Genomic DNA, 144,179 nt, shown 5'->3' on the forward strand with positions numbered 1-144,179 from the left:
CCTAGGGATGCCTAACCAAGAGAACTCAGCAACAGAGATGGATGTCACTTCTGTGAGGAGGTCACAGAAGACTGTGGCATCTGACCTGCTGGTGTGCGCCCTCTAACAGGGAGGGCCACCTGTCCAGGAACTGAGCGAAGATTGATTGCATCCCATGACCAATTAGGGACTGAGACCATCAGCCACCCGCCCACAAGGAATGGAGCCCTGACAGCAACTGCACGTGGATCTTGTCCCAGTGGAACCTGGAGATGATTTCTACTCTGGCCAACACCTTGACAGTAGCTTCGGGAAAGATGCTAAAACAGAGTACTTAGCTAAGCTGTGCCCAGATTCTGGACCCGTGGAAATTAGGAAATAATATATGTGTGGTGTTTTAAGTCACTAAGTTTTAGAGTAATTTGATACTATTATGATAACTATTATGAGATTGTCAAGATGTCAGAGATTTAAGTAGCTTGCTCAAAGTCACAGAATAGTGACAGATTTAAACAGTTGTCTGTCAGGACGCTTTTGTTTCCCTGCTTGGTCCTCCCTGCTGTCAGCCTCCAGTGTAGGTAAACACTGTCCCAACTCTGACCCCTGACCCCTGACCTGTGTTTCGTTAGAGGCGGTGTCTTTCTTAAGACGCACTAATCACATCCACCCTAGCTGGGGCTGTTAAACTGTGTCCACAGTAACCTCAGGGGAGACAGTTTTCTCAGCTGGAGTTCCAGGAGAGAGGCCCTATAGGAAACAGTTTGAATAGTGCTTTTTCCCCACTTTTCCCAAGGATGGCACAGAACTTCTAAATGTACAGGGAAAAGTTCATACAACGGATGCCTCAGAGCAGAGGAGCTCAGTTCCCTCCAGGACCCAGGCTGAGAAGGAAGCAGAGAAGGACAATTGAGGTGTGTTGTGGGGAGAAGGGTGGCGGTTCATGCCGTGAGCATCCCCTAGAAAAGGGACTCCCCTCATGGCGCAGCCTACAGCGCCACCGGCAGAGGGCAGGGACTCCCTGTCCGCAGAGCCCTGCTTAGGGTCCCCTCAAGCCCTGTCCCCTCTCTGCCCCTCCCCCAGCCCGTGGCTCTGCCCAGGTGATAACAGAGTGAGGCTTTCACTGGATTGGGTATGTGAGTCCCACTTGTAAGTTTTCCTGCACTTTCCAGGGGCCTCCTGAAGTGGGAGGAGCCTGGGGAGGGGGTGTCAAATGCTGCTCTCGGCACCCCCACCTCTGCTTCTTTAGTTTGGACCACGTTTCCCATACTCACCCCAGTGGCTGCCTCCCACCCGCAGACTTAGACCACTTTACTCTCATGGCTGCCCTGCTCCCTCCCATCAGAAGTCCTGGATTGCTCAAGTCTATGTCTCCTTCTGGAGAAGGTTTCTCTGCCTGTAGCTGCTGCCTGATTTCCTGGAGTTCGCGACCCTGACTGGGTCCAGCCATTGACGCAGCACCTGTCAGGTGGGGTGATGTCCGACGGAGCTCTGAAAAGGAAGATTTTAGGTAGCGTGTTCAGCTCTGTGGGTTCTTTCTCCGTGCTTGTGATGTCTTTACACCTGAGGACACCTCTAGGAACGTTTGTCCCATACTTCATGCTTCCCCAGGCACTTCTTCATTTGTCACCTGGCTGGTGACAGGTGGATAGGGAAAAGTCATGTTCTCTGTTGGGTGGAGACTTGGGCCTTGGAGTTATGACGAGCAGGGTTCAATCCCAGCTCTGTTCTTTGCTAGTGACGTGCTTTGGGCAAGTTACCTGTCTGAGCCTCAATTTCCCCTATGTGAAGTGGCAATAATGCCACCAGGGATGAAAGGACATGCTGCATGGAAGTCGCCCGGCTCAGTGCTGCACAGCCGGTCTCGGGTTCACTCTCTCCCAAGCAGCCAAGACTCAGAGCTGAGCTCCAGCTCACACAGCTAGTTAGTCCAACTGGGGTCAAGCCAACTGGGGTCTCCAAGGGACAGAAGAGGCCTGGGTGGAGTTAGTAGAATCATTTCTTTCATCCTAGACACCGTCTGCCAGATAAAATGACTCCTTTTAGAGAGACTGGTTCCCAGTTGTTCTTTCTGCTCATGACCTGCCACCAAGACCAGTTAGTCCTCAGGCTGTGTTTTGTGAATATAAAATCTCATCATGAGGGGAAGTGCTTGTCTTCCTGTGTGCACTGGCTGTCGGATAGTTAAATGGATAGTTAAACGGCCTTAACAAAAAAGAAATTTAACAGAAGAATCCAGGGCTGGGACTAAATTCAACTTGACATCACTTGAGTTTGATTATTATTTGTCAAAAGCCTAATGCAGGCCCTCAGATTTGGAGCCCAGGCTTGGAGAAGCATTCACAGCGTAGAGGACAGACAGCTTGGTGAGCAGACGGCTCCTCCCTATGGGATCAAAGACCAGTGGGCGACGCGAAATTTTATTGGTTTTACCAACCATGAGATGAAAGACGTTAAAGCAGTGATCAGAAATATTCAGGCTTAACTCTGGTTAAGAGAACAGAGAGGAGATTCAGGCCTGCAGTGCTGGAGGAAAGAAGGGGTGTAGAGGTTTTAAAGGGATGTTAAGCACACGCCCATGACATGTTGTCTCTCCGATTTTTGTTTGTTACAATGAGGTGGACTTGGTATACGCTGCAGACTATTCATAAAGTGTAATAAGAGGCAATAGTGAAAGAGAGTGTCTGCTGTGAAGAACATCACAACTGAAACTCGCAGACACAGCAACGGCTGAGGGGCGAAGCTGGCCCCGGACAAGCGCACGCTGCACGACTCACGTGTGTGAAGTTCAAGAAAAGGAGAAACTGAATTGCAGCGATGGAAGTCGGAATACTGGCGACCTGGTCTGGGTGTGGGGGGAGGGGCAGTGTAGGTATCAACCTAGGAAGGGGCATGAAGGGTCCTGATGGGCTGTTGGAAATACTGGTACAAACACAGACATATGGATCAGTGGAACAGAGTAGAGAGCCCAGAAATACCCACACACCCATGGCCAACTAATCTTCGACAAAGGAGGCAAGAATATACAGTGGAGAAATGACAGTCTCTTTGGGAAGTGGTGTTGGGAAAGCTGGACAGCAACGTATCAGTGAAGTTAGAACACTCCCTCACACCATACCCCAAAATAAACTCAAAATGGCTTAAAGACTTAAACATAAGACAAGACACCATAAACCTCCTAGAAGAAAACAGGGGCAAAACATTTTCTGACATAAATCTTAGCAATGTTCTTCTTGGGCAGTCTACCCAGGCAATAGAAATAAAAGCAAAAATAAACAAATGGGACCTAACTAAACTTAAAGCTTTTGCACAGCAAAGGAAACCATAAATAAAACAAACAAAAAAAATCTACGGAGTGGGAGAAAATATTTGCAAATAATGCAACTGATATGGGCTTAACTTCCAGAATATACAAACAGCTCATACAACTCAACAACAACAAAAAACAAACCACCCACCCTCCTACACTGTTGCTGGGAATGTAGTTTGGTGCAGCCATTATAGGAAACAGTCTGGAGATTCCTCAAAAAAACTAAAAATAGAGTTACCATATGATCCAGCAATCCCACTCCTTGGCACATATATATGGAGGGGAAAAGATATATGCACCCCAATGCTCATAGCAGCACTATTTACAATAGCCAAGACTTGGAAATGACCTAAATGTCTACTGATAAATGATTGGATAAAGAAGGTGTGTTATATATATAAATAAATAAACACACACACACACACACACACAATGGAATACTACTCACCCATAAGAAAGAGTGAAATAATGCCATTTTCAGCAATATGGATGGATCTAGAGATTATTATACTAAATGAAGTATGTCAGACAGAGAAAGACAAATATCATATCACTTATATGCAGTATCTAAAAAAATGACACAAATGAACTTCTTTACAAAATAGAAACAGACTCACAGACACAGAAAGCAAACTTATCATTACCAAAGGGGAAACGAGGTAGGGGGAGGGATAAATTAGGAGTTTGGGATTAGCAGACCCAAACTAGTATATAAAGTAGATACACAACAAGGTTATTCTATATAGAGCAAAGAACTATCTTCAATAACTTGTAATAACCTATAATGAAAAATAATACATAAATATGTATAACTGAATCACTATGCTGTACAACAGAAATATCACTTTGTAAATCACCTATACTTCAATTAAAAAAAAGTCCATTAGAACACCACAGTAATAATTGCTGTGGGCAAGATTTACTGATGAATGCTAAATTAGTGAGCAGAATTTAAGGAGAAATAGGATAGTTACGTAAACTCAAAGTTATTCTACCCCCCAAATATTTATTAGTGTGGTTGGTGTAATACATGTCTGCAAATTCTTTGATATTCCTGCATCCAAGGGGTACAGCTTAAATACCCTTCCCTCTGAATGTGGGCTGGACTCAGTGACTGGCTTCTAACAGAGTACAAAAAAGGGAAAATAACCGATTTCATCACAGAGAAACCAGGGGGCAGCCCCTTAACTGAGTGATCAAGGTTCACAACCTGGTAGTGAGCTGTGTCGATGTCCTCCCCCTGGTACGATGCGTGAGAAGGACACTTCACGTCCAAGTCCATGACCTCAGTCTACACACAAGAAAACATCAGGCAAATCCAAAGTCAGGGACGTTCTCCAGGACACCTGACTGCTCCTCCTCAAAGGTATCAAGATCATGAAAAATCTGGGGAAGAAAAAAAGCTGATGGCAGAGACATAGTGACTAAAACCAGTGTGGGGTCCTGGGATTGAAAAGCAACCTTTAGTGGAGAAACTGGGGAAATTCAGATGAACTCTCTGGCTTAGTTAATCATGTTGCCCCAAAGATGATTTATTTTTTAGTTTTGATAAATGTACCATGGTTATGTAAGGTTTCAACCCTAGGGGAAGCTGGGGGAAGGATTTACAGAAACGCTGCACTATTTTTGCAATTCTCCCACACATAAATCTAAAACCTTTTCCCCAAGAGAATTGTTTTTTAAGTCCCATGGGTTTCTCAGAGAATGATAAGGAGGTCTGAAATAATAGTTCTTGCAGGAATCTGAGTCATACGGGGAAGCCACAGTAATTCTGATGGGCGTGTGGGTATTAGGGCTGGTGGCTCATTTCTAAGCTGTCGTAAAAATCTGTTTTGAGATGAGTTAAATGTTTATCTTCAAATCGAAGGGTCTGAGCTTAACAAGCTGGCATGTAAATACTTGTGTTTTGTTCATAGTGTCTTCTTGCTGGGGTTGAAGGTACATGTGAGCTTCCAATCAGGGCTCGAGAGTTGAAGTGACTTTGGTATCATCAGCTTCACGTTAGGGAAAATGTCACTGCAACCCATCCGAGGAAGGTGTGACAGAGGGCGGTCGAAGTCCTTTGACAGGCGCCCAGGCTCCGAGCTGGGGGTCATCCCGGGGCACTAAGGGGGCCCTTGTACTCTGGGTTCCTCGCACTCTCGGCTCCCAGGCTTTCCAAGGATAACCTGGTTAGAGTCAGACACTCCGGAGTTCCCACAGACCTACAGTCCTCGAGTCTACTGAAAATCACGCTAACTCTGCTCATCCAGGGTGGCAGTGTGAACTGGGGAACTGCTTCAGAACTACAAGCATAGCAAGAAGATTAAAGGTGCCCCCCCCATCTGCCAATACAGGAGAGGCGCTCAAAGAGCAGAAAGCAGGCATGAAAGGGCTTCCTGCCGCGTGGTGGGGGTGGGAGGGGCATCTTATCGGGAGGGGGCAAGGGGGCCCTGGAAGGAGAAATGGGAAAATCCAGGTGAGCGGCAGGTGCTCTGGGAAGTTTGGATGTAAAGGCATTTTTAAGAGCCAAGACTGCCAGTCACATGGGGCTGTCTCAGGCCAGGCCCTAGGGTGAGCCCTTGCGGGCAGGAGACCTGGGGACCTAGAGACTCAGGCTAGAGGGCAAGTGCAGAGCTGGGACGTTGACCAGGACTTGGAAGAGGCTTTGTGGTGCAGGAGACAGCATACACGTCCCGGACTCAGAGGTGCGATTGGGGTCAGTGGCTCCCGGTCTTACGTGCTGTGTTGTCCCTGTGCAGGTCACTGCAGCTCTCTGAGCCTCGGTGCCTTCTGCTGTAAAACCAGAGTGCTCCTGCCTTCACTTTTTCCATGGCTTAGATGTTTCTCATCCCTCAGGTCTCAGAGTGACAGCTTCCACTACTGTTACTGCTTCCACTGTTACATTTATCCAGACTTCACTGCCGGCCTGGCACTGTGGGAAGCCCTCTGTTCCTCTGTCTCCATGGACCTACATGACAGCCCCGTTTTCCAGTGAGAAAGCTGGATCTCACAGATGTAAAGTGACCTCTCCAAGGTCACCCAGCTGTCACATAGCAGCTGTCCTTCACAATCTCACATTGGCAGGGACGTAAGGTTTTCAAGTTGCAACCAGAACACAGAGCCTGGCACAGAGCAAGTGCCCAGCGGGTGCTCACACATCACGGCGAGCTCCTCCTCGGCTTGGCTGCCCGGGCGGCAGAGGTGTCTAGGGGCATGAACTCAGCCTCCTTGTGACCAGGCAGCATCACTCTTACAGGCGCTGAGCCCTCGGCCTGCAGGCCGTCTCTGTGTCGGCAGCATTCTCTAGGAGACAGTGCCCCCTAAGCTCTGAGTAGGCCCTGGGCCTGCGGACGGAGCCCCACCCCAAGTGCCCTGGGATTCGAGAAGGCCAGACTTTTGGGGCACACAGAGAGAGATACCCGACAGAGGTCTATCAAGAGTGGGCTCTCTCAGTAGGGCCAGAGACCCCTAAACTAAACTGCCCTGCCAGCACACCAGAAAATACAATTGAGTGGCTAACCATTGCTGTTTGGAGGGAGAGAGGTGTAGGCCAAGGTCATATGTACTCAGGGGAGGCTGAACTCTGTTGTAGGGAGACCTCATCCTAGAATCTGTATCTGATGAGGAAATTTGGCCCCACCATTAATTCACCAGGCAAGTCACTGAACCACTCTGACCTCCAGTCTCCTCATCTGTAAGACAAAGAAATTGGCCCAAGGTGGTGCCCAGCATTGTTTGGGTTTGCTCAGCCTTCTGCATGTTATTTACTTTGGGGAACTGCTCCTCCCTGTTCAACATGGTGTTTGAGCAGGGCTGGTGAGGGTGTCCCCTCTTCTTCAGCCTTTGGATGGGCATGTTACCTGAGCCAATCAGCTCTCTCCCCAGGAGCTGGAATTGTGAATGGAGCAATCTGAAGCCTGAAAGAGGCGGAAACTGGCCCTTCCCCAGGGTGGAGACACCAGGGACTGGGCTGGGGTTCCGGCTGCTAAGATCCTGGAGCTGACAGCTGCTTGTCCACCCGAAGACTGGCTCGGCCTTCCACTTGGTGACCACCCTTCCTCTACTGTAAGTGGTGAAGATCAGTGTTTTTGCTTGCAGCCCAAGTGCCCTAAGACCCCAGAAGATTTCTTGGGCACTCTTGCTTCTGTGTAAGCCCTTCCCTGCAAATGGAGGCTTTGTTTCCCACTTTGGAGCTTTTCTGAAACAAAGTGGTGAACAAATAAATGAATATACTTAATGGAGATGGAGAGGATGATTTCTTCCTCTTCTGCATTTTCTCTCTGGAGAGAAATGGGAGATGTCTCAGTTGATCCCAAACCCAAGGCTCCAAGGATGGAGTAACCGGGCACGCTGTCCCTAAGAGCCCCCAGGTGTCGCTCTGCCCAGCCTGGGTCCCTGGTCTGCGCTGTTTAATGACCTGCAATGCATCGCTATCCTTGTCCTCCTCCGGCTGACTGTTTGCAAATTGCTTTTGCCCTGGTGCCTGACAGAGTGAAAATGCATTTTCAGTCTCCAGGCAACAATAGGTGTATTTCTACCACAGCATTTCTGAGCTTGCAAAGACGATCTGATGTCCTGGGCCAGGTCCTCGGTGCTGGGTCCCCTGGGCTTTGAGAGGACAGGTGATATTCTGGGAGAGTGGGAGCCAGGTCAGTGGGGGATGGAGGGGGTGGGCCACACACAGCGGGCTCTAATGATCTTCTCATCCTCTGCCAGGTGAGATCTAGAAAGAGCCCCCACTGTCCCCTGGCCTCCCTGTGTCCTCACACTGAATTAGCGAGCCCTTGCTTTGGGCCAAGCACGGTGCCTGGCCCTTTGCACACTTCGTGTCCTGTGTCCTCACTCAGCCTTGTGAGGCCGTCACTCCCCCATGTTGTCCACATGAGGCTCAGTCTTGGGTCCCAGACGGGGCTGTCTGACTCCAGAGCGGCTTCTGTTACATAGTGGCCCTGGGGAGCCAACTGGTGGTAAATTCAGGCCGCCCTCACCTCCCCTCAGGGCCATCAGCTCCTGACACTGCTGCCTCCTGGGCACAGCTGGTGCCGGGCCTGGTGGGCCTGTGGAGTCCGCTCACTGGGGGTTGATATTGGAAGCTGCTTGGGCCATATCCTCTGTCCCCTTCCCCAGGGGAGACAGAGATGGGTGAGAATGCTTGGGTCTTCCTTCTGACGGTCAGTGCGCGATGCTTGGCAGGAAGGAGCATGGTTCCAGGGAGGCAGGCGCATCTCAGCTGTACCACGAGTGCAGTGTGACTGGTCTACGATTCCCCACCGACAGATACACTGGGGCTCGTACTAGAAGTGGGGCTGGTACTAGTCCTGGGGAAAAGATAGTAGCTATGATTGCGGTGAATTTAAATGACTTTTTTCATTAAAGGAAAGCGGTTATCACAGAGTGAGTGCTGAACGCAGCAGCAGCTATTATCATGCTGTCTAGCCAAAGCCCGTTCCTCAAGCTGCCTTTTAACTTTCTCTTCTTTGGGCTAAAATTTGATTCCTGTTTTAACTCAATAAACAGCCACGGAGTGGCCTCCACAGACTGGATTAGGTGATCTCCATGGTAATCTGAGGTGTCTTCATCTTACTTGATCCGCACCTTGGCATCCAAGGCTTCAGGCCGGGATGGAAGTCCTTGGGTAGAAACAGTAGCTCTCAATGACTGTCAAGCTGTGGGTGAAGCGCGTTGTATCCACTGTGGCATTTAATCCCCATGGCAGGCCAACATTTTCAGCCCCATTTTACAGATGGGGTAAGTGGCGTTCAGAGAAATTCAGTAACGTATTCAAAGTCCCTTAGCTACTAGGGGACAGAGCTGTGGTCCAACTTGGGTCTGTCCTCAAAAGTTGTGCTCTCAGCCCCGGCCCACATGGCAGATCCCAGCTTGGGAATGAGGCTCCGAGTCACCTTAGCATTTCAGGACCCTTAACAGAAAGCAATCATTTACTCTCAAAATTCTGCTCAGATTGGCTCATTTGGCAGCTGGATCACTATTAAATCTCCATGGTCACCTTGGAAGTTTCATTCTGGTCTAACTGGCCCTAATGGGCAGTTAAAGATGTGATTAATAAAAACAGAGAATGAGTTAGCACGTAACTGCAGTGTGGGCGGGTGGGCAGCCTCTTCCCGAGCAGAGTCTGGTGGGGCCAGGAGGGGAGCGGGGAAGGAAGTGATCCGGGGCTTTGCCCCCAGCGGGAGGGTTGGGAGGCTTGGGGCTGGGAGCGAGTTGCAGCTCACATTTCTCCCTCCTCCCCTTCATCTACTCAGAAACAGGGAGAGGAGAGGAGGGGATGGGCGCAGGGGAACCAGCAAGGACTGAGAGGCGAATGCAACCGAGCAGCTGCACGGTCTCACACACCCACCACAGCTCCCCCAGGAAGCAGGAACCCCAGCTAGTCCCAGTTTTTGGACAAGGAGCTGAGATGCAGAGTGGTACCCAGGGTCACACAGCAGTCCAGTGGCAGAGCCTAGGTGGCCAGACCCAGCGCAGGGTCCCACCTGCTCTATTTCCTGCACTGTTGCCTCTGCTGGTTGGTTGCCACCATGTGACAGTGGATCCCAGGCCAGGGGATGTGCTCCTTCCCAAAGAGCCCCCTGGCGGAGACTCCACCTGCCAGGTGTGCATCTCCTTCAGTGGGTGACAGCCCTGCAGAAAACCCTGATGTCCAGAGCCTTCTGTCTACCTGCCTCCCAGCAGATCAAGCCTGGCCATCACCCCTCCCCGTCTCAGCAGTTTCTCAGAGCTGTTTCCCAGGCCTCCTCCTCACATGTCCCTGGCCAGCTGGCTGCCCTTCTTCTCACTGGTGAGAAGAGGGGGAGGGTCCCTGAACCTCAGTGTGCAGAGCTATCACCCAGGGAGACGGTTACCTCCTACTGCCCCTCCACTCCGAGATGCCGAAGGTCAAGAGCAGGGCCCGGAAACCTGTGTGTCAGCCTCACGCTCCAGGTGGCTCAGATGCACGCGCAGCGGACCACCCTGGGGGACACAGGCTCCGTCAAGTCTAAGGGTCTAACTTCTACGTTGTCTAACTGAAGACGATTCTGAAGTCATCTTTCAACTTTCCTCATCTAGCGCTAAGATGAGAATCCCAAGTTTAGCTGATCTTTTTATTCAATCTCGTCACTGTGCCAGGACCCGGGGTGGGGGGCTGATGGGGGCACACAGTGGTCCTTGTCCTCCTGTTGTAGGTTCACATGCAGAGGTAGCCAGGAGGAGCTGAGCCCTTCGATGGGGGCTCAGCACAGAGGGTACACAGGTCCCATTTTCTAGAATTCATGATGACATTTTCCCAGACTGTCCTCAGCCTCCCCAGACGGGGGTCCTGAGAGGGGCCTGGCTCAGGCCTGCCCTGAGCCCTGTGAGCCCTGCTGCAGCTCAGCCCCTGCGAGCCCGTGGTCTGCTGGCCCAGGTAGCGTGAGGGATTACCCAGCTAGCTGGGGAGGGATGGGACAGGACGGGGAGGGGGACTTTGGTTTGGACACTGCACCCCCGCCCCAAGCCTTCTGCGGTCAAGGGCTTTATTAATAAAGATTAATTGGCATAAACAGGATTCTTGCCTTCCTCAAATAGATTCTGAACGGTTACTCTGGCAACAAGGCCTGGCTCCATTCATTACCCAGGGGACGGAGATTGAGTTTGGTGGGATCTCTGTTCTTGCCCTTCTGTTTTGCAGTCTGAGTTTGGAGTGGGAAGAGAGGGGTGTGGCGAGAGGAGGGTTGTTGTTCAAGAGACTCCACTGGCCTCTTGGCCCGAGGCCAGGCCCCGAGGGGAAATAAGGCAGATATGGGGTGGCCTCTGACCTCCAAGTTCTGGGCCAGTGGGCTCACCACCAGGGGCCTTGAAGGCCAGCGGCAGTGGTTCTGACATTTGAAGACAACACGGGGACTGTCTATGAAGCACTGCCCCAGGACACGTCCTGCCGAGAGGATCTGGGGCTTCTGGCATGGGGGCGGGCGCTGACCAGCAGTCAGGATGCTTGGGCAGCCTCCCGGGCACTACTCTCCACTCCTGGGGCTCCTCCCTGTTGTGAGGCTTGGAGAAGCACACAGAGCAGGAGCTGGAGATTGTGGACCACGTCTACGGACATGCCAGGCAGGACTCCAGCAGCGCCAGGAAGGGGACCTCTGGCAGGCAGAGTCCAGGTAACCACCAAGCCACGTTACTAGCTGCTAGAATTCTCTCTGCAAGACACACTGCTGACCCAACACGGACCCTGAAGCCAGACTGGTGCCAAAGGCCTGTCAGGTGGAAACCAGTCTCCCAGGGTCAGGAGGACCTTCATCCTCATCACAGCTGCTGCCATTTCTTGAGCACCATGTCATGCTCTCTTTGCATGCATGATTTCAGCTCATCCTCCCGGTAGCTCTATGAGGCTCAGAGAGGTTAGGCACTGGTCCAAGGTGGCACAGCCAGCAAGTACAGCACAAACCCATGTGGCCTGGCCCCAGAGTCTGCACAGGTTAAGTTAAGTTGTTCATTCAGCAATTCTTTGTTGAGTGTCTGTTTTATGCCAGGTACTGTCCTGGAAACCCATGGGAGTCCTAGAGCTTCAGAGGCCCTGGGACTCCAGCATCAGTTCCATCCCACCCCTCTGGTCCTAGTTTCTGGGGAGGTTGACAGTGTCCCTTTGTGGGCATCACTCATCCACCCTGCAGAGAGGCCAGTGGCCCCACTTCAGCTCATGGAACATGACAGGTGAATGGTCTTCAAAAGCCTTCTGTCAGGCTCAGACGGGGAAATTGCAAGGAAAGAGCTAATTGCCACCCCCAGTGCCCTCTGAGCCAGGCTGCCAGACAGTCAGGAAAACCAGCAGAAGCAGGTCTGGCCCCTGCAGAGCCGGGTGGTTGGGCTGCTCTGTTCTAGCAGGCAGGATTTGGGCTCCTGCTAGTGGGGCTATTAATGACTCTCATTGTCTGACACTGCCTTTTGCTTTACCCTTCCCAGAACAGCTTCCCACTTGCCTTACTGACCAGGAGACGCAGAAATGCCTGATCTACAGGCTGTGCAGGGAGACAGGTGGTCCCCCAAGTGCACGACTCAAGTTACCTGGTGCTGCTCCCCACCGTTCTTTCTCTTTAACTTTACCTTCTTTAAAGGAATCTGTCTGAAGTGACTTACATACTTCCACACCTCATTAAACACGCATCAGCTCATATTCAACACAATTTAAATTTAGCTTAATGATTCTTAGCCACCATTCAGAATAGAAATTACTACGAAGTGGTGAACTAGGTACCATCAGAGCGGTACTGTTCAATACAGTAGCCGCTAGGCATGTGTGGCTATTTAATTACAATCAAACATTCAGTTCTGTTTCCCAATTCAAGCTGTTGTGCCCGAAGTACTGAAAGGCCAAACAAACCAAAATGTCGGGAGTTTGGAGCAGAGAAAGGTTCACTGCAGGGCTGAGCAAAGAGAATGAGTGGCTCCTGTCCCCAAAACCCTGAATTACCTGAAGGGTTTCAGCTGAGCCTTTTTTTTTTCATTGAGGTATAGTCAGTTTACAATGGTGTGCTAATTTCTGGTGTACAGCATTCAGTGGTTCAGTTATAGATATATATTCCTTTTCATATTCTTTTTCAATATAGGCTATTAACATGTATTGTATATAGTTCCCTGTGCCAAACAGTAGGACCTTGTTGTTTATCTGTTTTATATATAGTTAGTATCTGCAAATCCCAAACTCCCAATTTATCCCTCCACTCCCACTTTTCCCCCTTAGTAACCACAAGTTTGTTTTCTATGTCTGTGAGTCTGTTTCTATTCTGTGAGTCTGTTTCTGTTTTGTAAATAAGTTCATTTGTGTCATTTTTTTTAGATTCCACATATAAGTGATGTATTTGTCTTTCTCTGTCTGACTTACTTCACTTAGTGTGACAATCTCCAGGGCCATCCATGTTGTTGCAAATGACATTATTTTATTCTTTTTTATGGCTGAGTAATATTCCATTGTGTGTGTATATATATATATATATAGTGTGTATATACACCCTCCCCAACTACTTTATCCAGTCATCTGTTGATGGACATTTAGGTTGCTTCCATGTCTTGGCTTTTGTAAATCCTTTTGCAGGGCTTCCTTTCTCCAAACTTTCCACAACCTCCTGTATCCATGTTAGTTTGTCCCTAATTTTTTTTCCCATCTAGAAACAACCAGTAGGACCAAATCACTTTCTTTTCCCTTAACTAAATGCAATTCCATTCCTCATATCTTCCTTTTTAAACTCAAAACACATATACTACTTTCCGAGTGTTTAATGATGTTTCCTCTATTATTTTTAGTAGCTTTAATTAGACATGTAAGCTAGAACCCTCAACTCTTAAAAACCTTAATTTCTAAGTGAAAACCAAGAAGTAAGCAATTATGAACTGTTTCTTCCATTAGTATTCTGTAGACTGGCAAACATACATACCAATAATAATTTTTTAAATGTGTGCTTTTTATGAAAATATCTCAGGGTGGCACCAAACACATTTAATAATAGTCCTAAATACTTTAAGTTTCTCTATAAAGGGAAGCCAGTGTTTAGCAAATAATGTTTCAGTATCTTATTTTGTTTGGGAACGATCTAGCTATTCAATAAATTTCCATCATTTACTTTAATTTAGCACAACTCTAAAATTTCATGTTACCAAATATCTAGAGAGATAATTTTTAAGTAGACATTCCTAAAACATAATTATTTCTAAAGAGTTCTCCCAAAAGCTCTTATCTCATTTGCATTTAATTCACTTATAAGAATTTCTTCATACCAGGTTAATTAATTTTTTTTCTGCTGACAAACTCTACAGCAGAAATAAACTTCATTGACCTTCAGTAAACCTAGGTACAATAAAAGACATGTCTTTATTGATTATACCAACAAGCTTAAGCTAGCTTTAACATCGGATATTTAATATTGAATTTTTATGTAAAGACCGACAGAACCACAGATCTCAGCTTTTCTGCTTGAGTTTTAAATAAAAAAACCTCTCCCCACCACCCCCTTGAGAGCCCAGGTAGATCATTTACATCTCAAAGGCACAGGAATTAAAATACAAATTCCTCCTCTAACTGCTTACACAAAACCTTGCCATTTTGGCTACTTTCAGGGATTTTTTTTTTTTTTTTTTTTTTTTGCAGTTCCCAAATATCCACTCCAGTTTAAAGAAATAACAGGAATAGACAATAATATATATCATTTGCTTACATTCACGTGCCTCACTTTCAGCAAAACCAGGAAGAGAGAACAGGATTTGGACTCAAGTACTGAGACATTCACACACACCCCTAAGATAAAAGCCAAGGTAACTGCAAAAGGCCCACTTTGATATAGCCGTTAGAGGATGTTGCTCTCCAGATCTCAGGGAGTACTGAGGCCATACAACGTTACAATAAAAAAATTTTTTTTCATTGATGGGAGCATAGCTAAAAATCTCCCAGTTTTGCAAAAATACCCCAGGGAACCATAAGATGGACCAGAGTGCTGAATAACCCCATAATTATTCACAGCTGGTGTCAAATATCAAGCAAATACAATGCAAAACAGTCTCTCTGGATCACAGTTCACTACCCCCCAGAAAATGAGATTCCCAACCAATGCCCAGAGATGAGGCTGAGTACAAGATCAAGGCTAGCAAGAGAAAACCCCAACCAGCACTGTGCCGCAGGTGAAGCCAACACAGTAGGGCAGATACCCAGTGTCCTTGAGGTAGGAGGGAAGCGGGCAGGGCCCAATCATTAAAAAAATGACATAGCCATTGAAGACAGGACATAAACTGGTTAGAACCAACTCCAAGATGGTGGAAGATTCGACTTCCAGTAGACCTTGAGCCTCATTAGAGGCTTATTGTAATACATGAACTGGTAAATGACATACTCACGGGACCATGACAGTTCCTAGGCTGACAATACAAGGCCAAAACGTGGACAGGGGACAAATTTCTGGAAACACCCATCCCTGACCCAAAACAGTTGGAATAATCCTCCCATTTGTCAGCATATGAAATTACCGAGCCCATAAAAGTGAAACATCCCTGCACTTCCCTAGAGGACCCTATGCTCTGGGGCTGCCTCTCTTGCGTTCTGAGACAGACTGCACTCTGTCTATGGAGTATGTATCTCCCTGAATAAATCTCCTTTCATTTTACTACGGCTCGCTCTTGAATTCTTTCCTGTGCGAGACAAGAACCTACTCTCCAGCAACATTATCACATACGAGCCCCGTGATTCACCGAAGACGTCTCAGACGGCCAGTGCAAGTACTGATACACACAAACAAAAACATGGCCCCACGAACAAACGCTCAGATGAGATGTAGTCCAGAAACTCCCCTTCCACACCCAGACGGAGGCTTCCAGAATGGCCTGGTTCCCAGAAGAGAATGGATCCAGACTGGCTCCCAGTGAGCCCAGGATGGCTCACTTCCTGGAAGGGAATGAGCCCAGATGGAGCAGGTAGAATTTTCCATCCTGCACAAACTGGAGTGGCTCACCCCAAAATGATACACACAAAAACACGAACAACAAATAAGCTCGGGTAGCACAGACAGAAAAATCGGAGTAGTTGCTGTCTAAAAATCCCACTTCCACTCCCAGACAGAGCCCTCCAAACAGACTGGCCCAGCTCTCAAAAGAAAAGGACTGAGAGTGGCTCATTCCTGGTGGGAAAGAGCCCGGATGGGGTGGAGAGAATGCCCACCTTGTACGAGCTGAAGTGACTTACCCCCATGGACACTGATTGTGGACAAGACCGTAGCTCTGGACGCTTCTCAGCTGGTGCCTGTCAGGAAGGACCCTCCCGTTCCCCGGAGTGAAGTGAGCTCTAGCAGCTGCTGGGGACCCAGGGAAGGGGCTGCCTCTGGGAGGGGTTGACCTGCCACGGGCACAGAACCCTAGGCTGGCTTTACCAAAACTGGCACAGAATGCAAGTTTGTGTGCCTGAGGCACCGTGAGGCCAAATGAACCAAAACGTAGGAGTACGGAGCAGAGAAACGTTTATTACAGAGCCGAGCAAGGAGAACAAGTGGCCCACGCCCAAAAAACCCCTGAACTCCTTGAGGGCTTTCAGCTGAGCATTTTAAAAGACCAGCTGAAGGAAGGGCAGCCCAGGTACATGATCAGCTGTGCACAATTCTGATTGGTTAATGGTGATCAATCCTTAGGCACCAGAAGGTTTGGGGGCCATGTGTTCATCATCATCAAGTAGTTAATTTCTTCCACTTGATGGTGGTTTCTAGCATCGGAAAAACTCAGGAAATATGCATGAGATACTATTATCTGGTCCTCCAGAGAGGAACTACAGCAGAGGATCTGGGGGAGGAGTCTTCCCTGGGAAGGCCCCATCGTGTCCTGCTCTGTTACGGTTCCTCAGCTGCACAAGCCACCTTACAAGTGGTTGACAGCCACATGTGGCTTAGTGGCTTTCAGCCTTGCAGAGGTTCCGATGGACAGTGCTGGTCTGGAGACCACTTGGGGTGGAGAAATGATGAAGGGCTTGGTGGCTAAGGGAAACCAAGTGTGGTGATGCAGTGCAGAGAGCAGGTGCGGCTGCTGAGCCTGGATGTGTGAGGAGCCTGGGACCCATGGAGCACTTTTGAGCCCAGGCAGCCCCACGGGGAGAACGCCTACCTCATGGATTGTCAGGAGACTCGCAGGTGCCAGCAGCTAAGTATGATCAGGTTGCCCGATTTCTTGTCTCTAATGGTTTTCTGGAACTCAAGGTGGAGATGATCTGGGGTTTGAGTTCCTACCTGGACTGGGGAGATCCAGAGATCTATTGAGAAGCCTGCAGAACCTTGACATTGGAGAAAGTGGAGGAAATTGATTCACGGCAATCAGTTCCTACTGCTCAGCAACTGAAGGGCAAGGGAGACATCACCAACTGTTGAAGAGATGAGGCCCCTGTCTGCAAACCTGTGGGTAGTTGAACACCACATCTCCAGCATTATTTGTTATGTGTCTTTTATTATTTAAAAAAATCTTTTGTATAGAACTCATTCATATTCATAAAAATATTAAAATTTTTTAAAGGAGTGACAGTTTTCATTCTTATACCTATCTCTCATCTGCCCAGAATCTCCCCAACTTTCCTTTGTCCATCAATACTCAACCACATTAATTAGCTTCTTGTGTCCTTCCATATTAAAGATATGCAAATGCAAGCAAATACATATGTATATTTTAATTCACCCCCTCTATACAATGTTCTTCATAGTGCATCCCCTGCTTGGCATCCCTTCTATCAATTCAGAGAGCTTGTCCTTATATTTGTTTACAGCTGCATAATATTCCATTGCACTGATGGATCCAGCTAGTCCCCTATCCATGAATATTTGAGTTGCTTCTAATCTTTGCCTGAAATACACAGCCTGCAATGAAAATCCTATGTATCTGCCATTTGGAATATGAACAAGTTCATCTCTAGGATTAATTCCCCAGAAGTGAAATCACTGAAAAAAATGGCATGTGCATTTAAAATTTGGCTTGCTATTGTCTAATTGCCCTCCTTAGATGTAACAACAATCACTTTAGACTCCTCTTAGTGTGTAGGAGAGATCGTGTCTACCCACAGCCCCATCAACAGAGTGTGCTAACTTTGGGGGTTAATCCCAATCAGATAGGCAAACTCTGGTACCTAAGTATGTTTTAATTTGCATTTCTATAATATTGATTGACTTGACTACTTTTTCAAGTGTTTAAAAGACATGTTTGCTTCATTTAATCAGCTCAGCTTTCTTCCTGATAATGGACCAAAGTTCTCTTTTCTCTTTTTATTTGGAAAAAAAATACAGGAAAGTACAGAGAATTAGATCCAGGGTCTAGAGTAGTGCTGTCCAGTAGAACTTTATGTAAAGGTGGGCAGGTCCTAGGTCTGCCCAGTCCAATATGGTAGCCAGTGGCCATGTGTGGGTATTGAGCCCTTGAAATGTGGTTAGTGCAAATGAAGAACTGAATTTTTAATTTGATTTAATTCTAGTGAGTTTACATTCAAATGCCAATTGCTACAAGTGGTGGCTGCTACATTGTACAGTGCAGCTCTAGAAGCAAGGAAACTACTGGTAACTGGAGAAGCCCATGTTCTAGGAAATTCTGATCCATTCTCAGTATTTCAAGACCCTGCTGAACACAACTTGTTTCTACCCAGTAGGGCTGCACAGGCTGAGGTCGTATCAGTTCAGTGGCTTTGAACAGATGGCAGGAGGGCAATGGAATCAGTAGCCAGGGGTCAAAGACAGGCCCCACTACTTCTTAGCTGTGTAAACTTGGACTTATTACCTGGCCTCTCTGAGCAGATTTCCTCATCTGTAAACTGAAGGCAGCGGGGCGGGGTGAGAATTACTAGCATCGTTCCTAAGTGTTGGTTTGAGGATTAAAAGAGATAAATTTGGTAAAGTACACTTGAGCCCTGGAAGGGGCCAGGCTCACAGGAGGTACAGACACACCTCCCCTGACTCACCCTGGCCTCAGCTAAGAGGATACCCAGTGCTCCTGGCACCTTGGAGGTATCCCCTCTGACTCCTCCTCACAACATTAAGGCATAGCTACTGTCCTTGGCTCCACTTGGCAGATAGGCACAAAGCAAAATAGGCACAGAGAGGTTAAGTAACTTGTCCCACGTAACACAGCTGGGAAGTGGCAAAGCTAGGCTTCCAACTGGGCTTTGGTTGACTCCTGAGACTGTTCCACCAGCCATTATGCTAAACAGTCTGTGATTGAGGGGCTGCTTTGAAGTATAGTCTCAAAGTGTGGTCCCTGGACCAGCAGCACCAGCAGCACATCAGAATGTATTAGAAATGCAAACTCTCGGGCCTTACCCTAGAACGAAAGAATCAGGAACTCAGCAGGTGGGACCAGCAATCTGCCTTTTAAGAAGCCCTCCAGGTGACCTGGGTCTTCAGGGCTCGAGAAGCATAGCTCAGGGGGCCTCCAGAATCTCAGCTTTGAACTCCACCACAGCTCGCAGCTCTGGCTCCCTCCCCTGGCCCCACACCACTCCCTCTCGCAGCCTCCCTCTTGCCCTGGCTGTCCCTGGATCTGCCTTGATCTATGTCCTCTCCAGACCTGCTCATGGACCTGAGAGCAGGCCAGGAAGGAAGCGGTCAGTGCGGGCTGGCCCTGCCCTGCCTCTGTCCCTGATGCTGGTGGCCCGGCTCCTGGTTGGGTATCATTGATCTGCAATCTGCAGGGGTGGCTTCTCAGACTGTTATCCTCTCAGTGATTAACTGGTCCCATGGAAAGCGGTGTGGACAGCTATGCTGCTCTTCGGCTGTTTTGAAAGATATGCATCTCCCTGGCTGATGGCTTGTTGTGACTGACTGTCAACTTCAGATGACAGAAATCAGGCCCCAGTGAGAGCATCTGCTACAGCTTGGAGCTCCCAGGTTCCCAGGAGAAAGAGAAGGGAGGCAGAAGTTGGTGAGATGTAAGCCCCGGAGAGCTGTGGAGCTTGAAAACAGGGAGCCCAGACCTCACTGCCAGCCAATGAGATCAGACCCTCTGGGGCTGGCACTGGGGAACTGATGGCTTTTAAAAGCTCCTCAGATGATTCTTCTTCCCCACATTGGCTTTATTTAGGTATAATTGACATATAATATTACATTTAAGGTGAACAGTGTGATGGTTTGATGCATATAATATATTGCAAAGTGATTACCACAATGAGGTTAGCTAACACATCCATCACATCATAGAGTTACTATTTTTTGTTGTGCTGGTGAGAACATTTAAGGTCAACTTTCTCAGCAACTTTCAAGTGTACAATACAGTATTGTTAACTACAGTCACCATGCTGTACGCTAGCTCCCCAGAGCTTAATTCATCTTATAACTGGAAGTTTGTACCCTTTGACCTACATTTCCTTTCCCCCACCCCCAGCCCCCAGCCCCTGGCATCTACTAATCTATACTCTCAGTTTCTACGAGTTCAGCTTTTTTAGATTCCATATGCAAGTTTCCTATAGAATTTCTCTTTCTCTGTGTGACTTATTTCACTTAGCATAACGCCCTCAAGATCCATCCATGTTCCTCCAAGTGGCAGGATTTCCTGCCTTATTTTTTTAAGGCTGAACTATCTATCTATCTATCTATCTATCTATCTATCTATCTATCTATCTATCTATCTATCTATCTATCTATCTATCTACCTACCTACCGACCTACCTATCTATCTAATCTCACATTTTCTTTATCCATCTATCTGTCAACGGTGGACAGATTGCCTCCATGTCTTGGCTATAATGCTTCAGTGAACGTGGAGGTGCAGATATCTCATGATTTCATGATTCTCATGTGAAACCAAGGCTGAAAATCTTTGCTTTAAATCAGCATTTCTCAGACTTGAAGAGCAGTAGGACTATCCTGGAGATCTTGTTTAAAATGCAGATCCTGATTCAGTGAGTCTGGAGTGGGGCCAAGAATCTGCATTTTAAGAAAACTCACTAATCAATTTGCCAAATGACCAATTTGTCTGCGTCATCAGATTTCCTGTTTGATTTACTAAAGGGAATATTTAGTAACTTATTAAAGGAGAGTTTGCTTTTGCTTAAGATATTTCATCAGCAGAAAGACTATTACCAGCATTTCATTGGAGATTTTTAGCAATTGTGCTGACTCCACATGAGATATTTTCAATTCCTTTGGACAATGTGATATTTGGCAAAATGATTCTTGGTGAATGGGCTGCTTTTCATGTCCATGGAGGAGCCTCTCAGCCAGCCTTGGGGAGAGGAACCAAACAGATAGGTCTTTTGGTGACTGTCCCCAAGTTCCCCAGATTTGTCAGCCTCTGCCTTCACTACTTTTATATTTGAGGGCTCTGCTGCTAAAAGTGTTTGAAAACAGAATCTTTTCTTAAATCTAAATGCTGCATTTGACAATTGAGAAAACATGAGGCTCAGAGAAGTTAAGCAACTTGCCCAAGGTTGCACAGCCAGGCCATGAGACCAGAGAGATGCTACAGGCCCTATATTGTAAATGCAAGTGCAGAGCCTGGCCCATAGCTCAGCAGGCAGACTGCTCAGACCAAGGGTAGGGGCTGGGAGGAGTTTGGACACAGCGCCCTCACTCTCCCCATCGCCCTAGCGGCATCGACTGTCTGCCTCTGACAGTTCCCCTGCCACATCTCCCTCCTTGGCGGTGGCAAAAAAGGAGGGTCGAAGGCCTTTTCTTAAACTCAGACCCATCTGATCTTTGGAGACCAGAGAACAGAGGCCTGTTTCTGCTGTTTCTGCTGCCTGTTCCCTAAAGGAGAAGGTCCTTCTGCAGCGATGAAAGACCTCATGCTGGACCCAAGGCGGCAGGGACACGTCAGATTGGCAGTGAAGGCAGCACTGAGGAGCCCAAGTTGTGAGCCACTCCCCTAGAGGAGAAGGACCTGGCACCTCACCTGGAGAAGCACTCCCTCTTGTGGGGCTGAGCTGTCCAATCTCATCCTGGGGGAGGCCTCCTCAGCTGGGGAGGGGCTGCAGAAACTCCACTCCAGGGCCAGCGGCACAGATTGGCCAGACAAGCCCTGGCCCCGAAACCAGATCCTGCAGCCTTCTCTGTGCACTTGAACATCCCCAGAGCTACTTGTGATCTGGGAGGGAGGGTACCCAGCCCCAAGATCAGCCCATCAGAGAGTTGGGGAGCAGGACACACTTTCAGGAGTTCCTGCGGTCCAGGCCCCTGCCTCTGGGTGGGTTGGTAACTTTCATGTCCATTGCACAGATGAGGCAACTGAGCCCCAGAGGTTGGTCAGTAATGGAGGAAGACAGATCTGAACCTAGTTTCCTGCCTTCTGATTCGGGGATGGAGGGTTGGGCCGGATTAGTGTCTCCCAGTGTCCTTCACATCTTGCTATCCCTTGCCCATCGCCTGGTTGCCAGTGGACAGCAGAGTGAAGAATGGGATAGAACGGAACTGGTGTTAAGGACTTAAGGAAGCCAGTAAATTGGAGGGGAAATGAATGGGAGCCTCCTGCCAGACTTTTGAGGATGGAGCAGCCTCTGGGATGTGGGGCTGGGCTTGTACTGCACGGGGGCTGAGTTCAGACTGATGTGGGTGGGAGGCTCCTGGTGATGGACTTCAGCTGAGGGCCCTCAGGCTCCTGGGGAGTGGGCAGGGCCAAGCATGGTCCCAGCCCAGCTGTGGGAGGCTGGGGACCTCTCCAGCAGGTGCTCCACCTGGGCACAAGGCCTCAAAGGGGGTGTACAATGACCCATATCAGGCAAGTCTGCTTGATGCCCTGTGCCCTCTGAGAGCTGACAAGGGTGTGAGGACTCCTCCCTCCTGTGACCACTGCCCCGATCAAAGTCAGACATGGGTGACATCAGAGCAGCGCCCAGTGGAGGTGCTGCTCGTTCCCACCCCAGTGAGATGCACTACTGCCCCCCCCCCCCCCAGGGCCTTCTCCACCTCACCCACCTGTCCAGGCTCTGCTGCATCACACTTGAGAGCCAATGTGCTGGGTTCATTCAAAATTCACCGCCACCACCTCCTAGCCGGGCAATTTCCCCAAGCTCTCTGCATCCCCTTTCTCTCATCCGTGGAGGAGGACGGCATTGGGACCTACCACACAGAGATAAATCCAGCATTAAGTGAGATGGTTGGTGTAAAAGCCTCAAGGCGATGCCGGGTGCATAGGAGCTGTTCAGGGAGTGGTTCTTTGTCCTCATGTCTTTGGAAATGGGGAGAAGGGGCGAGCTTAGAGGCAGCCCTGGGGGAGTCTATAGCACAAGGACCAGCTGGAGGGGGCCGGCAGGGCAGCAGGGGGCCAACACCTCACATTTCCAGGCCTGGCCTGCACAACCCCCACCCCCAACCCCCTGCTGTAGGCGGGCCAGGCACAGGCACCAGGGCTTTGAGAGCAGGTGGACTGGGAACTCAGAGGACCTGCTTCAGCATCGAGCAGAATCTTGTCAACAGCTCTAGTGCGCGGTGCCAGGCCTCTCACACCCTCTAATTGAATGGGCGGTTTGTGCCTGGAGGAGGCAGGGAAGGGGGGAGCCTGGGTGGTGGTGGGAATGCTTTCCCAGCCCTAATTTGAAAAATCAAGCTGAAAAACAGTCAGACCTCTCCTATGACTCAGCACCATTATCCCTAATCATGCCGTGAACGCATTAACCGCTGCCCGGCCAGTTCCTGTGGCAGCAACTTGAGAGTGATGTGCTTGGAGGCGGGGTGGTGGGGAGAAGCGGGCTCACAGAGCAACCAGACAAGGAGGCTACTTGAAGAAGTGCTGTGACGAGGGTGGGGTCTTGTCCAGGCGGCACGACCGACTGGTCTGAAGCCTGGGCTGGTCCCAGGACTGAGGGGAGTGGGAGTGTGGGCAGGATGGAAGGTTGCCATGGTGACCCAGCACCTGGAGCCCAGTGCTTGCTCTCCAACCAGGAGAGTCAGGGGTTTTCTCTCACTTTCTGAATTCTCAGGACGAGAAGGAAATTTGACTTGTTCTGCCAGTCAGTAGCTGATTAAAGCATTAAACACCAGCAAACCAAACCAAACAGGCCCAGTTTGGCCCACAACTCAGCCGTTTCTGACCTAGGCTGTCAGAGTTGCTGGTGGGATGTCAGAGTTGGGAAGGATGGAGGAGCTGGAGAGAGGCGGGGTGGGGAGCTACTTGTATCTACATCCCCCAGTGCACAGGACAGCACCCACCCACGACCCGCCAGCCCAGGAATTAACCCGTCCCAAATGTCATAGGGCTGAGGTGGAGAAACCCTGCTGTGTGTTGGGCTGGAAGATTCTTTCTTATTCAGGGCTGTCCTGTGCGTTGTAGGGCGTGCACACATATGCGGGCGCACGCACACACACACACACACACTCTTAACTGGGAGCCAGGCAGCAGGAGAGTGTCCCTTAACATTCAGCCTGATGCCACCTCTTCATCTGAAATATATTCAGGCCAGTTCCAAGCTACCTGCTCCGTGCTCAGAAGGCAATTCTCAGAAGGAAGATGTTTCTACAAGTGTAGCCCTGCTTGTTTCCAGCCTCTCTGGGAAAAAAGCACAGACTAAATATTGGTTATTATCATGTTGACAAGATTGTATCTAAAATGTTTTATCCCAGGTATGAGCGGCTGGGCTCTTCAAAAGAGAAACAAACAAGCTCATTTCATTTATGCCCAAAGCTTCCCTTTTCCTTCCCCCTCCCTACTCCCCACCAGGACGGTGGTGCCTCTTCATTCAGAGATGGGGAGCAGAAAGGCAGGTGCATGGGGCCAGGGCCGGGCTGGCAGGCTAAGCCATCCTGGGCTCAGAGTCCCTAACAGCTCCCAGGGCTACTTCTCCATGAACCTGTGCTCTCAGGAGTGTGTCTGCCGTTTATTATTTGATTAGTCTCTCCAAGGGCATCTCCATTTATCCTTCCCAGTCACGTACTCCAGCCAGATGGTTTGAGGAAATTACGTCTCTGGACCTGCTATAATAAGACAATTATTCCAGCAGCGTCCCACATCACGGCAATAAGTCCTGAGCACGGTCACGGCCTTAATTCCCATCTAGGGTGAGAACGCACGGACAATTTGAAAAGCTGTAGCTTTCAGATGGACCAATGTACAGCAGTGAACCTCAGGCAGGGCCTTGACTCTGGGGGCGATGCTTGCTCTTTTCGTCCTGCTTGTGGTCTCTGGAGACGTGGGAGCAGTGTGGGAAGCTGTGGGCTCTGGAGCCCACAGAATGGAGCTGGAATCTTAGTTCTGCACTAAGTGTGTGACCCAGGGAAAATGATTAAACCCCTCTGGGCCCCTCATCTGTAAAATGGGTGTGATTATAACAGTCCTACCAATTGGCTGTTTATCGGCAGCTCCACATCTCTTTTCCCTCCTTTGCTAACAGCTCCTTGATTTCCTTTTGGGGAATTACTTCCCCACCATGTGCAATCTCAGAGGGACATAAGTCAAGGTGTCCTGCCCTCCCCACTGGGCCAGAGTGGCTCCAAGTGGGGACAGCCTCAGAATGACGGAGCCCGGACTCCTCAGGCCCTTGGATCTGCCTGGTTCCAGCTCCTCCTCTGATTCCGTTTCTCCAGCTTTCTTGTCACTTCCATGAGCTAACCAGATTCCTTTTTGCTTCCATTCTTCAGAGCTAATTTCTCTTGCTTGTAACCAGAGAACCTACAACACCCATAGGATTGTTGGGAGATGAGAGAGAGGATCTCTGGCCGAATTAAGTGCCTGCCTCAGAGCCTGGCATATGTGGGTACTCAGACAGGGGGTGCTCTCTCGTTCTCTGCCCAGAGAAGCAGAGTTTATTGAAGTGGAGGAGACAGCCTGAGTGTGAGGTGGGGAGCCTCCCAGAGGGCAAGGCTCTGCTGTGAGGGCTCTTTGTTTCCCTGCTTTTGTTCTTCTGCTCGCCTTGGATCCTTCTCTCACTCCTGATTCCTTAGGGGGGAGGGGAGGCTCAGGGGAGGGGCTGGAGAGGGACCATGGATCCTGAGGTGCTCCTCTCTCCTGCTCCAGAGGAGGCAGTGGGTTCCAGGGGCTGGGGATCCCGTCCACCTCCCCCGAGGCTGACACCCCCTACCCCAGCGCCAGGTGGGGAGAGAGGTACCGCCAGGAGCAGAAGCTGTGATGATTTTAAATTGCATCTTCATATGCAGAGATGAGTTGCCTGAAGCCCCATCAATTTGCCTAAACCTCGGAGAAGCAGGATTTGCTGGGCCCCACTGGACAGCAATCATCGGATCCAAACGTGTCAGTGAAAAACAGACATGTCAGTGAGTTGCAGTACGTGTGCAAAACCACTTCAGAATCACCCACCTCCTTTGCTTAGAAACAAACAAAAAACTACTTTGTGAGAAATTAAATTGCACAGAAAAGTAAGTAAAAAAAGAACATAACAAATGATCATATTGTCACCACTTAAATTAATAGCTGTTACCATCTTATCCTATTTTCTTCCATGATTTTTAAAAAATGGTAAACATTAGCCATGGAGCTACCTTGTGGGGCCCCATCTCTCCCATCTCACTCGTCCACACCCTGCTGAGCAAGCACGCCGCGGACCCGTCCACACTGCAGTGAGCACACACTCGTGTGTCCATAAGCAGGACACTTTTTTGTGTGCATTTAAAAAAGTGAGATACGTGGCATTGTTCCATACGTGTCATCGGTCTTCTTGCTTCCCTCATCTCACATTTTGCTTTTGCAGTCTGTGCTGGTATGTGTGACACAGACAACACACACACCTCCTTTTAACTTCTCCAAGTATTCACTGTATAGATAGATAGACCATTCTGTGTGGCCCCAGCTCTCTGCCTGTACTTGTCTCTCTGAGCATGCGTGTGAGTTTCCCCCAGGAGGGTTCACGTTGTGCTTTTCCAGCTGTACAAGATCCTGCCAAATGGCCACTGTTGTTTTATTCCCTCCCTCCCAGCTCTCCCCTGCTACTCCCTCCTCCAATCTCATAGGAGCTTCCTGTGGTCAAATCCAGGGGCCGCTGACCCTCCCCTTCTCTGATGATCATGACCACATCCAACTTCCTGGTTTTTCTCCCCCTCATGTCCACTCTTGCTTCTCATCTCCCTGCTCCTCGCCCCAGGCTCTGCCCAGCCTCTCTAATCTGTGTTGATGCCAGGACTCTCACACTTGCAGAGAGAGAGAGGCAGATGTGGTTGACATGTGTCTTGTCTGGCCAGCACGATATTCTTGAAAAGTTTAGAATCTGAACGTCTGATTCCCAGGCACTCCTGGGGTCTCACACCAACCACATAGAGGTTACCAGCTTGATGCCTGTCGTGGAGACTGGAGGTTGGCTCACTTAGCTTCTGTTCCAACCTCCTTATAGGATAACTTCCTCCATGGCAGAAGCTGTAAAGCTAAGGTCTGCATTTCCCAAATTCTCTGCAGGTATGGCTCCAGAAATGATTCAGATTGACTCACAGATGCATTTGGTGGACTTGAATTCAGAACTGAGTTAAACATCTGTTTGCTGCAGTGGATTCCAGCAAGCACCATGCAGTTTTAGACCCGGCAATTCTAGGGGCAGCGTCTGGCCCCCGACCACTGGTGGTGCAGACGTCCAGCCAGCAATTCCTTTCTGCATCTGCAGCCTCCTGATTACAGCACAAGTAGCAATTCCCTTCCCTTCGTGACCCAGTTCTTTGTATTCTGGGGAATCTCTTCTCAGACTAGAGATCATTTATTCTTCTATTCCTTCCAATGAGTCTGTTAACACTCGACTCCTGGAATTAAATTCATTTCTACTTAAACTAGCTACAGAAGTTACTGTTATCTACAACTGAACACTGACTAATAGGACCCTACAGGTGCACAATTTTTGACCCTGGATTTATTCCTTTACTTTCTCTGAAAGAACCTTCTGACTTCAGTTTCATTCATTTATGTATTGAATCACCCCAAAATATGTATTAAGCATCCATGAGGTACTTATCACTGTGCTGAACACGGAGGATATAAAACTGAAATAGTACAATGCCAATCAGAACCCGTTCCAGTCTTTGGGAACGCCATTCCCCCCTGTCTTCTGAACTAAAAACTACACATATGCCTGTGGTTCTTCTCTTTTTACCCCTTTCATTCTCCCATGGTCCCTCTGTAAGTTCTGGCTTCATGGTGAGCTTCTGTAAATAGTTGCTTTTATTCCACCTGACCTGAGGTTCTACCCTATCCAAGCATATCCCTGTGCAGGTGAAATGACAGACAAGCCAACAGGAAGGAGGTTGTTATCTGAGAAGGTCATCTATGTTCTTGAGGTTTTCAAAGAGCAGAATTAGCATCTGCCCCCTAAAGCCCAACGATTTGGGTTTAAGAGAGCTGATAAATTGCCACATTTCCCCAAGACAAAGGGCCCCATCAGCCCATCTGACATCAACAGTTGTCTCCCCCGCAGCTGAACTGAAATCACATCTGGAAAGGTTTAACCAAACAGACTTATTTTTATTTTTTATTTTTTCATATAAATGAATGCTCTAAATGTTGAGATCTGTCGGGCTCCAAGAGAGAAAGTGAAAAAAAAAAAAACCAAAAAAAACCACAGACTATCTTTGACTTTAAATGAGCCAGGGCTGCTGCAGGGACATACACATTTTCTTCTCTTTTTCTTTTTGTGAGTTGGAAGGGAGCTTATGAATTATTTAATCTAGACCTCAAAATAAAGAATATTGCCAGAAATAAAGAGGAACCTTTCTTTTTGAAAATTAATTAATTTTTATTTATTTAGTTATTTTGGGTTTTTTTTGGGGAGGGAGTAATTAGATTTACTTATTTACTTGGAGGAGGTACTGGGGATTGAACCCAGGACCTTGTGATGCTAGGCATGCGCTCTACCACTTGAGCTATACCCTCCCGCAAGAAGAAACTTTCATAGTGATGCAAAGGCCAATTCTCAGAAGACATAACAATTCTAAGTGTATATGCACCTAATAACAGAGCTTCAAAATACAAGCAGCAAATATGACAGAACCCTAAAAGGAGAAACAAATGATTCTACTATTCTAGTTGGAAAATCTATTATCTCCCTCTCAGTAATTAATAGAGCAAGTAGACAATGGATATGGAAGATGTGAACAAAACTATCAACCAACTTGACCTAGTTGACATCTGTAGAACTCTCTACCCAGCAACTGCAGAACACACATTCTTTTCTCCTGCAAACGGAGCATTCACCAAGAGAGATCATATGCTGGACTACAAAACAAGTCTCGATAAGTTTTAAAAGGTTAAAATTAAGAATGCTGCCTAACCAAAATGAAAATTACACTTGAAATTAAAAACAAAGATATCTAGAAAATCTCCAAATATTTGGAAATGAAGCAACACACCTTTAAACAATCCACTGGTCAAAGAAGCAATCATAAGGAGATACAGAAAGTATTGTAAATTTAATTAATTGTCATATTCCCTTTCATTTTCAAAGGTAGAGTGCCAATGCTCTTATATCCCGAGAAACCCACCTTACATAGCTACTTTTTTTCAGGGTGGGTGAGGATACAATATTTACCTCTTAGCAAATTTTAGGTATACAATTCACTATTGTTAACCCTAATCACACTGCTGTACATTAGATATTCAGAACTTACTCATCTTATTATTGAAAATTGGTATCCTTTTACCAAAATTTCGTCGTGTCTTCTACCACCCCCTCCAACCTCTTGGCAACCACCATTCTACTCTCAGCTTCTATGAGTTTGACTATTCTGTATTCCAGATATAAATGAAATCATACAGCACTTGTATTTCTGCATCTAGCTTATTTCTATTAGCATGATGTCTTCCAGGTTTATCCATGTTGTCTCAAATGGGAGGATTCCTTCTTTTTTAAACTAAATATTATTCCACATAATATATAATATTCTATTCTCTATTTCTATATATCTCTCCCACACTTTCTTCATCCATTCATCTGTTGCTGAACATTTAGGTTATTTCCATGTCTTGGCTATCATGAATAATGCTGCAATGAACAAGGGAATGCAGACATCTCTTTGAGATCCTGATTTCATTTCCTTTGGATATTTACCCAGAAGTGGAATTGTTAGATCATGACATAGTTTTATGTTTAATTTTTTGAAGAACTTCCATACTGTTTTTCATAACGGCTGTAACAATTTAATTGTACCAACAGTGCACGAGGACCCCCTTTTCCCCACATCCTCCGCAATACTTTTCTTTTTGATGATCATCATTCTAACAGGTATATAGTGATATCTCGTTGTGATTTTGATTTGTATTTCCTTGATGATTAGTTATGCTGAGCACCTTTTCATAAACCTGTTGGCCATTTGTGTGACTTCTTTTGAGAAATGCCTATTCAGATCCTTTGCCCATCTTTAAATTGGGTTATTTTTTACTTTTACTTTTATTTTTTATTTTTTATTTTTTTGCTATGGAATTGTATGGATTCCAAATATTTTGGCTATTAACCCCTTATCAGATATATGGTTTGCAAATATCATCTCCCATTCTATGGGTTGCTTTTCACTCTACTGAGTATTTCCTTTGCTGTGCCAAAACTTTTTGGCTTGATGCAATCCCATTTGTCTATTTTTGCTTTTGTTGCCTCTTCTTTTGGTGTCATATCCAAAAAAATCATTGCTTAGGCCAATATCAAGAAGATTTTCCCATGTGTTTTCTTCTAATAATTTTACAGTTTCAGGTCTTATGTTTAGGGCTTTAATCCATTTTAAGTTGGGTTTGTATATGGTGTGAGGTAAGGGTCTAATTTCATTCTTTAGCATGTGGATATCCAGTTTTCCCAACACTGTGTATTGAAGAGCTGATCTTTTCCTCATTGTGTATTCTTGGCACCCTTGTTGAAGATCAGTTTACTGTTGATGCTTGGGTGTATTTCTTGGCTTTCTATTCTGTTCCATTAGTCTATGTGTCTATTTTTGACTTGTACCATATTGTTTTGATGTCTTCTCTCTTTTTACAGAGGTGGCTTCAGTGATACGATGAAGAGATAAATAAATGAAATAATGTGACTCCGGTGCCCAGCACACAGCAGCTTAGTGAACAGTGTCTCTGATTATTATTGTATCAGCTTCTTAAAAACAGATGTTTTGCTTGTTCTGCCACAGGCAGGAAGGGGACTGGGAGATGGGTCATTCATCCAAATGCCCCCTTTGACATTCTCATTATCGTCATCATCAAAATAGCTCATATTCATGGAGTAGTTGCCATGAGCCTCTCACTCAGCTGCATTTATGTATCTTGTGAGGAAAGTAAGTCTCAGAGAAGGGCAGTGATTTCCCATAGTCACACAGCAAGTCAGAAGTAACTGTGACATCAGCTTCTTGGTTTCTTTAGCACAGGGAATCCTTCTACAGCATCTTGGACGGTCTCCTAGCTTTGGGAGGCATCAGAAAGCAGAGAGCTGTGGAGGTCGGGCAGGTTTGGGAAGCCCTTGCATGGGCCCCATCCTTTTCTGAGCTTCCACTGCTGCATGCTCAGAAATGACTGGGGGACAGACTGGCCCCGGCAGCCATTTCTCCCACACCCAGCCAAAGCGTGGGGAGGCTCAGGAGTGAGAGGGAGCGCATTGGTCACGGAACTTGCTGTCACCAGCAGGAGACTGTTTTCTGCCCCTTGATTCAGTGCAGCTGGTTTGTAAGGCAGCTCTGAGCCCTCTGCTCCCCTCTGAGCTATGGCACTAGTGCACGGAGCATCCTTCTTGCTATAGGGAGGGAGGGCAGAAGGGACAGGCCCCTCGGACCTCCAGCTGGCTCTCTTGTGATCTCCCTGTTTCCTCCCATCCAAGGCTTTTCAGAGTTTCCACGCTGGCTGTGCAAAGGCAATTATATCTCCAGAGAGCTTTTACTGTGGAGGAGATAAAAAGAGCCCGAGTGAGGCCACTCTGACCCAGCAGAGGAGAAGGAGCTACTCCCTGGGTGCAGGAGCCTCTGATTTTCTGCTTGTATGTCCTTCCTGAAGAACAGCAGTGCAAGAGGCAGAGTTTGTTTCTCTGGTGAAAACGTGGTGACTTGCTCAATGGCAAAATGCTTCCCCCAACCCCGCCCCAGAATTGACTGACCCCCATGGCTCAGATGCTCCAATTGCTCTGTGGGTACAGAAGCCCTGATGACAGCACAGTCTGCAGATGGCCCATGCCCATGGCTTTCTCTCCCATCTACGCAGGAAAGCGTCCATCCAACCTGTTCATAAATCCATGCAGCATCTTCCCCTGCTGGGATGACACCTCCTCAAACACAGCATGTCCCAAGTGAAACAGTCATCTTCCCCTGAGAGCACTTCCCTTTCCATCACACAAGACAGAGCCCCTGGAATTGGCCTCCTAACCTTCCCCTGCCCTCAGCCGTAATCTATTTTCTCAACATGATTGAGTCCACATCATGTGCGTGACATGTGTTGGGTACATCTCAAGTACATGACTGTGATACTGTGATCTAACTGTTGATCAGGAAGATAACCATCGTATAGGATGATAGAAAGGCATCAACATCACTTAGTAGAAATAGGAGTTCAGCTGATAAATTCAGGTGAAACTCAGTGATCCAGGCAGATCTTGAGGAGAAAAAGATTTGGAGGAGGAGAGGGAAAAGAGAAAGGGTGTGTGTGTGGTGGGTGGGCGGGGTGGGGAGGATAAGAAAAAGACAGACTGGGCATCAGCTCCAAGATGCACCTGAATCTGATGCATTTGGGTTTCTGGGAACGTCTGGGTGGGAGCTGAGATAAAGTCCAGCAGTTAAGAACAAATTGTTGAGCTGCCAGGTGTCAAGGTGGTCAACAAGGACAACAAACCCAACTGAAAGTAACCATCAATGTTCATTTACTTACTGTGACAGCACAAGCCAGAGGCAGAAAGAGAAAGGCACCTGCTCCCCAGCATGGTGCTGGGCGAGGGTCAGAGGTCGTGCAATGCCGACTGGAGGGTGAGGGAGACTGTCTCACTACTGAGGAGCCTGCAACAAAAGGACAGGGGACCTGAATGGAGAGAATGTGTTAGCTGAGCCCCCCCCCCAATAAGGAGGCCTCTGAATGGAGGTACATTATAAGTACAGGCAGAACGTGTTAATTCACGCAAAAATTTAGATAATTGCACCAAAACTTCCTGTGGTTGTGACTTGTTGAATTTTGTTTTTAAGTGTGGCTTCCCAAACTCCTGAGGATGGGATAAAAAAATTTGGTAATTATTTGTAATGATACTGGAACATACCTAAATGTAAGGTCACTGTGGAATCGAAACTAAAACGTCACAATTTAGTTGTTTGTTTGCTTTTCGCAGGTTGGTTCTTGAGTTACATAGTATCTTCAGTGTGGAGGAAGGCATATAAGATATGGAGATTGTTCCATAAATTTTCTGGGTGGAAGTTTTAAAATTATTCTACTTGTACATGGACAATTTGGGGTGGACAGATACAAAAACAAAACAAAACATAAAAAACTTCAATTTCAGTGGCTTTCAATTTTACTTCTTGCTCATGTCACAGCCCACTGGTTTAGTACTGGCTATTCGGAAGTGGGCACTGGGGCTTAGCCTGTTCGGTTGTGTCATGTAGGGACCCAGGTTTCTTCCATAATATGGGTCTTTTATCTTCTAATGTCTTGTTCTCTTTGCATTCATCTAGCAGGAAGGAAACAAAAGATCACGGAGGAGTTTTAGAGCCCAGACTTGGCAGTGCTGTGTAACAATCCCTCCTGCGTTCCGCGGGCCAGAACTTAATATATTTATTTTGGTCTTCCTCCAGGGTTCCCCGCACACACCCCACCCAACTGCAGGGGAGACTGGGAAATGTAGGCCAACTTGCGTCCAGGAGGAAAAGGAAAGGGAGTTTGGTGCCGGCGAAAGAGCCTCTGTCACAGCACGTTTCTTAGATGACTTTGGATATTAATTTGACTCTCTCTTTTTTGATAGTCTTGGTTAATTCAAGGAATTGTGGGGCGACAGCACTACGGTAATATATATGTGTCCCTGTTCCTCTGAGAAACTAGGCAGAGATCAGCATTAAAGATGCCTGTGACACCCCAACGTTCGCAGCAGCACTGTTTACAACAGCCAAGACATGGAAGCCACCTAACTGTCCATCGACAGATGACTGGATAAAGAAGTTGTGGTATGTATATACAATGGAATACTACTCAGACATAAAAAAGAATGAAGTAATGTCATTTGCAATAACATGGATGGACCTGGAGGTTGTCATACTAAGTGAAGTTAGCCAGAGGGAGAAAGAATAATTCCATATGATATCATTTATATGTGGGATTTTAAAAAATGACACAAATGAATTTATTTACAAAACAGAGACAGACTCACAGACATAGAAAACAAACTTATGGCTCCTAGGCAGGGAAAGGGGTGGGAAGGGATAAATTGGGAATTTGGTATTTGCAGATACTAACAACTATATATAGAACAGATAAACAACAAGATACTGCTGAATAGCACAAGGAACTATAGTCAATACCTTGTAATCCTATAAAGAAAAAGAGTATGAAAAGGAATATATATATATATATAGAACCGCGTCACTATGCTGTACACCAGAAATTAATACAACATTATAAACTGACTATATGTCAATTAAAAAAAGATGCTTGTGATGGAGAAATAAGAATTAGCAAAAGTGAAGAAAAAATTAAAGAATTAATGACAATTATGATATTGTGATATAATAAGGAATAGATATTTTGGACTTGCTCCAGGGTTCCAGGCAAAGAGCCCCTAAACCCTGTGTAATTCCCTAAGTGGTAAGAGCTTTAGGGGCATCTCTTATCGTGATGTTTAGTTTTTGTTCCCAGCTCCTGAAACAGCTGCAGAGTGATGAAAGTAAAACGGGTGTCTTTTGTTATTCATGATAATTCTTTTTCAATCCCAGGGGAATCAACTGTGTGATGAGAAGGCTGTACCTTGCCGCCCCACCTCCTGGGAGAGGAAAGGGGCTGGAGATGGATTTAATCACCAAACCATCAATGGTTTAATCAATCGTGCTTCATAATGAAGCCTCCATAAAAATCCTGGGTTAGGGAACACTTGGAGGTGCTGGGGGTGGGGGGTGGGGTGCATCTGGAGAGGGCCTGGATGCTCTGAACCTTTCCTCTGTACCTTGTAGTATTTATCTTTTCCATCAGGCTGTTCCTGAGTTACAACAGAACCATATGGTCTTCTTTTTATAATAGACCTGTAGTCTAGTAAGTAAACAGTTTCCTTGTGTTCTGTGAGCTGTTCTAGCAAATTATCGAACCCAAGGTGGGGGTCATGGGAACCTCTGACTTAGAGCCAGTCAGTCTGAAGCCAGGTGACTACCTGTGATTGGCATCTGAAGTGTGGGGGGCAGTCTTGAGGGACTGAGTCCTTAACCTATGGAATCTGAGGCTGACTTCAGGTAGATAGGGTCAGAACTGAGTTAAATTGTAGGACAACTAGCTGAATTGCTTGGAGTGGGGGAAATACACATCTGGTCACAGGAGTGTGCGCAAGGTAGCAGCAGAGTGTGAGAGTAAGGGAGCAGCAGATTTTTTTCTTATCCAAAACCAAATTCATATACAGAACTCAAGAGGAGAAAATTAGGAGAGGGTTTAAAAACAGCCCTCAGGAGCTAATACTTTCTGTTGTTCTCCCCCTTTCATTTTTATCTTTTTTTCAAGTGTAGGAAAATAGTTTTTGAAAATGACACTGGGTGCTCTGTATCTTAAGGCTGTTTGGCATTTCCCTGGGGAGAAGTTTGAGTTTCTCCATTTGGATTCATAGTTGGATCTCAAGTGATGCCCTAGGGCAGGTCATGTCTACACCTACACACTTTGAAGTCAATTCCAGGAAGCTAAGCCAAGAGTTAAAAACAGACAAGGGAATGGAAATTTGTAAACCCTGCGGGAAACACAGCTGTTTAAGCACAAAGTCTGTTTGTTTAGCTAGGAGATCAACAGCACTTATGGGGAAGGTAGATTATTTTTAACGTGGTGGTAAAGGTGCAGAAACATACATGAAAAGGAGAGGGTCACTGAGTAACCTGTCCGGTGCTAACTGTGAGCTTGCTGGTGGACAAGCTGGCGGCTGGCCCCGGAGCTGACGGAGCTACAGGATGTCATCAGGTACATGGGTCTCCATCGGCAGTCTGGGACTCTTCTGGAAGAGCTGGTCAGCAGCGGCTGTGGGACTGAGTCCTGCCCAGCTCTGAGCACGCTGTAAGGAAAGTAAAGTTGTGTCTTACGTCTCTGCTGGAGAAATGGAAGCCCACCTTGCTTCTTGACTGGGAGCAGTAGCAGCGATCCCTGGAGGGCATGTCTGCTTGATGCTGCGTGGAAGTCCCTTGTTGTGAAGGTCAGTTTGGAGCAGCTCTGTCCTCATACCTACCTTTCCACCTGGAGGAAGCTGGGAGGGCTCCCGGTGGAAGGACATCAGAGATGGGGAAGAGTTCTTTTTAGAGGAGCTGACATGTCAGAGTGTCCTCAGAGCAGGCTGGATCTGTTTGTGCCCTGAGGAACAGGTGCTCTCTCTTAAGGACTTCACTCTTGACATCTCAGGATGCTCTGAATTGCAGTGGCAGAAAGGGAATTTGCTTTTGTCATGAAAGAGGCTTACCTTTACAACGGGCAACAGAGCACTGAAGAAAAAAAAAGCATTGCAAAAAGTGGCAGGGGTGATGAGCTACACAGAAAAAAAGACAAAGAAGAAACTCAGCTTTCCATCTGCAGCGGTGGAAAAAAAGTGGTCTGGATGTAGCAATCGAGCTGGATACTAGGGTATCTTTCTGTAGAAGGAGCTTGGAACTGGTTACATAGCATAAAAAGGGAAATGATGGTAATGGGGATAGAATTCTTTTATTGGTTATTATATAAATAGATATAAAATATAAATATATTTATTATGTTTTAGTGCAGAGCAACATGAGTTTAAAAATGAAACAGAAAGGGCAGATGGGAGAAATTACATCTGGGCTTCCTTTCGGGTAAGTTTAGAATGCCGCTCATCCAAAGTGAGGGAATGTTGTGTGACTGGTGGGTGAGAGGGGACATCCTTAGTTTATGAAGAGTGATCAACTTTTGCCAGTAGATACAGTAGCTAAATTAGCAAACTCAGGAGAAATGTGCTGGTCCATTAGATCGGAGGGGAAGGAGAGAGGAAACTTGGAGGAAGAGGGGGTAAAATGAGACCAGACAGCCCAGAGGGGGACAGTGGTGTGGTTTGCATTCTGCTGGTGGCTGAGGACACGGCAGAAATCAGTGTGAGTTCCAGGGTCAGTGGGCCCAATCAAGACTGCCCTGGACACATGCCACTCTCCACTGTCCTGGCAACAGGTCCCCATGTTACCACCTGGCATCAAGATCATGGATAAAAAAAAGTCCAGGGAAATGCAGTGTATTTAGGGGCCGGGTCCCCTGTGGGGTGGGCAGCTCCACTTTGCGGGGACTGCCTGGGCACAGGAATTTGGGAGGTTTGTGGTGTAGACACAGAGTGAAGCATAAAGCGGATTGACAGGTTAGGATCCCATGTGTCCAGAAGAGAGACAGCATGCTCCTGGGAGCTGCTGCTTCTGCTGTCGACTGTCGTAGGGGCCAAGGAATAGATACCAGGTCAGCTGGCCACACGTGCCACCTTGTGTGTATTTGGAAGGAAACAGCATCTGAGGAAGCCAGGACAGGCGAAGGGAGGGCATGCAAGTTCTGGGGGCCTGGGGTAACTTGTGGAACAATCCAGAAGGTTGCTGCTTTGGCATGTTTCCCTTCCCTCTCACCCCTCACTCCCACCTGCACACAGAAGTTCGGCGCACTCAGGGGTGGGAAGGGCTGAAGGCTGGCCCTGGGAGTTAGCAGCACTCCTGCCCTGTTTGGGCTCCTCACCTCTCACCTGGACCTCTGCCGCAGCCTCCTGGAGGGCGCCCCAGCTCCTGCCTGTCTCCACGCCAACCCTCCCTCCACACCCCCACCAGAATGACCTTCATTACCCTGCCGAAGACTTGTCAGTGGGTCCCAGTCCCTAGAGTATAAAGCTCCAACTCCTTAGCCTAGTTTACAGGTTCCTTCCGGATCTGGTCCTGCTGGTCCCCAGCCAGCCTTTTCTGTACATCTGACCCCTCTCACCCAAATTCTGCTCCGCTACCTGCACCACTGGTATTTCTCGGCTGGGCGGCTCTGATCTTCCAGGTCTTTGTGTTTCTGTCCCTCTCAGTCTCTCTCTCGTCTTCCAACTCTCATTCCAAACATGTCCGGACACATCCCCTCAGGTTGGAACTGGCCACCTCCTCCTTTGGGCAGGGTCAGGATGCAACTGGGCTTCAGGAAGAGTGGGATCCAGGTGCTTGGACACTGTCAAGACTCTTGCTCCATGTTCTTTGCTACCCTCGGCCACTCAGCTCCGTTCAGTTGGGAGCTTGTTTCACTTGGTGGAAGTTTGTCCAGGATTTCCTATGATGGAGTTCAGGATGCGCTACCCTAAAATATGGCTCCTTGGTGTATCGAATATCTTAAGGTGAAGGAATTTTTTAAAAAATGACAGAAGCAGGAAGGTTACTCTGACCCCTCCCATCCTCATTCTTCTTCTGTGAAACAAATACATCTCCCATGTGGAAGGTGCTCTCCCTATACCAGGAGGAAGGAAGACATTCTTATCGCCAGAGATGCAAATTTGGGGCTGAGAAATCTGTACAAACAAACCTTGTTAAACCAACCCTTATCTTCCCAGCTACTTTGTCACCATTTTTCACCCCTTGCCCAAGCCTTTTGTATTGCCAATTCTTCAATAAGGTATTCCTTCTTTGTCGAAAAGATATAAAAGCTTCCTGCTCTGCTCACTTCTTCAGGTCTTCATTCTCTTGTGCAGGCTCTTGTGTGCATGTGAAAATCCAATAAAATCTGTACACTTTTCTCCTGTTAACCTGTCTTTGTCAGTTTAATTTTTAGGCCCAGCCAGGGACCCTAAGAGGGTTGAGGAAGATTTTTTTCTTCCCCTATAGCTGTCTTACGTCTTAAGGGCTCTGTCTTAGGAGGGCTCATTCTCTTTCTCAATTTCAATTTGTAAAGTCTTAGGGAAGAATTCTGATTGGTCTTGCTTGGGTCAGCTGGCCCCCTCTGACTCCATCAGCTGAGGTCAGTGGGCAGAGCCATTACTATTATTATTAATTATGTTGTCAAAATATGTGTAGCTTTTTAATTAGTCCAATTAGTTGATGTACTCACTTATTTTGAATGACCTGGATACCAACCAACACAGTGAGTTCATTGTGGATTTGGCTGAAACTCCTAGCATCTCTGTATCTTTTCCACATGACCTGCCACCAGGCTAATTCACAGATCAATTTGCTGAATGACCACACTGATTGAAAAATTAAAATAAAAAGGTAAAACTGAGTAGTTGTAACTTACTGATTTTTCTCTCTGTCTTCACAGAAGTATTTTAAGGAATATCCAGTTTGTTCTTGCCTTCACTCCCTGTTGCCGAAGGCAGAGCTTGAACAGAGAGTAATGATGAGGGCTGAGAGAGGAGGGGGTCCCAGAGGAAAAGACGGGAAGAGGAGGAACCATGAATATATTTATAAGAACATGTTCATAAGACTACAACCTTAAGATGACATAGTCATTGAATAAAATTAACTCATTAAAAAAATGTATTCAAGAAAAATACATGCAGAAAGAATATCCTTAAATATGAAGAATTCTGTGTGCTCTATTCTTATGAATAAATATATGTTAATGATGAATGTATTTGTGGGAACCTTCATATTCAAGATAATCCTATTAGTATGTTTTCTTGGATGCCTCAGTCTCTCCCCATCTCTGCCCTAAGCCTTGTTAATTGCTACTTTGTTTCTTTGGTTTACACGACCTCAGTGCCACCAGCTTTTCCTCCTTGGTGTGCCTTCTTATTACATAGGCACTACTTTTCCCACTGTCTTGCTTCCAGACCTGCTCCAGGGTCAGGCTGAGTGGTAAGTAAATTCGTGAAATAGTGGGACAATCATCTCCTTAAACTCACGCCCTATACTTCCGCTGATCTCCATCATCCTTACTATTCATGTTGTCTCATATGTGTTCATTTTCTTAATAGCTACCCCCTACAGTGATTTCAGGCGGGGCTTGCTGCCAGTAAACCCCCTCACACCTTTTTTACCCAAATTACCTCTAGCCTGGGGCAAGATTCTCTATCCTAGACCTGGGGCCCTTGAAAGCTAAAAATGCCACTCCGTGTTAGTATTCCAAGCCCTTATCTTTGAGTGCGAAGAAAAAGGCTGAGATTTGCTAGCATTTGAAAATGAGTGTTGGGGGAGGGTATAGCTTAAGTGGTAGAGCGCATGCTTAGCATGCACAAGGTCCTAGGTTTGATCCCCGGTACCTCCTCTAAAGATAAATAAATAAAATAAGTTACCCCTTGTGCCCAAAAGAGAAAATGAGTGTTCGTATTACTGATATTTAAATTTGTTTAGGAAGTATAGGTACTTTACACAGTTCGGCAGCAGATCTAAAATTTGCAGAATGTGCTCGATACCAGCTTTACGTTAGTATCAGCAGCCACAGGGCTTGATGACTTGAATCTTTGTGTGCACATCGTACGCACACATTTTTCTCTTTATTAGATCTCGTCATGGCTTCATTACAGCTCTCCAGGGCAACTTCTGTGATTTAATTACATTTTTATTTAAGCACAGACAAGAAAAGCATATTATGTTTCCAGACAGTGTTTTCACCTGAATGTGAAAATATTTCCCATCATGGTCTAGAATCTGAGTGTACGTTCACCAGCGCTCTCAGTCTGCTTCTATCCATCTGATTTTTGTTGCTCAAGGCACAATGTCAAGATTAGCCTCTAAATACTGATTTATTCTTTGTCATAATTACATTGCTCTTCACCTCCAAGGCTTTCTGCATCGTGCGCTAAAAAGCAACAAAGCTTCAGGAAATAAAAAATGCATCTATTCAATATTTTTAAAAGAATCCCATGAGAGGAGGAGGAATTATGGATTGAGTCAGACAGGAGGGGGCTGATCATTCGGGTAGGGGACTGACACAGGCGCTGAGATGCTCCAGCTGGTGGGTCCAGTCTCCAGCAGATGGGCCAGTCTCTTAAGTGAAGATGGGGAGAATCCTAGAAATCGAGCTTCGAGTTTCTGCCCCTCTCACTTTCTTCATCTGTAAAACGTAGGTGGTCACAGCTAATATTTACTGAGAGCTTACTCTGTGCCAGGTGCCATTCTAAGTACCTTAATCATTCAATCTTCTGAAGTAGGTGCAAAAATTACTGTGTCCATTTTAGAGACAGGAAAACTGAGGCCACCTGGAGAGTAAGTAACTGCCCACGGTCACATATCTAGTCTGCAATGGCGCCTCTATTTGAACCCAGCAGTCTCGCTCTGTAATCCAAACTCTTAATCCCAAACTGGACAGCATGAGAGCAGTTATCTTCCCATTTTATGAAGAAATTAAATGAAGGATTCTATTTGTACTGGGCAAACTGCTTTGCAAGCTCAGAAGCTCCTTGGTGTTCTCAGAAGCACCTGTGACCTGATGTCTGGAGTGAGGAGAGGAGTGGACCTGGGTGTGCAGCCAGGTTCTGCCCCTCCAGCCAGAGGAGCTTCAGGAAATCATTCAATCTCTCTGACCCTCAGCTCCCAAGTCTGTAAAATGGGTGTAATGATCTCACCTACATCTCAAGGCTTCTGTGAGGTAGAAACAAGGCAATGGGTGTTTGGAGCACCAAGAAAACCTGTGAAGGGCCAATGTAGTCGCTGACATTTACCGGACGCTGACCACGTGTAGGGACCTGCCCGGAGCCCCATTACCTGGGGTCTCTCATTTAGACTCATGGGGCACCAGAAAGTGAAGACTGTTCTGAACCCGGTTTTACAGAAAAGAAGCAGCAGACTCAGGGAGGTAGATGACTCATGCAGCATCACATAGCCAGGCAGGGTTAGAATATTTGAGGTCACGTCCTTAACGCCTGGCATGTAGCTCCCACCACAGACCTCCCCAGGAAGTGGTTTCCAAAGGTCTCTGCTGGCCCCTCCACAAAGCCACCTCTGGGTGCCCACCCAGTTCCCCCCGTGCCTCCTCAAACCTGTGTTTCCACCGCCACAAGCTTGTTCCCAAGTGAAACTTACCTCCTTAGCCGTGCTTCTCCCTCGCTTGCCCTGTGTCTTCCACGAGGCTTGAGCTTTCAAAGAGGCTGTTGTTGAGGGGTTGGCCCTGAGAGTATTTTCCCACCCTTCTGATTCCCCTGTTCCTGCCTCTGGGTTCTGGCCCAGAACGTCACCCCCATGCTTGGATGTTTGTAGTCAGTAATCCTGGGTAACCGAGCTTGGGGAGGCCTGCTGTGGGCACCAGACCTCGCAGTGTGCACAAGGAATAACTACCAGGGCAGGCCAAAGGAAATGCAGGTCACACTCTTGGAATTAATTCAGAGGATGTGATGCGTTCATGCTGCTAGACCATGTCTCCGGACTCCTGGGGTGGCAGGGAGGCAGTGGGGCTGAACACAGCGGAGGGACTGTCCTGCTCTTTTAACGTCTCTGGAAACCAAAGCCCACCTGCTCTCTGCTCCAAGTCCAACTCCTCCCCAGTGGTGCCGGTTGCAGCTCAAAGGCTGTTTGGACTGAGAAAAAAAAAAAGGAAGGTGAACAGACCTGGTACAAATCAGTTCTTTTCCCTGTAAAATCAACGCTCTGCCTTCTAGGAATGGAAGGGAAAAGGCAGAGGTTGAATGTATAAAGCAGACACCACGCTGTGTTACTCTGTCGCCAGGGAAAACTGTTTCTCATCTCATCCCCACTGGCTGGAACCAACATCGGGTCCCACGGGTGTGTTTCTGCTCACGCTGCTTCAATTGATCTTGGCAATTGTCAAGTCTCCCTCATCTGGATGTAATTTAACCAGAACCTACCACATGCTGCACGGAACAGAAAGGTAAATCGTCATCCCTGGCTGGTCGCACGGGGGGCAATTAGCCCAACAAGTGAGACCTGGGGGAAGGAGACAGCAGCACACGCGAGCGAGGGCTGGACCCAGGACAGGCGAGGCAGCCGGCGTCGGAGGGCTTGGTAAGAGGAGGAGGTCGGTGTGGGCTTGAGATGGGGAGAAGTGGTCCATTTTCTCTTGGCCTTGGAAAATAAACAGGCTTTTAAAAGATAAACGTGGTTGGGGATGCTCTAACTGGAGACAAGTTGAGGCGATGAATTGGAACTGAACAAACTTGGCCTCTGAGTTCTGCTCTTTTTCTCTTTTTATTATTGTGCCTGCACAACCAGCGAGGCTTTCTATTTTGAATGAATAGAAGAGACAGATCATAGAGGTCTGGGAAACCGGATGGAATCGGCTACTCTTTCAGGTGGCCGTTACTGTCACAGGAGCGCCCTCCGACCAGAGGAAGGAGCGCTGAGTGTGAGTTGCGGATAGCTGGGGCCATGGCCTCGCTGTGCTGCTGAGTGGCGCTGAGACCCTGGCCCATCATTCAGCCTGGCCGCAGGCTCCTCACCTGTAAAACCCTTCTTGCCCCAGGTTCCATGTTTGTCTTTATTCCTGGGCTCCTTGGGAAGTGCCTGGGTGCCTGGGATGGACTTTGCAGTACCTGAGTGTGGTTAAGTGGAGCTTGTGACCTAGGGACATCATGCTCTCAGCAGTGAGACACAAAAGGCTGTCTGGGCTCTGTGCAGGGCGCCAGGGGTGCGGGGTGGTGGCTGGGGAAAGGCGAGACGTTTTATTCAAAAGACCAGGACAAGGTCAGGGTAAACTCTAAACAGTTCATGTCTTTTCGGGGCCTGATTTTTGGCCTGAGCTACACAGAGGGGTTTTCCTGAATGAAACTAGTGTATCTGTTCGGATACAGAATGAGGGGTGTGATTCTGATCACCCAACTGAAGGCAAGATAGAGAGGCTTCTAGCACAGCACTTCTCAAACTGGAACGTGCGCACCAATCCCCTGGGATCTTGTTAAAATGCAGATTCTGATTCAGAAGGTTCAGGGTGGGGCCTAGATTCTAATAAATCCCAAGTGCTGCGGCTGCTGGTCCATGGACCAGACTTTGAGTAGCAAACCCCTAAAATATTGAAATCCATGTTTAATAGACCAGTAAACAGAATTGAAAAAATAAAATGGAGAAATGAAAGCAAGAAGATCTCAAGTCCTAATATTTTCCCAGGACTGTCAGCTGCTTGAATATTTGATTTAAGACAGGTGTTTTTTGAAAAACACCATTTGCCTTGTGTTCCGTGTGTTTTCTGTTCTTGGTAAAGAAGACACTTGGATAAGAAACATCTCAGGGAGCTTTCTAGCTGTGCTTAATTTTGTGGGTTTGATTTAAGGGGAAAAATCTGAGCACATCCCTTAATTGTGTTTTTGAAACTTGTGATGTGAAAGTAGAGTAGCTAGGAGAACAGTAGACAATCACGATTTTTAAAAAATCTTGCATGAAAAGCGTCATCGTTACCAGCCGCGCCGTCACCTGGCTGGAGAACACCTGAAAAGAATGAGCTCATCTTTGCTTTGACTGGATCTGGTGAATCATGGAAATTGAACAAAAAGCCCAACTTGCTACCCTCTTAACAACTGTCAAGCATATAACACAGTATTATTGACTATAGTCACCACGCTGTACATTAGCTCCCCAGAATTTATTCGCTTTGTAGCTGGAATTTTGCACTCTTTGACCAACACCTGGTACATCTTTATTACAGTAAGGTTTGTAATAGCAAAAAGTGGCAACCCCCCTAAGTGTCCATCCATACTTCTTTCCCCTGGGTTTAGGTATATGCACGTAACTGAACAGAGAAAGGACTCATATAACCTCCGCAGGAGACCGTGGGATGGAGGGTGGAGGTCAAACGGGACTTTAGGCTTCTCTGTTTCATGCCTGTTATGCAGAATGTGTTCAGGTGCTACTAATGTCATTAAAAATAACTTGAAAAGGATAGACTATAGAGAAAGCATCGTGCTAGTACAATACAGTTGTCTTCCAGCATGTGTCATGTAAGGAGAGCGGGAGGGCTGGAGTCCACCCCTGGGTGCCTGTGGCAGGAAGCCAGGCTGAACGTGGCAGCTGCTTTGTACCCCCGGCTGGCATCCCAGTCATGTCGGGGAAGGAGAGCTCCAGGATTACCTACTGGCAGACTGGCAGACTGTCAGACAGTGGTTCTCAGCCTTGAGAGCACATCAGAATAACCGGCAGTGTTTGTGAGAAATTCATCTTCCCAGGTCACACCATCAGCAAGTCTGATTTAATGGGTCTGTCTTCCGGTCCAGCAATCTGCATTTTCTTTAACATAATATAGTGATTTTTTTAATTTAAAAAACTTTTTTTCTGTGAAATGATACATACCCATAATTTTTTTAAAATCCTGCAATACAGGAAGTTACATAGGAGAATGTTTTTTAAAAAATTATTCTATATCCGTCTTATCACCCAGAAATAACCATCATTATCATTTGGTAAACATCACTCTAGTTTTTTTTTATCTGCCTAGGTTAACATAATTTTAGAAAAATTGAATCAAATACTGCTTGCTTTAAAAAATATAGTATTCAGTTGCATTTAGGAAGCTTATATAAAACTGAAGCATTTCTGAATTTCAAATAAATAGCTCTTCACTATACTGTCTCTTAATAAATCTCACTAAGAAAAATCTAAATAACCATAATAGGTTGGAATTATTATCTACAATTACAGTTCAGTTTTTATAATATCTAACAATCTGCATTTTTAGTAAGCAACGGAGTTGCTTCTGATGAAGGTGGTCTTTGGGCCACACTGGGAGGAGAATAAATTCACCCTTTGCTGAAGACACTGCTCGTGATGTCCTTCCCAGATGAAAGTCAGGGCTGTTTCCCTGGTGACAAGGACCCACTTGCTAAGATAAAACACAGGGAGAACATACTGAGACATTCGAATTGCCAAACTGCTGTCCCTGAAAGTCGGGTGCGTGTGTGTTTGTGCACGTGCACGTGTATAATGAATGCACTTCAAAAACACTGCAAGGACCATTTCAGCTCTGCACTTGGTCTGAAAAAACAGGAAAGGGCCCCTCACATTAGACAGTAACACCAGAATGAACTTTGATAATAATTCAGAGGTGGACAGAATAAGATGCAGTTTGGTTCATCGCTGTGTTTTGTTGGGAGACATTTAATAATGGGAACCCAAATGAGGGGCTTCTGTAAGGTCAAGGTTCCCGTGTAAATATGGTCACAAAGAGCCCTCCACTGCTAAATGGCATGGTGCAGGTGCCAGGTGATTTTTACTATCCGTAAAAGCCATTTCTAGTCCATAATGAAGCAAGATAGGAATCAAAATGAGAAAGCAAATTGCTTTGTCCCTGCCTTTGGAAAAGAATGTAATAGAAATGGATTTCAAGTGCTTTGCTTTGGTTTCCATGTCTGTCTGTCTGTCTGTCTATCTGCATTTGTATATATTTTCTACTTCTAATAGACTAAGCTTAGATATGCCATCCATGCCACTAATACCAGACTATTAGTAAGAGTCCAATCAAAGTTAAAAAATAAAATGGGCTGAGATCCTGAATTGGGCAGGTTGGCCAAGCTTTGTGTCTTTAGTGGGCAGGGGTGGTCTCTGTACAGAGTCTCACCAGAGATGGTGACTTGGCTGGATCTTGGATCTTCAGGAAGGCAGCGAGGTCCAGGGATGGTGGCAGTGAGGCTGCCTGTGACAAGAGACCCTAGATAAGCCAAGGACAGGTACTAAAGCTACCCTAGAATGCTGCAGAGGGGTCAGGCCCAGCAACGCAGCCAGCCTGGACCTCCCCCAGCACTGGTTAATCACATCAAAAATAGGCCACACCTGTCAGCATTATTCATGGTGCTCTTGGGATATTGTTGAAGACACACATTTCAAAGTTAAACAGTCAAAAGGAGGAGAGAGGAGGTGTGCCATGCAGCAGTCTCACCCAGGGCCTGACAGGGATGCAGGGGTCACCAGGAGCATCTCCCCTGGAAGAAATGATGCTGAGTAGTGACTGGGGAAAGAGGGAGGATGGATTCCTGACCCAAAACTTCAGCAGCAAGAACATTTTGATGATTAGAAAGGCATAATGAATGCTGACTTCTTGTTAATTTCTTGCCACCTGAACACTTAACTTACAGAGATTCATAACAGGCCCTAAGTTGTGTATCTTTGACATAAACGTAGGAAGGTGGACAAATTTAAGCAACGTGTGCAATGTTGATATGATTGAGAAAAAAATGTTATGAACACTTTAAAGACTTGTGCATGAAAATAAATATGATCCATAAGGGAAAACACAATTCTAATTTACTAAAGCAGTTAGTAAATCTCCCAGCAATCATTAATGTCTCCCTTTTAAAGCAGGTGGTGATAGTGGCATTTATCATGATCGTACAGCATAGTGATTTCTGTAGACTTCTCTCTTACTCACTAGACTGCAAAACTCTAGACAATAAATGTCCTTTTTTGGGGTCTCTGATTCTTCTTACAATATCTCACCCTGGGCTTTGCATAACTGGTCAACAAGGATAAAATGAAGGAAAGCATTTTGACTAAAAACCAGCAAATTATTCTTGCCACAGACTGTCTTCCAAAATAGTGTTCAAGTGGAAGAGCTAGGCATTGCATCCTAGAAATGCTCTTGACAAGAGGTGGTGACATAAGGCAGGACAAAGTATTACCCAAGAGCAGCTCCGCTTCCTGTGAGCCAGCTGTGCGTTTGTTGGCTCACACATATTGGGTCCTCTCAATGTCCTTCAGAAGTGGGCATGATTATGAACTTCTTATATTTTCCAAGACTTGTGTACTTCTGGGACTAGGACAATTCACATTTAGTAGTGGCAGTGCTGTTGCGCAAGCCCAAGAGCTGTACGCTCTTCCTTATTTGGGCTTCTGGACTGTTTCTCTCCTTCCTTTGACAATTAACTCATACTTATCTTAGGGTTTTCTTTTTTTTCCTTAAACATCATCTTTCACAATTTGTCCTATTACTATTTTAGGAAGTGGTAAGAGGACAATCTTGGAAATATGTTTTCAAAATACAACTCTGAGGTCCTGGCATCTGAAAAGAACTGACTATGAAGGCTGGTAGCACTCCCAAGCAGAGTACTTTGTGAATTTTAAAAATGCTGTATTGGGGGAAAGGGTATATAGCTCAGTGGTAGAGTGCATGCTTAGCATGCACAAGGTCCTGGGTTCAATCCCTAGTACCTCCATTAAAAAAAATGATAAATAAGCCTAATTACCTCCCTCTCCCTTCAAAAAACCACCACAAATTAAACAAACAAACAAAAAGGTGCTGTATTGGTGTAAGGCACTACTTCTCAACCAGAGGTGATTTTGTCCCCTGTCCTCACTGCAGGAGGGTATTTGGCAATGCTAGAACATTTTTGGTTGTCACAACTAGGTGTGTGTACTACTGGCATATAGAGAGTAGAAGCCTGGGGTACTGCTAACCATCCCGTAATGCAAAAGATAACCTCCCACGACACAGAGTTATCCCATCCCAAATGTCACTAGTGCAGACAGTGAGAAATCCTGATACAAGGTCTTGCTATATTTCTTATATCTTTGGAAGCTATTTTTTTTTGGGGGGGATGGTATTTCCCATAAAGTGGAGCACAGTTCATTACATATATTAGGGTAAACTAAATTAATATGCTCTAAAAATATATGTAATACTTTTACATCCTTAATTCTCTCATGTATTTCTCTGGATTTTCATTCAAAATGATGGAGAACAAGGGTAGCAAATTAAGAGAGCACATGGGTCTCCTCATAGCTTTTGGTCTTTAAAATTGATGTTCAAGGCTGATTATGGGATAGAGTGAACATTTGTTGTAACTCATGACTACTTGTCATCTGCTTATATTTGGGGAAATTCCTCATTATCTTCCCAAAGTGGAAGTCAGAACCCCAATTCCCAGCATACCTTGCAATTAGAACTCGGGTATGGGACCTGGGCTCTGCCTCTCAGACGCACCTGAGTCAAACTTTCATTTAGAAATGAGTGACCTGAGGACACCTGAGGAAATGGGGGCCCCATTTTGTTGGACACAGTGGCTGCTGGGGTGGCTGGCTTTGGGGAACAGTGATGGCTGCAAGACTGGGTTCCTAATGCAGAATGGCATTGGTGACGGTGCCAGTAGTGCTGGCAGCGAAACTACGTGTGGGATGTGTGGGTGGAGTCTTCTTCAAGGATGGTTTTGGAAGCTGAGTCTTGAGGCTGACCCCCCAGTTCTCCCAGCAGTTATGGGGGTGAGCTGGCATTCTCTTCTACTTAAACCAGCCAAAGTGGGTTCTGTTGTTTACAAGGTAGAACTCTGACTGATGTACAAGTTTTATTAGTGGCAAAGTTCTTTAAAACCTTGAGTCCTTTAAAAAGTCTCCTTTCCTTTAGTAATGTTGTGAGTATGCAGTTTGGAACAAAAGGCGGTAAGGTCCTCCTTTCTTTCCAGGCTCTAGATATGGGGCTTGAGAACTTTTGATAGAAGGTAAAAGACCAGGCTGCTGGAGACCACATCAGGCAGCGCTTCCCTGAGGGGACCAGATAGCTTCACATTCCAGGCCTAGCAGAGAGAAAAGAAAACAGGCAGGGCTGAGGGCCCCTCCCCTGCCCCAGCCGGAGCAGCTGATGAACACTTGATTTGGTATGACACAGCTCTGCTTAGCCTTTCATAGTTTATTTTATCATATTGATCACCTTTCAATGTGTGTTGGTGGAGAGGGGATGGGGAGGTGGGTGCTGGGAAACTTTGTGTTTGAAAACATCTTTTGTGTTTATTTCATTAAGTGTTTGGATAATAAAGAGACTTGCCAGAGATGGGTGTAGGGATAGCTCATTCAGGACTGATGCAAATGTGCTCATCAATGTGGAGTGACTGTGTGTACCTTTTTATTCTTAATACCCTGACTGTTAACTCAAGGTCTATGTCTAGTTGAGTGCATAATTCATGTACAAACCATTATTTTAAAAAAAAAAGGAAATGGATAAAGAAGGAGAAATTATTTAAAGAAACAGCTATAATGAGATATGTAAGTACAAAAAGAATTCAAAATTAAGAGCCCCAAAGATTGCTAATTTACTAAAGCCACAGGGCTTTTCAATTTTAAGATTGTATTTTCTAGAGTAGCAGCACCCTAGGGTTTCTTCCATAGTTCCTTCAGCTAGCTGGCTCTGTTTCTAGAATATTCTACCACAATCTGGACCTCTCTGAAGGCAAGGGAGTGTGTCTTGCTTACTTACCTTTCTCTCACTCAATGCACCTTGTCCAGGACTTGTCACATTATAGATGAATCACAAATAATTGTTGTGATTCAAAGGTTTTATCATTCCCCTTTCTTATGTGCCAGGGAAGACTTTCCTACCACACCCCAAATCCTCATCCTCTGGGGGGCTTACCCACTCCTTTGCTGGAGACATAGCCTAACTTCCAGATCACCGAAGGTAGAGAAAAGATAAGTCTAGTTACAAAATTATGTAACTAGCAGGAGTCTACACTATAAAAGGAAGGCATATTTGTCCTGTAGATGCTCTCCTCTGAGGCCATGCCAGCAAGGATCACCTCTGTCATCCAAAGATTCTCTGGGATCTGTCCAAAGTCTGTCTGAAATAAATATGTCCTGATAGTGACTAGGGAGAAAGATAAAGTTTAGCCTTACTCTATCCTCTGAATTCCATGTTCATGCCAGATCGCCTAATAGTAAGTTTTCTTTCCACTATGGTTCTGTGCCTTCTCACGCTTCCAGAGGGAAAGGCGCAATCAGCAGCTTTCCCCCAAATTTGGGGTGAGAAAGCCCAGAGGTTGCCTAGGTATCCAGGCTCGAGTAGGGACCCGCTGTGGAGCCCAGATTAGAATGAGGCAGAGGCAAGATGTACACCCTGTGCGCCACTTCAGAGATGACTCTGGGTTAGAGGACACAAGGCCATTTGGGGCTCCCTTTTGATTTTTGATGGGGTGAGAAGAAAAGCTCATCCAGAAGAAGACGATTTCTGGTCAGAAAAATGGCTTTTAAGCCTTTACTCTGTGTTTGGGCAAAGCTGGGTTGAAGAGTTAAAAAATGAGTCATGTGTGCATGACAGAGATGGAAGTGACAACTAGTATGTCTGGAGTCAGAGATGAAAAAAAAGCATTTTCTCAAAGTCATTTAAGGGAAGTATATGGGGTTTTCTTTGGGTTCATATATGATGCCCTGTCAGTTCTCACACTGCCTGTCACAGGCTTTTTGCTTAGGCTGAGGTGGAACTGGGGGAACCTGGCTCTTGGAACATATGCAGGACAGGCTTACGAGACAAAACTCATGTCTGGGGAGCATGTGTTCTAATATTGCCTGGACTTAAGTCTCAGACTGCTTTCTCCCTACTAGTCATTAAAAAAATGACCTCCAGTGGTTTCTCATAAGTTTGGGCTAACTGTCCTGTATCAGCATGAACTTAGTTGTAATAAAATCTTCAGAGCCCTTTAAGCAGGCTTCCCAGACTCCTAACCGTAGGCCTTATCTCTGCTGTCTCTGTCTTCTCTATTCCGCATCCTGTTGCCTATTGTCCTCATGAAGCATAATACCAGCCCCTGAAGTTCATACAGCCCAAGGTTTTGTCTCCTACCTGGGATATAAGCAAGGAACATTTTGAGTGAAGCACAAAGATCTGTTTAACTTCAACACAATAAAGGTAGAGTTGTAACCAAATCTGTTAGAGCATCATGAAACCACTGTGGGGGAGGGGTTCCGTGTATTTATTCAATCCTAAGGGAACCTACCTATAGTTTCAGTTTGTGCAGATGCGTCTGTCATGTATTCAGGGGCAGTCGAGTACAGTGCTGGAGTGCTTTGGCTCCAGAATCAGGCAAATCTAAGTTGAGATCCAGCCCCACTGCTTGTTAGTTGTGCCATTATGGTTAGTTACCTGGCCTTGAAGAACCACTTTCCTCACTTATAAAATGGGCATAATAATAATAATTTTGAGAGGATCAAATGAGATAATGTGTGTGAAGTACTTAGCACAGTGCCTGGCATGTTAAAAAAAAAATCCTCAATAAATGGTGCCTATTTTTATCCATTCAATCAAAAGGAACGTTTATTGGGTATCTGTTTGGTTCAGGTATCTTGCAGTTACAAATATGCTTCAAGACATTGGCCCTTGCCCCTAAAGTGTTTACATCATGGTTGGTGGAGGTTTCAAAGTTTTCAAAGGCAGAACATAATAAAGGAAAGAAAGATCATGAAAGGGAGAAGACTTTGAAGACAGGATAACCTTTGAGTTGGGCCTTGCAGGATGTGAAGAATGTGAGTTGAGTGGGGATGAAGCTACCGGTATTTTGGAGAAAGGGGACAAACCCCAAGAGCGATGTTGAACAGGAATGGTGAGGACGTGTCTGTGCCCAACAGTCAGGTGTGACCTGAATATAGGGAGTGAGGCCGAGGTGGGAAGCCACACCAAAAAAAGTGAGAGAGGATCAGAACAGGGCAGTGTGCTGATCAGAAATGTCATGCTAAAGGCTCTGGTCTTTGTTCGATGTGTCACTGAAAGCTTTTGGAGAAGAGGAGTTAATACAATCTTGTAGTTTACTATTTACTATGTGAAGTTCTATCTTTCCTTCATTTGTCCTAAAAGTTTTTTGTTTATTTATGATCTCTCAGGTTTCTGGAGCACCATTAGTACAGGAAAATCTGAACACTAGTATAGTTTAATTCTCTTTTTCTCACTTTTTTTAAAAAACTTTTTTTAATTGAGTTATAGTCATTTTACAATGTTGTGTCAAATTCCAGTGTAGAGCACAGTATAGTTTAATTCTGATGTCCTAGCTGAGAGGAATACTAGACAACTCCAGTGAGAACCACAGAGAATAAAGACCTAAAATGGGCTAGTCTTAGATGTTCACTTTATTTCCACCTTGCAAATTCTCACAATATTGAAACCCTTACCAGATTTTATCTGGAGCTTGGCAGATGATCAACTCCTTTCTCTGAAGGGTACTCCCAATGTTGAACTTTCAAATACTGGCATTTTCATAGCCTCTAGTTGTGAACAAGTTTGTCTCGTTACTACTTTTAGTATTAAACATCAACGGTATTGACTAGAGTGATGGCTCTACTTATAGCTCTAACAGCATCCCAAATCTTTTTTCAACTATATTATCACAATTTCCTCTCCTTAAGATATTCTGAAGCAAAAAAGTGCCTTTGCTCTTGGGTACATATAACCTTGTTGGTGAGCATGATAAAGAAAAATTACTGGGTAAGGGATTAAGCAGGCACAGATTGTATTTTGAGTTTCTTTTAAAATATCATACTGACTTTAGCCAAATTGATTATAACTCAGAGAATGTGGGTTCAGGATAAGTGCGGGTGCTTAAAATTGGATTGCTTTTGTTCCAATGTTGACTTTTCTTCCTGTATGAGTGAATCACTTGAATTCTGAGAGTGGACCAATTTTACTTCTTTCCAGCCTAACAGGGATATCTGTAGCCAGGAGACAAAGTACAAGGGCTTTCCAGAGAGGGGACAACGAAGCTCCATCCTCTGAGAAAAGGAAATAAAAGGTGAAGGGATGAGATAGCTTCAAAGGAAGGGGGTTACAAAGTCTCCTTCTGGCCTCCCCCATCCTGATCCAGGTTAATTTGCATTTCAATCATGACTTAATATAACTAAAGATTTTGTGCAAATTTAAGGGTTCTCAAATGTTTACTACTTTTGTTATGCTGGTGGAAATCCTATAATTACGTGTGTGTGTGTGTGTGTGTTTGTGTGTGTGTGTGTGTGTGTGTGTGTGTGTGTATTATCCTAAAATGAGGTGAAGAGGCATAGGGGTATTTATTTAAGAAAGGAGAGGGTAGGTTCCCGAAACTTACATTCCATACTAGTATTGTCAGGCAAATAAGGAATAGAGCATAGTAGCTGAGAAAGAGTGAGAAGAAAGGATGAGTAGTGGAGTGGGGAGCAGGTATTGAAGTGTGCCTGTCTAGTTGTCTAGGGTAACTGGCACGAAGGCTGCATTCTCTGACCTAAGGAGATAAACACGCCGTCACTGGCACTGCGTGCGGTGACCCACAGGAGGAGTACAAATCCCCACCTTTGCATCCCCAGAGACCCTGGCTCATCTACCTCCCCTCCACCCTACTGCTCTTGGAGTCTGCGGCCCCAGCCCAGGATGCAGGCAGCAAGGCAACTCTTTGAACAGTCCAGGTCCCTTCTAGAGCTGCAGGGGACTCAGAGAGGGGCTGAACTCCCTAATTTCTTCCAGGCACACAAGCATCACGCAGCCCGGCGGGCGGGAGCTCTCCTCTGTGCTGAACCCATGGTCGGACCTGAGCTCCCGAAATCCAACGCCAGCCTAGGCGACAGGCTCAGCGGGTCCTGGGGAACGCGAGGGCCCGAAGGTCTGCAGGGAGTTCCAAGCTCTAAATTTTAAATCTCTGACAGAACTCGCTACGCGACTCTCTTAACTTAAGGCAGGACTCTACGCAGGATCCAGCGCTTAAGGACGGGTCCCTCACTTCTCCCCTACATCCAGTAGTGCATCTCAATGCCCCACCCCACTTCCTCTCCTGCATCCTTCCCTATGGAAACGACGTCAGATCATTCCAACAGCCTGGCGCTTCATGCCCCTCCTCACCCTAGTCCACTGCACTCTCCTCCGGAGCGAGACTCTCCCAGGACGCAGCAAGCTCCCTCGGTCAAGATTCTCCCCCGTCCCTCTGGCCCAGGTTGCCGGCCCCTCCTTCCTTGTCTGTTGTCATCCTCCTCACACTGTCCGCCTCTCTAGTTCTCTTAGCGCAGAGTCGGGAGGTGCATGCTCCGCCCTTATTTTCCATACAAGGGAGAGCTGGAGTGGGAGGCGGGGCAGAGGGGAGGCGCTCCCAGTCCCTCTCAAAAGCTGTGAGCCCACTGGGAACTCTTGAATCTGTTCAGCTCTGCGGAGAAAGCTAGAAGCCTGCACTGCCGTCTTGGATGGAGGACATCTAGGCGACAGTCAGGATTCTGCCCCTCCTTCCCCGGAGCGCCTTCCCGCAGTCCAAGCCCAAGTCACCAGGTAGGACTGTGCTTCTGAGTCTGGCCTGTGTGAACTGTGAGGACTCTAAATTGGGTAGAAGGCATTTAAATAACCTGTGCCCATCTAACCACGCATAGATTTTATTTTGCAGAGGTGGGGTGAACAATACTTTTAGTTTTGTTGTTATTTATTGTGGACAGTTTTTCCAAAGGGAATATTTGGGTAATTGAGGTGGGAGGACGGTTGGTGTAGGAGAGAGGGGGACGGAGAATGGGAAATGACGGACTTTGATTCTTTTTAGACAGGTGGCCATGACCTCATTGCCAACTCGGGGTCCCGGGGCCCCTGACTTATTTTCTGGGCTGCCGCCAGGGGCCTCAACTCCAGCCAACCAGAGCGCAGAGGCCTTGCTGGGCAATGGATCTGCGGCTGGTCCAGGCGCTCAGGCCATCACGCCGTTCCAGAGCCTGCAGCTGGTGCATCAGCTGAAGGGGCTAATTGTGCTGCTCTACTGCATCGTGGTGGTCGTTGGGTTGGTAGGCAACTGCCTGCTGGTGTTGGTGATCGCACGGGTGCGTCGGCTGCATAACGTGACCAACTTCCTCATTGGTAACCTGGCCTTGTCAGACGTGCTCATGTGCGCCGCCTGCGTGCCGCTCACGCTCGCCTACGCCTTCGAGCCGCGCGGCTGGGTGTTCGGCGGCGGCCTGTGCCATTTGGTTTTCTTCCTGCAGCCCGTCACTGTCTATGTGTCGGTGTTCACGCTCACCACCATCGCGGTTGATCGCTACGTCGTGCTGGTGCACCCGCTGCGCCGGCGCATCTCGCTGCGCTTTAGCGCCTATGCGGTGCTGGCCATCTGGGCGCTGTCCGCGGTGCTGGCGCTGCCGGCCGCCTTACACACATACCACGTCGAGATCAAACCGCACCGCGTGCGCCTCTGCGAGGAGTTCTGGGGGTCCCAGGAACGCCAACGCCAACTCTACGCTTGGGGGCTGCTGCTTGTCACCTACCTGCTCCCCCTGCTGGTCATCCTCCTGTCTTATGTCCGGGTGTCGGTAAAGCTACGGAACCGCGTGGTGCCGGGCTGCGTGACCCAGAACCAGGCCGACTGGGACCGTGCGCGACGCCGCCGCACCTTCTGCCTGCTGGTGGTGGTTGTGGTGGTGTTCGCCGTCTGCTGGCTGCCGCTGCACGTCTTCAACCTTCTGCGGGACCTCGACCCGCGCGCCATAGACCCCTACGCCTTTGGGTTGGTGCAGCTGCTCTGCCACTGGCTTGCCATGAGCTCGGCTTGTTATAACCCCTTCATCTACGCCTGGTTGCATGACAGCTTCCGCGAGGAGCTACGCAAGCTATTGCTCGCTTGGCCCCGGAAGATAGTGCCTCATGGCCAGAGCATGACAGTCAGCGTGGTCATCTGATGCCACTGCACTGGGCCTTGGCCGAGGAGCTTCACCTACAGTGGTCTCTCAGGTGCTCACCCGAGGCCAGATTGGAGAGTTTATTCCAGAGCTAAGCTAATACTAAGCCAATGTGGGGCAAAACTTCCAGCCTAGCCCTCTTATCCAGCTATCTTACCTTGCCTTGTGTCTTTGTAAAATGTTCAGTGGGCTTTGGTGGGAGTCTTGTGCTTTGCTTGGAAAAGCCCAGGGAAAGAGGATTTATTATTTCCTCCTTATCCCCTTGAAGGCCAAACAAAGCTCTTTCTCTGGGTTCAGAAGCTGCCTCCCTTGCTTTCCCTTCTGCTTGTTCAATACAGAGATGAAGGAACAGTGAGTATGGAATTTAAAATGACTGTATTGGGGCTGGTAAAGTTTTTCACGTTGCCTTTTAAAAGGGACTCAACTGAGATACAATACCTGATACTGCTTAGTCAATTTAAACCCATTAATTTCTAGGATTCCAGAGAAATATGTATTGCAAATATACATATAAAATTTCAGCCTTTCCTGAATAAGACCTTTATATGCCAAAAGGATTTTAATTTTAAATACACTTGAATTTATAGTATAAAAATCACTTAAAATCCATCTTTCAAAAGGTTTTGCGATTGTTTTCCCTCCTCATTCCCCAATTTCTATTTGAAAATGATGAGATGAATTAGTCGATGAAGAGACAGATAAGTAGGAAAAGGTTCAAATTACTGAAAGGGATATATAACTGCATAGGACAGACATCCTATCTGTGTGTATGTTTGTGTATACACACCCAGTGTTTGTTACAAGCATCCAGTCAAATATTTGGCTTTCTGAATACTCAATAAACCATGTGCCATAGGATTCTCTTGCATTCTCTAATTGATCTTGCAACAGATCAACAGCTGTTGACTGACTGTTCAGCACCTGCTCTGTGATGATACTCTTGGAACGTGATCAACCCAGAATACAAGAACTGGGAGAAGTTTACTTAAGGCCAGAACAGAAAAATAAACTGCCACCTATGGGATACACAGACCAAACACTAAATACCTTCCAGGGTTAAGGGAACAGGTAAAGACTGTTGGGCAATGATACCAGGCTGCTAATCCTTATCTTACCTTCCCACGAGTACTTTAAATGAGGACAGGTGCCCTGGGACAAGGGTTTCCACACTGACATTGAAACAGTGGCTGTAGAAGTGAAGGCAGGAGTCTTGGAAAATGATACATGATTTACAGCTGTCAGACTAGCCCTTGTGGCATACAGGGTATGGGCTAGTGTCTATAGACACTCAGTTATCAACTAGAAGTTTCCAGTCCTGCCCCAGCTCACTAAACAATATTTCCCTGCCTCTCCTCTCCTCTTACTCTCAGTGAGCTCACTCACTCATTGCAGTGTGCCCTGAAAGGAAGGGAAAGAAGGGGATGATTTGGGGGTGACAAGGATGAAATCTTATTACTCTGATGTCAGTAACAACCCTGGAAGAGTGGTTCCATTCATGGTTGGGCTAGTTAGTAATGTTAAGTCTTTAGTACTTACATGACTAGACTTTTTGCAGTAGGGAAGAGCAGGAAAAGCCTGGAGAAAGGAAAAGGCAGGTGAACTTAGGAGATGCAAGTTACCTTTGGCAACAGTGCTAAAACTGACTTTTCAGCTTCGTCTGTGGATGTGGAGAAGAAAGAGCCTGTGCTCGAATAAGGTGGCCCACCCACAGCATTTTGTCAATCCCTATCCCACATGAGCTCATCTCCCAGGCATCCCGGGAACTGGTTCCTGTGCTTCTGGAAGCTCTATTGTTTGGGAGACTCAAGGCCAGACACTTCCCATTTCCTCAGATCATTCTTTGGATGGGTATGTGTGGAGAGTGGAGGCGATGGGGGAATGAGAGGAATTATTTGGGAAGAGATCTGATTAATTGTGGTCTCTTCATTGGAGTGTTTAACTCACTGGTTCTCAGCCCTGGCTGCTCCTAGAATGACCTTTCAAAAAATCAATGTCTAGGCCGTATCCCCAGAGAGTCCAATTGATTTGAGGTGGGGACCGGGCACCAGCATTTTTCGAAGCACTTCAGGTGATTTTAATATGCATCCAAGGTTAAAGAACTTCAGAATTATCCTCTTTCTAATGAATCTCAGAAACATCTGAATGAAGCTCTGGGAATACTCTATTAGCCTTCAGACAATACCTGATGGATCACATAGAGGCAAATCCTGTAATCCGAATATATAGGTATTCCTTCAACAGTTTCCTTACACATCTACATGTAAGGCGCTGTGTGAGTCCAGTTATTTTTTAATGTGTTGTCATTCAACTTTAGATCAGTTGCATTATAAAGCTTTATAGCATGAATTAGTCCAAATCCTGGTTGCCAGCATGTTAAAAAAAAATTAAAATGCTCCCTGATTAGCAAAGCTGTAAGAAGAAAGTATCCCCATTAATTACTAGAAAAGCTCTTGCCAGTTTCTATCATGCCTACAACTTAAGTTAGAAATTTTAACATTTATGTGGACTTTATGGAGAGCCTAAAGAGGCTGGAGAATTAATGTTGTGTTTAAAGACATCTTTACAAATTATGCAAATTGGCAATTGAACAGCAACTGATTAATTCCTACCCTATCTTAAATCTATCTGGGACTCATTTGACTATAAAACAAATTGACAAAAAAACTCTCAGAAGTGAGTCCTAGAGAAACCCACATAAGCTTGAGGTAGAAATTTGTATTTAGTACAGTAGTTCATTTTAGTTAATACCAAGCATCCAGCCTTTTTCCTGCAAGGAATCGGGAAGCTGGGAATGGAGCCAGCCTGGTACTTGGCAGCAGCCCTTTCTGAGGCTAAGGGGTGGTTCTGTAATCTTCTTTGCACGCATTGTCACCAGGTCTCACTTTTGGCAGCCAATCAATAGATTTATCTCGCTAAATCCTCTGGGGAGTGTTTCAATATATGCTGGCAACCGTCACCTGGGAACAGCAACTGTGAGAGATGCTAAGGTAACTATTCCAATTGATGTCACCTTCCTGAATTTTTGTTCTGGTGGATTTTTCAGCCTGCTTTCTACTGGGTGGGGGTGGGGATGCCAAGTTTCAGGTTTATTTTCTCAGGTAGGTTAGTTCACCACCCCTGCCCTGTGGCTTGCATCCCCAAACATTTAGTGCTCTTACAAAAGCAAGGCACAGAGCTGACATCAAAAGGACCCAAGCAAGAGTGTGGCTAGACCTGGGAGTGAACCCAAAGCCTGTTCCCCTTAAATGAGAGGTCAGGAGCACCTTTATTCCCCCAGGTAGGTCCTTGATTGATTTCCCTTCATGCATTGATGTCTTTGTTATGTAAGATGCATTTGTGGCTGACTCACTGTGTGAAGCAATTCAGGCTGGGGCTTGTACTGTGTTTGGCGCACTGTGGATTCTCAATAAATATTAAATCTGTAATACAGTTTCCAGCGATGGGATTAATAAACCAAGCTGGTTATACACTACTGTAACTACACATCCTCAGGATGGTCAGGATCAAAACAAGGATAAATCATGCCAAGGAAAACATGCTACTCAATCTAGATTTGTCAATTCCAGCTAATTCCCAAAATGAACTGTTCATTTGGGGCCTTCTGTGACCCCCTGGCTCCAACCTCAGTGATGATAGCATTTCAGTTCGTGGCACCAAACTGTGTTCTCCAAGGTTGCATGTATCTAAATCCACAGGTCCATCAAAGGGAGAGTAGAAAATTTCATGCTTACTTTCTATATCATCATAAATCTGAATCATATTTAAATGTTAGCATTTAATCACCCACTTCCACCTATAACTTGGAAAATTTAAAACATCCAACACATGGGTCTATAAACAAAGTTTAATCATCTAGATTCCAAAACGTTCATGACAGTGTCATAAATAGAATTTTCTGGTACATCTAAAATAAGGCTTAAAAATGGATTAATGCACACATTTCCAGGGATCCTTTTTTTTTTTTAAATTCAAAGTGAGATAAGCTAGTATACAGATGTTGGAAATGTAAAATATTTATTTGGAACGATGAGCGTTGCAATCTTGATTTGTTAAAAGACTCTACATTCCCAGTCAGTCTTTGGAAGCAGAAAGCTTTATTTTGGAAATTGAATGTGCACACTTCTAACAGGTTTTGAATGATTTTTCTCTGCTTTCTAAGTCAATTTCTCTTCATTTCCCACTATGTCTTTATTCTGCCTTTTTTTTTTCCTGCTACTTTTCCATATTGTCTATAAAGACCTCTGATCGGACGCTCCCTCCACCCTAGGGCAGGAGAGGTGGTAGGATTCAAACAACCATCTTCTGCTGAATCATGTTGGGGAGATCCCTGGCTAAGTCCTTTTCAGAGGGCTGGCTGCACTGAATAAGTCAGGGGCTGCTGCTCACTGAATTTCCTGCCCACTATGGGGTCTTGGAGCTCACACAATTACTGTTTCACAGGCAAGCACCAGGCAGAGGTGGATAACAGGAGCTTGCCCAGAATCCCCACAGGGCCCTTGATGTGATAAATCTCATGCAGAGCTCTCAAGAGGGACCTGACAACAAAAGGTCAAATGTGTTTCATTTTGATGTTTGGGGTTGGAGCAAAGAAACCTGAGCCAGAAAAAGCAAAGGACAAATAGTCTCTTTAAATCCTTCCCTGCCTCCCTCCCTCAGCTCTCAAAAAATTTTCTTCTTGGCTTGCTGATGACTAAATACCCCAGCCCCAGAACTCAACTCCTCCTTCTGGAATGACATCTAATGATGCATGGAAAGCTAAACCCTTTTCTGCAACCACACACACTCAGTCATTGCCAAGTAACGAAAAAGATCCTTTGAGCAGGAACAAATAAAAGCTCCAGGCTTGAGCTCTGGGTTAGAAGTCAGGCACTGGGCTTCCTCTCTAGCCCAGAACACCACAATCACCCTTGGGTCTTCATCCTAGGATACTGGTTCAGTCACCCCAGGGGTGGGGCACAGTGCTGTAGCATAACATGCCCCAGGGCGGTCAGATTGGTGGCCTGGCCATGCTGGCTGTGCCACAAGCAGCTTTCTGCGTGGCCCCAGTCCTTCTGAGGACGCTGTCCATTGCGGGGCAAATGCTGGGGACACACTGACCTCCTTTTTATTGCAAAGAAGACCCAAGAGTGGTCACAGGTGCAAAACTGGAGCGCTGGTAGGTGCCTTCAATGGCCATAACTCTTTTTAGGACAAGCCTCTATTCCTATTTCCTTCTAACCCCAGTCTCCTCCAGCAAAACCCCCTTTCTCTCGGTGATATAATTACAGAATTTGTGAGTATTTTCACAGAAAATGTGGTTTTCTGGGAGATGGATTCTTTTAAAGGCTTAAAGTGAGACTAATAATGTGCAGCTGAGCCAAAGCCAAACGACCTGGGCAAAACGCATTGTCCTGTTGCCTGACCTGGCTCCATCAGGGACACCCAGGGTCATCTCCCACAGCAGGTGTCTTGCAAAGGTGGTGGTGTTCCCAGTGGAGCAGGAGGATCGCAGGCCTGGAGGAGAGCCGCGCGGGGAACCAGGAATCTCCTGGGCTGGAGGCACCCTGAGCCAGCACGTCCAGCGCCACCTCTAGTGCCTCCCGTCCCCGCAAGGGTAAGCTGGGTCCCGGGGATCACTCCTGTGCCCACGTGTGTGCCTCTGACGTTGGCCTACGCTTTCGAGCCGCCGCGCTGGGTGTCAGCAGCCTTCCTCTGCGACCTCGTGGTCCTTCTGCCATCCTGCGACCACGCCGCATGAGTATTTCGGCTTACCGTCCTCGCCCCGGGTCCGTGTATGAGTTCGTGGTGTTACCGCCGCTGGCGGCGCTTGAAGGGCTGCACGCCTCTGTCGCTGACCTTGTCCTGGGCACGAGCGCCTGGCCTGCACCAAGGGCACGCCGCGGTCGCCTCCGAGGTCGCCTCCGTGTGGTCTCCGGTGGAGACTCGCGGTCCTCCCAACCCCTCTCTGAGCGCGGCCGGGCCTCGCCACCGAGCGCCCCCGGGCGGAGCGCAGAAGCAGGGATCGCCGAGCCTTCTGCTGCTCCTCCCGGCGGCCTGCAACGTCTGCCCTGCCTTTTCCCATCTCTTGCATGTCTTCATCTGTTCCAAAGACTGGGCGTGAGCCTCATCCACAGCGCTCTTCCAATGCCCTGCCACTTCTCTTTCTCTGGCGCCACCGCCATCTGCGCCACCCACGATGGTGTCCAATTCTTGTCGAACTCAGGGTCTTGCCCTCAGCCTCCACCCCCTACCTCTCTCCCTAACTCTTCTATTCCTCGAACTCAAGGGAGGCCAGGAGCCGTGACTGGGATCTCAGCCCCTCTCCCTTGCTCTTTCGCCGGCACCAGCTCCCGGTACTACGGCGCGCCCTGTGGGGAGCAGGGGAGTGATGGATGCGAGCATGCAGTGCTGGTCTATGCCCCCGGCCGGCGGGACCAGGCATTCTCGCGGTTCTACGAGACATCTTGGCACTGGAGATCGCTGGAAACGATGGACTCAAGCGGTCAGCGGGCAGCATCTCCTGCCCTGGGCAGCCAGTTCCAGCCCTGGCACGGATGAGCCATACTCTGGGGTATCTCTCCACGGCAGGTTCTGTCGTCTTGTTCTTCTAGACGATCCGCATTTAGTTCCTTAGGCGTCCCCTGATCGTTCTGGAAACGAAGTCTGATTTCCAAGAAGGAAATCAGGAGCTCCGGCAAGGTTGAGCCCTTGCCCGCGCGGCAAACAGGTGGGCAACCAGCACTCGAGGGTGGATGGGTCGGTCGGGGTGGGCGGAGGGGGCTTCTTGGAGAGTGCTGGGCTCCCTGTCCTGCTTCTGGCACCACTGCCTCACCTGTCATTTGCCTATTTCCTGAGCGTTATATCTAAGTGGAAAGTAACATGAAAACCACTTATTTTGTGTATGTGGTGGGGATTTCAGGAGTCCGCATCCTTCCAACTGTGGAAACGACCGGATTGAGGGGCAAAGAGGAAAGGGAGCTGGTCTAGAGAAGGAGTGGGACCCGCGCTGACTCTCCCAGGGGCTCGCCTGGAGTGGCTGGTTGGTGTTGCTTTCCCCAGCGGGCAGACCCTGCAGCGCCCCCCTAGGCCACGTGCTGGGAGCCCAGTCTCCAGAACCGTTAGTCTGCAGTGGAAGTGTCAGTAGGATTGGGTCCTTCTGAGGGTCATGAGGGAGAATCTGTTCTATGCTTTTTCCCTTGGTCCTGGTTTGCTGGCCATCTTTGGTGTTCCTCGTTTATTTTTTCAGAAGTAGCCAGCCCCCTATCTTTGCCTCCTCCTCACATGGCTTTGTCCTGTGTATGTCTGTGTCCATATTTCCCCTTTTTATAAGGATACCAGTTACATTTGATTAGAGCCCATTCTGATGACCTTGTTTTAACTTGATTACCTCTGTAAAGACTCATCTCCAAATAAGGTCACATTCCAAGCTACTGGGGTACTATGTTCTGAATGTGTCCCCCCAGATTCATATGTTGGAATCCTAGCCCCCAAGGTGATGGGATTAGGAGATGATATTAGGAGGTGGGGCCTTTGGGAGGTGATTAGGTCATGAGGGTGGAGCCCTCGTGAATGGGATTAGTGCCTTTATAAAAGAGACCCCCCCCCCCCCACGGAGCTACCTAGCTCCACTGCCACCACTTGAGGCTGTGAGAAATTTGCAGCCTGGGAGAGGACACTGACTAGAACGTGACCACCCTGACACCCTGATCTCGGACTTCCAGCCTCCAGAACAGTGAGGAGTAAATGTTAGCAACTCAATGAACTAAGACATGGGAGTTAGAACTTCAACATATGAACTTCGGTGGGGACACAAGTCAACGTAGAACCTTGATGTTATCAATGGCCAAGCTCCTCTTTGGAACCACGGGTAGCCCAGTCAGTCCTAAATTTGGCCTGGTGCTTCTGGAATGCTGTTTATAATAACATGACTTTTCCTATTTTTGTGCCTTCTGCCTGGACTGTCCCTCCTTGGCTCTTCTTCTGTCTGGATCTGTCTCTGCCTTCAGCTGGAATGTCACCTCCTCTGAGAAGCCCTTTCACTGCCTCTTATTCTTTAGTTTAGCCCCTCGTTTGCTTTCTTCATAGCACTCATCATGATGTGCAGTGACACATTTCTTTGTCTTTCTGTACAAATGGGAGCTCTGTGGGGGCAGAAGCCATATTTGCTGTATTCACCAGTGTATCCCCAGAGCCTGGCACCTCCCAAACATACATAAGAGTGGTTATATCTGACCACAATGCCAGGAGGTAATTAAGGCAGGTGTTATTCTCATTTGTGGGGGTTGGGGGGAGGAAGGGAAGTGACTTATCCATGCTAGCAGTGGTGGCCCTGGAATTCAGATCCAGATCCCCTGGTTCCAAGTCAGGGTCTCACCCACCACACCACACTGCCTGCTTTTAAGGTTTAGAAGGTTTAGAAGGTTTTAGCCCTTAAGGTTCTGTGTGTGTGTGTGGGGGTCACCCCTCCCTTTGCCTCTGCCTTCGGCCAGCCACAACACTTCTCAGAATCACTGCACAGCTCTTAGAAATCACAGGGTCCCAGACCCTACATGAGACCTATTACAGAAGACCCTCTTGGTGTGGAATCATATATTTAAAACATGCTGTTTGGGAATTAATTCCAAAAAAGTGTTGCTAGAGTAGCTGTGTTGAAAATGAAAAATCTTGCTAGGAAACACATCCCTCTGCTGTTGAACTGAGAAATTCTCAGTTAATTGGCCGAGATCAGGAAGGGTGCTTCCCAGGTGCCTTGAATGTGTAAGATACTGTCTCCTTCGAGCATTTTCTCCATCCAGCTTCTAGCAAGACAAGATGACTCTACCGGGGTGAAGGCAGCCCTGCAGGGATCTTAGCGCATCCGTGTTCTTTCCAGGTCCCTCGGAGCACCTGGTGGGCCTGGAGTGGTGCTCACAGTGGGGGCTCAGGTCCAGCTGCCCTTGGTACACTTGGTTCTGAAGCCCCTTCTTGTCACACTGTCCTGTACCACACGAGTGACATGATAATCATGACAAATAACAATAATAATAGTATTAACTATTGCTACATTTTATTGAAAGTTTACTACATGCCAGGTAGCCTGGAATTTTACAGATGGACAGTAGCTCTGTGAGGTAGGAATTACGATTATCCCCACCTCCTAATGGAAGGAGCTGCAAAGTGTTTGTGGTCATTTGCAATCTACCTACACTTCATTTTATAGGTTAGGAAAGTAAGTTACGGAATGACTAGGTAGCTCGTCCAAGAACATACGGCTTGTCAGATAGCCATAAAGTTGAGAATCCAACTCAGGCAGACTGCTCCAAAGCTCAGATTCCTCCCTCACTAAACTGCTCTCTCTCAAGAAGCAGGTGTTTCCCAACATGGTGGTAGGTTGTCCTGCCTCTGTTGCTCTGTGTTTGCAGTATTCTTTGATGCTCAGACAGCTGGTCTCTTGCTGTACAGAGGCTGGCTCTGAGACGAAGCCCAAACCCTCGGAGGGTCTCCCAAGCAAACTCATGCCCTCTTTGAATTCTGACCAATTGAGGTCTGGAATTCTATCATTAGATGAAATTCCCTTCCTTCCTTCCTCCTTTTCTTCCCTGCAAATATTTATTGCCTGTATGTGTATATGTGTGTGTGTGTGTATATATAATATATATATACACACATACATATATGTAATATATACACACACATATGTATACATATGATACTGGTGATTTTCCATTTGCAAGGATAGAGGATGCTTTGACTGCTTGAATGAGTGCCCCACTACATACACAAGTACAGGAGCAATTTGTCAGGCTATTACTACTCAGGTGCTCATTATGATAATCAAGAGGTAATAACATTCTGGGACTGCAGCTAAAACCTGAATAGAAATCAGCCTGCTTGGTTGGATTAAGACAGGAAAGATCATGGTAAGAACACGTCTGTCCATTTCTCATGCTTCCTGTCAAGGCAGTTCAGATGGGTGTCCTAATGAGTCCATTCATTCAGGGTGGTTTGTTCTGCATTCATTTAATGCTCACAAAGCATACTCATCACCCTTTCCCCATGGTTGGCACACAGCCCCATCTCCAAATACCAACACACTGGGGGTTAGTCCACAGCAATTCAGTCTATAGGATAGCTACCAAAACAAAATACCACAGACTGGATGGCTTAAACAACAGAAACTTATTTCTCATAGTTCTAGAGGTTGGAAGTCCAAGGTCAAGGCTTCAGCAGGTTTGGTTTCTCCTGAAGCCTCTCTCCTTGGCTTGCAGGTGGCTGTCTTCTTACTTGTCCTCACACAGCCTTTTCTCTGTGTGTGCACATCCTTGGTGTCCCTTCCTCTTCTTATAAGGACACCAGTCATATGGGATTAGGATCCCACCTTTACGATCTTATTTAATTATCTCTAAAGGTCCTATTTCTGAATACAGTCACATTGGAGGTTAGGGCTTAATATGAACTTGGTAGGGGGTGGGGAGACACTATTCAGTCCATAACATCCCGCAACTCCTACTCAGCTCGGAGCTCAGCTTAACACATTGGAAAATCAGTGTCGCCGGTTGAGGTCTCTGAGAAACAGACTCTGAGACAGAGATTAGCATGTAGGCTGTTATTAAGGAGAGCTTTAAAGATCAACAACCTGTGGATGGACGGGGAAGAGAAAGAAAGGGAAGGAGATAACTGGTCAGAAGGAGAAGCTGAGTGACAGGGCAGTCTCAGTGGAGGCCTCAGCCAACCCTATAGAAGTATCTAGGATGTCTTGTCTTGAAGACAGGAAGCGTGGGACCATTCCCCATGTGTCAGTCACTGGATGTGAGTTACCATGGGAGTGCCAGGGAGACAGAATCTGGTTGGGTCATGTCTTTAACCCGCTCTCTCAATCTCTGTCTTTTAATTTGGGTATTAGACTATTTACATGTAATGTAATTAGTGATATATCAAGACTTAACTCGTCATTCAGTTTTTTTTTTCCATTTGTTTTGTTTTTCATTTTTCAATTTTTTCTGCTTTCCTGGGGGTTACTTGAATATTTTTTAGGATTATTCTTGATTTGTTTATAGTGTTTTTTGAGTGTATCTTTTCGTTTGGCTTCTTTAATGATTGTGCTACGTATTACACTGTACGTACATAGCTTTTCACAGGCTACTGATGTCAGCAATTTACCAGTTTCAGTGAAGCACAGAAAACTTACCTTCCTTTGTGTCCTTCTACCCTCTCCCATTTATAATATAATTGTCTTCAATATTTTCTCTTCATTCACTTAGAACCGTATCAGTCAGTGTTACAGTTTTTGCTTCAACTGTCAAACGTAATTTACAAAACTCATGAGTTTTCTATTTTTCCTTACCACTTTAAATCTTCTTTCCTCATGTCCCAAGAATCTTTTTATTGTTTCCTTTCTGTTTAGAGAAATTCCTTTAGCCATTGTTTTTAGGGTAGGTGTGTTTGCAAAAAAATTCTCTGTTTTCTTTTATGTGAGAATGTCCTGACTGGTTTTGATGTATAGGATTTTGAGTTGAAAGTTATTTTCTTTCATCACTAGAAAAATATGGTTTCACTTTGATCTAGCCTCCCTGGTTTCTGATGAAAAATCCACAGTCATTCTAATTGTTTTTGCCCTGTAGGTAGTTGTCATTTTTCTCCCCCTGGCTGTTTTCAGGACTTTGTGTTATTTCTAGTTTTCATAAGTTTAATTATGATGTGTCTTGGCACAGATTTCTTTAGCTTCGTCCTATTTGGGGTTTTCTTAGCAGCTTGAATCTGCAGGTTTTTGTCTTTCCAAGTTCTAGAAGTTTTTAGCCAGTATTTCTTCCACTGCTTTTCAGCCTCATTCTCTGGCTTTGCCTTCCAGGACTCTGATGGCACAAATGTTAGGTCTTTCATTGTAGCCCCATGGGTCCTGGAGGCTCTGTTCTTTTTTTTTTTTTTTTTTTTTCCCAGACGATTTTTCTGTTTTTATTTTTGTTTTATTGGATTGGATACTTTCTATTGTCTTGTCTTTCAGTTCACAGATTCTTTCCTCTGTCTCCCCCATTTTGCTGTCGAGCCATCCACTGAGCTTTTAGATTAAATCTTTAAATTTTGGTTATTGGTTTTCAGTTCTAAAATTTCCATTTAGTTGTTATTTACAAATTCTATTTATTTGAGGAGACTTAATTCTTTCCAGAAAGTTTCTATTTCTTTCCCCACTTATTTCAAATGTGTTCATGATTGCTCACTGAAGTATTTTTTAATCACAGTTCCTTTAAAATCTTTGTCAGATATTTCTAACATCACTTTCATCTCGGTCTTGACCTCATTTAAGTATCTTTTATAAAATTCAGTTTGAGATTGTGGCTTTTCTTGGTATGAAGAGTAATTTTTGATGGAAACCTGAACATTTTTGTTTTGTATTCTGAGACTCTGGATCTTATTTAAACCTTTCTTTCAGCTGAGCTCCTCGACTGCATTTGGGGAGGGGGAGGGGGAGGCACAGCTTTATTACTGCCAGGTGGACATAGATGTTCAGGTCTTCCATTCGGCCTCTGTTGACACACAAGGGGATGTTCTGTTACTGCTAAACGTCCTGACTCTTCTTAGGTCTCCTCTGATACCAGCCCAGTGCGGAGGGGTAGGAATGCCTTATTACTGCTGGGTGGAGGTTGATGTCCTGGCTGGGATGTGGAATGTGGTAGGGGCTCGTTAGGTTCTGGCGCAGATGAAAATCCTGCCTCCCGTCTTGGCCCTCCCATTACCACCTCAATGAGGGTGTTGGGGTGCCTCGTGAGAGTGGGAGTCTAGGCTCCCCACTTGGCTTTTGTTGGTGTGGCTGTGGCCACAGTTTTCCTGTGGTCTTTGGCTGGAATAGAGAGTATTTATTGCCTGAAAGTTATTGGTCTTGCTAAGCTTCTTTCCTGAATTTGTCCTGAGACAACAGGTTTTTTTGGGGGGGGGGGGGGTCGGGGGCATTTTTTTTTTTAAACTTATGTTTAGTGGCATTTTTGTGTTGCCAGCTTTTTCAGCTCCAAGTCTGGGCTACCTAAGGGACTTCACCACGCGTCTAGCTGGTCTGCCTCCTTCCTTCTGTCTTTCAGAATCTTATGTTTTCCTTTATGTATAATATTTAGGATTTTTGGTTGTGCTTAGCAGGAGGAACAGGAAAATTTACATCTATTCTATCCTCCTGGAAGCAGAAATTCCAAGATATTATTTTTAAGTGCATAAAATAAAACACATAGGTTTACAGAGGGAACCAATTATGTTAAAACTTGGCTATCAAACCATGAAACACCCACATTTCGCATATATAAATATATCCATTTATTTATTAATATATTAAATAAAATATCTAGCAATAGGTCTCATGGTCACTGTAGTACTGAAGTAGTGATTTGCATTAGTGGTCTTTTGGGAATCTGCCACCATTGCAGTATAATGTCAAATGTTCTGTGATTTCTACTGGGGACAGAGTCACTGATGTCTGTTATTCGACTATGCCTTTTATAACTGAAGGAAATGCCAAATTTTAGTTATAGTACTAACGTGATCCTACTTCACAGACCCGCTGAATTCTTGACCCTGGTTAACAACCTCTGCTTTTAAGAATAAAACAGACCAACAACAACAGACTCTACAGGCAGAGATTTCTGGCAGACACTTAAAAAAAACTCATTTGAGACCAGAAGCCCGCAGTGGTCAATAAAGTAGACGATCAGGCCAGGGCAGCCAAGAGCACAGCTGGATCCGATTAGGGGATGACAGGAAGCCAAGTTTCTGGGCCAGGCACCAGATATCAGAGACTCCTGCTGCCCAGACCCACAGACACTGTCAGTCAGATGGGAAAGCTCAGCCAAGCCTGGTCTTGCTGGTCACCCAGGAAAGACGCCATCTGAGAGGAAGATGGGTCTTTGGCAATTCAACTGGGCAGTTTAGAAAGAAGAGGGCTTCCCCCCGTCCCTTCTGACAATCAGCCAGTTACCGTGTCTATTTCTGCTGCACAAAAGTGATTTTCTTCCGAGGACACTGTGTTCTGTGCTCTTGCATTCAGGGCCTGAGTCCCACACATTCACTATCCGGGCAGCCCCAGATTGGACTGGCAAATGCATGTGTTTTCATGAAAGGCAGGGCTGCTTTGTGAAGCCTCGAACGGGCACGAAATGCTATGTCTGCAGGAAAATGAAATAAGCACCCTCATTTATAAGTTGCCAATTTGATCCTATTTGTCTGGGGCAGGCCTGATGCGATTTGAAGGGCAGCTGGAAGTTTCTTTTGCCTCATTCCTTGCCTTTCTCTCCCTTTCATTAAAGTTATAAATGCGATGCCTCGCATTTTAATGAAAGGGAGTGGTGAGAACAACCAGAGGCTTGGGGAGGAAACCTGAAATAATAGCGCAGTTGCTAAGGAACGAGGCCGGACGAGTTAATTTTGTTGGCATAACATCTCCTCGTTATTTAATCTCCTAGCGTATTCATTTCATCCATCTGTCACCATGTCACCAAAGCCGGGAGGAAGTGTTAATTGCAACACCAGGGTGGAGAACAGACCTGTCCAAACCTTGTGTATATTTCAACTATCAGAGTGGGGCCCTGAGCTTTGATTTTGTTGTCGAAGAGACCACCCTTTTCTATTGTGGGAAGAAAGCTGGTGAGGGTCTCACTAGTCGCTGCCAGACCACACTCTTGTGGCCCCCAGCAGCGGCTCTGTACCCTGGATGGATGTTAGTTACCTGGGGTGTTTTCAAAAAAGACCAATGTTTGGGCCCCATCCCCAAGGATTCTGATGTAATTGGTCTAGGGGTGGGGTCCAGGTATCGGATTTTGATCAAAGCTCCAAAGTAATTTCAGTGGGTCACCCAGGCAAAGAACCACTGATACATAGAATTGTCACCTTTCCTCTGCTGTCTTACTTTCAAAGTTCCAGAGCCTCTTAGATTTTCTTTTTCTTTTGTCTCCCAGTCACTTTCTTCCCATCTCATACATAATAACTCTGATAATGAGCATTTAATGAGAGCTCACTGGGCACTGGGCACAGCACTGTATCTTTGTATCTGCAGGAGCTCTTGGAATCCTTACAATGATCTTGTAAACTGGATATTCTGTTAGCCCAATTTTACAGACAAGGAAACTGATGTTCAGAGAAGTTCAGTGCCCCGCTGCTAAGTGATGGGTCCAGGATTTGGACATGAGTCTTACTCCGAAGCTCAACTAATTGTGCTGGTGACTTCTGTCCCCACAGGAGAAGCTGCTGGTCCACACGTGGAGGCTTAGCTTCCATCCATGCTCAGGACCAGCTTTGTCCTGGCTGGGGTTTTGGGAGAGCCTGGGACGGGGATCAGTAGCTAGTCAGTCCCATTTCCAGCTTGTGCCCTGGGTCCCAGCTCTGAGGAGGTTCCCTTGGGCTCCTCGCCTCTACTGACTCAACTCAAATCCAGCCCTCTTTCTGACCAGTGAGTGACCTGGGCCAAGTGTCTGAGTCTCATAAGACCTAGTTTCCTCACTGTTGGTGGGAGGACAACCCATTGCACAGAAGTGCCGTGAAGGTTAAATGAATTAATACATGTAAGGCACTTAGAACACGGTCTGGCACACACTACTCATAAAGGTTCCATTATTTCCACCCTGACTCCCTGCCTTTATTGAGATATAATTGACATATAACATTGTATAAGTTTAAGGTGCATAATGTGTTGATTTGATACATGTATATTGCAGAATGATTATTATCACAATAGCTTAGCTAATACCTCCATCAGGTCACATAACCCCCATTTCTTTTTTGTACTGAGAGTATTTAAGATCTATCCTCTTAGTAACTTTCAAGTATGTAATACGGAATTATTACCTATAATCACCATGCTGGGCAGTAGCTCCCCAGAACTTACTCATCTTACAGCTGGCAATGTATATATACCCTTTGACCTACGTCTGTGTATTTCTCCCACCCCTCAGCCCCTGGTAACCACCATTCCGAGTCTCTGTTTCTATGAGTTTGGTGCTTTTTTAGGTTCCACATAAAAGTGATATCATACGGTATTTGTCCCTCTCTGCCTAATTGCACTTCGCATAATGCCCTCAAGGTCCATCCACGTTGCGGCAAGTGGCAGGATATTCTTCTTTCTCATAGCTGAATATTATTCATCTATGTCTCCATTTTCTTTATCCATTCATCCATTGATGGAAACTTAGATTGTCCGCCATGTCTAGGCTATTATGAATAACTCTGCAATGACCACTGGGATGCAGATATCTCTTCAAGATTCCATTTTCAGGGGAGGGTATAGCTCAAGCAGTAGAGTGCATGCTTACCATGGACGAGGCCCTGGGTTCAATCCCTAGGACCTCCTCTAAAAATAAATAAATAAATAAATCTAATTATCCCCGCCCACCCCAAAACGCTAAAAAAAAAATTCTGTTTTCATCTGAATTGTTAGTTATCATCATCATCACTATTAGCACAGAGCTAGGACTCAGAGGATGCTTTACTCGCCATCTCCTCAGGCCCAGCGCCCGGCACGGTGTCTGGATTCTAGGTGCTGGGCAGCTCTGAAGCTGCTGCCTGGACCTCCTGGTTCAGACACAAGTAGATGACCCTAGAGACTGAACCTTATCTGCACCTTTGGCTGATTAAACCACAAAGGACAAGGACCTTTCTGTAAATGTATTAGTAAGAACTCTTTCAGTGTCGAGAGAGAGAAACCCAACTCACACTGGCTTTAAGCTGAAAAGGAATTTATTGGCTGACGTTGGCTGATGCAACTGGAAAGTCCAGGGCTGGCTTTAGGCACAAGTGTTCCCTGGGCTTCTGTCCCCCTCTCCCCAGCTCTCAGTGCTCCTTTTCTCTGTGTTATCTTCATGCACAGGCAGCTCTCTAGAAACTCAGACTTACAGCCTTAGCACTATCGGGTCCCTCTGTAAAGGAATTTCTTCACCCCAATAATTCCAGTGAAACTCATGGGTGCACTTGGAGCAGACCCATTGGCTCAAGACCAGCAAGGCAACGGTATGTAGCCCAGCCCATGCTGGCTCAGAGTAGAGAAGCAAGCTTTCTGGGTACCAAGTCAAACCAACCCCACATCTCACAACCATCCAAAAAGTCAACTCAGCCTGGTGCCCAGACAGCTCAGAAGCCCATCGTTTGGCTTGTTTACACAGACGAGAGTTTGGGTTTAAAGAAAAACTAAAATTTGATTGGGGTGGGGGGTCAGCTGTTTGAGAACAACAGATTCCCCTCCAGACATTAAAAAAAAACAAACAATTTTTAGTATATGTACTGCTGAAGCAAGCAGAAAAACAAACAAACAAAACCCAACCAAACAAAAAACTATGGTGGGATTTAGATAATATTTGAGTACTTTCAGCTCTCAAAAAAAACAAAAAACAAAAAACAAAAAACAAAAAACAAAACCCCAGCCAACCAACCAAACAAAAAACTATGTCCAAAACTGTATGAGCCTTGAGTGCCACCTTGTGACAAAGAATGGTATTTTCCTAGGATGAAATTTTCTCCAGGGAAAAGCTTCAGGGTCCCCACCCCATTGCTGCCCCTCCCCTGCCCCCACTTCAGCTGAGCTCTGTGCTAGGCTCACAGAAATGACAGTCCCCATCGGGTGGAGCCCCCAGCCCAGGTAATACAGTACAACATGGTGGACAGTTTTGGACTATGAGAAGTGTCCTATGGGGACACAGAGCAGGAGACATTGTCTCTTCCTTGACACCCTGAAAGCCAGCCCAGAGCAGGCACATCGTAAATGCTTGGTAAATGAACAGTTAACTGTTCCTTCCAGATTCCCCGTTATCTGCTCTTTTTCTCTCATGGCCATTCCCAAGGCTAACATTAGTCTCTGGCATAGTCTCAATTTTCTCATTACAGACATTTCTTCTCTCACTGCTGGCCTAGAATTTGTCTTCCTATCCAGGATTTAGGATCAGTGCTTCTCCTTGCCACCCACCCCTCAATCAATGTAACGGTCATTATATATCCATGTCTCTGCAGAGCCTGAATTCTGAGAACTCGCTACTTAAAATAGGACGCCATCCACCGCAATCTGTGTTCTTGGAACTGAGGTCATTTCTGGTGCATCACCTTCTGTACACACACAGGTGGGGAAGCCAATGGACCCAACACAGCTGGGTCCTCTAGAGCCCTGGAAAGCCCACAGAGACCCAGAGCACTGAGGGTGTGTTTGCCATCAAAGTTGTGACTTTGCTTCTTATTGACAAGCCACCCCAGTCCAGGTCCAAGGGGCCCACGCCTGTCAGCCCTGCCAGCCCCTCATTGTCCCTCAGCTGGGAGAGCCCTGATCCAGTGAGGGAGCCCCTGGCCCCGGCCTCCTCCCTGGCCTGCGTGGAGACACGCCTGTTCTTTGTACTCCCGAGTCACCCACTGCCCCTCCCACTTAGGGGTGTTGCACTGGCTTACTGTTGTCACATTGCCACCTGTTTCACTCATATACAGTTCAACAGGAAGCAGCCTGGGTTACTGTAAAGGAATAATTAATTATGGAAACGACTGCCAGTAAACTCAGTTCCAGGTCTGGGGTGCAGAGCAATGAACTAGACGAAAATGTTCCTTCCCCCCGTGGAAAGAATAGTCTGATTTGGGGTTAGGATGTTTTTTTAGTTGCATTGGGTCACCATTAAGCATTTTAAGCAGGGGTGGATTTGATCTGGTTTCCTTTTAAAAAGCGTCACGTTGGGTGGTGACATGAGAGGTGGGAGGGGGTTGGGGAGGGGCTGGGTTCTCCTGCTCAGGCCCAGGTGGTCCCTGAGGAAGGCTTGGTCTGGGTGCAGCAGAGCTGATGCAGAGACAGCAAACTTGAGACGTGTCTTGTGGGGAGAGCTGCCAGGACTTGCTGGGGATGGGGAGGAAGGAGAGGATGCGAGGAAGACTAGCGGGGTTTGGGTCTGGATGACTGGTGGACAATGGCAGCACTGAGGGAGATGGGAAGATGGGGGAACAGCATGCCACGTGTGGAAACAAACCAGGTTCTGGTTTGGCCACGTCAAGTTGGAGAAACCACCACCGTGAGCTTTCAGGGGGCCCGTGGGGCCCTGTGGCAACAGTCGGGATGAGAGAAAGCCTCAGCCCTGTCTCAGGCCCGAAGCTCTGTGGGGCCCACGCAAGGCCCACTCCTTGTGCTTCTCACTGGGAGGAGAGCGGCACCTGGTGACGAGGGGTTAGCAAAGCCAGCCCGTGAACGAGGCTCGCCCCACTCTGCCTGCGCGGGAGACACTGAGCCACCAGTTCCCAAATAACCTGGAGGGAGCAGTCATCTGGAACGCTGGTCAAAATGCAGATTCCCAGGTCTCTCCCCTAGGGATGAGTTCAGGGGGCCTGAGATCGGGCCCAGAACGTGTCTGTTTAACTTGGGACCCTGATGTCTGTCATTGCGCAAGTTTGGGAAAACCTGTTAGGATAAGCTGCCCAACCTTTGATTCAGACCCTGTGTCCCCGGCTCAGGAAACACCTGTCAGCTGAGTGGACTGAAGTGATTTGGACCTGGAATGCCCCCCTGGAAGACTCCGTCCCCTCTGCGTCCCGGTGGGCTGTCTTAACTAAGAGTCCAGATGGTGGGTTCGTTAAGAACGTGGTCTTGCGGTCACACACCACAGCATCCTCCTCCTCCACCCCCAGCTGCCTGGTGTGGAGGAACTTACAGAAGCTGTCTTGCTTCTGTCTGTGTCTCATCCGAGGTAGGTCTCCGCTACCACGGCCACGTGACAAGGATGCAGGGCTGGCGGAGTTGGCTGATGTAGGTGAAGCGTCTGCCCCAGGCACGATCCTGGGGAAAGCCCCTGACTCGCAGAGGCTTCTGGGCTGGCTCTCTGGAACCTCCTTTTCAATCCAAGGAAAAATCTCCTGTGCTGCCTGCCCAGGGCTCCAGCCACCCCTCCCCACCGTGACTAAATACACCGATTCGTCTTTCTCCACCAGAGGTCAGGTCAAGGCCGTGGGAAGGAAGCAACTCCTGGGCTCGTCAAGGGGGTGACACCCCCCGCCTGGAAGGCTGCCCTCCACAGAGCTGGGTTTGGAGAGCTGGGAGGAGCCGCGAGGGGAGGCAGGGGACCTGAAGGGCTCCAGGAAACCAGGCAGGGGCTGGAGTCTTAGAAACTAATATCTGGATGCTAGTAGCTTATTGCTACTGGAATCTCATTGCTTTCAGGCCCTCACGGTGGGCAGAGCTAAGAAACAGATGTGTGTACACACACAAGTATCTATTTTTCACGTTGAGCAATCTGTATTTATTAAAACACATCACTTCACACTAATACCTCCAGTGCCAGTTCAACACCACAGGATATATCCTAGCCTTTCCCTTTTCTGTATTTTTCCCTTGATTGTCTCAGTAGAGCGATGTTAGTTGTTAGTCTGGAATAGATACTCTTTATGGTATTAAGGAAATATCTTACTATTTGGTTTACCAAAAGTTTCTAACAGAGAATAATGATAAACTTTATCATCAGTATTTAGATGATGATTCGGTTTTGTTTTTATTCAGCAAGTACTTGTATAGGGCTTACTAAATACCAAGCAGTGGTGTAAACAACTTTACGAATGTTAACTTTTTGATTTCTCATAACAATCCCATATGGTAGATAACGTTAGTATCTCCATTTTACAATGAGAGAGCTGAGGCACAGAGAAGTTAGACTGCTTGAGAAAAGTCACAGCATAAGAAGAAGAGCCATGTTTCCACGTCGGGGGTTCTGTCTTCAACATCTGACACTTGGCCTCTAACTTTCCACTCTTCTTACTGTGTTGTGCCTTTTTTGATCTACTGATGTGATAAATTATATTAACAGCTGTCCAGGTATTGAATCATCCTTATATTCCAAATCATACTTGGTTATGGTGTTACTGTTAGTTGAACATTGATTTGACTTGCAATTTAAATTTATATCTATATTCACAAGAGAGTTTGGTCTGTTTTTTTTTTTTTTCTTTTCAGGGTGCTATATCAAGGTGATGCTAAGCTTAATGAATTGGAAACTTACCATCTTTTACAGGCTTATGGAGTTATTTATACAAAATAAAAATGATAGTTTCAGTGGAAGTTGAAAGAAAAGAAGAAGCCTGTAAAATCATTTGGGCCCAGAGTTCTTCTAAAAATTTTTTTTCAATTCTTAGTCTACTCTTTTAGCTTTTTGCCAAGTTGCTAATCTGCTCTGATTTCCTATTTATTTCTTAACACAATTTTGACAATTTATAGTTTCTTAGAAAACTATCCATTTTATCAAGGATTTTAAAATTTAGTATCACAGAATTATACATATTATTTCTCCGTGATTTAAAATAGCTTCCATATCTTTGTTTATATCTCTTTGCTTATTTCTAATTCTCAATTTCTATTTTCTCTTTTTAAAAAAAATTATACTATCTAGAGATTTATTTTACTGGGTTCTCTTTTCTTGTTTTCTGATTAATTAATGTCCCCTTTTCGTATTTATTAGTGCTATTCTTGGGCTTTCCTTAGGTTTGCTATGTGGCAAGAAATGTTCCCCCCTTCTTTAGGGTTGATGTCAGAAAACTATTTTTCCCCCTAGAAAAATTTCATGATGTTTTATTAACAAGATTATCAACACACAGTGGCAAAGGCTTCCATGATCCTCTATCAATTAATCCATCTACACATTCAGCAAAGCAAATTGATTTTTTAAAAAGGGTGTACTACTGAGTGGTTACCTTAAATGTCTTTAGAGATATTTGGGCTATTACAGAAGATCAGTCTATAATTCAAATCAAGCATGGCAGGTAGCAGTTTCAATTTCCTGTCACCATCGGAACTGTCAATTTTCATGTGCACACACAGACAGAAACCCATCCTCATTTATTTTCCATTTGCAATTAAAAGCTCTGTTTAGCCTAATACTTCTCAATATGATCTTGTGTCCCACGGTGCTGTTTCAGAGTAACGACAGCTCAGGATTTATGACTGTGGAGGCCTACGTGGAAATACTTTTAATAGAGAAAAGGCGAGTAAGACAACAAGCATTTATTCAGCAAATGTTCAATCCTTGGATGGGAGCTAAGTGAGTTAGAAAAGTGGAGAAAATATCCCTGGGCTTGAGAAGCTCAGAATTTTGTTCACTATACACTAGGCGATGTGCAAGATGCTTTTCATGTACTTTGTGGTAATCTTTATGACAGTTTTTCCTTAAAAAGCAAGATGAGTATTCCTGTCTCCCTTTTGTAGACAAGGAGCCTTGAATGAGAGAAGTTAGATCACTTACCTATGGACACACACCTAGTGAATAGTAGGTTTGGTTTTGAACCTGAGGTCTCTTAGAATCCCAAACCCACATCCTTTCTCTTGGTGGTTTTCAAACTTCAAGAGTCCCAAGGAATATGACCAGTTTATATCCCATTTTGCGTGTGTGTGAATCTGGGTACTTTCTACTGACCCGGCCGTCCTGGACTAACATTGCTTTCACCTGTTTAATGTATTAGGCTGTCACATAAGACTTCATTTGAAGAAAGAGTCTTATGGATGTGTTGCCTTCCGCTATTAAGAATCATTCTAAAAAGGCTACAAACTGTACGATTCCAACCAAATGACATTCTGGAAAAGACATAACTACAGAAACAAACAAAAAAAAAGATCGTGGTTTCCAGGGGTTTCGGGAGAGAAAGGGAGGGAGGAATGAATAGATGCAGCACAAGGGATTTTTAGGGAAATGAAATTATTCTGTATGATACTATAGTGATGGCTGCATGTCATTAACCCTTAGAATATACAACATCAAGGGTGAACCCTAACGTAAACTATGGACTTTGGTTGATAATAACATGCCCATGTAGGTTCATTGATTGTATCAAATATGCCACACCGATGAGGGATGTTGAGGGTAGGGGCGTATATATTGTGGGTGGGGAAGGTTATGTACAAACTCTCTGTATTTTCTGCTCAATTCAGCTGTGAACCTGAAACTGCTCTAAAAAAATAAAGTCTATTAATAAAAAAAAATCATTCTAACGAAAGTTCCAGTCAAAGTAGCAAGTATTGGGTTAGCCCTTCCACTGACAGCAATTATAAAAGCTGGAGGAAAATTACACACCTTATATATAAGATGTTATATACAAGATATATATATGTGTACTATATGGCTATGTCTATTTGCAGACACTGGAGAGCAACCAGAGCAGGCAGGAACTAGAAGGAACACAATCCTTGAAGGGCTTGAAAGCCTTGAAGTGAGTTTCATCTCATGTACTTACCTCGGCTCTCCCCACTGAGGGCACCATCCAGTTCAGCAAAGCCAAGCAGAAAGTGGCAATGTTACTGGGCCAAAGAGATGGTAGATGGAATTTGAGTCTGCAGGTAAGGATGGAGGGGCAAAATTCTGGGGAAGAGTTAGCTACGATGAGGGTACTTTAAATTCCTTCCCAGGTCATTGGTTGTCTCCCAAGATTCCCACACACAGAGTAAGACTCCAAGGAGCCCAGGAGACAGCAGCCTCTGGGAGGTGAGTTTGCTGAGCAGAGATCCAGAAGCTTCCCACTGCTGAGGGGACAGAAACTGGGTTTCAAGTTTTCTCAAATTGGAAGAGGGTTGGTAAATGCCTCGGATTTTCTGTCAAAATCCTAGAAGGACCATTCTCCGGGAGAGAAGGCAAAACTGAAATAGACCAGTCCTAAGAAAGTCTTAAAACTAACCCTCAATAGAATCAAGGTGATTTGCTGGATTTCCAAAAACCCCAAAAAACGAAACAATAACGAACTGTTTGGGGGAGAGGTAACATCCCAGAGCTCCACATCAAAACAAATTCACAGTGTCCACCACTTAGATGAGAATCAAAACTCAGCCAAGCAAAGCGATCCACTCTCTCCCACTCCACCCCGTCGCCGTATTAAAATAGCCCCAACACTGCTGTCCCTGCCTCCGAGAGTCACTCCAGTCTGTCCTATTATGATGTCCATTTTTCTTCATCTTAGATAGAATGATTTTTTCTCAGTTTGAAAATTTTCAGTTTTCTCCCCTCCCCTCCCCCTCCCTGTCCGTACCCCATCCCTCCCCTTCCATCCCAAACAATTTGGTCCAGAAGCCCTTAGGTGGGGCCAGGTAGCTTGGCCTCTGCACAGGGTGTCTAGGGACCCAGTGCCTGGACAGGTGTGGGTCCTGAGTGCACTGAGGAGGGCACTTGTGTCTGTGTGGGGCCGGGGTATGGGAGGGAACCCACATGGCCTGGTGGGAGGGCCCTCCCTCAGAGGGTGACCAGCAGCTGTGATCTGAGCATGAGCAGGAGGAGGGCGGCCAAGCGTAGATGTTGGAGCCCCAGCAGGGCGAGAGGGGCACCTATGTAGGAGGTGGTTCAGTAGGTTTCAGAGCCCCAGTGGAGTGTGTGTCCACGTGGGACAGAATTTGAGCTGCTTCTCCTTCCTGAGATTCCCGGGTCCAGCCTCACGTCCGCTTTCCCAGTTCAAGCTTATCTAAACCCCCTTGATCTGGGCATCATCCCAGTGACTTCCCAGCCCCCCTCCCACCAACCCTTTCCCACTGAAGCCAGTTGGAGTTGGGCACAAGGCTTTTGCAACCAGAGGAGTCCTGGGTGACACACACGGACCACAAGGCCCTAAAAATCAGCAAAAGCAGGTCTGGCATGAGACCTGGAAGGAACAGCCCGGTGGTGAGGCTGGGCTTCTTTGCGCCAAGACCACCACTCAGCTTTGTCTCCTGCAAGTTGATGGGAAACAGCAGGAAATCACACTCAGACTTCCAGAGGCTTCTCCAGGATACACCTGCAATCTACTTCTCCATTTATAATTACATGTACTAACAAGTTCATGGCGGTGATACATGAAGACGCATATTATGTAATCAGATTGTCTTTGATGGTATAGTTAATGCTAATGTGATGATTATGTGTGAACATTTAAATATATGACACTCATTATCAAAAATTGATTTAAGAACCAGACACCAGTTTTTTTCCCCCTGGATTCTTTTATGTTCTTTGTCTGTATGTTCTTACCAATTCAGTAGGATGGCATGTGTTTAAATTATTCTTTAATGAAAGGACCTGGCCGGCCTTCTCTTAGCTGTGACAGCCCATTGTTCTCAGTTCTTCTCTGGAATCCCTGGGACAAAAGCTGGTCCAAGAGTCCTTTCCCAGTAGAGACCCTACTCCCACCCTTGGAAACTGGAATAAATAAAATTGAAACTCAAAGGGCAGCAGAGGAGGAGAAAGACGAGCCGGGGCTTGAGGAGGTTTGCATCTGGGGGTCACCTCTAAACACCTGTGTGACCTGGCACACGCCAGTTGGCCACTCACTTATAAATTTGGGCCTGTAAAATATCAGGCAATGGAGGACAGGTTAAATAAATTATGATGCATACAATAAAATACTGTGCAGCTCTTTGAGAGAAGGCAGCTAGGTCTCTTTGCTTCGGCCATTCCAAGATCTGCTGTTTGAAAAAGTTTTCACGTAGATTATTATCCTATTTTTTAAAAAGGTAATTAAAATATGCACATGTGGAGATACAACAAGTTGTGGAGAAATAGGCACCCAAAGATGATTAATTTTTAATTCTGAGAGGTGAGATTATGGAGGACTTTTGGTCCTTAGAGCAAATAAATATTTCTGTAATATTTTGGACATTTTATGATATGTAAATATTTCTTTTGTAACCAGAGGGCAAAGAGAAATAAAGATTAACCAGTTAAATAGAGGAAAACCCAGATATTTGCTACCTTCCCTTCACGCTTGAAATAACACTTTTCTAAGGCCATTGTCCTTTCTGCAGTTCTTCTCCACCGTGGGAACTGGGGATAGACTGGATCTTTGAGAATCTTTGAGAAATGTATTAATTTCAGTACAAAATCAGGACTGAAGCAATAAGAATTAAGTGCCGGTGCTTGGCTTGTGTAAAGCATACCTGGAAAACACATTGGCTCTGTGGCCGCCTGCGGGACAGGTGATTTATTGAGACTCTCATTCCTGTGCTGTTCTTGCAGCTTGTGAGCATCAGTGGTGTTTTCCTCCCTCTGTTCTGTGCAAGCCCCAAGCCCTCCCCGGCTGGGGCTCTTGTGCCTGAATTGCCTTGGTGTTTCAGACTCAGAAATGGCACCTGCCAGGCACATGGGACAAAACTCCCGGACCCATCTTGGTTTTGTTTGGGGATCTAGGCTCTCAGAGAAGCTGAGTGATGTTGCAGAGGTGGCTCAGGTCAGACAATGAATTTGGGCTCCTCTAGGACTGGGAAGGGGATGGGTTTGAGTGTGTGTGCGTGTGTGTGCGTGTCTGTGAGTGCGCAGTTCACCAATACTATTGCCCTGAGTTCCACTGACATGGATTAGCCAGATATGGAGATGGCTGTGGGCTGCTGTGGACAGAGACTACCAAGCTCAAGGTCTGGGGTGCAGAGGGACGGGGGGGTCTCTGGCTGAGCCCTCACTCGTGGAGAGGGTGTGGGGGAGCACCTCTGGGCTCACCTGGGCTCCCAGGGCGGATGACCAGACCCATGGGAGCAAAGCTTAGCAGAAGGAGCAGTGGTAACAGGGCAACCTCCACACACTAAGGGCGGGCCTTACCCACCTTTTCTGGGCACCACATGACCTCCCAGGTGTCACATGATCTGTATAACGTCCTCTCTTGAGACATGATTGAGATAGAATTTCTAGTTACCTAAGCATGTGAGGGGCTCAGAGCCAGATCTAATTGGATTTTTTTTCCTAAAGGAAGTAACATTTTTTTTCTTTTTTTTTTGTCAGCTGAACGTTGAGGAGCAAGTCTGTAGCCACTCCGTTTTTCTTGCATTGCCCTGCAAAGACCTCACCGTGTCCTGGACACTTCCTGATCCTCATCTTCTCATGTCAGCCCTCAGCTCTTGCTCAAAACGGCAGCACGGGAACCCAGTCGTTACCTCCCACCCAGCTCGCTGCACAGGACACGCGGACCGTACGCGGGAGCCACTGCGCTTAACATCAACAACTGGGCCAGTGTTTCCAAAGTGACCGTGATGCATCAAAGCTGAAAGTGGCCCCAGGAAGGAACCCAGCACGCTGGTTTACGGCTCCCACGGTAGGTGCTGCACCCCCCACCTGAGTTTCCCCTGCCCGCTTCCCCCCACCCATAAGTCTTTTGAATGAAAGGCCTGTAACCGCTCCTTTGGGCTTGGTCTGGGGTTTGGCTCCTGTTGGGCACTTAGTAAATGCTAGACAGGGTGAATTGGCTCATGAACGGTCTTCTGCAAGCCTTTGATCAACCCATCGTCACTCAATTAATAAACAACACAGTGAGTCCCTGCCACGTGCCTCTGAGGATCTGCGTCACCTGGCGAGCCTGGAGTCGGCCCGGGTACCTCGCCCCAGCCCCCCGTGCAGTCAGCAGCTGTGAGCCTTTGTCTCTCCCCGGACTGCGAAAGGGGAAGGACTGTAGGAGATGGAGGCGGACTCCCGGCTCTCTTTCTACCTGCTTTTCTCATGCCAGTTGAGGAGGAAAGTTTAGACTTCAGTGAAGTTTCCCGGCCTCCACCCGCCACCACTCGCCCTCCCCCCACCCCCTTTCAGCTGAAGAGTAGATGGCGCATACCGGCCGCAGAATCTGGGAGCGCTGAGCATGAACACCCAGTGGAGGCTTTGAAAGTGATGTGTGCCAGGAGCCACTTGCCCAGATACCCGATCCCCTCATTGGTGGATCACTGTTTCCATCAGGCAGCCCTTCGTGATGTGCAAGCCAGGTGGCAGGTTCGGGTCATCAACAGGCTGAGTGGGACCATTTGGCTGCCATCACCCCTACTGGCCAGCTTTGCAGGTCAGGGTGCTGTCATGTCACGGGCAGAGCTTCCAGGAAGGGCTGTGTCTGTCTTTTCTCTGGCTGCAGGGCTTCCGGGAAAATGTGCTATGCTGGGCTCAGACTTGGAGGACTGGGGATGCAGAGTGGGAAGCCAGGAACAGGGGAGTAGGGTGGGGCGAAAGAGGGTGCTGGGAGATGGTGGGAGAGTCCAGATGCAGGGAAGATGGAAATCCTAGCAAGTGACGTTGTTACTGCCTGCTGGGCACTCTGCTAATCTTTTTATCTCATTTCAGCCTCAGCAAAGCTATGAAGTAGATGCTGGTACCGTCTCCTTCCATGATGAGAGAACTGATGAATGTCACACAGTCTGTGAGTGGTAAGCTGGGGTTTGCGCTTAATTTGATTCTAGTGTCCAAATAACCTCTAGCTTATCCTGTCTTTTAGGGGTCACACACCAGAAACAAAATGTTCTAGACACCGGGGCAAAGCCAGCTTCTGATGGGAAATATTTTATATCCTTCTAGCTGAAGAAACTGACCCCGGACTTTTAGGCTGTGCCCAGCCTTGAGCTGTAGAGGAAATATTTTATGACACTTATTACGTGCCAGGATCTTTCACACTTTCTATCTCATTTAATCACAGCAATACTGTAGAATTTGTTCCTCCCATTTCACAGATGAATAAATGGAGGTTCAGAAATGCTAAATAACTCTTTCAAGGTCATATAGCTAGTAAGTGATGGAGTTAAGGGTCAATCCCAAATTTGCTTCCCCTCAAACTCAAACTCTTTCCGTTCTAACAATATTTCCACAAGTGGGTGCTGAATAACCCTAGTTTCAGGATTTCCCAGTGAAGAATGGTATCCCAGGCAAGTCACTTTGACAAGTGTGGCAGGCCACCTGCTTCTGTCAGCAATCAATAGTGCGTGTTCATGTATTAAAGGCCCTGAGAAGTCCTGCAGTCAGTAAAGCTTTTTTACACTGTTTAACTCTGACCTGCTCACTCTTATTTGAAGACAAGACTCTTTTTCCCCCATATAACACACTTTGAGAAAAGTCACCCTGTACTGTTGGGGCCCCCTAAGCCCAAAGAAGCCAAAGTTTACTGTTGAAAGGTTTTTCTCTTCTTCCAGCTTTGGCCTATAAATAAGAACAGCCAACAGTAGCTACTACATTTTAAAATGTGCATACCCTTGATAAAACACTAATATATGCACAAAGATACTTGTATGAAGTTCACTGCAGATTTGTTCACTGCAGTTGGAAACAACCTAAATGTGTACCGATGGGGACAGAAAAAAAAGCACACTCTATCCATACCATGCAATGCCACACAGCCACTAAAAAGAATGGGCTAGCTCTGTATGAGTTAACGTGGGTAAGTCTCTGAGATGTATTGCTGAATAAAATAAATTAGAACAATAGATTTAATGTGACCCCATGTATGTGAAATTAAAAGCAACTCTACAGTTTTTACAGAGACCTATATGTATGTTAATGAATAACATAGGGGCTGGAAGGAGACACAAGTTAATGACAGTTTTCACCTCTGGTGTTTGTGGGAGGTCAGCTGGGATCAAGGACACCTATTAGTCAGATCAGGGTAGACTAGACCACTGGCTCTTAAAGTGTGGTCCCAGAGCACTTCAGCATCACCTAGGAACTTGTTAGAAATGCAGATTCTTGGGCTCTCCCCAAGACCTCTGCTTTAGAAACTCTGGGGGTGGGGCCCAGCAATCTATGCTTTAACAAACCTTCCAGGTGATCCTGGTGCATGCCGAAGTTTGAGAATCACTGGGTTAAACCAACCAGTGCTTTCCGACAATAAAGACGAGGAGCAGGGCAGCCCTCTTCCACCTTGTAACTATGCCATTTGATATATGTGGTCTCTGGATTTGCTAAGATTGATGAAGAGAGTCTGGAGTACTTCTGCATATAGCCCATTGGCCAGAACTAGTCACATGACCCCAACCTAACTGCAAGGGTTGCTGGGAAATGTGGGGGGTGGAGTGGGGCGCATATGAATATTTAGTGAGTGCTCTGTCCCACAGGATGGTGGTCAAAGAAGACCACAGACTCCTTTGTTGAGCTTTAAATTTTTTTAATAAGAAGCTCAAGTTAATGAGTGACCTTTGTGATTTTTAAAAACCAGGGCTGATGAAAAAGTAGAGCCAGCCTGTTGTAGGTGTGCACCTGTATTTGTGTGTGTGTGTGTGTGTGTGTGTGGCGGGGGGACGGGAGGGTATGTGCACGGAAGGCTAGGTAGCGAGGGAAGGTGTGTCTCAGAGCCAGGAGAGAATAATGATCTTGGATTCTTCTGTTTCCCATGTATTATCTCGTTTAAATTATCTCACAACCACCCTCTCTGATGAGTACTGCTATAAGCCTCATTTTATGAAGGCAGATTCTGAGTCTTAAAAAGGTTCCACGACTTGTTCAAAGTCACAGCTGGCATAGGGGGAGCACAGAGAAGTGAGCCCTGGGTTTTCTAACTTGAAAGCCCTCTCTTTTTTTCTCAGTGATACCCGCCGCGATTTCTTTAATGGCTTCATCCCCGTGTGGGTGTCTTACATGCACTTGTATGTGTATGTACACAGGCAAATAGCTGGGCTTCTTTCCAGCTTCTGCCCTCACCCCACATCCGCTCACCCTCAGAACTCTCACTGCCTCACTGCCTCACCACATCCCCAGCCCAACACAAATCCAGCTCCACAACTGTTTGCAAATCCTGTAGATTGTACTACAGGCTTGCAAAGGTGCGCGGAGTAGGCGCTATGGCACGTCACACGGGCAGCCTTCTTTAAAATCCTCTATAAAGTTTCAGCTGCTTCACCCACTCTTCTCCCTTCTCCATGAACTCTTTTTAACTTCTCCAGCTACTTGGCTCCAGGCTCCAGCCCCCGGCCTCACTGCACTTACCATCTTCACCTGACTTACAGAATTCAGAGCAACACAAATGCCTAGCAAAGCCACACCGCTCCCCTGGAGGAGCGGAGGGCCCGGGCGGTTGGCTTGTTGCTCGACTAAACAGCCAGGGGACTTCACATCCCATCAAAGCCATGGGCAGGCTGAGCACAGTCTTGCAAATTGCTACCCATCCAGTTGTCCTGAGAAAATAATAATTACCTTGACAATGCTCTTGGTTGAAAGGGGTGGGTAGAGATAGGGGAAACATTTCCATGGAGGAAATAAAGGCATATTTCCAGAAGAGGCTGAGTGGGTAGAGCTGGTGTGTGGGAACCCAGTTACCATGGTCTAGGTATTTCAGGGTGTGAATTCTCAGTGAAAAGGCACCTTAAATCATGAATGTTTGAAGATAAGAAGTCAAATTCCAACCGGTGTTCCCCCTGCCAACCTAAGCTCTTTCAACTGATATGAGAGATGAGGCATCAGAGAAGGCTTCCTTCCTTCCTTTGTACAGAGATGGGTGGGGAGCCTTTCTCGGGCCCTGTGATACCAAGAGAGGGAAACAAGAAATGACTGGTGAGGGGCCAGATGAAAGTGCCAGGCATTTGCCACTTTTTCCTGCAGGTGACATCTATTTACAGTAACTCTCGATGCCAACAAAGCCTGCTTTTCCCACCAATGTCCTTGTTATAATGGTGCTGGACAGGGACATGGAAGACACGGAGGCTGCCTTCTCTCAGGCTGGCAGGTGCCTTTCCCCTGGAGCTTCCATGGCAGCTGCCTTCCAGCCTCTGCCAGCAGCACACCAGAGCAGGGTTGCTTAGATGTCAGCGACATCATGGCATAGCTGACATGATGCTGAAAGTCACTTCTGCTTCTCCCCTGGCCCCTCTCCAGGCTGGAAGTGGTCCTTTCACATCAGAAATCACCCACATAAAGTCATCCCTTCCAAGGCTCTGTGTGATGTGCCTCAACCTCTTCCACTCAGAAACCCGGCCCTCCAGAGGGCAGCAGATGTCTCCCAACATGGTAAATGTCTTTGAGGTCAGCTCTGTTGTCTTTAAAATTTTTAAAAATTTTGCACTCGGCTGGATAATATATATGTGTTAAATTTAAAATGTCTTCAGAATAATTGCAATTTTTCCTCCCAAGACTTTGAGTAGGATAGATTGTCCAGAAAACATGCCATGTTTTTCCTGGGGTTTTACATAGCCCTGGCCTTTCCCTGGGCACACTCTGGGGTACTCAGGTCAACAGATGCCCCCGATTGTTGGCTTGTCAGTCAAATCCTTCTCAAATAGTTTTAATCCACATTTCCAACTTATTCCCTAGGAGGCCCCAGTTGGTACGTGCCTTGATTTTCCAGGCAGCCTGTGAAGCTGGGGTCTTGTCTTGTCTGCCATCTGCCTTGCATGGAGTGGTGACCCCTGAAGTGTGGGTGCCTCCAGCCCTTTATGACAGCACAGCTTAATCTCCCAGGGTGCCATACTTAGAATGGCCAGCAGATGGCACCAAGGTGTCTGCTAGAGCTGCCTGGCAGGTTTGGTTTGGATCTGGGTTGATGAAGGAGGGAAACATAGCAGTCAGTGTATGACAGTCCCTCTCCTGGGGCCGCGTCCCCCACTCTCGTGCCCATCAGCCTTCAGGGAGGAGAGTAAGGGGACGTGAAGGAAGCCAGGTGGGGGTTATCCCTCCATGATTTCTGCCTGTGTGGGGATAGAGCAGGATGCTGGCTGATTCAAGTTTCCAGAAGCATCTGAGAATTCCCCTTCTGTATCAGAGACGCTCCAGGCAGGGTAGAGAAGGTAGTTCAGCACAAGGTGTGGGAGAAATTTTTCTATTAAGCAATAGGATACTTATTAAGAGGAATATGGGACTGAAATTAAGAAATGATAATATATTGAAATACTACCATTGTGCCTACCACCACCACCACTGCCATCATCACCACCACCATCACCACAACTACCACAACCACCACCATCACCACCATCACCACTCACCACCACCATCACCATCAATATAACCACCACCACCACCATCACCACCATCATCACCACCACCATCAATACAACCACCACCACCACCACTATCATCACCACCACCATCTCACAATTACCACCACCACCATCACAACTACATTTCAGAAAGTAAGTGTTCTTTCTGTCTACACATCGTTCCTGTCCCTTTTCATGTCTTCTCATATCTTTGGGAGTTTTCCAGAAGACCAGAAGAAGAGCGATGGTGTGGGTGCCCCCCATATGAGAAAAAAAGGCCCATCGTGCTTCAGGAGGAGAAGAGAGAGCAGCTAAATGGGAGAAAGGCCACACCGGCCCTCCTCACTTGGAGCACTCCAGATGGAGAGTGTTAGGTGACTTGAACATGAAGAATGGACAGCTTTGCTCCTCCTGGGCACGGGGCATGGTACCTGGATGACCATGAGCAAGACCTTTGACGTTTACTCCCTAGTCCTCCATTTGATATTTATGGCAGGAATACAAGATCACACGAAGTCACTCAAATGTTCCTAATGATGCCAACGGACATTTAAAGGGGGTCACTATAGCTTCTCCTAGGAATACATAAAAGCCCTGGGCAACCAGGCTTCCCAAGGCATCCGGCACAAGCAAGGTTTTATCTGAACATCAGCAGAAAATGAATGCCAGGCCCTTTATTGGGCAAAGACCAATGTGCCTCCAGGCCATGCCTGCCCTTGGGCCTCTGAACATTCCAAATGGGGAAACACACCAGGCTCAGCAAAGAAGCTCACACTCCTTGTTCAGAAGGCCAGGTTTCTCCGGGAAAAACTTGTAGAAAGGAGAATTTTTTACCCCCATCCTCTGTTGGTGTGGGTGGCTGGAGGCCTGCCTTTACTGAATGTCGTGTATGTCAATCGTAAGCACAGCTGGCGTATGAACGGATTCTGTACGACTCTGCTGCGAACGTGCGCACGGGAAAGGCACAGGTCAAGAGGCAAGAAAGACAATGTGTGTCTATTACTCAGTTTTATGCATCTAATATCACAGGCAAATATGGACACCTGGAGACTATCAAACCCAAATTAGAAACTCATTGGAAGAAAAGGACAGTATTTGCACAGATCACCCATAAATCTTCAATAACTAACTCTCCTTGGGCATAACATCAAATGTTCACTTTCTTTTTAGTGTCTCATTAGGAAGAAAATTTATTGCCCAACTATTGAACTATGTCAATTTTTTAAAAACATTGTGTGAATATTTCCAGGAACCACATGGTTGATTTTACATTAGCTTTCTGCCACTGAACAGGAAAAGGCTTGGTCTTTCCAATGATGAAATGACACTAATCATGAAATTAGAGGAGATAGCATGTACTCAGTTGGAAGCGACAGCAGTTTCCCATAAATGTATCATAGCCCTGGCTCCTTTTGATAAGTTGGAATGATGTCACTCCCTGCAGCCCAGACCAGGGCACACTCCACTTCCCCTGCTCTCCCCACCCCCAGCACCTCTTCCCCTATCTCGCAGTGGGTCCAAAGGGAAGGCTTCAGGGGAGCCAGATTCTTACGCTGGGGTGTGTTTTCCAGCTGTGGTTGCTCGCCTGCCTTGGTGGGAAGAGCCTGCAAAGGACCAAGAAGGAAAAGAAAAACGTTAAAGAAAAATCAGTGAATTGCATATGGTGCCCATTAAAAATAATAAATAGGCCAGAAGATGAAGGGCTGAGCTTACATATGTGAACCTGTCTCTGCCAGGACCCTGGCATCCAGAGCGAGCAGGAGGGGCTGCTTCCTGTTCGTATTGTCCTGCCTCAGACCAGAGCAGAGTGGCAAGAGCTTCTCTGAGCAGCCGGGAGAGGGAAGGGGCGGGGGTGGGAGCAGAGACTTGAGGGTTTACCCAGCCCTAGTCCCCATCTTCTCTGTGGGCTCTTCTGACAGGAGACTATCTTGACCACAGGGCCTCCAGTCAAGGAAGAGGGAGACATGCGAGTGACTCTTTGGAGAGTCAGAGGGGCGTGGGAGCAAGATTCTGTAACACTGAGACCCAAGCCTCCACTCACAGCTGGAAATGAGACTGGCTGAGTTTATTTCATGGCCCAATGTATGGTCTTCTTCCCAGTTCTATTGTGTTGTCCATGTTGTCTGTCTGTCTGTCTGTCTATCTATCCATCCATCTGAGACCCGTAATACTCATATAGAACTAAGATGGAGAAGAGTCTCTTCAAGATGACTTGGAAGATGCGTATGGAATTAGCCGTGAGCCTCATTTCCCCTCCCACCTCAGATTTATGTTTTGGGTCTTTAATTAAGGGTTCCTTGGATGAGTGCCCCCTTTCCTTACAAAAATCATCTGCCTCTCTCAATATGCTACTAATATTGATTTTCATTTTTCAATTAATATTTGAGCATCTAATTGGTTAAAGAGGCTGAGAGGTACAAGAAAAGGACTTACATGCAAATAACCAGTATCTGAATAAGCAGATACTATTTTGAAACTAGATATGTGTTTAGTGTATGTATGCATGTGTGTTTACATATGTGTTTACAAATGTGCTTTTTAATTTTTAAATACTGTATTAGTTTTTCAAAACGACTCAAAATATGACTACCCATAATCCCAAAGAATTTGTAAAAAATAAAATTTACACATGTACACAGTTGGAAAGTACTGAAAGGTGTGCTTATTTCTTATAAATTGAAGCATAGTCGGTTTAGAGTGTTGTGTTAATTTCTGGTGTACAGCATAGTGATTCAGCTATACACATATATACTCCTTTTTGTATTCTTTTTCATTATAGGCTGTTACAAGGTATTGAATTTAGTTCCCTGTACTATACAGTAGGGCCTTGCTGTTTATCTGTTTTATATATAGTAGTTAGTGTCTGCAGATTCTGACCTCTTAGTTTATACTTCCACCCCCTCTTCCACCCCTGATAACCACAAGTTTGCTTTCTACGTCCATGAGTTTGTTTCTGTTTTGTAAATACGTTCATTTTTTTTAGATTCCACATATAAATTATATCATATGGTCTTTTTCTTTCTCTTTCTGGCTTTCTTCACTTAGTATGACAACCTCCAGGCCCATCCATGTGGCTGCAAATGGCATAATTTTATTCTTTTTTATGGCCGAGTAGTATTCCATTGCATGATGTGTGTGTGTGTGTGTGTGTGTGTGTGTGTGTGTGTGTGTGTACGTACATATAAAAGGTGTGCTTTTAAATGTCTTATGTATACATCCCCAAACTCAAATGCAAAACTCTGGCAAAACCTCAAAACTTGTTCCAGTTAAAAAACCCCAGAGTATTAGTTTCCCATGGCTGCCACAAAAAAGTATCACCAACTGGGTAGTATAAGACAACAGATGTTTATTCTGTCACAGTTCTGGAGGCTAGAAGTCCAAGATCAAGGTGTCGGCAGGACCATGCTCCCTTTTTGAGCTTCTTCTATGGTTACTGGCAATCCTTGGCTTCACTCCAGTCAGTGCCTCCGACATCACATGGTGTTATCCCTCTGTGTCTCTCTGAGCCTCTTCTCCTCTTCCTGTAAGGACACTGGTCATAGTCAATTAAAATTGACTCCAGTATGACCTCAACTTAACCTACATCTTCATTACATCTACAGAAACCCTTCTTCAGAATAAGGTCACATTCATATCTATGAGGGGTGAAGACACAGACATATCTTTCTGGGAGACACAATTTAACTCATACCAGTTAAGAATACTCAGTTTCTTCCTAGGGCTCGTGTTAAATTGTATACATAAAATTACCTAACATTTTATTGTTTCAGAATAATTAGCTGAAGAAAGGCCACCAACATGCTTCCCTGCGGGTTTTTCCCCACGTGACCAGGTGAGAGTAATAACCCAAATCTGGGGGGAGGTCTTTAAAGCCAGTCTCTCCAACGTGTTCCCTCCCATCTTCTAAATGAACCTTGAGAGCTCAGGCACGAGGGCTGCAAACAGCATTTCCACCACATGGGGGCAGATGTCGGATGGCACAACTGTGAACATTAAAAAAAATCCTATTCGGGTCAAAGCACTGGCATTTCTGGCTGAGGCTGAGGCTGAGGCTGAGGAATCTCCTGCGTCTGTTTTCATCAGGGGAAAAGTGGGCAAAGGTGATCTGAGGGCTTTTTGTCCTGCATGAATCTGTCATGGGGAGAGCAGGAAGGCTATTGAACTACAAAATATATCTTGAAGCTCTCCTTTCTCTCCACTGCACTAGCTCGAACTGCCATCACCCAGCTCCATCCGCTCTCCACACAGCAGCCAGCCCTTAAAAGCCTCAATCGAATCATGTTCCTTTCTTGTTTAGGCTTTCTATGAGTCTCGCCTCCTTCCACTGCATCCAGAGTGAAATCCCAAAAGCGTGGTCTGCATGCTTCTTTTCTACAGTTGCACAAACCTCTGGGAATTGAGTTGACTCTTTCGGCCTGCCTTGGTTATGCACCTACTGCTAAACCAGTCCCCAGGGCCAGGGGAGACATGACCTTCTAAGAAGCCAGGGTCCTAGAGTGGGAGATGGGCTTAGCACCACCCAGGCCTGCACTGACGTGGGGGAGTCCTGGGACCTCACAGAACACCAGTGAGCAGAGTCTAGAAGAGAGGAGGAGGGAAGGTTGACAATACACTGTGACAAAGGGCCGTCATGAGCCCCTCTTCTACTGGAAAGTTCTCTGGCAGAGATCTGGTAGGACCAGGCCAGATGCAGCAGCCCCAGGTCTACAGGGAGGGGGCTGGCCATAAAAGAAAGGAGAGGGACGTGTTTACTGAGGAGTACAGCACAAGCAAGGTGTCGGAAGAGGGTAAGGAAGGAAAGGACCATTTAGAAGCCAGGGGAGTGGTGTTACTCCATTTTCCTGGAGATTCTACAGAGTTCTGGAAAGGTCACTTCCGGGGTCACTCAGATGGCACGCTAGGGCTAGAGTCCAGGGAACCAGCGGGTGGAGACCTCCTGCCCTCCTTTCTGCCTGAGTCATTGTATTTGCTTTTGGGAGGGCGGGGTGAGAGAGGGGCAGTTAGTTCTTTGGGAAAAAAAAAGAAAGACTCTGCACTCGGAAGGATCATTGCTTTTCTGTTTGGACCCAGAGCACACTGATCTGATGGCGGAGTGGGTGGGGTGGGGTCTGCACGGGGCTGTGGCAGAGAAACGCCGCGTTCCTGGCTGGAGGTGCTTCTGTTGGTGCAGCAGCCGGCTTGCGTGGCTCGGATTTTCCTTTAGAGATTTCTTTGTCATGATTAAAGTTTATACTCACAGGGTCATAGGCTGAGTAAATATTTTCTTAGGCAAATCTGTAACTTATTGAAACTGAATGTGCATGTGATAATGCTTTCGTGCTGGCAGTGGGGCTTTTGGTGAAGAAATCAAGAAGAAGGTGTATACAGAACAACTTGTGAGGATTTGCCGGGGGGAAAGGGGTTGCCTGCTCTGCTCCAAGGGTGGCCGTGGACCCATACGCTCAGGAAATCAGACCTGGAGCAGCCCCAGCATGGACCTGGGTCTGTCCCTCGGGTCGTCATCTGCGCCTCTCTCCTCCTGAGCTGAGCCAGCATAAGTGACCTGTGTAAAGAACTGCCTGGGGGCCATGCTCAGCACAGGGTCACGTCCCAGAGGGCACGTCCCTGTGACAGTCACAAAGCGTTAAAACTTCGTCTAAATTGTTACCAAAGTCAGTCCAATCAAAATAGAAATATGTGCACAATTCATAGCAAAAAGACTCCAAATATCTCTCCATTCTTCCAAATGTCTCTGAACCTTAGTTTTCTCATCTGAAAAATCTAGAGAATAATCTTGTCCACTTTGTAAGATGTTGGAGAGCACTGACTGCCAGGCGTATATTAGCCATCATCCAGTGCAAAGTGGGACCCTCACTATCCCTTAAAACTCCCCTGGGCTTAAGAATGAATCCTGTAAAAATGGCACAATGCCCAACACACGCATGAATTCTGAACACCAGACGTTCTCGGCTGGCTTCCTCTTGGCTGCCACAGCCTCTTTCACACAGGTCTGACTGCAGTCAGAGCTCCAGGGGAAAGCTGTTTGCAGAGAGCAAGTTGGGGAGAGGCAGGCTCAGAGGGTTTCCACTTGGGGTGCTCAGAACAATGACCATCTCCAGCTCGATCTAAAGCCTTCGATGGAAGGGGCAGCATAGTTGGGAAAAGTCAGGAGTTTCCATGGGATAGCCCAGGAAGTTCTGAGCACTGGTCTAAAAATAGTGATATTAATCATGGGGCTTTCTCAGTACGGCCACTCCAGCCCCCTTCCCCTTGCCTTTCTCTGTGAGAAAGGGGGGGAAATGGAAAGCTCACCTCCTTGGCTTTAAGCTAGGAATGGCCATGTGACATGATCTGGCCAATCAAATGGAAGTAAAGAGCTCTGGGAACTTCTAGGAAGATTTTCATTTCCTTTCTGCTTTTCCCTTCCATCTTTCCCTCAGAAATGCAGACAGGATAACTGGAGCTGTAATAGCCATTTGAGGGTCATGAGCAAAAATTTAAGAGAATCACAGAGACTTCATCCTGACATCTTAGAACCTGTTGAACCAACATCAGCAGAAGTCTACTGGACTTCTTGTTGTATGAGGGAAAAAAAAAAGCAACCTCTTAAGTGTTTAAGCTATGTTATCAGTTAAGGTACAGTCTAACCTTCTGTGACAAAGGCACCCTAAAAACCAGCAGCTCAAAGCAGATTGTTCCTTCTCTCTCTAGCAGTTCAGAGGTGAGAGGTACAGAGAAGGCTAACTTCTCTGCTCCATGAGGTCACCCAGGGTCCCAGGGTTGTGCTTTACCATTTCCTGGATTGTTACGCTCCATGCCATGTTCAAGGTGGGCTTAATAGAATCATGCCTGCGTTCCAGTTCCTTAGGAAGGGGCCAAAAAGACTGGAAGCCAAGCAGTCTCCTTTGTAATGGGCACGACCCAGAAGTTGTATGTCACTACTGCTTATGTCCCATTGGCCAGACCTTAGGCACATGGCCTTGCCTAGCTGCAAGGGAAACTGGTATTATTAAAAGGAAAAAGGGGAGAATATGTATTGGGTGGCCATTTGCCATATTGATTGCATTTTTTGTTTTAGCTAAATGCATTCTCTAATCAGAGCATTAATTATAACAATAAAATTAAATTTATTAAGCCCCTATTATACAGCAGGTCCTATTTTAAGTGCTTTGCATTCAATGCCCCATTTATTCATGATTTCTAAGAGTGGGTAGTTTTAGCGGATAATCATTCCAGGATTTTTCTTTAGAGCTGGATGCCTGGAAATCAGAGGAAGGATTTACAGATGGTTCGTTATGACCTAAGCTCAAGTAGGAATTCTCCTGAGTGTTATGAACATGGAGACCAAGGGTAATGTTATTTTAGAACTGGTTAAATTATAAGGCCATGTGAGTCACAAAAGGTGCTTAAACCCACCTAAGAAAAATGTTGAATTCAGATAAAGGAAAGACGATGTTGGGAGTCATGAGGGCCTTTCAGATAGCAGTTGATATAAAACAGGGGCTGGCCGACTATAGCTCATGGGCCAAATGTGGCCCACCATCTGTTTTGTAATCAAAATTTCACCAGAACACAGCCTCACCCATTTGTTTATGTATTGTCTTTCATGCTATGATGGCCAAGTTGAGTTGCGACAGGGATTGTATGGCCTGCAAAGCTTAAAAATACTTATTATCTGACCTTTTGCAGAAAAAGTTTGCCAACTTCTGGCATAGAAGTTGGATTGGTAGAAGGGATGGAAAGGGAAGCATAATGTAAGTGGGAAGAGTAAGTCAGATCTAGGTCCAAATGTCAGTTTGGTTTTCATCAGCTTTGAGTATGTTAACTTCTCAGAGCCTCAGTTTCTTCATCCATAAAGTGGGGATAATGGTAGCTTCATCTCCAGGGCATCATGATGATTAAATGCAATAGCATGGTACCAAAGGTGAATAGTGCATGATTGTTTCTTACTCTCTACCCTTCCCCAGTCAGATGTCAGTAAAAATATCTGGACAAAGAAAGACACGATGTGTCTCAGAGAGGCAGCTAATGTGATGGGAGAAAATGGTGCATCAGGAAAGTGTGGGAGGTGAGGATAGACTCTACCTGCTAGCAGGAACAGCTATGTAATGTGCTGGCCCTGTACAAAATGAAAATGCAGGGGCCTTTATTCAAAAATTATTATTAAGAATTTCAAGATGGCAACAGCAGAGCACTAAGCCAAGGTCAAGCCCTCCTAAGGGGCCCCATGTGCTCTGCGCACATGGCTGTGAAGCGTCTAGTCACCAAGGAGGTCCCACCATCCTCAGGGCAGACTGTGGAAGAGCAAAGGGGATGTGGGCCCTTGAGCAGTGGAGTTTGGGTTCTAGTCTCGACACTGATGCTTGCCGGGTGTCTGGGCTGATCAATTACGTGTTCTGAGCGCTGGTGTCATCTGTAAAATGGAAGGACCAAATGAAACTGTGTTAAGTCCAGCGTGTGGCACTTCATGCCCTTAGTAAATGACAGTTTTCTCTCCTTTGATGAATTTATTCTTTCTTGGTTAACATATTTACTTTACATATTGTGTTGATCTGGAACCTCATAGAGAACACAACAGCCTACAGATTGGGACCAGACTAGACTTTGCTTCTCAATATACAGTCACTTCCATGCCGATACCACATCACTTTCTCCAGGACTGCCTCCTAGTGTTTTGGAAGCTCAGAAAGGTGCTAATGGAAGGGAGAACTGCATCTTTCTCTTTGCCAAACTCTCCGCCTCCCCATGCCTTTGAAGTTTCCAGAAATGCTCCATTGAAAATAAAAATTCACTTTCCAAACAGCCCATGTCTTGCATCCATTTGGTGGTAACATAATGAAATTATAGAGATCCTGCTCATGGCCGGGGCCCTCGGTCCTGCAGCAGATTGAAGCATCCATGCTCCCAGGAAGGGGCAGGAGCTCCAGGCGGCACCTCCTGCGAGATTTGTATAATGTGCATCTGTCAGGCAGTAATTTGGAATTTGCGGGCTAGCAAGTGACACCTGCCCTCCCAGGAAGCCACTCCTGCTCTCTGGAGGGAAGTGATGGGTCCCCGTTTGGGGAGGCGCTGGGGTAGGAGGGCCCAGGGTGATGGAGGTGTTTCCAGGCTCTTAGAGAAGCTCTATCGTGGAGCCAGGAATCAGCCGGTGCCACACGGAGGATTCTGCTTTGCTCTCATTTTTAATAAAAATGGTGGCTTTCTCTCCACATGTTGTTTCCATTGTTCTGAAATGAGTCTCGGAGGCTGCCAGCCTTCCACTAACCAGGTAGAGAAGCAGGGTAATGCATATTTAACAATCAGTGCTTTTAGCTGCTGGACGAGGCGTGCAATGGGTTTAATCATGTGCTGAATTTTGAACTTGGCAACATGAGCACGACCTCTGCCTACTGGGACAGAGAGTGCTTAAAACCACCTAAGAAAAGTGTTGATTAGGGGCCTGATAAATCACTGGGGGATGCTGCAGTTTAGTTTTGTTGCTGTTGTTGTTTTTTCAATGGCACCGTGTGAAGAAGCCTTGGAAATGAGTAAAAAACTCATTTCTTCGGAGTCCATCTGGGCAGACAATACTTTCAGTGTGTCGGATTCCCATTTCCGGTTCTGCAGTTTCTGCTGGTGTATTTGGCCTTGGCGCGTGCTGGTGGAGCTTGGAGACGCAGGCTCTGAGCACACAAAGAGAGTGAGTTACATGCCCTTACAGCTCCTTCTACAAAGGGAGGCATGCAAGGAGGTCATTTCTTTTGGTTCAAATGTACAAACAAATCCAAACGGCTGGATAACCATTTCTCCCTCCTCCTCCCCCCGGCACCACCCCAGGGAGTATACAGTAGTCAGCATTACACCTTGAACTTCTTAGTCAACAAAAGTCAATTGTTCTCTCTAGCCAGTCCAGTAGCCCTCCGCTGGTCAGCTTAAGGTCTCCCACTGCTATTTAAATGCCAAGGCAGACTCAGCATTTACCAAAAATAAATGTTGAAGTAAAGATTTGACATTTATTTTCAAAGTGAGAGGCCATCTTCCCATCACAGCATCCAGTTTGTTAGATATTTTTTTTATTGGACCAAATGGTTCATGTTGGCAAATAAATATAAATCAGCTTATTAGGCCAACAGGCTTACACGATCTCTGTTCACCAGGCTTTTATTGAAAAGGTAGATTCTGAGTTTTTTAGGTGCAGACATGAGCTTTCTTGGTAATGGCCTATCAGAGTATGCTAAGGCCACAGCCTTGCAGATCTGATGTGTGAAGTTTGCCGAATCTTTAGTTTGTTAAATTTGGGATAGCGTGATCTCCAAGGAAGGTAATAGAAAATGGAATAGAGCATTTTAGCGGTGGACTTACATCCAAGTCATGTAAGAAACTCCCCTAAACAGCTCATCACAGTTCACTCCTGGGGCTTTGAAGAAGGGTGAGTTAGCATGGTAATAGACCAGTGCTCAGTCTGCAGAGTTTGGATACCAAGTAGCGTTCTGGTTCTGCGTAAAGTGTTGTACTTCGCTCCATTGTTTCTTTGTGGTTTCAGATGACCAGAGTACCCGGGTTCTTACCCTTCTTGGAAGCATTTGTTCTACTGCCCCTTTCCTTCCTTCCTGTCCACTTGAGGTAGTTGATCGGGCATGGCCAGGATTGCAGAGTCTGTGGTCAGAGGGCCAATGTTATGCCATAATCCTTAGGAATGACTTCTGGACAAGGCTGGTTATATAATTTGTGGGGTCCAGTGAAAGATGGTTATTTAGGTCCTAATTCAAAAATTATTAAGAATTTCAAGATGGTAACAGCAGGGTCAAGCATAGAGCCCTTCTGAGTCCAGGGCCCTGTGTGACGGCACAGGTCACACACCCATGAAACTGGCCTTGCTTCTGGGGGTAAGTAAGCATGGGGTTAAGGTGAAGGAAGTCATCACAGTTCCACTTTTGATTCTTCTTCCTGAGAATCTAGAGGGGAACACCTCTCAGAATTAGCGACCCAGCCCCCAGCCCTCCCTGCAATGGGAATGGACCTGGCCCTCATGGAGTGGACAGATGCTCCAGGAAGGAGCATCTCTCCAGAGTGTACCACATTAAGCTCCTGGAGAAAACCAGACAGAGAAAGCTGGTCCCTGTGTATGGCTGCAGCAGACTGTTCAGGGACAGAGGAAAGCCACTCAAGGGCAAACTTTCCTGCTGGGACTGCTCCAGCTTTTAGTCCCCCTGCTTGTTCCTTTATTCCCTCCCCTATAGGCTGGTAAATGGTGAAGTGGTACTAGAAACCAGCATCATCCAACCTTCTACCTTACACACTAAGACAATTCTAACAGTACTCAGGGAACCAGGGAGGAAATCCAAGGAATAGGTATCATACCATCTTTACTTGTTTGAGACAAATCAGAGGTCTGAGGAGATGTGCCTCAAAACAGTAAGCCAATGAGAGACTCATGAAAATCTTCTATGCTGTAAATGATGAGACCCGGCAGGCAAATGATAATGAACATATATTTGAAGAAATAAAGTTTAAATATGAAATTCTTATAAGAATAGGAAAAAAAGGTATTTATATGAAATAAGAGATGATAATTAGTTAATTAGACAGGCTGAAATAAAAGAGTTGTTGGCATAAGTAAGAAAAAATTTTGTGGAAACAAATCATGCAAAAATAGAATCTAAAATAATACTATGATCATTTACGAGCAGGACTGACACTGTTGAAAATTTTTATCAGATGTAGAAATCAGGCTTGAGAAAACCCTCCCAGAATTCAGAGGAAAAGGTCAAAGAGAAGAAATCAGTCAGAGGGATAATAATTGATATAGAGATGAGATTACATGGCTATATGTGTCCAAGTGGAGTTGCTGAGGAAGAGAAAAATATTCAAAGATATAATAGTAGAAAACTTCCCCAAACTAAAGAAAGAACTGAATTCATAGATTGAAAGTGTGCTTCATATACAGGTAACAGTAATTTAAAATTGCCAAGACCCAGATAAATATCCAGATCTTAAATATTCTTGAATTTTAAAAGCATTCCTTGTTACCTAGAGTGGGAAAAAATTGTCAGTTTTGCTCCAGAATCTTCTGCAGCATTAGAGCTTACAGGACAATGGAACAACATTCATAAAGGTTTGTGAGTAAAAAGGACTTCAGTGCAAAGATTGTAGGGTTGGCTGTAACACATGCTTTTTGTGCCCTGCACCATGTTCTCTCAGGCCACCTGTGATTTCAGCTGTCTGTGGTGATAGTTCCCAGACATGCTGTCACATGCCCCATCAAGTTACTTGGGGAGTTTTTCTGCCTAAGAGCTCTATCCAATGCTGTAAAAGCCAGAAGTAAAAGAAAGTTGGTGTTCTTGAGGGCAACTCTTGACCAATTGGAGATGGAAGTTGGTGAATGAACACTCTAGTCTTCCATCCTTTGTGGAACAATTTTGAGACACATTCTACATGGTTCCTCCAGGGTCCCCAGTGGCATTGATCCCCAGGTGCCCACTCAATCATATGCCCATTATCAGTTTTTCTATCTTCCCTCTCTCTCTCTGCTCCCTCACTGCTGTTTCTAGGAACAGCTCCAAAATAAACTACTCATTCCCAAGTTCTTGTCACAGGCTGGGTACAACCCAAACCAAGATCCCCTACCATTACTTATTGTTGTATGAAAGCAACAGAAAGAAATTTTCACATATTTAAGGGCTTAGAAAATGTACATCTCTGACTTTTTGTGATAAAATGAGAGATGAACAAAGTAGATCTCATGAATGAGGAAGTGTGTAATGAAAATTTAAAAAAGACCAACAGTGAGCATAGAAACCAATTAAGAATGGAATTATCCAAATGACTGTGGTGAATGTGTTTTAAAGCAATGTAAATATTATAAACCTTGAAAAGACAGTGAAAAATGACATAATAATAAACATTAAGCTGTATTGTTTTTTGATGTTTATTAGTCAAGGTACATAGCATAAAGTATAAATTTTAAAGTCTAAAAGCTATATCTTTAAGATCAAAAGCAATCTTATCCCTTCTACCCCTGTTCCTGAGTCATCCAGTTTCCTTCCCTACACGTAGTCCTTTTACCAGTTTATTTTGTGTCTTTCGGAAATATTCAACTCGTATGCCAGCAATTCCATAGGGACCCCCTTTTTTGCACAATGAACATATTAAGGAGCTTTGATATTTTCACCTGGTGAATTTTGTAATAGTGCATTGTGGACATCATTTCTTCTTTTCTACAACTGCAGAGTATTCCTCTGTATGGATGAACCTCAGGATTTAGTGAATAACCTTAGCTAAGGTATCATGTTACTTGTCTCCTTCTCCACTAAAACTCTTTTCTGTCTTATTTTCCATGACACCATGCTTTCCTGTTGCCCTGAGACTTCTTTGGTTGCACCTTCTTGTCTCCTTTGCCATCTCCTCTTCCTCCACCTTGTCCCCTGAATGTCAGAGTTACTTGAGTCTTGCTCTTAGGATCTCTCTTTTCTCTCTCTACACTCCTCCCTAGGTATGCTTACTCATTCTAGAGCTTTGAAACCATCTATATGCTGATGCTTGCCCAAGTTCTATATTCAACCAAACCTCATGTCTGAACTTCCTCATATCTCCCATAGGCACTGCAATCTTAACATGTCCCAAACAAGACTCGAGGTTCCCCTCCAACCTGGCTTTTCTCCCAGTCTTCCCCAAGTCAGGTCACAAGAGCATCATTTTTCTAGGTTCTCAAGCCAAATCCTGGATAAAATTCTACCTCCAAAATATATCTACAGTCCTTCTACCTTTTTCGTCTCTGCAGTGCTACCACTACTGTGCTGACCATTTTCATCTTTCTCGTGGACCACAGCTATGTCCTGGCTGGTCTCCCTGTTTCCACTCTGTATTCCTACAACCTATTCCGCACTTGGCAGCCAGAGAGACTTTGTAGGATGTAGGTCAAACTTTTGTTTCTGAATCATGCTGTGATATAGCAACTTGTTTTTGGGTTTGACCCCCTGCAAGACTGAGGTTTCCTTGAGACACGACTTGTCACTGATCCTCCAGCTCCTAGAGCACTGGGTACATCTACTAAAGTAGGAAATTCACAAGGAAGTGAGTTTCCAAATTACAAAGAGTACGTTTAGGTCAGGTTAAGAAGATATTTTCTGAATCACTATTAAAATAAGGGTGATTAGGGCCAATGGAGGCTATCCTGACCCATCTCCCATCTCAATGCCCTTTTCTTTTCTTTCATTCTTCAACCTTCAGATGACTTGAAATAGTGTTTTAGAGAAGCAAAGATCTCTATGGGCTACCATATTTCTGAGTCTTTGGGAAGGTTCCCTGTCAGTGTGTAGGGAGCTTTAACAATAAAATAATAGTACTGAGAAAGACTCAAGATTTCATGTTATTATTCTATTGTGAACAATAATGATTATTACAATCTATTCCACTGTATGGACATTTTAAAGACTGGTTAAGCAACTGAGAATTAATTTATTGGTAATGAACATTTGCATCTTCATTAGATACTCACAAGCCTACTACATTATCATTATCTGGATGCTAAATTTTAATTGCATGCAGCCTGGTCCCTCAATAATTAACACATTGTATATCCCACCTAATTCACAAACTAATTGTCATTTCTTAGATCTTAATATTACTTGCTAATTTTGCCATGGATAAAAAAAATCTGACTGTCAAAACTCCAGAGAAAATGACATTATACAGGCACAATAGTGACAAAACAAGTTAATTTATTGCAAAGTTACTGAGAGAAGGAATTTTTAATTGCGTATTTGTTACCTTCATAAAAGACATAAACGGCTTTTTACTTACATATTTGCTTGTTTCTTACATATTAAAAAAAGTGTTAACAAGCCTGATTAAAATTAATTGCAAGGTCCGAGATCTGAGTGGGGATACCAGCGTTAGCTAACTTCTAATTGAAGCTGAAAGAGAAAGAACGAAAGGAGATGTTGGGTGGAATGGGAATCAGAACAGATGTTTGACTGTGGAGATGGAAAATAATTAAGTGACCTACCAAGAAAAAAAAATCATCTAAAGAGAAAATCAAACTTGATAATAAATAGGAAAAATTTTATCCTGGTGATATTAACAGTTGGTAACAGTGATCCGCTTCTAAAGGCTCAAATGGAACAATAACCAATGTTATTACACGACTTTGAAAGAAGCACACTGTTGTTATAGTATGAAAAACTAAAATAATGAAAATGTTCCTCATTATCACAGAATCACTTGGTAACTTTCAAAATCAATATTGACTTAACCTGTGAGTAGCAAGTTCTATATAAACTTCTGTTGGCAAAATGTGGAATCTTTAATGAGCTGGAGCTGCCATATTATTTCGAGAGATTGACAGATGGAAAAGACTCTAACCTTTTATCTTCATGATTGGTTGCTTCAAACAATAAAGAAGACCACCCTTTCCGATGTGACATTTCCTAGTACTGCTACGTTCAAATGTCCCTCAATTTAGCCATTATCTACACAAAGAAAAGGTGTCTTTGAGCACTAACACGTTAGTTATGTCTCCAAAATTGAGAAGTAGCTTTCCCAACTACTAGAACATGCCTTCTAGACCAGGGATGCCCAGGAAAGGGATTTTGTATATGGGGGAAAATGGCCATTTATACCAAGTATAGAATGAGAAGTAGAAAAGGCTCATATCTATTCCATGATTCACTTGAACTGTTTATGTTCAATTTGGTGCATTTGAGCCAACGTGGCTCTTCATTGTTTCAGCAACAAATTAAAGTCATCCATCCTGTTTAGAAAGACTTTTTCCCACAAAGTTGTCCACTAATTGGAAATTCTCTTATCTGATGCTATTAAAAGTGATTATTGATCAATTGAAAAAGTTTGCTAAAGCAGGGAATTCTAAAGGAGGACCATACTTGAAATATTTTATTTTTACTTAAAACATATATCTGTGCATGAATTCACTTCCACTTTGATATGAGGCCAAGGTCTTTGCAGTAAGTGTGGGCTTGTTGATTGGACTCCATATTGTTTTTCTTACATTCAGCAAATCAATAAGGCATTGCCTATCATTTCCAGAGTTAGTTTATTTAAACTGAAGCAAGAATTTCAAAGAGATTGTGAAGGAATTTAAGTGCAAAATCATTCCAGGTTTAATTTTTGACCATTTTTCTCTTCCATGACTAGCTGAAATGTTTTTTATTAAGTGCTTCACTCTTATCCAGCCTTTTCAAAGAACACTAGGTTTAGCTCACGAGTCATCCCATGTTCCTGGGGCATTTACAAAAGGTTATAAGATGAGTAAGAGAGCTCCTAATTTAACAGATAAATTTGGAAATAACTTAAATATTAGGGGGTTTATTTTTATTTAAAAGGCACATCTAGGTCATAGAATACTGTAAAGTCATCAAAAACATTTTTGTAACCTACTTAGTGACTTGGAAAACAGTTCATGATATGTTAAGTGAAAAAGTAGGTTACACAGCAAGCATAATATTATACTGTATTTACAAAATAAGAACATATGTATGTGTAGAAGATTGGATACTAGGTTACCCAAAACACACTGAAATATTAACAGTTTATTAGTTAATGATGGTGAGTTAAAGGCAATATTTATCTCTGTGCTTTTCTGTAATTTCAGAATTCACCTATATTGAATAAACTTTACTTATGTGTGATCATAAAGTCATACATTTTAGTTCTAAGCTACATACCAGATGAGTCACTTCTGATAAATATTCTAAGCGTACTACGTCTAGGTTGCTCTGCTGTACCTTCCAAAAGGGATGGCCCGAAGAGGTGATGGAAGCGAGGCTCCCAAGTGAACAGGCTGCACTTTTGGAAGTTAAATTCTTAGAGGGTATGCATCACCCTCAATCTTAACTTCTCTCTTGGTACCAAAGACTGAAGACTCAGGTGATGGATTTACAAGACCCACTGTTGCGGAACACTTTGTGGTTCAAAGAACACTTTCAGCTTTCAAGACAGAGAACAGTTCTTGGCATTTGAGAAGCCTTTTCAGAGACAAGTTTAGGATCCATCCCACTTCATTCCAGGCCCCAAGGGGAGAACTACCTGCGGCACCTTCTCTACAACATCCAGATTTTGGAATAAAAATTTTACGGAAACCATGGCTATTTTGATTGGAAAATTTCAATAGACCCGGTCTGTATGCGAGTATTCGCTGAACGTCTCTTCCAGATATTGGGGTCTGTGCCCTAAAAAGGGCATTGTCATGCACTGCTGCAAAAGAGGAAATCGATTATCTTTTCCTGCAAGAGGTTTCAGAAATGTGTATCAAAACTTTAGAACACTTAATTGTTTTGACTCAGTAATTCAACTATTCTTATTTTCATAAGCTATATCCACAAGCTGTAGCTTATGAAAATAAACAGAAAGATATAGAAAGAGTTAAGTACAAGAATGTTTCCTGCAGATCCATTCAGATCAGTGGAAAAATGGAAGATAAGTTAAATGCTCAACCCCAGAAGATTTAGTTAAATGACGCATCTACAAATGAACATTGTTAGTTTGTTAATGGTCGAGCTTCAGAGGAACCCTTAATAACCCAGGAAAAGCTCAAAATATAAGAGGTTATAAAATATACAATCATCCTGATTTTGTAAAAGAGAGAAAGTATGTAGGTCTATTGAAAAATGTAGGAAGTATATCCTAGTGTTAACAGTCTAGTCTCTGGTGAGATGAGGGATAATTTCCTAAAGACAATTTAATTGAATTGAAAAAATAACATTCAACATAATAAAAGATATTTAATAAAACCGAAGACTCCACCTGCCCCTCCCCCATCTGGTCCCCTCCCCCCATCCGCTCCCCTCCCCCCATGCAACCACTCCCCTTTTCTTGTGTTTCCTTCTGGGGAGGATTTTATTTTCTTCATCATACTTTTCTGTATAACCCAAAGCAAAAAATAAAACAAATATTTCAAAAGTATGTTTCACTTTACTTGTTCTAAATCTCCATCATTAATTTCTCCTAGAACTTGAATTACCGTTATATCACATAAATGAAAAGATGGAACAGAAGTTATTCAACATTTCATTTAATTTCCATTTATATTGTGAAATGAAAAACAGCTTCTTGCAATTTTACTTAAATAACCAATTTTGATACTGTTCTATTAGTCTTCTAATAGCATGAAGGCCCAGAAATTAAATTGTTCCACTTCCTTATCCATAATTATGTGCAATTAAAATGGTTACAGACCCTAAAGTTTTCTTCCAAGCTCCAGATTCTTCAACTGTCATTCTTTATTATCTTGAAGCCCAACACTTTTTAGTAACACTTTGTATACAGTGAGTTAAGTGAGAGAGGAAGCATTATATTTAACTGATGTGGGTGTTCTTTGATTAATCTGAATTAGCTTTTTTGATATGGGTACTAATTATTTTCTTTGGAAGAAAAATCACCATACGTGTGTGATTCTTCTATGTCTGTTGCTCTTCAAGAAAACAGTTAATTGCAGAAAACAGGAAGGTCACCTCTTTGAAATAACCGGCATCACATTGGAAGAGTTGCTCTTAATCCAACTTTCTAACTTGCATTCACAGGAAACCTGCAGTGCTTGTGATGGGCAGAATTCCCTCTGACTTTTGATGTTTGCTTTACATTTATTCACAAGGTAGGAGGAACGATTACAACATGAGGTTGGAATAACAGGGGTTTCATTTGTTTATTTTTAACCACTTCTAAAGGCTGTACATTGAAACATCAAAAACTCTCGATAAGGGAGCAAGGTCAGAAACAAGTTCCTTATCTGCCACTATAGAGACAACTAAACAAAACTATCATTTTTTTCCAAGATTACTCGACTTAATTTATTACCAAAATGTAAGTGCTTATACTAAATAGATAGATTTAGCTACAATTACCACACTCCACCCTCATTAAGACACCCTTTTCAAGATCTAAGTGTTCTGAGCATTTATAAAGAAGTGTTATCCTAACAAGGGTGCTAATGAGTTAAGTGCACTTGGGAGTCAAGGTACAGCTGAATGACTAAACTTTAAAGAGATCATTAAACCAATATTCTCCTTTTTAAAATTTGTTCACAGTATTTTCAGATCACTTTTTAATGAATGTAGAACCTGATACAGCATCCTGCCAAAAAAAAAAAAAATTGAACCTTTAAAAAGCAATGATTAAAACTTGGTAATCTATTACACACTTTCTCTATTTACTTGGTATTTTTTCCATTAGGAAACAGGATAACATCTTTGAATCTTAGTCAATTGTGGCATGTGCCAGGGTATTATCTGTATTTTTCACCCAAGGAAGCAGGGCTCTGAGCAGGATAATAGAGCCATGTGGAACACTGGTGAATTATGTATGCTTTCCCCCTAAACCGTTCATGTATTTTACTCATTAGAGCTCAAAATATCTTCTTGTGCTTGACTTCATCATTTTGGACTTGGCTTATACCTCTCCCACAAACTGCAGTTATTCGTTCACACATGGTGAGCAGAGGTAAAATACTCTGGGAAAGAAAACAACACAGAGTTGAAGTGATAAAAGCATGCCATAAGCCATTTCCACTAGAAACACAAAAAATGATTTTCCAAACACTCAGTATCACATGAACTTTATTTTAGCCCCAAATCTTCTTTGAGCATCACTGGGTTGTGTCATCACCCACTGAATCAAATCTTTTGGTCTACACAGATGTATTAAGGGCCTGGAATATTCAAAGCACAATGTTAGAGAAGTAACTGATAGGCGTTGTGCTGGAGCGGCTCAAGTTCTATCTGGGGATGCAGATCACGGACGTGAACAGTCACATTTCCACGCTGGCCAGATCCAGGAGGTGCCACGTGAGAGTCACTGGTGGGGATTTCAGAGGAGCCAGAGACTGGATGAAATACAAGTGAAAACTTCAGGCGTGACTTGAACTGAACCATAGAGGATGGAAAAGGGCTATAAAGGTGGGAAGGAGCAGAAAGGGCCTTGAGGGTCAGGGCTAGGCTTGAGCAAAGGCCCAGAGGGGGCATCAGCAAGAATTCCAGGGAACAGACACAAGCTTGCGCAAGAGAGAAGGACTCGTTGTTTCTCAGATATGGGAGGGTCATTATTAAAGACGCTTGGGAAATATGTCTTTGGGGTTGGTTTTGAAACAGTGCTGGTGAAGTTGGCCTGTCTGCGCTGACTGATGGCATTCCCACAAGACGGTTAATGATGGTTGAGGGTTCCCTGAGGCCCCTGCCCAGAGCAAGCAATGTAGTCCATGTGGTTCAGTCCAGTCTCTGTCCTTACCATCCGCTGGGCTCCCCAGCCTCAGGCAAGAGGAAGGATTCAGTGGTGGAGAGGACAAGGTCCCAGGGACAGCCTCCGTTTTGGTTTGTGCCCTTTCTGCCGCCCTGGGACTTGTCACTCTTTGGTCTCCGCAAGAACCTTGATGGACAGTCCAGCTGAGAAGCTATTATGGGCTCTTCCTTTCTTTTATTCTGTAGCATCAAAAGCAAGTTCAAATTTTTCTAAGTTTAATTTTGTAAACTTGTATTTTTGCAGTGTTTTAATCGAGCCATTTAATTTTTTTCTAGATTTGCAATTTGGATAATGTTTCACCAGGCAAGGCAAGTGTGTGGACTTTAAGGCTAGAGAACCCTGGGCTTTGGAGAGCTCTGCCTGGTTCAGCTCTGATGATGAGGATAATGATAATGACATAGTAATAAGTACTACTCTTTATTGGCCTCTTGATACATGCCAGGCTCTGTTCTAAGAAGTCTACTGATAGGAGCTCATTTAATGTTCAGAACAACCCAGGGAGGCAGTTGCTACTGTCTTCACGGTGATGCAAGCGAGGCCCGGAGGGGTTAAGCTTCTTGTCCAGGGGCATCCAGCCAGCACGGAACGGAGGGCCGACCTGCACCGGGCAGTCTGTCCACAGTGCATGCTTTCCCACCATGACGTGTGACCTCTTCATGACCCCGGGAATGCATTTGTTCATTTGTTTGTTCACATACTGATGCCCTAACGGAAGCTCCGGCGTGTATAGTGGAGCTTAAAGCCCAGTGGGAGAGCGATGTGAAGGTCTTGGTGGTTCTCACACGGGGGACTGCGAGCTCAGCGGCGGGTGATCAGGCCCTGGGCTGTGTGAGCCTAAGACACAGACTGCAGGGTGGGGAGAAGGCTGGGATGCCAGTGAACATCTCCCGGGGTAAGTGACCCTTCAGTATTGCTTAGAGCGGGGAGGTGGGCATGAGATGCGAAATGAAGAAGTTATTTCAGCCCTGAGTCTCAGCTGCTTCTTTATAAAATGAGAGGGAAAATTCAGGGTCGCCAAAAGAATTAAATGACATAACTCATGTCGGTTGCCTGGAATGGCATCTGGCACACAGTAGGCACTTAGCAGGTAGAAGCCCTGATAAATAACCAGGGAAGAAAAGAATGAAGCAAACAGGTGTAAGGCCTGTTTGACCCCTCAGGGTTCAAATATTACAGGGAGCAGCAGGAAGTTGGGGACCCGGGGGAGGTGTCTGGACTGTCACCAGAGAGGCCAGAAGCTTGTGGATGAGAGAGCCTGGGAGGGGTGCTGTCACAGCTGTGTGGGCTTTGAGGCACATGTCCAGCAAAACCTGAGTGGTCTCATGGAACTTTCCACCTGTTTCCTCAAAGAGCCGACTGGCAGGCATTAGCCCAACTGGAGGGAAATAAAGGATCTCCCACAAAGTGAGCTAATGGGTTTGGGAAAAAGTAATTTACCAACGAAGCCCAGTGCCCTGGGTGAAAACTGTGTAATACTGGAAAGATCTGCATAATAATCAGGCTCCGGCTTAACCGTGGTAGCCCTGTGCTTTGTTTATGCTGTGTAGACTTTGGCTGGAAAATAATATATTCTTTCCCCTTAATAATTGGGAATTAATAATAATAACAATAATATTAAAGTTCAGAGACGAGACTGCCTGGGTTGGTTCCGACACGTGAAGTCATGTGATCTCTGGCAAGTGGCTTACCTCTCTATGCCTCCATTTCTTCACATGTGAAATAGAGAAAGATGGTGATGAATAAGTGATATTTTCTGTAAGATTCCATCTAAACCCTCAGTAAGTGCCTACTAAATGTCATCTCATGGTCTATTTACTGAGTTCTACGTGGAGCCAAGCATTGTATTGGGCACCAGACTTGAGCTGGCAGAAAAGTTCTCATTGCACCCTTGGGAGGGAAGGCAGTGGAGGCTCAGAGAGGTGAAGTAACTTGGCCAATGTTACACAGTGAGAAATTGCCTGTAGCGAGGTCTTTTTCTCTTCCACTTCACCAACCCCAGGCCAGGTATCTGTACCAGGATTTGATACAGACTCTTGGGAACAGTGTGTTAATAATTTGAACAGAGAACTCAATGGGAGCTTAAAAAAAAAATCTCTTTTGCATTATTCACATCTCATTTTAAGTGGCAAGAATATAGTCCATAGCCTACAAGATACTTGCACAGCGTCAGAAAAATGTGTTCATTTGTCGATTGTAGATTGTTTTATTTTTAGATTAATGAAGATCCAAATTAAACCATCGGAGTGCAATCATCCTGATAGTCCTTATCACGTTTTGCTCATTATCACTTCATTGATATTTATGATGAAGAACAGATGGTCCCAATGTCATATTTCAATGTGTATCATATCCAGCTAAGAGGAAATATCTCATATTAGCTGCACTTATCAAAATATTTGTACTTAATAACAACAGAAATCTGAGCTTATGTACTGTCTTGTCACCATGTCGTAGCTACCATTTAGAAAAGAGCCTTTAAATTAGACGTGGGAGGGAAAGACAGCATCACTCATTATCATTGAACGAAGGCACTGAACTCTGAACAGCAATTATGGGTTAGTTGTAAGGAGAGAATCATTAAGCTTGAATGAAGAACAGCAATTACAGTCTGTTGTCTCTGTGGGGCTCGGGGTGTTTTATTTTAGCGGCTGGCTCGAGCATCAAGAAGGAAAGGGACAACTGGTGATGGTGGAACAAGAGGAGCTGGTGACAGACAGATGTGAATGTGGTCGCCAAACTCAGGAGCCCTCCTCCTTTGCTAAATGGTAGCTCCAAGGAGAACAAGGCCAAGAAACACCTGCTCTCATAGGTGACGTAGGGAGCCTTTTAAAATAATGCTCATGTTGCATAAAGTCCCAAAAGGATGTATTTCCTAAAATAACAATACAATCTTTATGATCCCTTTCTTCAAACACGTAGCCGATTAATATGTACTGGGCTCCTGTTACGTCCCAGGCAGGTAAGAGGCATAAGACATGCTCCCTGACCTTGAGAAATGTATAGTCCCATGAGAAAGCCAGACACAACAGCAAATAACTCCAATGGTCAAAAAAAAAAAAAAAAAAGAGAGATGTATACACAGTGCCAAGGTGGCCCAGAAGGAAAGTTTACCTCCATTTGTGGGAGTCAGGAAGAATTTTATAAAGCAGGTGATTGCGGATTAGGGTTCTGAAGACTGAATAGGAGTTCAGTGGTTGGATAAGAGGGTGGTGATGAAGAACATTCAGTCAGGCAACAGACTGGTCAAGAGCTCACTTTTGATGTCAGGTCAGACTGGATTCGAGTTTTAGTTCTAACTGCTCACTGGTTGTGTGAACTTGAGCAGGTCATTTATTACTCTGTGCCTTGGTTTCCCTGATTTATACAGTTAAGCTAATAAGAGTATCTGTCTCATAAGGGTGTTGTGACATAGTGAACATAGCGCCTGGCCTGTAGTGTGTGCTCAGCTAACTAGTTGTCCAGGAATAGTGGACACAGGAGCAAAATCTCAGAGGCACGAAACAGCTGTAGCGCTTTTGTGTTTTCTCAGGGCATTCAAGCAATTGCTTATAATTATGTAATCAGAGAGGCCCAGAAAAGGTGAAAAAGTAAATAATCTTACAAAATCTTTAATGTCTTAAAGTGGCGTAAAAGCCGACTCTACTTGAGGATGTAACTGACCAGCAATTCTTTTAGAAACGAAAAGAACAAGAATGGTAACCCCCAGGGAAGCTGTGGCAGCCTCTGACCAGAGGAAGGGCCTCTTGGAAGTGGGGAACTGCAGCACCACTTGGAGAACAGGGGTTTGGAGGGGCCATGACCCTGGCATTAGACCCCAGGGAGCCAGCTGCTAAGTGGTCCCATGAATCCCAGGCACGTCTGTGCTCCTTGTTGAATGACAAGTGCCCATCTTGTTATGGGGATGGATGGTTGGTGAGCAAGCTCCACATGTAAAAACCAGCAAGAATTTTGCAAAAATATGGTTTGAGAAAAATATAATATGTTTAACGTGGAAAACATCTGACACAAAGATGCATGAAAAAGGCTGTTGGTGGTAATTTGGTATTCAATCTGGGCACGCTTGCGGAGGCAGGAGCATTCTGCTTGTGACTGAATCATGGACTCATAGTTTGCTTACCAAGCTGGCTGTCATGGTCTGTGACAGTAAAACGGCAAAGCCACCCTGGGGGGAGCTGAGCAGCGGGGCCCTCTGCCTTGACCTCAGCATGAGTGGCTGGTCACAGAGTGTCAGGAGGAGAGCATCCTGTGTAACTCAAGACTGAGCCCAGAATTCCGTCTCTCCCCCAACTCAAGCTCAGGTACCTGCACTCTCTCTCCCTGAGAGCTCATCCTTTCCCAACAGGCTTCTGGTTCCTCATGTAAACAGACCCTTGGCGGGCCTGCCTCTCAGCTCTTCCCGAGTGCCCGGACATGCCCGAATCCTACAGAGAGCCCAGCTTAGGCTGCCAAAGTGGGACTCCCACTACACACTGGCCCTAAACACTCCAAAAATAATAACTTGACGCGGTGGGGGAAATCTGCAGAGCACAGAGGTGGTGAGACCTCAGTGACTCATGCACATCGCTGCCTGCTCCCAGCCAACAGACTCACTTCTGGAGGTTTTTGATTTAGCTTTGGGCCTTGCTCTCATAAGCTCATGGAACCACTCCCAGAAGGACCATTGGCTCAAAAGCAAATACCCCATGAAATTGCATGTGAACCTCCATCCCCAAACTCAGATAAGCCAAGACCCCACTAAGCGAGTCTTTTGGGGTGGTCTACCCAAGGTCTTGAGCCAGGTCTTGAGCAGGGTCATGACCAGACTTCGGGGGCAGATCAAGCGGGGTTGACATTTGTCTGGCAACTTATTAGTTGTGTGACCTACAGCTGTTTACTAAACTCATCTCTGTCTCAGTTTTCTCATCCATGAAAGGGATAAAATCATGTGACTTTATGGGGTTTTATGGATAATTCTATGAGATAATGAGGGCAAAGGGCCTTGCCTGGGGCCTGGCATGCACACAGGGGCTAGCAGGAGTGGAGGCTGTGGCTGTGATGAGACATCCAGGGAGAAGAGGGCTGAGCTCCAGGTCTGGACACGCAGACATGATAAGGTGGGAAAACGGGGGTGGCGGTGAGAGCAAATGGGAATAAGACCATTTCTGACAGAGGAAAGAGCGAAGCAAAGGCAGGGATAATATGAAGTTGGATGCAAGGCATCGGAAGACATCCACTAGAAGATTCTTTCAGGGAATTTTCTAGATCTCAAGGAGAGATCTGGATTCAGAAGCCACCCCTTACTTGCCAGCCTCCGCACAGCGGAGGTTAAATCCAGGCCCTGTTGGAATGTGGAGAGATCCATAGCCACTGCCTGCGAGCCTTGAGGGTTTCATGCACATCTGCGCTGCCACCATCTGCTTTAATCTATTACTATGACATCAGTGATAATATGCCAAGTTTGACTCCTGCGTTCTTTTCATTGCAAATCATCAACTATGCTAAAAAGTAATGACAGGCTAAAATGCCACCCAATTCCCTCTAGCAAGGATTTTATTGAGCATCGACTATGTGCCAGCACTGTGCCTTAGACCGTGATTGGTAGACTTAATTTATCTGTGCCTCATTTTACTCATCTATTAAATCAAGCTTGGACTAACTGGCCTCTGAGGGTTTTTTTTCTCTAGTTCTAAACTCAGAGGAAGTCCTCAAAGAGCTTAGAATTTTGCTGGGAGGATAATTTTATTTTTGCTGCAAGAAAAATTATATGAAACAAATATGAATAGAACCAAGGATGTGTGTGGCGCTAACAATCAGCTTCATTCTGAATTCAAAATAGTAGCTGTTAAGAAGAGGTCAGCGAGTCTGGTCACAGTACACATCTGAGTGCCTGGTGTCGGGGAAGCATCTCGGAATTGGGCTGCAAAGAAGGCAGCTTCAGATCAGACTTCAAATCACACGCAACTTTGAACTGTGAGAGGAGAGAACGTTCAGATGCCATGTCTCCCCTGAGAATCTGTGAACCCAGCACTTGCTCGACGTGAAATTATTCAAGGTGAGGTTTTTCTATTTCAGGTCTGATGGGAAGATGTCTATGTTTGGCGACTGTAATCACAGACGGATTGAGACAATTCGTTCCCATTCCGCTGCTTATGAACAAGCACAATTAGAAGCTGACAATAAACACGCTTCACAAAAATTATCACCTTTAGTGTGATTCCCATAATAAAACCAGGAGCAAGCACAGGAATCTTTTCAATTTACACAAAGAGCCCTGGGGTCTCTTGACAGTCACTGCCGATCCAATGTTTCTGAGTAAACTTTATTTTGAAAACTCCTGGGGTTAGGTTAAATCTTGGTTTAAAACACATGCACGTACACACACACACACACACACACACACACACACACACACACATCCCCAAACCCACACACCCCACGCCTGCCATCACATTTTATTATTTTCTTCCTTTAACCAAAGTGTTCATATTAATAATATCCAGATATTAGAAGAGGCGTGGAGGGTCCTATTGCCACCACATTCTTGTCACAGTCATGTGCCAAGTCTTGAAGGGGCTTCCTAGATGTAGCTGCCTTCCAATCTCATTGTCATTAGCAACACTCATTTGTGTACTGTTTCACTTTAAGAAGACTTTTACATATGTTCTCTGATTTAATCCTCGTAACAGTTCCGAGAGAGACAGAGGAAGTATTTTCCACGTTATTGTATAGAAAAAAACGGATGTTCAGTGGACAGAAAGTAACTTCTTTAAAATCACCCTGCCATTAGGTGCTAGGGGAAGCCTTGAATCCTGGGCTGGACCTTGCCTTTGTGTTCATGTCCTTGACTCTTTAGGCATCAGGGAAGCAAGACATGGATGCATAAATTATGTACTCTTTCTAAAAATATTTGTTGAGCACCTCTGTTGTTGCTGCCTACTTGGTGTCCTACTGAGTGGAGTGGAGTGCTGCTTACTACTGCCTTTTGTCTGATCAGCACCCTTTGGGAACTGCCCCTCACCCATTCCATAATAGTCCTGTTCTCTCTGCTTGATTTGGTCAAGGCAGACTCCACCCTCCTGCCACAAAGAGTGGGGTCTGTTGCTGACTGACCAATCCAAATATTCCACACACCCACACCAGTTGTGATTGGTTCACATATAAGCATGTGACCTCAAGTGGGCCAATCAGAATCTGCCATAGGACTTTTCACCAGACGTTTCAGCAAAGACATTTACCTCTTTCTCTGGAAGTTCCAGGGAACACATTGCCTCCAGGAGGAGAAAAAGTATCTGAGGATGGAGCACAGAAAGAGCAAGCAGAGCTGACAGATAGAGTGCAAGAGCCTTGATGGTTTCCTTTGAACTCTGGACCCAGCAATGGCCACCTGGACTTCCCAGTCATCTGAGGTAATACAGGCCCTGTTCTAACATTTAATATAATTAGAATGATTCAAGTGAAGAGCACAACAGAGAGGACTGGACAGAGACAAGACAGACAACAAACCAGCAAAAGAACATGTATAATATTCTATGCATATTTAAAATTTCAAACTGTGATATGTGTCATAAAGATAAACACAGGCAGAAAAACTTTGATTCGGACCAAAATGCTATGGCCAGAAGAAGGAACAGTAAGTATGGTCCAAGAAGGATGAGTATGATTTGTTAGAGGAGGTGCCACTTATTTTGGGTTTTGAATAATAGGAACAATAATCATGACCATGATCTTGACAATAACAATGACCTCACCAATTGCAGTGGATGATATTTATCGACTCAGTGCTGTCTTAAATTATTCCCTTTAATTTCCACAAATCCTGCGAGGTAGGAATGACTATATCTGTGTCTTACTGATGAGGAAATGAGGATGAGAACAATAAAGTGACTTACTCAAGGGCCATTCCTGGCAAATTGCACAGGCAGGCTTGAACTGAATACTGGCTCCAAAGACCATACTTCTTAATTTCTAGGGTCTGTTGCCAGCAAAGAGGGGAGTCATGTTCCAGATGGGAGGTACAGTCCAGAAATTTCCCATAAGAGGAACAAAAGGGGAAATCTGGGAGTGTACTGGGGCTTACGTCAACACCATTCTTTAATATCTTAGTATACATCTGTTGACACAAAACGTTTATCAACTCCTGGCACATGCCTGGCACTGGGATACAGAGTGCACAAGACTCAGCCCCTGCCCACAGGACCTCACCCCTCACCATCTGGAGATAACACAAACAATTGAACCCACATGCAACGCTGGGCTGAATACGAGTTTAATTTCCCATCGCTCCTTATTCTGTCTTCTCCTCTGCTGCTCCCTCCTCTTCATCACCCCTTATTTCTCATTTCTTACATCTTATTTCTCTTTCTGACCAGAGCTGAGTTGGAAATGGAACCTTTAGTGGTGGACAATTAGACAGTAAATCCCCTTGGCTCACGTGCCACTCTATCCATCACCTGCTATTTTGCTTTCTGTGAGTTACTACGTGTGAATTACATACGAGCTCGATGTGAAAATCCAGCCCCATCAAATGCAGACCTTTCCCTGCTCACTTCCCTCCCCCTTTTCCCTCCATTGCTCTTATTCATTGCTATTCCTTCCCCCTCTGCCCCCAACCCCCACCTCCCAGGTTTGACAAAAGCAGATTCTTCAAAATTGTCCTTCTGGGACTGTCTATTTCATTTTGAACTTGACACAAAAGTACTATTTTTGACAGTTGAACTTTTCAGCATGCTTGATACAAATATTTTAATATCCTGTTACCTGAGCTGAGGGAGAGATAAAGTTTTACACCAGACACCTACAGTGGCAAGGGAATTCGTTTTTCTGGTGACTGATTTAAAGGTACAGCAATAGCAAAATGGTTAATGAGCTAACCATGCTTGGGAGGGCAAAGGTCAACAGGGAATGCAAACCTGGTAACTCAGCCAGAGCTACGGGACCCCTACGAGGGAAGAAATGCTGCCTGTCAGACAGTGCAACGGTTTCACCCCCAAGTTCATTCTCAAGAGGCTAGAAAGGAAAAAAAAACCCAACCAGCTGACATTTAGAATGTCTCCTGACATTGCTCCGAGGGATAGAGGTCAGGCGGGGAGAAGTATCGTGGGTGACAAGAAAGGAAGCTCATGAGTGCTGGTGTGTTGGATGTGATGGAATGGCAGTTGTCACTGAAGAAGTGTTGTGTGATACGGAATCTGCATAGAAGAATAGATATCAAAATATTGGATACTATCTCAAGTCCATATATTCAGCAAAGCAGGAAAAAAGACGGAGAGTTAGGCATGGGAGGCAATAATGCTGGCAGAGCAGAGCCTCTGAGAAGCCAGAGCTGACTCACACAGCCCCAGGGACCCCTAAAGCAACACTAGGCAACAGAAGTTTCTGGAATGATGGAGATTTTTCTTTTCTACACTAATTTGGTCGCCATTCCATGGTTTCTGAGCACTTAGAATGTGGCTAGTATATCTGAAGAACTGAGTTTTAAACTGTATTTAATTTTAATTAAATTTAAACTTAATCACCACTTGTGGTTGATGGTTACTGTATTAGCACAGGTCTGAAGTGTGGGGACCTCGGATGAGGACTCTAAGATGCTGGCTCGAGTACCTCGCCATTAGTGGAACTTGGCTTCTCCCAGACTTCTTTCTCTTCTCTCTGCCGACTGGTATCTTTATCCTCTGTGATGATTTTTCCCACCTCAAGGTTCTGCTCATTCCTAGTTTCTGCACCTTCATGATTCTGACTTAGGTGGACCATCTGCTCTCTATATCAACCATATTAACTTTCTATTGCTGCATAACAATATCGCCAAAACCTTAGTGGCTTATAATAACACATTGATCATCTTGCTATTTCCATGGGGCAGGAGGCCGTGGGTAAGGTTCTGCCATGTGCTCTGCTTTAGGGCTTCACAAAGCTGCAGCCTCACCTAACATTTGACTGGGGAAGGGTCAGCTTCCAAAGTTATATGCTTGTTGGAAGAATTTAGTTCCTTGCAAAGCTGTTCGACTGAGACACTCAGTTTCTTACTGGCTGTTGGCTGGAGTTTGTCCTCAGTTCCTTGCCATCTGGGCCTTCCCAAAGGGGTGGTTGCTCCTTCAAAGACAGTAAGAGAGAAGTCTCCTCTCCAGGTGGGTAGTACAATCTTATGCAACATAACCATGTACCCACATACACGTAATCACACACATCCTGTCACTTCTGCTCTATTCTGTTGATTCAAAGCAAGTCACAGATCCTGCCCACACTCAAGGGGAGGGCCTACACAAAGCCATAAACACCAGCAGGCAGCATGCTGGGGCTGCCCTAGAGCTGGTCCTCCAAATCACTTGCATTTGCCTCATTTTCTTGGTGTTTCTGTGCTCAAATTCCAGAAAGAAAGAATCAACCCGACTTATTCGTTTGCACCTGGCTACCTCATAACTCCCAGCCTCAGGTTGGGTGGGCCATCTCTCTGGGTCAGTCAGCCTTGTCCAGGGGAGAGGTCACACGGTGGGCATGACTGGGTCAGGCAATGACTGAGTCCCTTGTACAGAAAGTCAAACGGGACCAAGCCCAGCAATGTGGGTCTGTGGTCAGGTCATGCCCTGCACACGTGGGAGGCATAGGAAATTCTACTCCCAAGGCCTGGTAGAGGCAAAGAGGTTTTCTTTATTCTCCTTCCTGTGTTCACAGCCTTTATCTGAGGTCCAGAGAAAAGGGGAGAGCTAGAGGGAAGGGACCCTTTGAAACTGGATCCAGTTACATTTTAGACAAATTAAAGGAAATGTTACTTTATAGAGTAGAAAGTAACCTCACAGAATGTTTTGTTCTAAGAGCAAAGAGGGCCAGGAATATAAATGGATTAAAAGATATAAATGACATAGTCATAAATTATGTGTATGAAAATAATCCAAATGACTAGCAATATGGGAACGCTTACAGAAATTATGGCAAATTAACCCCATCGAATGTTACACAGCTTTTAAGAACGATTATATGAAAACTAAAACAATGTAGCAAAGTATTTCGGATCCAAAGCTGTCAGAAAAAACCCAGAATACAAAAATTTAAATATGACAAGATTACAACTTTGCAAAATTATATATGCATGCAATGGAGCATGGAAAATGTTTGATTGTGAAAGTATGAGTGATTTTTTTTCTTTAAATATCCCTTCTTGTTATTATAAAGCTTATTATGAAAAAAAAATTAGAAATAAATGACCAAGAATAATAGCTAATGTTGTTTGACCTGAGTCCATGTTAAATACTTTCCATGCTTTTGACAGGGTGGTCCCAGCTATTAAACTTAATTTGCAGATGAGGAAACTGAGGTTCCAAGAGGTCAAATAACTTGCTCAGCCAGATGGAGGAATTTGAACCCAGGCTGACTGGCTCTTGAACTAGGGCTGTTTTAATCAGTTCGAGGTACTATGGGCAAAGCATATGAGCCTATAAGCTCCTCAGTGACTTGTAGGCTATTTGAAACCTAACACAACAAAACAATACATTCAGTCTAAATTCAAACTCAAATGTAGGATGGCATGTCCATAGATTATGACATTATATTAACATTATTGTAAAGTTGAGGAGTCACAACAATTAAAGTTTCTCACTTTGCAAGAATTCCTGATTGCCTGTGGCGATTGTTGCAAAGTGATAGCCAATTATAGATCAAATGAGTTGCTTTGGGCCACATAATTTCTGCAGTAACATTAGAAAAATCATTCCCTGAACTTCTACGGGTAGTATAGGGTGGGGGATCTAAAACCCATAAAAGTGTTAGAATAAGTCTGTCCAGAGTCTAGGCTGTCAGCTGTTGTCCATTCTACATCTTTTGGATGAAGGCTCTGCCCTGTGGGGCAATGGGGACAAGTGGAGAAGGAAGACACAGGGAAGAGGTTGGGAGGAGTGGCAGGTAGGGGAGGAGGGGCAGCAGGGAGAAGAGGCAGCTCTTAGCCGCAGGACAGTGGACTCCATGCAACCCAAAGCTGACCCCGTATGATATAACACCTGAGTTCTTGTTCTTATGTGCTTGTGAGGGTCAAGCTTTGCACCTGTGTGTATACATACACGTGCACCGACACCTGCATGTGCAGCATCTGTGTGTGTTGCCTGGGGGCTGTGTCTGTGGCAGAAACTCTTGAAGTAAGGTACCCTTACCTTTCTTTGCAATGATAACTTTATGAGTCCACGTTTTTCAACAGGTTGCAAACCCAAACTGGAGCACTCTCCAGAACCAATCCCGTGCTTTAGAGGAAACTGAATTGTGCACTGTCTTTAAATAATGAGCTGCCTGTTGTCAAACAGTCAGTCCGGTCAGCTCCCCTGAGTCAGTGCGGAGTAAACCACTGGAACTTGCTTTCATCTGTGCAGCTGATCACACCCAATTAAAATCAAGTTTTAACCCCAGGCTTTGCTCTATGTGGAAGCTGCATTCAGGAGAAGTTTAACGGCCTGTCCCACCAGCATCTTCTGTTTTGACGGCACCCATCAGGGAACTGATGCTCTTTTCTGAAACAAGCGAGCCAGAATACTTTGAATGTTGAGTTGCTTGAGATGTCATCAGTAGGTTTTCCTCTCCTTTCTCATTCTCCAATCCACTCCTGACTTCTTTCTCTACCGAAAATATCATTCTCGATTTACAGGTGGCTTTTAAATGTAACTTTTCATTAAGTCACTCGAAATGAGTTTATGAGAGGAAGCTTCTGTGCACCAACTGGGAGGCATTGCTGAGATAAGAGTCAGAGATAACATCTCGGGACCGAGGCCTCTTACATTTCTAGCCTTGCAAACTCATTTTTGATGACACCCTTTAAAGAACATTCACGGCCATTTTTTCCCATGCTGACTGAGCCCTGGGATCTTGCTGTGGTAACTGCAGGCCGTATGTTACTTGATCAGGGTAATGCAGAGTAATTACCGGCCCATTGCACTTCATTACAGCACTGTAATCGGTGGCGGGTCGATGTTTCAGCTACAGCTGCTCTGCAAATTGAGCTGACATGGATACTGTGATAGGAATGACAGGGTGGGGGCTGGGGGGGGGCATGCAAATGACAGAAATTAGCATCCGGCCAATAGATTCTGAAATGCAATATGCAACTTGGCCCAGGACACCTGCTTTGGGTCACTCAGTTTCTCTTGGATACAATATGATGATCATGGAATAAATGAGTCCTTCAACTTCTATTATGCCTCATAAAAGGTCACTGAAATGCCAGAGAATCTTAATTACCGTGGACATGTTTGGAGAATAACATTCCACAGCACATCGTGTAATGGTTTTTAATGGTCAGTTCTGTGGGCACAGTTGACGCCCTGCTTCAGTCTAGATCAGTCTGTAGATGGCTGTTTAACATTTACCTGCTATAAAGCAATGATCAGTGGTCCAGAGTTGTAAAAGGACTACAGAGTGACCATATACTTTATCATCTGATATAGGTCACTTTTGAGAGCAAAATGGAGTGATATTAATAATTACACTGGGACAAGGGGCATAAACTTGGACTGTCCCCAGACGAATGAGGCATATGGCACCCAAGACATAAGGCATGGCTAGGATCTCTGCTCACTATCCTTCCCCTTACAGACAAAGCTAGTGTCACTGGAAATGACAAAGGTTATGAGCTTGGCCCTTCTCCGCCTTGGCTGGGTGAGATGCATCCCACGGCCCCTTGCAGTCCAGCAAGGAGATGTGAACACAGGCCTGGAGCTTCTGAGGGAAACCTAGGATAGATGCAGAGATAGGGAGTCACCTGGCAGATGGGTGTATATGTACACATTCATAGCAAATAGCATGTGGAAGCCATGGACTGAAGAGGAGGGGCCCTGGAAGCAGGAGAGGGAAGAGTCTAGAGGAGGATGGAGAACCAGGAGGGTGCAGCAACACGGGAGATGAGAGAAGGATGGACAGACATTTTCATTGGATCTGAGGAGGGTGGGGTAGGAAAGCCAGCCCCTAAGGTGGCCTCCAATGGTCTTGCCTCCAGGTGTTCACGTCCCATGTGGTCTCTATCATACCCATAGGGACGGCCTAGGTAACCAGTAGGATATTGCTGAAATGATAGAGTGTCACTTTGGAACTAGTTCATTGAAGACATTGTAGCTTCCTCCATCCTCTCCCTTTGATCATTCACGCTGGGGAGGACAGCAGCCATGCCAGAAAGATGCTCAAGCAGTCCCGTGCAGAGGTCCTCCTGGTGAGGAACCGAGGGCTCCTGCCAAGACCTGTGTGAGGGAGCCTTCTTGGAAACAATATGGTTATAAAGAATATGTTTCTTTAAGGTTTCCCACAAGCAATGTCCACCAGCTTCTTTTCAAGGAAATGATACTATAAGATGCCACTAAAAATATGATTTAAGACACTGTGTGCAAAAATCTGCCTTATTGCTTTATAGCCACACTTCTCATTTTCCAGGGAAATAGATTCAGACTCCTTTTAACTTTTCACCCCCCAGCATTTTTCCATAGATAAAATGGCACAAGACAACCCCTATAAAAATGCATCCACAATAATTCCTCTATGTGTGTCAACTGGTCCAGGCCACCTGGAATTACTGGATGACGTCCAAATGGCACGAACATTTTCTGAAAGACCACTGTCATTGTGTCATTGCAAGATCTGAATCTGTTTGATTGAAAAAAACAAAAAAAACATACAAACAAAAATGGAGGAGTGCCAGACCCCTGTCTATCTGTTTTTTTCGTCCAGACCCCCACCCTCCCTTCGCCCTGTGTTTCTGCGGCTAAATCACATCCCTTGATCCACTCTAAGTCATGAATTAGTAAAGAACCCACCAACTGCCCTATCCGGAGAAGCCTGTTTCATCTTTCATGGCTGGCTCTAGGAAGGATGACCTTTGAATGGCTATTTCTTTCCCCTTTTCCCCATTCCCCCTGAAGAGTTGACCAAAATGAATGCTTTCTTTTTTGTTTGTTTGTTTTCCCCAGATGAGTTTTTAAATCCTTGGGCTTCCAAAATGAGAAAGGAAGGAGGGAAAGTGATCATCCAGGACTGCCGGGCACAGCTGTGTGGGCCTGCACTTTACAAGACGTACAGCAAAGGAGGGGAGTGCGGCTGAAGTCCAGACCACGCCCCACTTGCCCCGTGGGAGCCCTGGCCTGGGGCCGCGTCCACTTACAGGAGAGGCACCTTCTGGTGACTCACGCGGAGGCCTTGTCTCTGCTAACTCTGGTCCTGCCAACATCGTTCCTTCCCTCCTTCTTCTCTTTGTTTTCTCTTCGCTTTTTACCTTAGCAGAAATCCTGTATGAAGTCTCGTAATTTGTTTTTCTCCCCAAGGAAAGGTTAATTCTTGTAGCCGTAATTCATTTATAGGAAATTAGACACAGGAGCAGTTGGAAGCCCGAGATAATTTGAAAAGCCCCTTTGAAGCTCTTTTCCTTCAGGTTTCGATAAAGCCCCTTTCCTCATCCTGAATCCCTGGTGGGGCCTCTAGGCATCACACAAGTGGGTTCCCTGTGGCGAGACTGGTATCCACGGAGGGATGGACTGAGTCAGGACACCCATGTGGCGGTGACCAGAGGTAACTAGATGGGACTGGGGCTTAGAACTCACTCTTCTTAGAAATCCCAGCTGTTCCCATCCTCAGACACTTCCTTCCAAGGGTTTTAATCAAGCTTTTCAATGTTTGGTGTCAACCCAAGATGTTGGTTTTTTTCATATTCATACAGCATCACTACCTCCAGTTTACCTGTCATTAACAGGGCCAGGGGACTGAAATCCACAGATAATTCAAAAGTACTTGGTGAAGCAAAGGTTCCATTTGCTCTCCTATATCTTGTTGTCAGCGCAGGCACAAGCCATGGAAATGACATTTGAGTTTAATCCTGGTCCTTTCCCATCTCCTGTCATGGTGAGATCTGTGGGCTAATTCAGGAAGTTGGCCATATTCTATTGTCCTCATGACATTCTGTTTTCTTCTCCTAAGGGCAGAATTATGTAGGATGGACTGGGGTCAACTCCTCATTTTAACTTTCCTAACAGGCTTGGGAATGAGAAGCCGTGTGACCATGACCTGGGGCTGCGCACAGGCAGTGCCAAAATGGGAACCCAGGTTGGCTTCACTCCTAACTCCTAACTGTCACAGAGCAGAAATGCAAACTCTAAACTCCATGCAGTGTTGCTGCACTTTGCTTGTTTAGTTAGCCCCTTCCCCACATGCCCCCAGTTTTCTCTTGTAACCGGAGCGACTCTGAGCACAGGAATCACCTGCATGAAACGCTTACTGTCTTGTGCAACACGATGTCATAGCCATCATGGCTGACTGTGGTCTGTAAGCCAGTACCTCAGGTTGTGCTGGCTTCAAAACGTTCTTTTGGGGTCAAGATTATTAGTTTCTCATCTCTTTTCTAAACTGATGCGTGGGGAAATTATCCTTAAAAGCTCTCAAGGACATCCAGACAATGGTATATTATTCAGTGCTGGAAAGATATGCACTATCAAGCCATGAAAAAATTTGGAGAAAACTTAAACATGTATCACTAAGTGAAAGCAGCCAATCTGAGAAGACTGCACACTGTATGATTCCAATTATATGACATTCTGGGGAAGACGAAACTATGGAGACAGTAACAAGATCAGTGGTTGCCAGGGGTAGGATGGGGAGGGATAAATAGGCAGATCAGAGAGGATTTTTAGGGCAGTGAAAATACTCTGTAAGATATAATAATGTATATGTGTCATTATACATTTGACTAAACCCGTAGAATGTCCCATATGAAGAGTGAACTCTAAAGTAAACTTTATGGACTCTGGGTGATCATGATATATCAATATAGATTCATCCTTGGTAAAAAATGTATCATTCTGGTGAGTTGTGTTGATAATGGGAGAGGTGGGAAGCGGTATTTGGGGGGAATTTCTGCATCTTCCTCTCAATGTTATTGTAAACCTAAAACTGCTCTAAAAAAACCTATCTTAAAAAATAGTGTTCAAAGGACTAAAGCTCAAGGAAATCTACACTATGACTCAGTCCACATCTGGGTACATGACGGCAGAAATGAGTGCCTGTGTCCACAAGAATGTTCACAAAAACTTGATTCTTAAGATCCAAAGGCTGGAAACAGTCCAAATGTCCACTGACAAGGCATGGTACTAGATTAACAATGGAATACTATAGAGCAGTGAAAATGGACAGATCACAGCCATGTGCAACAACGTGGAAACGTCTTGCAGACTCACCGTTGAGCAAAATTAAACACACTGAAGAGTACGCGCTGTATGATTCCATGTATATAAAGTTCTGAAACAGGTCAAACTGACGAATGATGTTAGAAGTCAAAATGATGGTGTTGACTGGCAGGGGCAGGAGGGAGCCTGCTGGGTGCTGGGGATGTTCTATATCTTGATCTGGGTGGTGGTTACGTGGGTGTACACATACGTAAAAATCTGTCACTTGAGATTTGTGCACTTTATGTATGTTATACTTCAATTTAAAATTTTAATTAGGAAACCCCCAAAGACCACACAGGACATGAAGTTGTTGGGAGTCGGTGCTGGTCCCTGCCAGCTGACCCAAGGTCTCTGTGGTTGCCCCTTGCAGATACCTCCCGCTGCGTTGTTCTGAAGTCAGCTCTGACCCAGTGGGCAGCCTTGGTCCGTCAGGAACGTATGGAATCGGTCCCTGCTTCGGATCCAGTATCTGGGGTGTCTGGCTCCTTCTTGGCATCCGTGTGCCCAGTGGCTCCTTCTCACCATGCCACTCATGTCCTCTTTCCTCATGAGCAGATTCCCAGTGGCTTGTGCCTTTGCCTTAAACCCAGGGCCACTGCTGGAGGCACCAATGCCATTCCTTTCTCTTACTGGCATCTTTCCCCCCCAGGTGCCTGAGTCCATCTTCCACACCCACAGTCATGGGATGTCATACGGACTCACCTTCACGAACCATGTTGGTGTGACCTGCCTATGAGAACCCCCCCCCATTACCAGGCGCCTCTTATTGCCATGCCCATTGCTTGATGGACCCCCTGATTACTGGCAGGCCCCTGTGACCCCATAGATCCATATCTTGGACTTCTGGGCCTCTGAGAAGCAGCCCTGCAGGCGGGTCACTTCTCCTGTGTCCTGGCCCCAGCTTCCTCTCACTCCCCACTGAGTCGTGTTGATAAGCCCCAAACCACACAGCACACTCCCTCAGCCCAGGTGAGGGCAGTTCACCCCCATCAGCTGCTGTGTTCCCGATACGCCCATATCATTCCCAAGACTAAAGAAAACCCAGGTCCTTCTTTAAACACCCTAAGACCTTGAGCGTGCCATGAAATGTGTATTAACACTTTCTTTTGAGAGGAAAAGCTCTTTTGCAACTGCCCATTAACCATTAATGTTCTGAGGTCCGGTGGGAAAAAGGAGAAAGAAGAAAAGATAAAGGGAGAATGCCGCTGAGACAGTCCGCTGCGAAGGTTCACCACGACGCACATAGTTTCATACTTGTTGGCTCTGTCCCTGTAATGTTGTTATTCACGAGACATAAAGGGAGTGAGAGAGCAAAGTAAACAACGGTGGCTGAGGAGATTGAGTGGGCACAGGGAGAAACTAAGCCACAGAACACAGCCAAAGAGCAGAGCAGTGCAGGCAGAAAATTACATCTGGATTATTCTATTTAAATAGAAGAAACAAATCACACCAAGGGGCTCACGGCAATGTGGGCTGAAGTGACGGTGAACAGAGCAGCCTGGACTGCCATCTCTCTCAGTCGCTGAGTCAACTCCTAGCCTCCTGTGTGATCCTGCAGAACTCCCGGGAGCCAGCCGTGGCCCCGGTTCTCCTGCTCAGTCCTGCCTGGTCCTGCCCCATCCAGCCCCGTCCCCTGTGGTCTTGCCCCTGCTCTGCAGTCCGTCAGTTCTTTTCTGCCTCTGCTATTAGACTTCCGTCCTCATTCCACTGGTTATCTTTGAACATGCCTTTGTCTTCCCTTCGGTCTCAGGCTGCAAGCCTCTTAAAGGTTCTTGTGTCTTTGTACCTTTCTTCAGTGCCCTGGGCTAAAATTCTTCCATGTAGCAGGTACACAATACATTTGTATACTTAAACATACTCATATATTGGTTGGTAAATTAATTTCAAATGCTAATTTTTTCTGCAGTTGGGACTGTGAGCAGGAATTCTTCATACACAGTACTTTTGGAGGCAGATGGTTAATTATCACTGAGCCACCTACAATAGGACCCTATTTGGACAAACATGTCCATTTATAGCAGCTGTTCCTCTTAAAATACCTTCAATAGATTGATAAAAACAATGCAACAGGTTCAAAGATTTTCAATAGTAAATATTTTTGTCTGGATTTCTCCAAGTAAGTATATTTGGAGAATCACTGAGATTTGAGATGTTTTATACCTAATAAGGACATCACAAAATTAGAGGATCTGTCTGTTTATTCAACTTATCTTTTGAAATGTCTCCATTTCCTTTGAATAAGAAATAGTAGGATGGTCGAACTGTATGTCTACCATATTCTGTCTGGGTTTTAAAGGCAATGTAAAGCAGACATAGCCAATATTCCTCCTCGGCCTACAGAAGTTACACTCACCCACTTTTCAATTTGAATAGTCAGTGATACTTAGAAGGAAATGGTGCCTAGCGTTTGTTAAATTCTAGACACGAGTCACACATTGTGTTCATCTCGCATCTTTCTGTGTCTGCATTTCCTCATCCATAAAATGAGGATAAAAGTGTTTGTTAGGAGGATTAAATTAGTTAATATGGGTAATATATAGTCTTAGATTAATGACTGCCGTGATAAGCACTACGGAAGTGTTTGTTGGAGAAATAAAAACAAAATAAATTTAACTCTCACAGCAGTGCTTTGCGGTCAGTGCTTTCAAAAGCCCTTCTGCCAAAAATAGTTAAAAAGCAGCTGATTCATTTGTTTTCTATCCTTAAATTTACAAACAGTGGCTGTCACCACACGATCTTCTCTAGCCCTGGACGGCAATTATTTGTACAGCCTAGCTGTCTCAACTTTATTTGTTTTGAATAAATAAATATAATTATATGTGTTCTCAAGGCCCCTAGAAGCATTTTCCCAACAGTAGGAGTGAAAAGACACACCTCCATCTTCTTATGTAACTGACTAAGTCAGTTTCACACTTGGCAAAGGAGAAGCTTAGCAGAATGGGAAAATGTCTTAAAATATTAATTATGTATTACTGAGTTTCATAAATTTTTTAATTTTCTGAAAGGGACTAATAACAAGAACTGTAATGACTCAAGGGGAATGACACATTTGCATTTTATTAGTTAAAATAAGTGTAGTAATTCTTTAGTCATCTGATGGTCATTGGAAAATGGGCCATTTAGTATGTGTACATTTTTTGGACGACTACATCCTGGTCTTTCAATGGCAAAAACTTTGATTATTTTCACCTTTTTTCTTAAATGATGGGAATAATCACTCACTTCCTATCAGTCAGGCCATATTGGAAAATGCAATAAATGCTGAACATAATGTTAGCGGTTTTTGTATGGGAAGCAAGGGTCAACACTTACTTTACTGAATGGTGTTGCAGGAACACGTTCAGATATTTTGAGGCACGAGAGAGCACTCTGCCTTCACGCTGAATGGCCCCACTGCTGATGCCTTACCAAGTGTTGTGCTGGGATTTTATGTTTTATTAGTTCACAGAGCGCTTATGGGGCTGTTGGGCTTCACTTGTGTGGTACTAGCAATTGAAAATCATTAAAAAAAAAAAAGATTTCTGGGGATTTAAAAAAAATAAGAAAAAGGAGATCAAACAGGTGTTGTAAGGGCATATACCTATAACCGTCTGCTCAACAGCCAGAGTAGGTGCTGTTAGTGATAAAAAAGAAGGGAGAGGGGAGGGTACAGCTCAAGTGGTAAAGTGCATGTGCACGAGGTCCTGGGTTCAATCCCCAGTACCTCCTCTAAAAATAAATAAACTGAATTACCTCCCCCACTGCCAAAATAAAAAAAAAAAATAATACAAAAAAAAAAAAAAAAAAAAAAGGAAAGAGAGAGAGAGAGAAGAGGAAAAGGGGAGAGGAGAAGGGGGAGAAGCGAAGAGTACCTGGGAACGTCTCTTTCCACTTGTGGCCGGTATAACACAAAGGCAGAGCGTGCCCCAGAGCTGCGAGTTTGCATGGATGGGGTGGAGTGTTCTGGAGAGCCTGGAGCCAGAGCTGGGCGCCAGAGCCCAGACTTGGTTCCAGAGAACACTTCTGGCTGCAGGTGGCTACACCCACGGAGGACCTTTCCTGGTGACACCATACAGATCAGGAAGATGAAGCTGCCTTGTCCCTCCATCTGGAAGGGAGTCCAGATGATTTTAGACGTTCTAGATGTTTTCACCAAGAATAGTCCTATCCAGAAAAGTCAGATTCTACCAACCTTCTAACATGGTTGTTCACAAAAGCTATTTATTGAACAAGCTGAATTTTAAAAATGAAGGGCAATTTTTTTTTTTGCATTAGGAAAGAAACAAAAATGATAAATAAATGTGTAAAGGGCCCTAAATAGTTTAGGAAAATTTTTGAACAGCTAAACTTGCTGTGTCTCACTCGCAGCGTGAGTTAGCAAAGCCGACCTGGAAAGGCTGGGTCATTGCTCCAGGATGCTTGGCCACGTAACTGTTCTTGTCTCCTACAGTCATCCTTGGCTTTCCCCAGGCCTCAGAACTGACCGTGCCAAGTCAGGAGCCCACAACACTACTGAGAATTGAGTAACAACCCCAGGCACATCTTTGGGAGAAACACAAAATTTAACGGAGATGATTTTGACATTCATTTTATTGGTATTGTGATTATGACTATGATTGGTCCTTGTATCTGATCTAATTATTTCCCAAAGCCCTCCCCAAGTGTTAATTTCTTAGCATGGGACAGCTGCTTGGGGTTGATTCAGCCAAAGTCTTCTCTTCAATCCTTCAAGGAGAAGGAGACAGGGTATATTCATAAGAGAAGGGTTTGTTAAATCTATTCCAGGCATCTGCTTCCGTGACTGTATCAGAGCTTCACGACAAACTTTGCCAGGTATTGAAATCCAATTAACTGCTTTAATCACGGCTAACATGTGCTGAACGCTTACGTGGTAGCAGGCTCTGCTCTGAGCAGCAGACGTGCATGAATTCACTGAGTGCTCCGGTGACTCTGAGGTGCTAGTGTTGTCCGGTCCCAGGAGGGGAATGGAGCTCCAGAGCAAAGAAGCAGTGTGCTTGGGGTCAGAGACCCTGGGCGCTCGCTCCTGCCGCAAGGTTATGCTGCCTCTTCATCAAGTCTATTAGAAGGTGACTTGCAAAATTCAAGTGTCTCAAAATTCAAGTCCAAAGCAGAGACGAGAGCCCAACTGCAAGCTAAAATTACCTGGGGTGAGGGAAGGGATGATGCCTAGAGTGTATTAAACTTCACGCACTTTACTTGGTTTCTATAAATCTTAGAACCTTGTGCTTTGCTGGGTCGGGGCTGCAAGACAAGGTGGATTGTGGGATGACCCTACAAGGGCAGGGGTTTTGCACAAAAACACCATGTATGTGAAGGAAGCCAGTCACAAAGGACTACATATTGTATGATTCCATTTATATGAAACATCAGAATAGGCAAATCCATAGCAACAGGAAGTATATTAATGGTTGCCAGGGGCTGGAGGGAAGGGGTTGGAAATGGGGGGGGGGGTAACTGCTCAAGGGGTTATACGTTTCTTTTGGGGACGATGAAAACATTCTAAAATTGATTGTGTTGATGGTCGCACAACTCTGTGAATGTACTAAAAGCCATTGAAATGTACACTTGAAATGGTTGAATCGTATGGAACGTGGATTATATCTTAATAAACTAGTTACTACTAATAAAAAACTCCCGAAGTGTTGAGTGTCCCAAGTGTCTCAAGGCAGAGACAGCTCAGTGGGAGCAAGGCACATGTGGGTTTCAGAGATTTTGCTTATTAGAGGGAGAAATGGCTGATTAATTAAATGTATATAAATAATTTATGTTGATCATAAAAAATTAAAAGCAACCATAATCTTGACACTTTGAAATAATCATTGTTAATATTTTCAGGTTTATCCTTGTGGCTTTTTTTTCTATGCATATATAAGATACATAGAGACACTGGATCGTGCTTCCTCTGCTCTGTTATAATTTGCTTTTCTCGCTAAGCAGTGCACTAGCACGGGGGCCCTCAAAGTGCGATGCCTGGGCCATCAGCATCACCTGGGCACTTAGAAATGCAAATTCTAGAGCTCCGTCCCCGGCTTCTGGAATGAGAAACTCTGGGGGTGGGGCCATCGACCTTGCCTTTACAAGCCCTCCAGTCATCCGGATGCACACTCGGGTTTGAGAACCCCTGCCCTTCCGTGACTGTGTGTGCATGGAAATACACATGGATTTCTGCCATAAGTTTTAATGCCTAATATTCCAGTCTTTGGCTACTATAAGCAATGCCACAAAGATCATCCTTATATTATCGCTGTGCACTTGTTTAATTATTTCTTCCGACACACTCCCAGAAATGTATTTACTGGGTCAAAGTCTAAGGTGTAGGATACCTACTTCCAAACCGTCCTCCAAAAGACCTTCTTAATGTATTTCCCTACCTACGATGTATAAGAATGCCTACATACTGTCTTACATCTTTGATAATTCTGGCTATCCTTTTTTAAAATTAATAATAATACAATAACGAAAGCAGGTAGACCACTGTGCTTAGCTTACGTTTCTTTGACTACTGATGATATTGGACATTTGTACATGGTTATTGACTATTTGTGTTGCTTCATTTGTGACTATCTTGTTTATACCATTATCCAAATTTCTATTGGATTTTTTATACATATTTTCTGGTGGAATTTAATGTATCTTTAAATAGTAAGGATACTGGTCTCTGAATATCACATGTATTGAAAATATGTCTTCTGGTTTATTTGCCTTTTAACTTTTTTTGTCATTTGGAATAAGTTTTAAATTTTTAAGTCATAAAATTTTATTTTGTGCCATTCTTTCAAAAGAATTTCTCATCAAGTTTTATAAAAATATCTGTATTTTTGCTAGTACTTTTACATGAAATTGCTCAGTCCATGTGGAATTTATGTTGGTGTACACTGTCGTTTTTCCCCCAAATGTTATCACTAGATCTTTTATTGAACAGTCTTAGCTTTCCTCCTTGGTCTGAAAGTCTAACCTTATTATGTATAAAATCTGTTTTCTCTGTTTGGGTCTGCTTCTGAATTTCCTAGTCTACTTAAGTAATCTGTCTCTTGAGGAGTCAGTTTTGATGATCAGAATTTTAATACGTTTTAGTAAATACTCTCTCAATAGTCTTTTTCTTTTTTCCTGAGCTTTTTTTTTCCCCTTCTGGTTATTCTCACACACCACAGTCTTCAAATAAACTTTAGTCAAGTTTGAAAAGAAGTATTGACACTGTGACTTGGATTCCATTAAATTCATAGCATGATTTGTCAGTATTAATGTCTTTAAATATTAGAGCTTTCCATCAAAAAACATGGCATGTTTCCTACAGTCATTCAGATATCCTTTTGTATTCCTGAGTGGAGGTTTACGGTTCTTATCATATAGATTGTAGTCATTTTTTTTGGAAAAGTTCCTTTTAGGCGTTGCATTTTTATGACTGTCACGAAGCTGTCTTTTCCAAGTGATTATAGACACATTATTGATTTCTGTTAACTGAGTTTGCAACCACCCACCTCACTGAAGCCTCTTGTTAGTCCTAGTGTTTCCCCAGGGGTTTTCCAAGTAGACAGTGATGACAGTTTTTGTCTGCAGTTTCCAGCATTTATTCCTGCGCTTTCATGTTCTTTTCTGTTGTATGAGTTGGTGCTTCTAGAACACCGTTAGTCATAATGAGTGAGCATCTTTGTTTTGTTCCAGCCATTTAATGTTCCCTCTATTTTACAGTTAATCAAGATGCTGGCTATTTGAAAAAAATCAATTCTATAGATATGGGTATATGTACACATCTATGCACACCCATGCACATACAGACACACATACACACATCAATCCATTCATCGTATTTGCTACCAGCTTACATTCTTGGGTGATTAAGAGGTTTTTTTTTTCTTTGAAAAATATTACGCTTTATCAAAAGCCCTTCAGGATCTGTTGAGATGATTATGTGTTTTGCTTTTATTGCCCAATTCATATTTGTTAAGCATTTACTATGTTACTAGTCATTTTGCCAACCCCCCCCCCCCAAAACAGACACACATATACAAACCAGAAAGGTTAGGTTACTTGGTTTCCCAGCTCTTAGCAAATTAGAAGCTGCCAAAGAGAAAGCAGGATGGCTGGACAGAAGCAGGGTTGTTCAGGAAAAGCCAAAGGACCCACACAGAACATGGAGTCCCTGGGGTCACGTCCTGGCCCCTCACTGGCATCACTTGAAGGGTCTCTTAAAACAAACAAAGAAAAACCACGCCCAGCCCATTAAACCAGTGCGTGCGTGCGTGCGTGCGTGCGTGCATGCGTGTGTGTGTGTGTGTGTGTGTGTGTGTGTGTGTGTGTGAAAGAGAGAGAGAGAGATGGGGGATGGGGGTAGTTGTAAATCAGGCATCTGATTGATAAACGCAGTAGTTAAAATGATGGAGCAATTTAACTGACTGACGTCCTCAGCTTTCCTGCAATGGGTGCCGTTAGCCAGTTGTTTTACAAAACTGAGGTGACTACGGTTTACTCAGTGATAAGAGTGTTATTTTTCTATTGTTATTACAATTAGGCTAGCCACAGGAAACTGCCCTTTTTGCAGGTAAAATATGGTCAAATATCAGCAATTTCATGTGAGCCAACCTAACGTTATTATTAATAACGACCATTTATTATCTATTATATACCAGCGACAATATTAGTATTTCCTACAGGGCATATAATTTTATTTCCATAACAACTCCCTGGAGTAGGAACTAACATCCCAACCTTCGGATGAGACAACAAGCTCAGAGAAGTCAAGACAGTCAATTAAAACACACAGCTGGTAAGTAATAGAGCCCAGAGGCAGATTCAGGTCTGTCGGACCCTAAATATTATGTTTTTCTCTTTGATAAAGGACAGTCTTGGGTCTGCTTCGTTCACTGGTTTTCACTGGTGAGAAACTGACCCACGAAGGGGAGTAAAGTCTGCTCAGTGCTCATTTTAGAGGGCAGTTCATGGCTGGAGGGGAGCACACACACCCACCTCTCCATGGTTATAATTTCATAGTTTCCACTCCGCAGAGCAGGGGCTGTCAAAATGTGGTCCGCAGACCAGCAGCGTGCACCTAGGAACTTGTAAGAAATGTAAATCCTCACCCCACCCCAGACCTACTGAGTCAGAAACTAATCTGTGGCTTTAGAAGCCCTCCAGGTAATTCTAAAGCAGGTTAACACTTGAGAACCACTGCTCTGCATAACAGTGGCGACTGCTAACTTGTGCAAACGCTCGCACTGCACCAGATCCCAACCCTTCCGCTGGGGGATCCCTACAAGGTAGGAGTTTATAATCATCTTTATTCCCGTTTGTGAATTAAGCAGAAGCAGCTTTGGAGCCTGACAGAGGGTAAAAAGATTTGCCTGAGGCTCTGCAGGGAACAGATGGCTGAGTCAGGGTTTGAACTTGGCTCTGAGAGGGTGAGTCAATGGTCTTAACCACTAGGCTAAACTGCCTTCTGCTCATCAAGTTCAGAGGCCCGGGGTGTTTCATTCTCTGTGGAGTGTCTCCAGTAAGTAATGGATGTCGGACCAGGGCTTTGGAGGAGATGAACCGCTCATCTACCACGGGCATCCTTAGGAATGGAGAACGGGAGACATGGTTTTGGTACACAAGCTCTCCTCGAGGAGGCTGGGGCATTCTGGAGAAGCCGCCCTTATTTTCCTTCCCACAGGCCAGCTGCCTTTATTCAGGCACTTTGCAGCGACGGCACTTCATCTGCAGAGTGCCCAGTGTGAGTTGGGGGCTTTGTACGTTGAGGGTCTTACTGGGGATTATTGCGAGGCAAGAATAATGGTGACATTGTTGCACAGCCAAGGTGGAAAATCAGACCCGGGTGGAGGATTTATTTTTCTGCCATCAAGCGGATGGGGAGCTCTTCAAAAGTTCACTGACTGTGGCGCTGAAGTCTGTCCGTTTGGAAACACTCCGGGATGACATGGGCAGATTCCCAGCTAATACCGTGCGCACCTCTCTATCACCAGGCATCCAATTCCAGGCGACTTCTGCAATATAGTGACAGTAATGGAAAGCAAAATGATCTCTAAATAATGGTTTAAGATGGCTACTTGATAAAGGGCACTGCAATAATTATGATCAATGGAGCATGGATTCAATATATATTGCCCATTTAGATGCACCAGATTAGCTTAACAGCTTTCTTTAATGTTCTGAGTATTTTGCGTGTGTATGTGCGTACATGGGTGCGTCTTTGTGTGTGTGTGTGTGTGTGTGCGCGCGCGCGCGCATGTGTAAGAGAGGGAAGAGGGACAAGAGAAGCAGGGGGAGGGAAAGAGGCAGCTGCGGGCGGCTGCGAGCACTACTCAGCTTCATATTGATCAGTGTGGCCGAGGTGACAAAGTGCTGGGGAGAGGAAATTGAGATTCTGAAGCTGTGTGATCCATTACCAGGAGAAGGGTGTCACGTGTCTCAGACAGGGCCTTTGTGGAGGGAGGTGGGAGCCGGGGAAGGGGCAGAGGAGAGACAGCTGATATGAGTTTAGTCATTTTTCAGAGGGCACTTTCTGGATGGTGATTTGGTGTAATCACAGAAATGAGGTATGCAGGCGGCTGGCCAAAAGAATCCCTCAGCATCCCAGAACCCAAGCACCACAAACTAAGTGAGCTGGACAGGGCTCGTTTTGGAAAGCTGAGCTCGCCATGGAAATGTGTTTTACCAGGAGAAGGGGGAAATGATTTACTTGACATTGGTCCTAATCCTCCCCTCCCCAGCGCCCCCAAGGAAGGAAATTTTCCATGACAGCCTGTCTAGAAATCTGGGTCTGTTACCTACCTTTTATGTTTCTGGGTTGATCCCAGGTAACACACAGAGTCTGTGATCAGCGTGTAATGATGAGGGCAGCGTGCCATATGGGCTGAAATTCCCGGGGATAATGAGGATAAAATGATTGTAGCCTCAGTCCTGACTTGCTTTTATTTGTCAGTTAAAATAAAGGCCCTGTCTCCACCCTGTCATGAAAGGACATCAGGAGGAATTGTCACTGTTCACTTGAGAAGCCGGTCCCCTAAACCTGATAATCTGCAATGATGTCCCTGCTGACTGTGAAAGGTGCCTGGAAAGGTGGCTGGTGTTTAGGTGATAACAGCTAGTGTTCATTGAGCATTTACTATGTGCTGGGAGCTTTGGTGCAGGGCTTCCCAAACTTTGCAAACTCGAATCACCCAGGGAGCTTGTTAAAATGCAGATTCTGATTCAGTAGGTCCTGGGCAGCGCCTGAGGGTCCACATTTCTAGTAGGACCTCGGATGGTGCCAGTGATACTGGTCAGTCAGCTGATCACACTTTGAATAACCTCATTTGATGCTCCCATGAGCCCCAGGAGGTGGGTGCTCTGACAACGCCCGTTTTACAGAGGAAGAAACAAGTTGACACTTAAGGGATCAAGTGTCTCGCAGAATGTCACACAGCTCTTCAGTGACAAGTCAGAGGCTTGAAACGAGGCATTCCGTCCTTCCATCCTTCCTTTCCCCTCAGCAGTAACATGGAGATACACTTAGCGTGGTGCATGGCAGGTGGGGGGATGCGAGCAGCCCCAAGTCCTGAGTGGCAGGAGGAGAGATGTCTTGCAGAGTCATCCAACCCAGGGGGCACAAGGAAGAAACACACTTAGTGGTGTAAAGCCACGGAGATTCTAGGGCTCTGTTGCAGCAGCTAGTGTTCATTATCCTGACAAGCGCCACCAGACTCTCACCCACTCCCAGGGCTCTTCACAGTCCCCACTTGCCCCTGGTCATCAGGCAACCAGATTTGTCCAGAGCATCTCATTGTGAACGAGCTGTCCCAATGGGGCCATGAGGAGAACGGATGGAAGGGAGGTCCTGCACGGAGTCCTGGGAGGGGGAAGCTGATGTCTGTGTTACTTCTGAGCCGTCAGAGTGGTAGGGCTTCACTCAGAGCTCATCAACACCTCGGACCAATTTCCAAATGCTCCAGGCTTGATTAAACCCAAGGCACAGTTTGCCAAGTGCTTCCTCCCCCACCTTAATTGTTTAGATTGTGTAGAATTTGAGTAAAATTTAATCCAGATGTTTCTGATTCATTTAAGCTTAAATCACCAGAAAATGCTCTTAGGTTGCTATTTGATGTTGAAGAGGGTTTTCAAGCATTTTCCCCCCCTTCTTAATAGGAGAGGTCACATTTGGGCGGGGGTAGAGCAGTCCCATGCACCTAGAGTTTTCATCTGATTTGATTTGAAAACCCATTCTTGTGAAATCTGAGTCAGAACTCAATTTTACTTCTTCGACATCCTCTTCAAATCCCTGCCATGAGCATCTCAGAGGGCAAACCGGAGTCATTTGCATGCAGTCGATATCAGGGATCCTTGTTTGAAAAAATAATAGCCCCAGCCCAGGCTTCTGCAGCCCTGTGACCTGACTGGGGCTGGCAAGTGGCCCCTCCCCTCTTGAACCACAGGAGCGGTAGGTGGGCCAGGTGAGCACACTGATTTCACTGCTCTACTACCTGGGCATTTGCTAAGCTGACGTCAGGCAGTCTGGCACCGAGTGTCGGGGGATAAATGAGTGCTTATGCCAGGTCGTCATCCATCGTCTAGGGCAGGGCTTCTCAAAATGCGGTCCCTGACTGGCGGCATCAGCAAGACCTGGGAACTTGTTAGAAACGTGCACTTACGAGGTTGCATTCTGGACATACCAATGCAGGACCTCTGGAAGCGGGGCCCAGCGGCTGTTTGAGAAGCCCTCCGGGGAGTCTGATGCACCCTGAAATGTGAGCATCACTGGTCTCGGCCCTTGGCTGACACTTGTCACCTTACTTTTAGGACCTTGTAGGGATTAATGCGATAACACTGCCACATGACTGAAGACACTCAGAACCAGGCTGTATTTACCCAGGGCTCGAAGACTGACCTTTGTGATTGAGTTGGAAAGCCAAGGAAATCAAACCACCGCTTGAGTTGACTTTTTCTCCCTCTGAATTACTTTTTTTTGAACAGTGTCTGCATTGAGTGGTCGTTTAGGGGGCAGTGCAGGTACAGCCACAAAACAGCAGCACCCTTGAAGTGAAAATTCTTCTGGGAGCCAATGTCAGTTTCTGGAGCCGGAAAAATGCAATTCCCTGAATACACAGGCTTTTAGGATGCGCGTTTAGAGGGATCTCTGGAGTTGGCAGATTGATGTGATGGGACCCCCCTCCCCTCCCTGGGTTCATTCATTCAGTCTTGCATTTGTCAGACATTAACTGAGTTTCTGCTACATTCTGGGGCTGTTCTGGGAGGACCTGGGGATTCCCACCAGAGATCAAGCTCTCAACTACTGCGCTTCACTAAAAAGTTCCCAGACTAGAGGAAGATTAGAATAAGTAAACAAAGTTCTATAATGAGCATTTCCCAGTGACAGCATGAGTGTGGGGCACCCTAGGGTGGGTGGAGGGGTCGTCATGCAGGATGGCCCAGAGAAGGTGATGCCTGGGTCTACAGATCAAGATTCGCTGGGTGTGCTGGGGTGGCGCTTGAAGAGACACCTTCCCGTAGGCTCTAAGGCAGGTGTGTGCCCTGCATGAATAGTAGAATACGTGAATAGCAGCCCAAGAAGTTTTGCGCCCTGTTGCAGCTTTGGTGAGAACTGTACAGATGGCTCTGTTTTACTTTTCTCAGGGAAAATAAATCACCAATCATGGGGCTGCAGTAACCATATTATTCATAAACCATTAGAACTTAAAACAATTGTGTTTTGGTGTAGCAGAGAGGGGTTTGTGGGAAGAGTTCTGTAAATTTCCAGAATGTAAATCTGATCATATGATTTCTGTGCTTGAAACCTCTGTCTCCACAATCCTCCTAGGATGTGGAGTCCTTCCATGGCTTCAAGCCCTGCACACAGCCATGCCTGTCCATCCTCTAACTTCCTCTTCCATCCCTTGGCCCTTGTGGTCCAGGCTCCTACCAACGTTAAGGGCTCCTAGGGCCTTGAATGGGCATTTTCTCTCACCACTGCACCTTCAAGCAAGATCTTCTCTTCAACTGTCGGCTTCTGTCCTCTCCTCAGTTACTTGGTTAACTCTCGTTCTGTGACGCAGGGGCTTACATATCTCCTCCTGCAGAAAGTGGCTTCCCTGATCCTCTTCATCTGAGTTCAGCACCCTCCGATGTGGTCTTATAAGCCTCTCATTGCATCCATCCCATTTTTATTGCTCTTGCCCTTATTCTCCCTAGATGATATACTCCCTGGGGGCAGGGACCATTTCTAGCCCATGATGGGTGGGTGGAGGGGCTCTCAATTTTTGGTTCTACAAGGGAGTGAATGAATGAGCGGATACTTCCTTAAAATGTGGCAGCCAGGGGTTGCAGGTCAGAATCTCATCCATTACGCAATATTTGTAAGTCAAATCCCTGCTGGAGATGGTCAGCAGCTTTGGGGGGGGGGCAGAGCAGGGAGTGCCAGTGGTTCCTCTAATTAAAACATCTTTTACCGAGGGTTCCAGCAAATCGTTTGAAATGACTCCACGTCTATGCCTTCACTGATGTATATTCTTGCTTCTGAAAAAATGTGTCGTGACAATTTCACATTTCAAAGGGCTGAAAGAATGTGCCTAGGTTGAAACTTTCTGCTGTTTGCCAGGATGTCAAGTTGTATTCCTGGATGCATTTTTTTTCCCCTCAGCCGGATTTTCTCTACCTGATAATGGAGGGTTATAATGGAAATGCCGCCAGATCCATCAGCCGCAGTGTGGTGAACATTGCTGTTATAATACAGCCGGTGATCGGTACCTGAAGCCGGCGGAATGACTCCCGCCTGAACAGATGAAGCAATTCGGAGGGCGTGATAAAGCACGCCACACGGAGGGACTGCCTCCTCCCCCCTGCAGAAGAGTTGGAGAATTAGGATAATCATTATTTCTTTCAAAGTGCCTCTAAACAGTCCTAATAATGTGGCATCTGAACTTTGACGCTGAAAAAGAGCTTTCTGTTGTTGTTGCAAATGTCTGCAAGAGTACCCGGAGACAAAAGCCCCTACGAATTTGCTTCCGAACAACCTGCCAGCCAAACAGTTGCCAAATCTACTAATTAGTCACATTGACAACAACACTCTCTGGCGAAGACACGGGATGAGGATTTCTGAGATGATAGAAGGGGCGATGCACAAATATTTTGGGTGAGACATAATCAGTTAATTGGTTGATTAAATGATAAAATCATTGTTTGCCCGAAAGAGCAGTAAAACGAACTAAATGAATAGTCACCTCTTTGAAGACTTCTTACATTAATTATGTGTGTGCATCGCTAGCAGCCGCCGTGTCAGACACAGGGCTCTTTATCTTACACGCCGCAGCTACAATGTATTGTGGTTCGGATGACGGCACGGACTTTCTGTCTACATAATTACGGAAATCTTATCCCTTTTGTGTTTGCACATCATTTTCGGTTTTTTGGAATAGTTAAACTCCATTTTACTTTTTAATAACATTTTAGAAATCATTGTGATTCAGGTAAACAGAATTTGATTGCTTTGATGGATTGAAAATGGTTAGCTCAGCCCGAGTTTATTTGATTTGTTTCTTCAGGGATTACAAAGAATAGGATTTTATCTCCAGACTGACAAAAGGGACAAACTGCATTTTTGCCTGGGTAGCGGCAGGGCTGCTAAGCCACACGGCTCCTCCACAAGGGAAAGGCATTGGGCAGGAGCTGGGTTTTTGTTCACGATCCGAGCTTTCGTTCCATCAGATGATTTGGGGTGGGGGTGGGGGCGCAGCGATGAGGAAGGGAAGCAAGCTTTACTGTTATTTTCCTTAGAATTTTTTTAGTAAGGGGAAACCTGGGTTATGGCATGACACCGAATACAACAGATCCCACGGAGATGACCTGCTAAAACATCCCCTGTCCTCGGGCATCGACACTTGAGGCAAAGACCCATCTGCTAATTGAATGTGTTTCGGAAGGCAACACACTGGTGGCTTGCCAGGTTCACCCCGAGACACATCCCCGTGGATTTCCTGCATGCCTTGATCCAAGACCCAGGCAGATGGCATGGTGTTTCTGCTCCTGCTCTTCATTTTATCCTGTGTGAGGTCAGGAAGATGTCAATGGACAATACAGAGAAAAGAGACAGTGTGTTGCAAGATACCTGTTCTCCACACCGCCCTCTTGCTCAGGTGGGGGGAACCCCCTTGATTCCTGGTTCTTCAGGAGGGTACAGTCTTGTTTCCTTCCCCAAACTTCTTTAAGTCCTGATTTCTTGGGGGAAGGGGCTGTGCAGCCATGTAGTTGGCCGACTGTGACTTGCTGAGTTTCAGAGACCTGTACACACCCCACTGTGGGCAGTCACAAACTTCTGGGAGATAAAGGAGGTGAGATTTGTAAGAAAACCTGGATCCAAATCCTGTCCTCATTCATCACCTGTGGACCTCGGTCGGATTCCCAAACTTCATTCACCTTGGTCTTCTCCTGGGGTCATTGGAAGGGTTAAATTAGTCCATACAAGCCCTTGGCACAGGGCTTGGCGTGGAGCAGATGTCCAGGGCCAGCTCACTGATTCCCCTAAGTGTCTGTGGAAGGCGTGATCACTGCCCTGAGCTACTTGCCATGTGGCTGAGAAGGCCATACATAGATGAGGGACAAATATTTCAAACACGCTGGCACCTTTTTGTCCTAAGAGTCCTTAATGAGGGATAGCATTTTAAAACCACATATATAGGGTTACAGGAAATCCTATTACATCATGATGGGGTCTTGATTGTGACTGCCTGCAACAGACCAATTTTGTACAGATTCCATGCTATGAACAATCACAAACGTTCAGCAAATAACCACATGTAAATACCCACCAGGTCAAATCTCATTACAACCAATCTAGCTTATACAAAGCAAAGAACAACCACTTAAAGTGTCTTTAATGGCACTAAAATGTTCCCTAACCTTATTTGCTGGTTAATTGATTTAAGAAAGGAACTGATGCAATAAAAACAATAGCTTGGGTAATGCTTTTAAATTTTATACAATGCCATTTGGTTTTAATGTAAACCTAATCCTGGAAATTGGCAGAGTAAATTCATAATCAGAATTAGATGTTAATCAGAGAAGGCTCTCAGGCAGAGGTGGTTCTTGTTTGTTTTTGTTTTATTTTGCTTTTTGTTTTTGTTCGTTTCTGGGTAGGTGAGAACAACTGAAGCTGGGAAAACTGTCTCTACAAAAGGTGGGATTAATCAAAGTCATGGTGAGAAGAGAGCCAGCAATCTGATGGGGGAGAAGAAAGACTGTTTGGGGGTAAAAAAATGACTCTCAGGCCAAGGGCTCCAAGAGATGGGGTGAATTTGGGGGCTGAGAAATGAGAATGATATTGGAGGAAAATCAGGATTTACTGAACACTCAAGAAACTGGCCGCTCAAATAATTTTCCATGGCCTCAAAAGCTTTTAATAAACCACAGCCCCCTACCCCTCAATGAATCTTCCAGATAAAATGATTCCTTTCAGCATCACTTGTAAGGAGTTGAAACTGTCTTGCAGATATTGGCACGTAGAGCACAATTCTCTTTCTCTTCCTGTTTGTTCCACGATGTGTCTGCTTTGTGGTTGTGGCTATGCATGTGGATGAGTCCATCTTGGCACAGAAGCAATCTCCTCCCTCCCATCTCCTTCTCTCCACTGGGAGTCCTTCGGGAATACCAACAGGCAGCAGGACCCTTGGAGCAGGCAGGACCGGGCAGGGGAGTGAGGGGCTGGGGGTGAGGGTTGGGGTGGGCACGGACCACATCAAGGGCACTGGAACTGAAAGCAGAACTTTCCCGTGTCCTTGGCCGCAAAGGGGGTTCCTGAACATGCCTCCCAGGTGTTAACATGACGAGCCTAAGTTCCAAGGAATTGAATCGTAAGACAAAGCTTCCAAGCCAGACATCAAAAGAGAGTCTTCAGACAAAGACCAGCTGGGCTGGAGCCCCAGGCAGGCAGATTTGTGAGGTCACAGCCTGCAGGGGTCTGCACTGAAGATGACAGTTGTCATGGATGTTGAGATGGGCCACCCAGACCGGTGCCGAGGACGGACCTGCTGCCCGGCTGCCGGGAGTGGGATCAGCAGACAGCCTCCTCCCTTCAGGGCTCCATCAGCCATAGACAGTTGCCCTGCCCAGGGTCCCACTCTTCCCTGGGGGAGGCCGCATCCAGCAACTGGCTCATCCAGGCGGGAGTATGAAGGCCAGGCCGTTCTGCCTCAATGCGGGCCGACTCTCCCGGTCAATACGCGTTCAAGAGCTCCTGCCACGTTGGCGGAGTTTTTTTCAGTCCTGCCTGGTTTACCTTTCTGGCCCTTCTCAAT

General features: G+C 45.5%; 1 protein-coding gene and 1 long non-coding RNA gene across 5 annotated transcripts; both read left to right on the forward strand.

Moving 5' to 3' along the window:
* The first annotated feature begins 54,505 nt into the window (after positions 1–54,505).
* PRLHR (prolactin releasing hormone receptor) lies at positions 54,506–57,702 on the forward strand. Its single transcript, XM_010969862.3, has 2 exons — positions 54,506–54,613; positions 54,876–57,702. The coding sequence occupies exon 2, from the start codon at positions 54,886–54,888 to the stop codon at positions 55,996–55,998; it is 1,113 nt and encodes a 370-aa protein (XP_010968164.1). The 5' UTR covers positions 54,506–54,613; positions 54,876–54,885; the 3' UTR covers positions 55,999–57,702.
* A 3,153-nt stretch (positions 57,703–60,855) lies between these two features.
* LOC105080770 (uncharacterized) lies at positions 60,856–114,797 on the forward strand. 4 transcript variants are annotated; one of them, XR_006720061.2, is made up of 6 exons: positions 60,856–61,153; positions 61,439–61,591; positions 82,641–82,950; positions 83,958–84,040; positions 92,338–92,399; positions 114,588–114,797. It is a non-coding gene; the product is annotated as an uncharacterized LOC105080770 (long non-coding RNA). The 4 variants fall into 4 exon arrangements; XR_012510115.1 differs by lacking the exons at positions 92,338–92,399; positions 114,588–114,797 and adding exons at positions 87,468–87,599; positions 88,794–91,165; XR_012510114.1 differs by lacking the exons at positions 92,338–92,399; positions 114,588–114,797 and adding an exon at positions 87,468–91,165.
* The last annotated feature ends 29,382 nt before the right edge of the window (positions 114,798–144,179 follow it).

This window comes from Camelus bactrianus, chromosome 11 (genome assembly GCF_048773025.1).
Source record: "Camelus bactrianus isolate YW-2024 breed Bactrian camel chromosome 11, ASM4877302v1, whole genome shotgun sequence".
NCBI classification, from domain to species: domain Eukaryota; kingdom Metazoa; phylum Chordata; class Mammalia; order Artiodactyla; family Camelidae; genus Camelus; species Camelus bactrianus.

Excerpts from the sequence above, each read along its gene's own strand:
- PRLHR (XM_010969862.3), top strand. The coding sequence starts at position 54,886 with ATGACCTCATTGCCAACTCGGGGTCCCGGGGCCCCTGACTTATTTTCT.